General features: G+C 38.1%; 2 protein-coding genes across 2 annotated transcripts; both read right to left on the reverse strand.

Moving 5' to 3' along the window:
* Nucleotides 1-13,724: 13,724 nt before the first annotated feature.
* LOC113489739 lies at nucleotides 13,725-14,911 on the reverse strand. The gene is given in 4 exon segments (XM_026865752.1): nucleotides 13,725-13,932; nucleotides 13,967-14,669; nucleotides 14,672-14,747; nucleotides 14,750-14,911. Coding segments are annotated over 4 exon segments (1,149 nt in total).
* Nucleotides 14,912-68,999: 54,088 nt separating this feature from the next.
* On the reverse strand, nucleotides 69,000-121,172 carry EFNA5 (ephrin A5). The gene is made up of 5 exons (XM_026865753.1): nucleotides 120,987-121,172; nucleotides 110,407-110,731; nucleotides 78,593-78,658; nucleotides 78,137-78,217; nucleotides 69,000-73,180 (listed from the first exon to the last, which is right to left on the reverse strand). Exons 1-5 carry the CDS (start codon nucleotides 121,170-121,172, stop codon nucleotides 73,059-73,061), a joined length of 780 nt encoding a protein of 259 aa, XP_026721554.1. The 3' UTR covers nucleotides 69,000-73,058.
* Nucleotides 121,173-123,129: the final 1,957 nt, after the last annotated feature.

Below are 123,129 nucleotides of genomic sequence, written 5' to 3' on the forward strand. Positions count from 1 at the left end.
TTTCAACTTCTGTTTTAAAAAGAAAAACTTTCAGGAAGGGAAAATTAGGTAAAAAGAAGGAAAAGGAGAAAGGGAGAAGGAGAGAAACAGCTCCGTAACATACATTACTTAGTAATTGTATGTAGGAAATATACACAATATATCTCTTAAGCACAGAAATGGACCTGTACACTTCAGTCACGATATACACTGCTGCTTATTTTGACAACTGACTCAAACTCAACTGCCACAGTGATGTTAAACTTTATTCTGAATGTATCTAATACGAACAACAAAGGCATAGCCAAAGGCATTATGATTTTAGTTGTAAGCAGAGAGATTGAATTTTTAATTTCCTTTTGCATTTGGAGGATTCAAATCACATTTTAAAAAATTAATAACAATAAAAAGCTGTTCGCTGTTGCACAGCAAATACCATAAAGCCTAATCTTTTCGTGGTTTTTGTTCATGTTCATGTTCTATGGTTGTTAGAAGGGCAGAAAAGCTGGCACATCTGTGACTGGGAGATATACCTCAAAAAGCACAGGGTAAGACAGAGATCTTTCTAGCTTTGTAAGACTATTGCTGTTCTTTACTTGATAGCTACCTTATGAAAACATTGATCATTCAAAAAGAAACAAGACTGAAAGGCTTTAGACACTAGGTTAAAAATACCAGGCTCCAGAGTATCATCTTACTCTTGAAAAAATGTGCTACATTGCCAGTATCATGAAGTCATGACTTTCTGGCCTGGATATCTACCACTTAAAGCATGATTGTTCTTATTCCCAGGAAACCAAAAATTAATAAGCCAAGAGGCATTTTGTAACACAGTTAAAATAATGAATTCAATAATAAGCCTGTGAGGTAGTTAAATATGTGTGATCTCCCGAGTGTCAAAAAGCTATGTGCAAAAATAGGTCAGTTTCCAAGACAGCATAAAAGCAGAAGTTAGTAAATGTCAAGTGGGGAAAAAGATACAGAAACTGATACTAGCCTGCAAACTACAGACAATGTGCAATTATGCAATATCAAGCATAAAGGGTGTCAAAGGATATGTGTTTATAAGAAGATTACTTTAGAGAAGAAAATAATGATTTTATATATCATTCTTGCATTACCTGACTGTCTAATACTTCTTACAGAGACTCCTCCTAACACTTTTTATTGCTAGAATGTTACCAGAGGTAAATTTAGAAACAATCCTAGAGTAAAAAGGCTGTATAAAGCTTATGATAATTGTGACAAGCATTGATAAAATGAATTTTTACACAGAAGTGAACATTCTGCTACTACTCATAACATAAACCACAGATGTTTAGCTGATGTCAAGCCAGAAGCATAGAACTGTTTTATATTTTCTTACTGACTGTGGTAAGTTACAGAAGCGTTTGTTCATATAGAATGATAGGAACATTTATTATTTACTTATAGTAATTGCAAGACATATAGAGCCCTGAAATAGCAAAGCTCAAAGACACAGAAGTCTACACTGATCAGTCATCTAGAATGATTTATAGCAAGGTAGGTAGAAATTTAAATGGAGAAAAACAAGTAAATTAACCTACAATTTTTAATCAAATAATTCTGTGAATTTGAAGAAAGCAGCGAGAACTCAGAGGACTTGAGGACTGCATCAATTATATGAATCTATCAGAGGACTTTATCCTTTTAAAAATAACATACATGCATAATTTCATAGAGGTGAATTTTTCTAGCCAAATGGAGTACAAATTTAAGTCAGAAGAGTTGAACACGTAATCCAGCATGTTCAGAGCAAGTTTCTATGGATTCTGAACATAATAAAGAAAAAAAAAAAAGGTTGAAGAAGATATTTTTTCAACACAGTCGTAAAGTTACACATTTTTTAGCATTCTTTAGATGCATGTATGCATGATATCTGTCTGCCAACCACTAACTTCAGAGTGGAAACTCTAAACTCATCTTAACAGTAAAAAGTGGAAAGGTAATGAAGGTTCTGAAGTCATACGGAATTGAGATCCTTACTAAAGATTGCGGGACTCGTATTCCACCATCCCCAGGAATAGAGTGGCAGGGGCTGAGCCATTCTCTCTCCCTGAAGCCTGGCTGTCCAGAAAACATCTGCACATGTCATCACATATCCTTGGGAATATCACAGAATGAATCACAGAATCATTTAGGTTGGAAAAGACCCTTGGGATCATCAAGTCCAACCATAAGCCCTAATCTGCAAAGCTCGCCCCTGCACCACATCCCTCAACATCTCATCCAAATGACCCTTAAACACATCCAGGGATGGTGACTCCACACCCTCCCTGGGCAGCCTATTCCACTGTCTGACCACTCTTGCTATGAAAAAATTTTTCCTAATATCCAGTCTAAACCTTCCCTGTTGCAGTTTAAAGCCATTCCCTCTTGTTCTATTGCTAATTATCTGTGAGAAGAGACCAGCACCAACCTCTCTACAATGTGCTGTCAGGTAGCTGTAGAGAGTGATGAGGTCTCCCCTCAGCCTTCTCCTCCTCAAACTTCAATCGCTCCTCATAGGATTTATTCTCCAGGCCCTTCACCAGCTCCGTTGCCCTCCTCTGCACTTGCTTCGGCACCTCGATATCTCTCTCGTATTGAGGTGCCCAAAACTGGACACAATACTCCAGGTGTGGCCTCACCAGTGCAGAGTACAGGGGGACTATCACCTCCCTACTTCTGCAGGTCACACTATTTCTGATACAAGCCAGGATGCCGTTGGCTTTCTTGGCCACCTGGGCAATCTGCCGGCTCATGTTCAGCTGCTTGTCAATTAGAACCCCCAGATCCTTCTCTCCCAGACAGCTCTCCAGCCACACCTGCCCAAGCCTGTAGCCATGCAGGGGGTTGTTGTGGCCCAAGTGCACTACCAGTCACTTGGCCTTGTTGAAGCTCATCCCATTAACGTTGGCCCATGGATCCAATCTATCCAAGTCTCTCTGTAGAGCCTCCCTATCCTCATGCAGATCGACACTCCTGCTTAACTTGGTGTCATCTGTGAATTTACTGATGATGCACTCTATGTCCTTATCAAGATCATCAATAAAGATGTTAAAGAGAAATGACCCCAACACCAAGCCCTGAGGAATACCACTTGCAACTGGCCACCAGCTGGATTTAGCTCCACGAACCACCACTCTCTGGGACTGTTCAGCCAGTCAGTGCTTGAACCAGCCATGAACCAGACTGTTCATTCATCCAGGCCATGAGCAGAGAGTTTTTCTGAGAATTCTACAGGGAACTCTGTCAAATGATTTTTGAAAATCCAGGTAGACTGTACCCACAGCTTTTCCCTTGCCTAATAGTTGGGTCATCTTGTCATAGAAGATCAGGTTTATCAGGCAGGACCTGCCTTTCACAAACCCATGCTGGGCCTGATCCCCTGGTTGTCCATTATATGACTTGTAATGGCACTGAGGTGACCTGCTCCATGACCTTCCCTGGTACCCAGGTCAGACTGACAGGTCTATAGTTTCCTGGACTGTTCTTTCTGCCTCTCTTGTAAATGGGTGTCACATTTGCCACCCTCCAGTCCAGTGGGACCTCCCCAGTTAGCCATGACTTCAGGTAAATCATGGACAGTGGCTTGGCGAGCACATCTGCCAACTCCCTCAGCACCCTTGGGTGTAACCCATCCGGTCCCACAGACTTGTGTGCATCCAGGTGGTGTAGCAGGTCTCTGACCTCTTCCTCCTTAATTGTGCTGACCTCAGTCTGCATGCCCTCCCCATCTCCCAGCTCATGAGGCTGGGTGTGCAGGGAACAGCCAGTTCCACTGCTAAAGACTGAGGCAAAGTAGGCACTGAGCACCTCAGCATTTTCCTCATCCTTAGTTACCATGTTTCCCTCTGCATCCAGTAAATGAGGGAGATTTTCCCTAATCTTACTTTTGTTCTTAATGAATTTATAGAAATATAGAAATATGGGAGAGAGGTAAGCAGCAATAACACTCAGAAACTGATTAAACCATACCCATACAAAACCATATACCACTAGACCAAATATACATGGAAGAACTGTTAAAAAAAATCTGTATATATTTATTATTATGTTCAAATTATATCATTTGGACATCTTAGAAAACTTAGGTCTTTACCATTAATACCTGGGACAAATTCTAAATATCAGTGACAAGGTCAGGACTAGATCAAGAATGAATCATGACCAAGAATATGCAGAGAATCACCACCTTCAGTATTTGGTCCTTTTCTTTCTTTTAAATAAGCAGCAGGATTATGTGACAAAGTCATCATTGACTGAAGGTTTAAAAATATGTCTTAACAAAGCAAAAACAATTTATTATGCTTCTGACATTATTTCATATGGGAGAAATGATAATTAGCTGTACCAAATTATCACCTGTCTCAGGATACCAATTTCAGCTGTTGTCAAGTGCTCATCTCAGTTGGTCTTCCTTTCCCACACTCTGTGAGTGACAGTTTTTAAATTAATAGCAACTTTGTATCATACATAAAAGACAACTGAAAAAATAAAAACATGTTGCTGGCTGAAGAGTTTGACCACACTGCCATTCAAAAAAAGAGCAGTATATAGCTTGCACATCCTCAGGAAATATGAGATTTTTCACTCCAGAAGACTGAGCAGCTATAACTCAGAGCTTAAAGCAAGACACTCGCAGGCTTTCACATATGGTCTTTGGCACAACATCCTAAAATATTGGCTTTGTCTATTTTTACTGTCAACTTGCTGAAGAATGAAATTCTTTTTATGACATAAAATTTAAGAGTTGACAATATATTTTTTTTCTCTAGTTTGATGTCTTCAGCCTCTAACAGTGGCTTTAATTTATTATAATGATTTCAAGGAGCTACATTTTAGCACTGACTGCCATAAGTTAACACCAGACACAGAAGCCTGCCAACTCTAATTCATTTTGAATGAGTTGAGAGGTTTTTTCTTTATATTTTTCTCACGTGAAGATGCATGTGCCCTTTAAAACAAAATAACTTGAGATTTTGTGACTCTTAAGCAAGATTTTAATCAGCAGACATTTTTTGTCCAATGTGCACCTGCCAGGGTTGGGCTGGAATAAGACAATTTTGGGTTTCGTCCACAGTTTCTGAAGGACTTTGCAAGAAACTTGCAGCCAGTGTGACAAAAGCCATTTAAGGCAGATAAAGAATGAAAATAAAAGAAATTAGAAGATAATCAAACAGAATGAAAGTAGATGGGAACCTTTCTAAGGTAATCTGAGTCTCTATGCAAAATAGTCATGGAATGCTCTGGTTCTTTACAGAGCTAATAATTTTTTTTCTATTTTTCAGGACAGCAATGTGGGATGAAGTACTGAAGTAAAAGCCCTAATGTGACTGAACTGCCTTCTGGAAAGAGACACTTCACCTACTAAATTGTTAAGAATATTATTCCTATTTCATCTCATTCCCAGTGTGGGCAGCCACTGTCTGCACAAAACAATGAAAGAGTACATTGGCCAGTAGTGATTAAGAAAAGGTGTTGGCAAGAGATATATTTATCTTGCTGTGACAAGAAAATGAAACTTGGGTATCTAGACAGAAAGACATTTTAGAGTAACACCATGGCAGTAGTTCTTCTGGTAGAGAGCATATGGATGGCAAAATACATTTGGTGGATGGATTTTGACTGTACCCCTTGTGTCTATAGAACAACGTCTGAGCTGAAAGTTGCTTCAGACACTTTCTCCGCTACACAGTATGAATTTTCATATACACATCAATCTGCATTTTTGGTTTTGCTCCTTTGTGACACAAAGAGAAAGAAGCCACAGCCAAGGAGAATAAACTAATATTGGTTGTGCAAATCATTCTATAGACAAAATCAATATGAGCCATGTACTGTGTTGTGTTAGCAAGACTGTAACCAGTGAGTGGAAGGACATGATCTTTCCCCTCTATCTAGCATGGATGAAGCCCCATTTGGAGTGCTCTGCACATTTTTACATTCCCCAGAACAAGAAGTATATTGACTTACTAGAGCTAGTCTGGTGGAAGGCGACAAAGATGTTTATGGAGCTAAGTGCCTGCTGTAGGAATAAAAGTTGAGAGAACTGGGTTTTTAGCAGGCAGAGGAGAAGTGTAAAGGGGACCTTACTGGTCTCTGACTATACAATGGGACAAGATAGAGAAGAAAAGTCATCTCTTGGATATATACTTTGGAAGAATGGGAGGCACAGTCACAAGTTGAAAAAAAAATTCTGATTAGATATTAGAGGTGAGGTTAATTAACACTAATCATAATGGAGCTAATCAAACACCAAAACAGGGGCCCAAAGAGGCTGTCAAATCTCAGTCATAGGAGATATTCAAACTCAGCAAAGCCAAGGCAGCTGGATATAGTGGGCCCTGACTTAAGTGGGAGTTTGAACTGGATGATTTTTTGACATCCCTTCCAACCAAGTATATTCTAATATTTTATTCTGTGTAAAATACAAGTTGAATAGGGGCAATTTACAAACAAAACAGGCTTTGTCAACCAGTTTAATCATACATAATTATTTGGCCAGCTGTGTGACAATGTCCCAGTTTTATCTCACCTTGCGTTTCAGGATGTGAATTCTAAATCAAATCAAGACTCTAAATCTTCTCAGACTTGCCTCATATTAAGTATATAGTGCTATGTTATTCATCAGGCTGCCAAAGCCTATAAATCCTGACAAGTCCACACATGAATTAAACATGCAGGGAGTTATGATCTTATCAAACATCACATGTAGGACGTAATAATAAAGATATATTAATCAATTTAGAACTCAAGATCTGTTTCACTTGTCTTGTGTTTTCTAGACACTATGAGTTCCCACTGTGAATAGTGTGAACCTAAACTAAACAAAGCTGTCTTCTTAACACACAGAAATAATGACATGTCTGTTCAAGTTTCATGAAAGCAGATCCTTTGGGATCAAGGCTGAAATATTTAATGAACAATAAATGTGCTACCAGTGTAGGCCTTTGAAAGAGAATCTTGGGTTTTGTTTCATTCCCAAGTTACATGGGAAGGGTTCTTTTTATTTCAGTTTGTCAGGCAGTTAAACAAACCATCTTCCTCCTAAACTTGTTCTTCACATTTTATATGTACTACTCTCCATCCATTCCTATTATAATTATTGCCCAGGCTTTTATGAATGACTCATACAGAAGGAACATCAAGCATATACATTCATTTGTGCTGTTCTATGAAAAACCACTTTGTTGGCTGTTGATAAAAAACATTTGTGACAACCTGTTAGAAAATGAAATTTGGCCAACAAATTTCACAGAGAAGAGTCTACCAAAACAGACATCAACAAGGATTGGGAAACAAGCAAACAAACAAACAAACAAACAAACAAACAAACAAACACCTTATGGTATTCTTTCATATATATTTCAAGGGATAGGAAACTATTTCAAGTTTGTAGGTCAAAAGCTACAAATAGGGAGCAGAGTGTCAATCAAGCAGAGGAAATGGTGCAGAGATCCAGAGGAAGTTTCATGTTTCCCCTCACCTCACTGCTGATTCTTGGTTGCCTTTTTTGACAAAGGATGTAATGGGAGACAGATTTAACTGAAATATAGTGGGAAGGCACAGCAACAAAGAAAGGATGTGAAATAGGACTGTCCCTGATGGAACAAAACAAAAGAAATATTTCCCTACCCCTCAGTAACCCAGCTGTAACCATGACAGAATACTGCTTCAGCTACTACAGGTGGTTTTATGGTTTCAGAAAACTTTTTGCTCTTCCCCATAAAATCAGAGGCCAAACCATTATAGATGTGAACAGTTTCTGAACAATCCTAAGGGTGGTTTGACTAGTGCAAGCACAGAGCACCTTGGACTGCATTGCAATACCTAAGATACACAAGGAATAGAAAGTTATGGGCCCCCTCAAACCACATTCATTCTTGGAAAAAAAAAAAAAAAAAAAGAGTTTAAAATATTTTTGTATGCAATACAGTCTTTTTACACTTTTCCTCTTCTTCTATTCTTTATGAGTTCTTTCAGTCTTTGTCTCACCCTTTTCCTTATATTATTCAGAATAATATACAGACTTAAAGGATTGAAGAGCACTCAGACCAGCAGAAACTAAACTGTACATGCTTACCAACTGCCAGATTTCTTTCCTAATCTTTCTTCTGTTTTAATTCATGGTAAATGTGAGTTTTCATGGTCACTTACATTCACTTTCGTATCCACTTAAAACAAAGCTTTTAAAAAAGTCTTATACTCCAAAGACATTTTCCAACTACCAGATTCCCACTAGGCTCAATTAAAATTAGATTCCATGTACACAGTCATAATCCTTTCAACATCAGCCCAGAAAAAGAGTTGCATGCTATTTTAAGGATATTTTAGGATATTTTGCTAGAATGTTTAATTAAAGCCAACATTCATTAGGAGGGGAAAGAATGAGATTTATCCTTTGTATAGCTACAGAGAATGTGCTGGCATATAACGACTTGGTAAACCACCCTTGTTTTGTTTCAATATTTACCTTGACAGCTATATAAAGAGAATAGAATACACTTACTTACTCTCACACATTAGTTCAGACAGATATGTAATTATCATTCTATATAGTACCGATCTGTATCTACCAAGCTTCAGACAATACCCAAATCTAATCAGGCTGCATGTCAGTAGTTGGAAAATGCTACAGACCATTGCTACAATGTTACATCAGTACCGATGTAATAAAGTTATAAAGTCATATCAATACAAATATAGATTTTTTTTTTTTTCTGAAACTACACAGATTACACAGTACACTCAAGAACTCCGATAAATTGTGTGAATGGATTTCAGTGTCACAATCCTACCAGTCATGTATGCTGTTCTACAAAAGAAAGCAAAAAATAAAGTTGTCATTCACTTTTGTCTATCAGTCTTTTTTTCAAGAAAAGACCACACAACAAATAAGCAAGAAATTTCATAGTTCTCAGTGTGCCTTACAGTCTTTCTTGTATAAAGTTTTTGAGCTAGACAGTTATTTTAATAAAGTTGCACTAGTGTGACCAATACAAAAGATAACACAACTGACTGGGAGCTATCCTTCAACTAATTTAATGTCTCTTTTTACTTAATTGAATATTGACAAGCTTTTTCTTCCCCTACTCTTATAAACACAATCAATTACTTGAATAAGCTATATTTAATTACAATACCTCACAAAAAGCTATACTAAAATATCTGGGTCTGTTTGATTTAGATACTTAGTCAAGCTTTTTTGTCTTTTTTTATATAAATGTTACCACAATTTCAAATGTTCTGAATAAATGTTACTGCTGTCAGTGAAACACCAGGATTTTTGAGGACTATACTTACTTGTAGAACTTAATACTTTGCCCTGCACATTACAAGTTTGTTAAGTTAGAATATCAGTGTCATTAATGTTCAATCTAGAAAGTAGTCAAAAATGCAAAACTAAAATTGATGTCATTGAGATGGTGGAGAAAAACAAAATTCAGATGTGCTAGCAACTGAACCTGCACTCTGCAGCTGCCTCTTCTGTGCCAGCCAATGACAGAACACCATCCTCCAGATATGTCTGCTCTTGCCTCCTGTTAGTTATGACACTCTTATTCCCTGGCTACCAAGGACATCCATCAGGAAAGGGTACCCTACATACAGCACATTTCAGGCAGTGATAGACTTTACTAGCGGGAGGAAAGAAGACCCTTGATCCTTGCTTGTGCTGTATTTTAACTCACAATGAGTGAGAATACATTTTCATTTGCCATATCATACCAGAAACTGTAAAGATGCTAACAGATAGGGCAAGACTTCATTTTCTTCCCTCTAGAAACCATATTGCTGCCTGAATACAGTCTTTGGAATGCTCAGAGCCAAAGAGCATACTTACAAATGTTTCTACAGTCACAAAACACAGACACATAACTCATACTAAAAACACTAGCAGGTATGACAAGTTGATTTGATCTTTTGGAAAGGTTTAGCATTTAAAATTTTGTATGCCATATATGAAGAAAGAGTACCAGCAGGATATTGAAAACCACAGAGTTTTCTGTAGGAAGTATTAAGAAAGAACAGGGCAACTAAATGAATACCCAGGAAAAATAGATATTATAAAATTGGATCCCTGCTGTATCAAGCTTTGTGGATGATATTGCCAATTTGGAAAACAGTAGATTTCAGAGGTTTTAGTATACCAGAAGTTATATGGAATATTGCTTAAGTCTCTATTTTTGCATTGGAAACTACACCACTTTCAAGTATAACAGAAATAACTCTATCTTCCTAGTATTGAACAAAATTGTTGTCTCAAACTACATTATCTATTTGGATTCACAGTAAAATCGTTGAAAGGTGAAACAGTACAGAAATCATCCTTTAGCTGAAACTGAGGATTAATTAACACAATTTTCTTAATGTATTTTACACTTAAATCTCATGTGATAAAGCCATGCGTGTTACACTTATTTCCTTACAGAATAAAAGAAGGGATAAAAAACACAAAAATGTAAAGTAGAAGTGCATTGTAATGGGCAAAAATAACTTGAATTTTGGTTATTCAGTTTCTTTTTATTCAGCTTAAGATACTAAATAATATTGCATGGTTTTTGAAAACTTGTCAAGATTTTCAGGACTTTTAATCTGAAGCTTTTAAATTTAAATTTCTGGAATTATAAGCAAACCTTCAGAACTTTATCTTGTTAATTCTTCTGAAGAAAGTCTCTTTGTTAAAGAATTTTTGAAAATGATAGCTGGAGAGAGCTTGCAGTTGGAAACGTCCCCTTCTATCTGTTAGTTTCAAGTTCCTGTAACAAGTAAAAATGGGAAATCTAAACAACAATGTGAGAAGTTCACAGTCTCCTCTCAAATGATGACTTCAAATAACATGATAATTATCTAGAAGGATTCTTTTCCCCCCTTTTTTTTTATCGTAATATTTTGTAAACCTGTTGAGTAAATAATGTCATATCACACACACCCTTCCATCTCCTAGGGACCTGTGATTCTCGGATAATCACAGAATGGTTTGTGTTTGAAGAGACCTTAAAAATCATCTAGTTCCAACCCCCCCTGCCACGGGCAGGGACACCTTCCACTAGATCAGGTTGCTCAAAGCCCCACCCAACCTAGCCTTGAACACTGCCAGGAGTGAGGCATCTACAAACTCTCTCAGCCACCTGTTTCAATGCCTCTCCACCCTCACAGTACAGAAATAAGCAGACACTTCATTTTGCAGAAAAATTTCTTCATGTTTCAGGAATCAGCCACAGCACACTGATTTGCACTCAAATGTAATTGTTCTGAAAAGCTATGAAACTTTTCCTCCCATAAGATACAGACAAAAGCGGTTTCCAAAACATGAATTCTTGACATAAGACAGTCCTGAACTTCAATATGCATAGTAAAAGAAATATCATTTGCCCAAAATATAAACAGCTGTGATACATTTATCAGGGTCAGAAAACATGGGTGCTAATCAATTTGGATTAAAGAGTTGTGTTTCAAACAGCTATGTTGTCAAAACATTGATCTTCTAATACCTGGTAAATTATAAGCTAATAAAAGCAGATTTTTGAAGATAATTGAAGATTATTTAAACATATGTGGAAAACTGATAAAATGTGAATCCAGCGCTGCTAGACTCATATCTGTCATGAGTCTTTATACTTCACCATTTCGTAAGTCACAGCTAGATGTATAAATATATTGTTAGATACTATAATCCAACACTATTTTATGTCAAGACTTTTCACATTAAAAAATGTGGTACATGAACTCAGTTTTAAGGTCCTTTCAGTGCATCGGATCAGAATACATTAGGTTTTAAAATGAAACAAATAACTTCCAGACTGTATGACCTGTTTTCACCCCTCTCCATTTGTATTTAATGAGAAATACAGGATGAGCTTTCCTTTAGGGTATTTACATAGGTCCTTTGTTAGCATGGTTGTGCCTTATTCGAAGCTGCATGGCACATAAAAAAAAAAAAAAAAAAAAAAAAAAAAAAGTATAAACATCCTATTGCTTCACTGCAAAGTTCATTTCCAAGTTAGAAAGAAACACACAAATTTCTGATAATTGATTAAAAAATCCATATGTTATTTCCTTTATTTTTTTATGATGGGTGACTCTCTTCTTGTAGTTTTGACGAGGCCAACAATAATGAGCTCCATCTTTAGGCATCTTTTAAAGTACAAGTACACTAAATTTAATATTTTTAAGCATTTATGATGACAAATAAAATAAAATTAATAATAAAACTGTAATTTAATATTAAGTGTTCTTTGGCTGGCTCTCCTCCTTCTGCCTTCCATTCCACAAGCATACGCAGTTCTTTTTCTCAGAAAGAACATAGATCATATTGTGACACTGTATTTTGTACCTAGAGAAACAGCAACAGACTACTATGCACTGACATACCTGAAAAGTTGCTTGCTGAGCACACTCAGCAGAATGACTAAATTCTGACTCAATCAGTGTGAGCCAGAGCCATGGGTAGAAGAGAATGAGCAGTCTGTAATTAGTGATGCCCGCAAAAATGTCAGTAAGAATCCTGCCATGGCAAAACCAATAAAGTGACAAAGGATAAAGGATTATCTACAGGAATAGCTACAGGATGACTTGCAGCAGCCATTTTAAATGCAAGTGTACTAATTGCCTATAACATTTGAGATTTTTGTAAACCAACACCCACAGGGCAAACTCTGTTGCCTGTGTTTCCTTAACACTTCCCAGCTCCGCCTTTCCTAAAAGTTGTATTAATCATTTGTTACTGTTTGCTGCCAATAGTTTCCTGATAATGTCAACAAAACAGACATGGACAAATCAACTTCCTAAATCTAATAATTATTATTCCTGCAGCTCTGAAATGAAGAGGTTGACCTTAAACAGTAAAATATTCTATTCCTGGCATCTCTCCCTGTCAACTTTGTAGACTGCCAGCGGCAGTGCTCAGAGTTTATTGCCTTCATTGCCATATCAACATTGTATGAATCTACTATATACCAACCAATACAAGCAGAATGTGAAGAATAACAGCCCTTTGTCTGCCTCTGAACAGTAATGACAAATATGTGGGTAACATAAAAGTGGCAACTGGCAGACTCAATCATTTTATAATCCAGCATACAAGAAAATGAAGATGTGGTATTACTGATGTATCTTTGAAGGAACAGAATGCAGGTATTATTAGGCAAATTGGCAAAAAAGTCTTCTCATTGGAGGTCTCAAATTAGACACACCACTCCTTGCTCCCGCATCTCCTGCATGACTGGTTTGATACCTTCCTTCGCCCCCAGGGGGAGGGGATATTGTTTAACAACAGTTACTTTGCTAAATGGCAGAGGGGATGCATTTCGAAGTAGCCTGATATTCAGCTGCGGTGTCCTGAAAGTCCACAGAAATCCTTCTGAATCCTCCCACCCCTTTCCTTTTAAGAGCATCTATTCCTAACAAGTTAGTCGGAATGTTGCCAACCACTATGTTAACAGTGACCGCATTTTCCTCTCATGGTAATGTCAGCTTTACCAGAGCAATGTTCATAACCTCTGTTGACTCTAAAGCATTCAGGACACAAACGTTTCACTTAGAGGGAATCACCCCACACCTCTGTGCATCTTCCTCAGTCAGGGCAGAGATCTGTGCACCGGTGTCACTTTAAAAGGTTGCAGGTGCATGCTTAGAACCTACAATAGCTGTAATGATTAAATCTCCTCTACTAGTTTTAGTGAGCTGTCAGATATAAATCCATCCCCTGCTCCCCCACCCACTGCTAAGGAATGGAGGTTCTAGTTTCCCTGCTGACTTTTCCCGTTGCCCGTGCTCTCCGCAGGGGTGGTCGTGGGTATGACAGGAGAGATTTCTCTGTTTGAATCTGAGTGTGGTGGGTATTGTTTTGGACCATACCACTTTGATATCAGCTTACTCAGCTTATTAAGGGGTAAACCATCCATTACATCCCTGGGAACTCCCTTTTTAATTCCAAAAGCCCATCACTGTTGTCAAGTCAGGGGCTGTCCTCCTCCGCCCCCCTGTTTTAGAGTGGGAGTAGTCAGCAACAGTGGTGTGGTCAGTGGGAGCAGTCACAGTTTTACTAACAGAAAGAGGTATATCTTTAGCTCCTACTTGATGGATTCCTTTAGATTTCTCCTCTGGAGTTCTCACAGGACCATATTTTCTGCTATAGTCTATCAATTCCTGTGCTACATCTCTCCATGTCCACATCCTTTTATGTTTTGGGTGGGAAGGAGTCAAGATGTGATTGAAAGGTGAATCTGTGCTAGCACTAGTGTAATCTCTTCTGCCTTTTATAAAGCTCTCCAGGTTTTCTGCAGGGTCTAAAGATGCTATGGTCCTTTGGAGTTCAATCCCGGTAGATTTGAGTGACTCTGGGAATCCTCTTATCAGAGTCATGATTTCAGGATTCACCAAGAGCATCATTGGGGATGCACATCCGGGAACTAACTTTCTTTCATGTACCATTTGCAGGCAGGCTGCTTTGTGTCCACTTTCTAGCAATTGATCAACTGTGCCTGTGATTGCTAGAGGATCCCCTCTGTCCAAAGGGTTCAACTCTCTGGCCCAATAGGCAGCCCACTGGGTTAGGGACCATGGGGTGTGTCTATTCCCTGTTGTTAAAAAGACGTCGTGGCCCCAATAACCACTAACTTCCTTTTCATTTATCTGAATTTGGTCCCCTCTGGTTAAAGATACACACCACACATACTCTGTTCGGATTCTTTGGGAAGGCGCCCATATTCTCTTTTTATTTTGGCCAATTCAGTGGGAGTATATGGTATCTCTTTAATCTCTTTGTAATATGTGCATCATTATCCTTATCATTTATATAAGCATATTCTGCCTTAATCAAAGGTCTCACCCTGGGATTCTCCTTGAAGTGTTTCCTCGTTTCCTTTAGTTCCTTTTGGGGGTATATTTGATTTATTTGCTGAATACCTATCTCTTCCATATTCATTTATATCTCACTTGATGATTCAACAGACTTTGAAAATTCTTCTCTTAAGGCACCTTTTAGACAGCGATTTTCTTCCTCCTTTTCCTCTGTCTGCTGTTTTAATAGCAAATTACTCTCTCTCTGCTAACTGCTCTTCCAGGTTGGAGGTTGTTATTTGCAAAAGTTGCACCAAATTTCCAAGAGATTCTGTGATTTGTTTTTCATGACTGCTTAGAGCAGTCTTCAATTGCTGCAACCAGGCTGGCTCCAAGAACTGCACAGATTATCGCTTTGCTTTTACCTGACCATAATCTAGCCTCATTATGTATAGAAATCACTCGGTGCATTACATTCTGCAAATTAGCCCAATTGTCTCAAGCCTTGTCCTCCCTGCATGGGGAGGGTTGAGCTCCAAACTTTGCTAAGAGTGCATAGAACAAGTCAAGATTTTTTACTAATAGGGAGTTTTGATAACCATCCTTTTCACTCATTCTTATTGTGAAAGGGCCTGACTCACTTTGGGGAGGTTAAACTCAGTTACATGCAACAACTGCTACATTGCCCTTCTTTCTCCGAGTGGCTGAAGGGACCAAAATCTACCATGGGGAGTCAAAACTTAGTTACACACAAGTGTAGACTTTCTCAGCTTCAACTTCCCCGGGTAGTTGACCTCATCTATTGAGGACAGTTCCCCCTTTTGCACTAAGAGACAGATCCTTGCACTTGATCCTGCTAGAGAGAGACCTCAAATTGAGTTTGGGGTGCAATACACTAAGGCTTGTGTTTGTGCTGGAATCTTTAATTGTCCCCCTTTCTTTCTGGACACCTCTCACCCTTTCAGGTGTAGGGTCAGGTGCGGCTGGAACAAAACATTTTCCCCCTGTTACAGACCACACACAACCTGCACCCCCCTGTCTCTCAGTATCCTGTCCATGATGCTAGTTTAATGTCACGATCCACACTGGACTCGTGATGGTTCATTTGCTACGATCTCAAAAGTGCAAAATTAAGGTGACCTACACCAAAGGGTATAGCAGTAATTAAACAGTAAAACTTTATTGTGTTGTCTGTGAAGCGGCATGCAATAGATAGAGATGGGTGAAAGAAAGAAGGAAATCAAGTTAAGTTCAGCGAGAAGATGGAGAGAGGTTAAAGCTACCACTGCTGTTCTCACGATGTCCTAACAGTCCTGGGTCCAGCTGATGCTGCGTCGTCGATTGTCATGGTCCTTGGTGGGGAAGCTTCAAATTTTCATTGTTCAAAAGTCATCTTTTATGCTTAGTAACACACCTTGCTCCACCTCTGTCTCAGGAATCTCCACCCTTCTCAGAATTCAATTATCATATCTCCGCCTTTCTTGAGTGAGGACATCACGCATGCACAGGAGGGAGTGTCCAAGGCGTGGTCAGTCTTGGAGGCAGGCAGCCTTCCACCAGGAGGGGTGTTTTGGTATTACAATGAAGCAGAGTTCATCTAAGGTTCAGGATTTCTTCATCGATGTTATGGCAACAGTTGTGATCCATCTTTTTTAACCGTAGCTATGCAGTTATCTCTAACGGCTCTAGGCAGGTCCAGGTACCAAAGGACAGCACAGTACTCTCTGTACCACACAGTTCTGTATTCAGGAGCCTTTGCACTGCATTCCACTCTTGGGATTGGCAACTGCTCTTCAAGCAGGCCATTGTCGTGTACCGTACTGTCCATGTCCCTGATGACAATGTTAAGACAGTGCTGATTTTCTGACCGACTCTTACAACATTAGAAAAAAATTTTCCACAGCAAGAGTGGTCAGACAGTGGAATAGGCTGCCCAGGGAGGGGGTGGAGTCACCATCCCTGGGTGTGTTTAAGGGTCGTTTAGATGAGATGTTGGAGGATATGGTGTAGGGAAGAACTTTGTAGAGTAGGGCTGATGGTTGAACTCAATGATCCCAAGGGTCTTTTCCAACTTGAATGATTCTGTGATCATCCTGCCAGTCTCTGCTCTTAATATATCTTCTAGTCACTTCAAAAACAATTACATTGTTCCTGACTCATGCATGATCCAATATAACAGGTAGGGGAAGCATAAAGCACCTGGGAGAACAAGTAAATATGAGTAAGTTTTTGCTTTCAGTTACAAGTACCCATGTTCTCCCCTTCCTTGCCTTGGGTGTCTCTTGCTCTGGTTGCTCTGGTTGCTGCTCAGCCATGCACAGCTCTTCATCTTCCATGCCCCATTCTCCTATAAGCCCTTCACCTGCATACAGTTAACACTTTTTTTTCAGATTTCAGTGTTATATTTAAACATTCACTCAATCAGCAAGTAGAAACAACAGCTCCATGTGTCTACAGCAATTTCTTTTGTCTTTTGCTGGGGTGGCCACAAATCATTTTTCTTTGATTGACACCTCTCTCACTTCTTAAATTTTGAATCTCCTCCTGCCACCGAAAGAAATGGACAGGGTAAAGCTGTTCTTTCTCTCCAGGGGCCAAGTATATCTCAGGTCTTTTCCTGACACAATCAGTATCAGTTGGTCTGCTAGACATTTTTTTCTGTGTCCTTAACCATCACACAAGCTCTGTGTGTATAATAAGTGGGGACTCTCTAAAAAACTGTGATCCTATAGATATTAGACTCAAATATCTTTCCCATCCCTTGTTTTTCCCTTTCCTCATACCCTTGCCTCACCTTCCACACTCTTTCACAGTCCGAGTAAGGAAGGACAGCTTTTGAGGGGACATGTTAGCACAGCATTCTTCTGGCAAAGTCGGCAGCTGTGTCTCCACTTAATTATTAAAAAAAAAAAAAAAAAAAAAAAAAAAAAAAAAAGAGAGAGAGAAGCCATATTTCATGGCATCAACATAAGCAGAAGGTCAAATCCTTTGATTTTAAAAAGCTCGGTCATATTCTGTGTCATAAAACTTAAATACTCACATGTGTAGTACACGGAGGAGTTGGTTCTCCACAGTGTTTTTTCTCCATTTCACTTGGGCTTATAATTTACATCAGGGTGGAAAGTCTTGGCTAACTGGGACTCCTGAGATTTTCTGAAAATAAACACATGAAAAAAACAAGCAATCACAGATATAATTGTGTCTCAAACAGTTCCAAAAATGGTACTACACAGAACAAGAGATTTCACTTCCTAATAGAGAGCTAGGTCATGAGTGTATTATGGTTTCTTAGTTGGGATATGTCTGTATAACAAATTGCAGTACCACATTGCACTCATGTGAGCTCTAAGGATGCCAGCTGGAAGCTGGCAGGAGGCCAGTTACATTAGCAGGGGTTTGAGGGGGCAAAGGAACTACTTTGGTGCAGGGTCTACATGCCAGGGCAGGGCACTGCCCTAATGGAAGACTGCCACTTCCAGACACCCAATGAGTTAATTTGTGATATTGTGGGGCACTGCACTACATTGCATTGACATATCAAAGTGGTTCTGCTCTTTGGTCTCCTCATGCTTTGGAGGGGAAAAAAAACATGAAAGCAGACATCTAGCGTACAGTGAACCATAATGTACTGGATGCTTGGTTGACCAACCCAGTCCCACCTGCACTGTGTGACAGAGGCACAGTCAAAACAGAAGTGCACCAGTTATCATAGACCTATCAGCATTTTACACTTAAAGCACATTGTAAAGTTTTGGTTGTATACATTTGTACAAATAGAGTAATCTAGTGAATAAAAAAAATCTTGCTTGAACCTTTACTGTCTTTTTTTCACAGAGAAGTTATTTGATTACAAACATTAAGAATACACACCTTTTCAAATATACTGAAAACATTACAATCCTCTGTTATGATATAAAGAAAAAAAGAGGTAATACAGGCCCAGACTTCCCTGCACTTACATGAGTAGTGCTGACTCAATAATACTTTCATTAAGAGCTGAAAAAATAAGGGAGACTGCAAAATTTTTAGAGCGCTATTCACACAATATATATATTAAAAAAAAAAAAAAAAAAAAAAAAAAAAAAAAAAAAAAAAAGGACAGGCTAAAATGTAAAACATACTTTACAGACAGGAAGCATTCATCAGTGTGTGAGCTATGCAACACCTATTCTGTTAAATGAGATTGTATTTTAAAGATTTAAAACAGTCATCAGAATTTCTAATACCTTTATTTGAAATCAAAATTGGCATGTTTATTTCATTTTTGTTCTTTGTTAAATCAGTGTTTTTTTCTTATAGGAGATACCAACTTTAATGCATAATTTACAGCTGAAATACACATAAAAAGAAATTCAAATACACCTTTATAAGTCACCAGCAGTATACTGTGTGGACTTGAGAAGCACTTTTATTCATCTTTACTCATATCAGTAAGTATTTTCTCTCTGTGCCAAATTAAAGTTTAAAATCTCACATTTGCAGCTAATCCCTAACTGTATGATGGGGGAAAAAATGAAGCATGGATTAAGAACACAGAAAAATCATTATTCAGATGCACTTGCACCTCTAGACTATCTCTAGTTTCAATGCAGAACTCCAAACCATGAAAGTTTCACTGGAACAAGTCATGAACTTATGTGAACCTTGGTTACAATCTGGCCTGAATTTGTAATAAAATAATAATGAGACAAGTGAGTTTGGTTTTCCTACTTTTATGAGCATTTCAGAGATCTGTAGTTCTTATCTAACTTTTCTGCTGGTGTGAAGCTGTGTCATGCATAAGCCACTAGGACTATAATACAGTCCAGATAAATGTTTTACTGAGGTACACTTCTGTTAATAAATATTAAGTGTTTTATAATACAAATAAACTTGCTCAGGCAAAAGTGGTTGGGGACTCTTATCCAGCATCTTTTGACAGTGCTCAGAAAGCAGCAAGCATGTCTTCCCATAACATTATCTTTACCATTTTATTTGCATTACAGTCATGTCTGTAAGTGCTTCCTGGAAGCTGCTGCAGTCTAAATAAAGATCTAGGGCTGCACCTCCGTTATTTTTTTCTGTTAGTGCACCAAATTAAAAACAACAACAAATATACTGAAAGAAATTACGTGATGCAACAGACAATGCCAGAATCAAGTTACTTTTCCCAAACATGTTTCATTTTTTAAACAGAGGAAGATAAAACACTGAGAACAATTCAGTACCAACTGGGGAGAAGGGTGCTGTAAATCACAGCTGGGTGCTCTCTTGCGTGCATTTGTCTGTAGTCTTGATCCATCAGTGTGGAAAGAACTTCACTGGTGTTGAGGCACTTTGCCACCTCACTCTACTTGAGGATTGCTGGGAAGATGCCCAATGATGAAGTCCATGATAGCAGGAAATTCTACACAAGAAGTTGAGAAATACAGCCCTATATGTTGTTTCGCTGCTATCTTACATCATTATTTTTAAACATGCATATACATATATATTATATATATTACTTTTATTCCTCAGCTTAAGCTATAAAACCTATGAGTTACATAAAGTTTTGTGAATATAGTTAATTTACTGATGTGTTTGATCCCTTTTAATTGTGAGTAGAGAAGAAGCATCAAAGATATCATTATTCTTTTTGTGATAATCATGAAATCTTCAACCATAGAAAAATTTCACATCTTTAATTTACCCTGTGGAAGAGGTTCCATTAGAAAAAACAACCTAATAGAATCTGATTCACATCTAAATAAGTCAGTCAGTTATGCTGCAAGCATCAAAGAAACAGAATGGGCTAGGTCTTGGTGGGCTAGGTCTTGGTCTTGGACAACTGGCCCAAGCCAGATTTGACCTATAGATGAATCCTGTATATTTTATAACTGAAAACCATCATGCTAGTAGGTATTGTACTAAGTTATAACAACCCACTTATGCTGATGTTAGAAGTGCTAAAGCATTGAAATACTGAAGCCTGAACAACAGGCCCCAAGCCAAAGCTGCTAACTTAGTCTGTTATCATTAACAAAGTATGTAAGCTCACTAGTGAAAGAAGCAGCCTAGAATATAATCGGTAGTGAGGATGCAATGCTGAGAGAATGAATCCACCTTCCCTTGTTTAGCCTTGTTCAAAGCTGAGAACCCAAGTACCTGGCCTTGTTAGAAACTCCCTTGGTTTCCCCACCATGAGCCCTGGCCAGGCTTTGGGTGGAATCCAGGAGAATTAAACCAGAAATTTTCCACCCAAAACAGAAGTGCCAGCTATTCTGGCCTGTCGATCTCTGGTATATAAGGCTGGGCCCGTTTGCAGCGACTTTGGAAGCCTCACTTATGGGTGGACGCACCACATAGGATTTCCCACTGGCCGGGACAGGCTCTGCAAACCCTCGCTGTAACCGGGGCTGCCCAGCGACTGCAGATCTGGGTGATGGTAACATATACAAGTGGTGATGGATCTTTCTTAATCACTATTCTCTCTCTTTTGGAGTAATGATTTGATGCATTACCCTGTATTTTCCTGTTTGTTGCTTTAGGTGCACTATTCTGCCTTTTCTTACTGAATGTTGTCTGTATCACACTGTTACACTGGTTATCACCAGTAAAATACACCTTTTCACTCTGGTGTCCAAGGTTAATTGATATCCTTAATCAGCAAAACTTTTGGTCATTGGATATGCTTTAAAACATCTAAAGTCAGTGACTTAAAAACTATAATCAGAGAGTAAAGATTTATTACAGTGTCAGAAAAGCATGGCACCACTGCCTTTATATGCAGCAATGAAGAGTCAGTCCATGCTCCAATTTCTGAATTGGAAATGGCAGCATTCCTTCCAAATAGGAGGTGAAGAGGAGGAAGGGGAATAAACTCATTCTTTATATCCTGCATCACACAATATACTTTTTAGCAGTGGAGGGTTTTTTTGTATTTTCACAGTAAACACACACACAAATAAAAAATAAAATAAAATAAATAAAAAAAAAAAAAGACTGAAAATCAATACAATTGAATGAAATCTGAGAAAGCACTAATCTTTCACAACTAAAGGCCCAGATCTGTAGTCCACATAGAAGCACAGCTCATATTAAAGCAAACAAGTGCACTGCCACTGTGAGAACCAAAGTTCTGTAATGCAAAAAGGAAAAATAACCCCACACTTTCATGCCATTTTGAGTGCACAGAGGAAAATCATACCTACCTGTTCTGATTTCAGCTGGGATAGAGCTCATTCCTTTTTTCTTCTTAGTAGCTACAATAATGCTGTTCTTTGGATGCAGTATGGAATTTGCTGTGAGAAGAATGTTGATAATACACTGATGTTTTTAGCTGTTGCTAAGAAATCAAGGACTTTTCACCTTCCCATGTCCTGCTACTGCACAGGTACACAAGAAACTGGGAGGGAGCACAGCCAGAGCAACAGACCCAAATTGGCCAATGGAATATTCTATATCATACAGTATTATTCTCAGTATTTAGATGAACAGCCTTGGCATCGGTCTGCAAATAATGAGCAATCATGTTGTGCATTACGCATTTGTATTTTCTATTATTCCTATTATTATTGTTGTTGTTATTTTATTTCAATTGTTGTTGTTATTAATATTATTTTATTTCAATTATTAAACTGTTTTTACCTCAACCTATGAGTCTCCTTACCTCTGCCCCTTCATTTCCCCAGGGTGGGGGAGGATGAGTGAGTGACTGTGGTGTTTAGCTGCTCGCCAGGTTTAAACTATGACACTACTACTATTTAAAGCTTACAAAAAGAGATGTACAAATGCATGATCTAGCAGCTGAGCCCAAAGAGACCAAAAGCTTTGCTCCAATTTTGCATCAAACACCCATTCAGTTTAGAAGATTTCCATGTCTCCAGTTATTCAGAGCATTGGAGAGGCCAGTGGGGTGTGGTTGTATGGGGGAGTGGCTCCTGGATAATCCCTGAGCTCCTCACCTGGCAACAAAGGAAGGGCAAACTCCCCTTGACTGACTGACACTTAGCTGTGTGAGGGAGACTAATTTGATCACCATCCATATGTTCTCCATAAGGAACAGGAACAAAAGCAAAAAACTGATTCCAGCTGCAAATGACACATAATTCTTGCATTTAGCACTTCAGTTTAGCAATCTTTACATCTACAAATGTATTAAGAAAGAGCAACTGTATTAATTATGGTAATCTCATTCTACCATTTTAAGTGACGTTATTTGTGTAGTTGCTTGTAGCTCTGCACACTTGTATGCAAACACATGGAAGAAAAGCCTGAATGCCTGCCAAACCGAAAAGGAAATAAACAGCAGGGATTTTTTTTTTTTTTTTTCCCCAAACTTCTAACAATTACAAGGAGGATACAATAAAACGCAAAAACACAAGAAAGCATTTAGCAGTAACTGAAGTTCCTTTGGACCTGGATCATGTTAAAGGATCTGTTCAGGTGTATCCAGCCTTTAGTGTATTATTATAAATTCATAGATTTTTAAGGCCAGGAGGGATCATTACTTATGATCATTCATTTATACCTACCACAGGCTATAAAGAATTTATTCCAATGAGTCTTGAATAAAACCTGACATATAATGAAGCAGGAGAACATCTTTTAGGACACACAATTTTCACATAAAAGCTTTGGTCCAGCTTATTCTTGGGAAAACTGTGTCAGCTGTGTATCCTCCTATGCACATTTAAAGTATATTCATCACAGCACTAGCAGGAGTAATTCTGTCCCTTGCAGAGTACCTGAATAAGAAGAGGAACCTTAGATTGGATTTCAGCAGTAGTTAGGATCTCTTCACTGGCATAAATTTTATACTGTGTCAGTGCATATTCACATTAAAACCAGAAATGTACAGGGAAGTCAACAAAGCCTTTCATTTTCCATTGCAGGGATTTATTCACATCCAAAGACAACAAAACAAAACAAAAAAATGTTCAGCAGAAACAATTAATGCTGAACTTAATAGAAAGGAAGAACCAGCAAATGGACAGTGTCCAGCTCAGACTGTAGCACAATCTCGTGCTTCTTCTGCTGGGTCTGATATTCTCCCACCCACAGGCTTTTTACTCTGCATGTCTTTTCTAGGCTCCCTAGTCTAGGTTCTCAATAAAATTGAAACCATCTATCTTGTTCACCAGCCTCCTCTTTTATTAGCAGGAGAACAGGGAGGGGATTATCACACTACCTGCTGGCCCTGCTTGTATGTTGCATGTATGTGCAATAAATGACTTTACTGTAATAGCACAAATCATCAGTGAACTAACATCCAGAGATGTGGGGAAATATATTTCGCTTGGATAAACAACAAGCCTCAACATTTTGTTTCTTTATTTCAACACTGAAACCCACTTTTCTTGGCAACAAAAGTTTCATTAATCTCCTTCAATGCAGAGAATAGCCATCATGGATTAATCAAACCTATGATTCAGCTAGAGAAATTAAAAAGCCCAGTTGTATAACAGCTATGAGATAGCTCAGGGTAGACTGATGAAGTAGACAATAGACAAGAGCTGATGTTTACTCGTAAGCAGGGATACAACAACAACAAAAAATATCTGCTGAGTCCTGCTTTCTTCCTGACCGTGCAGAGAAGCAGTAACCAGTGTCACTCAGGCAATAGGGTACAATAATCCCTCTGAGGTGCTGCATAGCAATTGTTTTAGGAATTTGCATTTTACCTCAAACCCCACACAGGGGTCTACCTCACATTGACAGTAAGCACTCTGACTTTCTGTTCAAGGAAAGTATTTCACCTGGGAATATCAACCCCTACGTGAATAGATTTTGTATACATACATTATAGGCCAAATTTCTGTCTGCTATCTGAGAACAGATGCTATCCTGCTGTGACTAGAGGCAAAAAAATGAGAGAAAAAAGAAGGAAAAAGTGACAAGAAGCCACAATAATTTTTCCTTAAATCATGAAGGTTATTCTTTCACCCTTGCAAATAGGCTGCATTTTTGTTAGCCTACTGTTACTGCTCTGTGTTCTGCATGTATCACACCAGGATTTTAAATAGCCAGTATTGTATTTTTGAAATGTTTTGAATTACATGAATATTTTCACTGAAAAACAGGTTTAAAAACTGAGCTACCACTAAGATAACCTTCTGAGGCTCAGCATGGAAAGACTTCAAAAAAGCATTTATTCTGAAAGTTAAAAAAAAAAAAAAAATCAGAATCTAAGCCCCAAATGATCCTATTCTATTTTATCATGTATTGCATTATTGGTTTTTCCTTTCTGTCATGCTGCCTGGAAGTTTTTCTCTGGTTATTCTAGAAAAGACCTATCTTAACTTCCAGACACAAAAGTACATCAGAACTATACACAGTTCAGAGTTAGTGAAACTTAGAATATAAAAATACAAACTCTCACAATCTCTTAATGCTCTTAATATTAGACTAAATGTAAAGAGAAATTGCAAGCAGGTAAAATACTGCTTCTCCTTCTCATTAGGGTGCAGTGAAATCTAATTCCTATGCAGAAAGTGCTTTGAGATCTTTACATGAAAGGTATTACTCTGCTTAAGAGCAAACTAGTATTATTAAATGTTATTACAATAAATTGGAGGCAGAGAACAACATAAACATTTCCCTGTAGGTTAAATCTAAGAACTTGTCTCTGTTGCATTGTAGCTCAAGTTTAACCTTTAAAGTACTGACATCATATGCATCTCATTTTCACTGCAGAGATAAGGTTCCCCTGGGCCTTCCGTCCTCCCAGCCATGACCTAAACAGCTAGTTGACAGTCAAAATGATTGTAACTGCCAAGGAACTTCGCAAGGTAATTTGGCTTACAAAAGGAAGCAACTAATAATTTCATGTTTAAATGTTTAGTTTTAAGGATACACAATTGTAATTACAAAACATTGTGAAGCAAGTACAAAGCTCTTAGTTTTGAATCCCATAATTTTATATTATGGCCCTCAAATTAGCATCTACCCGTAAAGAAATTAAAAGACTTGGAAGGTTTTGCTGGAAAGCAATAAATAGAAGAAGCAGAACTATCAGTTTTCTCTCTGATTTTTGCTGTTGGTTTTCATGCTTTAAGATCCTAACTAAAACTATTAAAATGCCTGCCCTGGAGACCAAGTTCCTCTGTGTAACCACAAAACAAGCATATCACTAAGCAGCCTCAACACATACTTGCTAAATTGTCAGTAGTGCTTATGTGCAGAGGCCTGACAGGATTGTTCGTTCATGAAATTGTTGTTTCAAAATTCAGGCTGAATCTGGACATAGGTAAACATATCAATTGAAGTCACATTCAGTACCCTAATGACCAACTGGATTGTGAGCTTTTACAATTTATGCTTATAAGCACTACGCAATAGTCATAAAGCCTGCTTAGAAAGGCATTAACTAAGAATGGAAGTAGAAAAGAGAATGTGCCTGAGAAAAAACAAGACAAGAATGATAGACACTTCAGTTATTATTTGTGACCTTTTTTGGTTTTGATTAAGATATCAGAAAAAGAGAGGGAGATGTTTAATTTATAAAATTGTTACCATTGACATGTAAAAAATTTAAAGCTTTAAATATATGTAAAGTGGACAATAAAATAAGTCATTTTGTATTCTTCTAATAAGGGTTATTTAGAAAGGTACCTTGGTGTAGGCAAAACTGTGTATCCTCTTGTGAACACCTGTGAACTGTTGAGTTTAATTGGGCAACAGCTGGTGCTGATTGTGGGTTTTTTTGCTAGATCTCATTACTGCTTTCCCCATTGCTCTTTCCTGATTCAATATTGCTGGTGGGTGCTGCTTAAAGGACCCTAGCAGAAATAGTTACAGATAGTCAAATAAAATTATTGGAATGATTTGTGAACATCTGTGTATTGTTGAGCTTACTCGGACTACAGCAGTTATCTGACGTATGTGGGTAGTAGTCTGGGGATATCACACATTGGCTGACAGTCCTCACAAAATCTTCATTCTTCATCTAGGCATCAAGTATTTCTGCAGAGCTTAGGAGAAGCTGTGTTTTAAAGCTATTTATAAGCTGAAAAGCTCAAAAAAAAGCACCCATAAAAAACCTTGTCATTTTGCCATGGATATCTTCCTTGTTCTTCACTTCAATAAAATTATAAAGAAGTAACCATGTATGTCCTACTGCATTATCTTGCTAAGCATTCTCAGGACAAAGCTGCTGATCCTAAGAGCCCAACTACCATCTTTTGCAATATTTAGGAGAATTAGAAGTTCAGAAAGAAGTCATTTTGAGTGCTGACCTTGCCAAAAGCACAGAAACTCAGAGTGCACAAAGTAGGAGAGTAAACAAGAGATGAAAAATTAGGTTTTCCTGGAGAAGTGTAATGAAAGAAAGCAAAAGAAAAAGCCCTCTGCTGTGAAATCATCAGCCATATGCCTACTTCAAAATAAGAACATAATTCTGAGAAAGTCTGAAATAGATACAGAACAAAAATACTAAAAATACATTTGGAAGAGAAGTTATAATACTTACTAGTGAGTTGAGTGAAATCTCAACGAGAGACTACACTCTTGAAACTGAGACTACACTCTTGAAAATGGAAATTCCTATCTATTTTTGTGTACATAAGTTCTTCTGCAAAGAGAAAATAAGATTAAAATTAGCCCTTCAGCTAGTGCTGGGTTGGGTTTTTTAAAAAAAAACAAAAAAACAAACAAACAAAAACAAAAAACACAAGTCTTTCAATACCGTGCTCTGAAATAGATGTTAATTGAGCAGATAGTAAGTTTAAATATAGGTTAATGAAGCTGATTTTAATATGCAGCTATTTAATTCATATTTATATACTAGTTAACTTTCAATTTATATAACACTACAACATATCAGGAACATAATACATTGATATTATCACCATACTTTTTACGTTATCATAACTACATGAAACCAATATTTTGCTTTCTAATACTGCTTTGATTTCCAGTGCCTTTAACATTAAAGTCCTTCCTCATTTTCATCTCTTTAAGAACAGGAAAAAGGAAAGCAGGCAACAGAGAAGATAGTAGTGCTGTGTGTAGAAAGTATAAAAAGGTTTTAATAATATAAATACCACTTCGGGGTATAACTATACTTAGACTGTAGTAGACTGAAGTCTACTTTATCAATCACTGAAGTGACATGACTTAGTCTTTGCACACTGAGCTGATGTAATATGTCCTTAAGTGGTATAGGACAGACGTATATTTGAACCTATTTTATCTTTGCATAAAGATAGAAGTATTGATTACATAAATATGTTCAGAAATACCTATGAGAGTGGAGGACAATTACGAATACTTATTTTCCTGAATTGTGAAGAGTTGGAGTTGTATTAATTTGCATTACGCTTGATAGCTTTAGATTTACATATTAGTGTTCTTATAAATCTCATTAATAGAAGTCCCCTTAGCAATGTACTTTCACTAATTCTGCACCTGTAGCATTAAGGTGCTTTGAAACAATTTTCAGCTAGTGTCCCTGCATCTAGCAAGACATATTTAGGGAATCATTGTGGTTTTTATATTTATCTTTATTGATGTAGTATTATCATTGTTATTACCCTCAGAATACCTAATAATTAAAAAATAATTTATTTACTCATCCTTGTCACGGTAAGAAACATATTTGTCATGACCTGACAGAAGAAACATATGTTTACTTAGAGATCACAGTCTGTGTTGAATCAGATAAACATTAATATCAAGTTTATTGTCAGTATCATGTTTCTGGTAACTCCAAAATTTTTAGCTAATTTAGAATATAATATTTAGTTACTAAAATTTAGTTTGGCTCCTGGAGCTTCTACCTCAGCCCAAGGTGGCAGCTAGGTTCTGTATTTGGAAAAAAGAGTTCACTGATCACCTCCCTGATTGTTATATAGCTCTTCCCAAAAGAATCTGTGCAGGTATCTATCCCATCTCTGTCAGACCCATGCATTTTCCTGAGTCAGTTGCAAGGATAGACCCACAACAACATCTCTCTGACAAATGGCTTCCTCACAAGAGGAAATATAACAAGTCAGTTCACAAGGATAAAGAGGGTTAAGATGAAGACAGATGCAACATTCACCAAGACTATGAAATTATCTCTTTTGAAACACTAGGTAAAAAAAATATGGGACCCCAGCATTTAAATAATCTAGATAAACTTCCTGAAATTCGCCACAGTAAAATTAGTATAACTTTCCTAAGTTTTGTTGCAAATAAAAGATATTCCCCTAGGCAGCTTATAATATCAAATAAAATCAGGTTCTGGCAAGATACCTCAGTTTCATCATACATTTACCTTTTACAGTTGCAATTTATATGAGAACCAAAGCCATATTACCAAAGTTTATAGACTTTATATAAAAGGCCTCATTCTTGGCAGAAACAACTAGCCATCTAGAAGATCAGTGTCACAAATGAAGAAATACTAGTAAGTTATGTTCAGAGAAAGAAAGCAGGTTAATGACAGTATACGCTGTCAAAAGCTTAACAAATGACTTGCTCTTCCAAGACCGATCACACCATTTTTAGTTACTCAAGTAGTCCTTAAAAGGTTTTCTTTAGGCCCTTTTGAGCTATTAGAAAATTCATTGACTGATTTTAATGTGAGATTCATATAACACACGTACACACACAGAATCATACAACCACAGAATCACAGAGCGGTCAAGGCTGGAAGGGACCTCTGGAGGTCATCTGATCCAAACCCCCTGCTCTAGCAGGGCCAACTAGAGCTGGTTGCCCAGGTCCATGTCCAGACAGCTATTGAATATCTCCAAGGAGGTAAACTTCATAACCTCTTTGGGCAACCTCTGACAGTGCTCAGTCACCCTAACAGTGAAAAAGTGTTTCCTGATATTCAGAGGGAACCTCCTTCATTTCAGTTTGTGCCCGTTGCCTCTGGTCCTGTCACGGGGCACCACTGAAAAGAGTCTAGTTCTGCCTTCTCTGCACCCTGTCTTCAGGTGTTTATATATATTTATGACATCCCCCCTGGGCCTTCTGTTCTCCAGGATGAACAGCCCCAGCTCTCCCAGCCTTTCTTTCTAGGAGAGGTCCTCTAGTCCTTTCATCACCTTCATAGTCCTTCATGGAACTCTCTTCAGTATGTTCATGTCTCTCTTGAACTGGAGAGATCAGAACTGGACACAGTTCAGTCCAGATGAAGCCTCACCAGGGCTGAGCAGAGAGGAAGGATCACCTTCCTAGACTTGCTGGCAACATTCCTAATACAGCCCAGGATACCATGAGTCTTCTTTGCTGTAAGGGAATATTCCTGGCTCATCTTCAACCAGAACCCCCAAGCCTTTTACTACAAAACTGCTTTCCAGCTGGGGCAACTCACTATACTTATGCTAATAAAAAGACAAAAAAGGAAATTAATATAGAAAAGAAGCTAATAACCATTATCTATATCCATTATTCCATATTCAGATATAGCCAACAAAGTCTAAGAGCCATGTTGTAATCTCTGAAATCAAGGGATTTCATACTAAATTTTAATCTGAAATGAATTATGATTCAACAAGTTTTAGGTACATATTTGTTCCAGAAAACAGTTATGTCCAGAAAGAATCAATTTAAAAATTGTGACATCATTTTGTAGCTTTCTTCATGCCTTGGGAATCTCCACCTCTGGGATAAATAGAGGGTCTTTGAGTCTAATCCAGGAGAAAGGGTTTCACAAATGTCTGTAAACTGAATCATTTATTCCTGACAGGAGGAAATGACATGAGGAGAGCTGATCACTGAGCAAGGAAAGATAAGTATCTGAAACATGAATGTTTCTCATGCTCACACACCAGCAAGTAGAAAGTTACATGTAAAGGCGTTGAGGAACCTGTTGGGTTGGATGGGAGGACATCCATATTTTTGAATATGTCAGCAGACATCCGCAGAGGCAGGGCACAGGGCTTACCAGAGACACCTGCTGAGGGCATGATTCTGTACAAACTATATGGTATCATGTCCAAATCCATCAGTACTGCTGCTCAGAAGGTTTAATTACCATTAGTGCAATGCTTCACTGATGGGGGTTTACACTGTTTCCAGATGCAGTCCTAGTTTAATTGTGCTATCTCAGGAGTGGCTGGACAAGGCTCCACAGGGAAATGCAGGCATGTCCCAATCCTTTTCAGATGCTTTGTGACTAAGTCCTGTGGATACTGAGTCAGGTATGATTATTAGCTCAAAAAACTTCTCAGTCTGAGAGAGAAAGCTGAAAGATTTCTCTAAATCTGCAACCAAAGCCAATGTTTTGGAACAATTAAAAATTAATTACAATGAGACAGGATAAGGCTAACAGTGCTCAGGAATTAATCTCAAAGTTTACCGTGCCTATGTCACTGTTACAGTGGCAGTAATGCAGAAATGTGTTGGTAAACTGAAAAATTACGAAGTATCCAACAACAAAAGATGCCCTCAGTCTCCATTGCTAAAACTATAAAATATAACTTCTCAAGTAGCTAATCTGTTATGACTAATCACTCTTTTGATTACCTGGGTGATTAAAGTGTTTTAACATTGGAACTGAGAGTGAGAGAAAAATCACTATGGATCTATACACAATTTCCAGTTTAGATTCTTATAAAATTATGCATGCCAACCGTTAAAACAGCTCACAACAAATTATCACTAAATTCACAGTAAACCACTATATATACTTAATTACCTTCCCCTGCATCCCACAGGCAGTTGGGGATATAATCATGTTGTCTTCTCTTCTCTCCCTTGCTGTTCTTTCTATTTTCATTCTCCTTTTGCCTTTGTCTCTTCTTCCTGGGTATTTTTAGCAGCAGTTTCAGAAAGGTGAAGTTGAAAAACTGAGCCTTATACTGTTCTGAGGGCAGTGAGATTTCTGGTCTCTTATGTCCTCCAATAATAAGATCCAGATCACTTGCATTGGTGCCAAGTAAGCTCCCACGAGCTTCACCCTTGAGGCTGAAAAGCTCATAGTTCCTGAAGGAACAAGGTTCTCAAAGGACGTCATCAATATAGAGAGGTTCTGTCAGGGAAATTGAGTCATGTTCATCAGTGGTCTTGAAGATTATTAATAGAACATTGAGTTTGATCCAACATATATATGATTTCATAATAAATTAAATATATTAGTTCATAAGTTTTGTAGTTTCTTTCAGCTAAAATATGAAAATGGTGTTATAGAACTGAGGGAAAAGAAAGCTAGTGACTGCCACTGAGTATGCTTAACTCATTGGAGCATTATTATATAGTTTCTACCTTCTCTTCAGTCCAGGCACCCCTTGAGCACCAGCTTTTAGTTAATTCATGACTTCTCCATGGACAAACAGGAAAAAGCTAGTTATGAATCTTTTTTTTCCATTTCACATCTGAGGAAACTGATAGGCAAGTCTTGCCACGGGAACTGAATTTATGTATTATCTTTGTCCAGCTGTTTGTCATGCTCTTCTGATGGAGTTATGTAAAGACTGTCAGCAGCTGTGGCTTACAACTCAGCATATCAACTTAAACTAAAGTTGAAGGTGATTTAGACTAACACACCAGACTCCAAGAAGTGCCAGCTGAGGAGTATGGCACAGATTCAACCCCTCTGCCTCTCCCACAGGAATAGTAATAGCAGCAGTGGGAAGCAGTAGTCATGCACGCACCAGCTACCAGGGTTTATCTGTCACCCCCTGAGTCAGACATGGTGAGGCAAAACAAAGCCACAGTGTATAAAACCAGGACACTTCACTTGCATGTTGAAAGAAGGTTAACTTTTAACTCATAGATGGCTCATCATTTCTACACAGATTGTATTCTTTCTCTTAAAGATAGGACTTATTGTTGCCAACTGCTTACAGCTCTCTAGCCTCCAACAGCTGTAACAGTTTATGTAAAATTCATTACATAAAATGTTGCCAACATCCATCTTAAATACTGATATTTTGACTGTTACAGGCATTTTTATCTCACTTGATCATATAAAGCACAGATTCTTAGCTCTCATCCGCTTCTACCAAGCAGGCCCTTGGTCTAACACTTATCCTTGTGCACTTTGGTGGACATATTTAATTTTAACCTTCTGTTTCATTTTATCTGCTCTAATAAACATGCATGATGTATAGACTGCATCTTATAATACTGATTGATAGTTTTAGCTCTATCTGTGGTAAATCTCACAAGACTGGCCACTAAAGCCAGTAACTGTTCAAACTTTACTACAATTTTTCATCATCCTTCTCACAGACATGAAAATTTAAAATTGTTTTTCTATCGCTTCCGTGGAAATAAAAGAAGCAATTCCACTCTGGGAAATGTATTTCCAATTTATGCCTTCCTTATTTATTTTATCACTTTACTACAAGTGTTTATTTCTTCCTGCTTTTGGGGCCCACAAGAGAACTGCTCAACTAAGTTTCCACATGCTCTTCTTATACTTGAGCTCCTAACACATAATTTCAAAATAATGGATCAACTTATTTAAAAATTCCTTTCATGCTTTCAAATGAAAACATGTCCTTTCTAACCCATAGTGGAAAGCCTCCTTTGCTCACCAACAGTGAGGCGAATGTTTATAATTCCCTGGATGGGAGGGACAATAATGTGGACAATCATTGAATTGCCTTACTACCAGCCTGGCAAGAAGCAGAAAGCTCTCCAGGACAACGCTGAAGCAAGAAACCTGTCAGATACCATTGGTTTTGCTGATTAGCTTACTGGTACCAGTTCCTTCATGATTTCTTTAATTTAGCCTGTTCCTGTTACTTTCTGTGGTGCTGTTGGCATTGATGTTTCTTGTCCATTTGTCAGCTTTGATGTTTTTAAGGCATGCAAAGCCAATAGGTCAGCCATCCAAAAAAAAATAGTAATAATAAATTTCATCTGATTATAATTCAACCAGACCTTGTAACAGCTTGATTGTCCTTTACCTTACGGCTACCTGACAATGCCATAAGGCCAGAACTAGTACATAAAGCCGGTTTAGTTCAAAGGCTTTGAGGCTGGGCTGATTAACCTCCCTAGAATATAAGGGCAGTCTCCTGCCCCACTGCCTAAGCAGGTGGAACATATTCCCACTTCACTCCTTCAATACACCTCCATGGATGTAAGAGAGGGAAGCAGAGAAGACAGATAAGAAGAGAGGGTGTGGTGCTAGGCTGGAAGACCAGCAGACCTCGTGAGAATACATTGTATCAGCTTTACCAGTCTGATGGTATCTTACAAAGTGAACACTCTTAGTGCCATACTAATTCTTTTTTTAAGGCTTGTCTGCAGTGAAAGACCTCTATTTAAGGTTGGCAGACTTTAGTAAGAGTTAAAACCAAAGAAAATCCCAGGAAAGCTGCTTTGCTGAAGACTCCAAAAGCAGGAATCCAGAATTCTAGGACTGAACTGTGGATTATTTTCCCTTCCCATTAAAGCTCTGCAGATGTTTATTTATATGGATCATTTCTGAGTTTGCTCACTCCCTTTTTTTGTTTGGTTGTTGTTGCTGTTGTTGTTTTACAAAATAGATTGTTTTCTTATAACCTCTCCTACTTCCTAAAGTCAGTCATAATAAACTACTTACATATAACCCCTGAACATGAATTTATAGTATCTGTCCTCCAATTACCCTGCCATGGATGGATGGCCATGTTGCTTCTGTCCAATACACCCCACAGAAACTAATGGGCTTGGCAGATTGTTTAATGACAAGGGAGGACTGACTGCCAGTTTCATATAAATCAATATAACAATGTAATTAATGGAAGATAGATAAATATTTTAAAAGATTGAAGAAAAAAAAAAAAAAGAAAAAATCATATTGATATATTTTAGACTTCCACATTAACGGAGATAAATATTGACAGTAGTGGAAACCTCTCAGAGCAGCTACATCCAAAATGAGATAAAAATTAAAGAATGCTTTGGAAAATAGGTACTTGCAGAACATCTTCGGAAGGATAAGAACTTTCCCCAATAAACACTTATATAACTATTTTGAAGAAACACTCAGTATCATTGAGGGTAATGTAGCATTCCTTTCTCAGAAAATTGTTTTCTGTTTTGTAAAGAAGATGCAATTTTTGATGCAAAGCAGCCAGTGAAACAATAAAAGATACTAAAAGATATGGAAGCTTTCTCTTATTCAAAAGTCATTACAGGATAGTTAAAAGCAGATTATATGGGGTATGTTTCCTGTTTCTCTCCTCTGAAATATCCTATTGTTTACCTCCAGAAGAAAGTATACTGTAATTGGGAAGGTTTCTCAACAGAAGATGTGATAATTGTAAAAAATAATTCCTGGCACAGGACTTTGTTTCTGAAAGAAACACAAATAAAACAATAGTGTCTTATCTTCAAAACAACCAGAATTCATGTCTAGAATACTGTCTTCCTCCTTATTTAGCCAGCATCAGAACAAACAAGACTTTCTTGTGAAACCGAAACTTGGTGACTTCAGAATGGCTCCCTACTGTCTGAATCCAGAGGTGGTCAAGCAGGTGCAAGAGAATGGCTTTATGTGTAGCTAACACACTTTATGTTAGTTAAATCTAGATGACGTCTAACTGACCCCACTATAACAACTACCAGTGAGGCTTCTCTCTCTGGCTGCCTTTGCCCATGTGGTATGTGCACCCCATAGCCATGAAGCTTAAATGCCAAGAGCCCTGCTTCAGTCATCTGGGGAGGGCTCTTCTGTAGGAGTTGAATGAAAAGAAACTCTGATAAGTTATTTTATCTGGACAACCATTACAAAGTGTTCAAGCTCCAGAGCTATATAAGAGTCGAGCTATGACTGTCTCCAGCCCTGGGCCAGGGTAGTCTCTGAGAAGCTGCTAGGAGACACTATATAGAACAAGGTACAATAGGAGAGAAAAAGTAATCTGAAAATAAATAAATAAACAAACAAACAAACAAATAAATAAATAAATAAATAAATGTCTTGTAACAGAATTTCACTTTCCAAAAATAGCAAATCATGACAGAAATAGGATTTTGTTCCAATAATTATTTAAGATAAGTATTTGCTAATAGGCCTTTTGGATCATCTTACCAGGCATAAACATGGGGGAAAAGACTGTCATATTGAGATTTTCTCAAAAGATCTACTACATAGAAAAGAAAATAATGTAGCTCCCTTTAAAATAGAGAATGAAGTCCAGTCTCAATCATGAGGGAGAGGCTACAGGTTGTATCTCCTGGCAAAAGGAAGATTAACACCACAGTCCTCAGGCAAATCCCTCATGCAATACACCTGGCTTCACACCAGAAGTAATAAGTTTGTTCAGGCATGGTACATTAGTAAGAGAAACAAGAAGCATGTCAGAATGGAAGTGTCTTAAAAAAACTTATTGTGGAAATATCAACCAGAGGTTGAGGAAAAGCCTGGGAAGGGTGATAGAGTGCGACTGAAAGGGCATCCACTAAACAGGATGCACAATTAGCCACAGAGAGAAGAGGCTCTCAGGACCTGTGGTGAGGACAGCCTGGGCATAGGCCAGCTACCTTGTGAACTGAGGAGCTCAGATAGAGAGGCTTTCCACAGTAAATCCTGTCTATTAAAAAAAAAAAAAAAAAAAAAAAAAAAAAAAACAAAAAAAAACAACAGAAAGGTAAGATCTGTGGCTGTAGAAGACTGATGGCACTGAACTGCAGCAAATTCTGTCACTTCCAAGCAAAGCAAGGAGGATAAAGTGGATATTGGTCTACCCACTCTCTTAGCATCACTTCATGTGGCAACCCTCCTCTATCATCCATGCAGGATAAGTGATTCTGCTTTTTCTTGCTCTTCTGCCTAAATTGCATGCAGAATACACCCCTCACAGATTATATAAATTTTAATTCTGTACCTTTAAAAAGGCTGTAACTGCAAAATACTGAAACTGTAACAGATGTATTTGGTTTAGAGAAGAGGTAAGCTGAAATGGTTACATGATTCAACCAAGCTTACACAGAAAAGATTAAGAAGGCAGAAAAAAAGGATAAATTGTATATTGTTTTTACTAGTGGCACAACTGTGGAGCTCACAATGACCAGTCAGTTCCCTCCTCCCTCTGTCAGAGAACCACAGAGGAATGGTCCTTTTCTAGCAGAGACACCCTAAGAAGTAGCATGAGGTGGGAGGAGAACAAAATAGAATGAAATTCACAATTCACAATTAAGTACATGAAGCAAAAATGACAGCATAGTTGCTAACTTCTGCTGCCCTCCTCAAAATTTTCCAAATACTGCTGCTCTTGAAAAGTAATCACTGGTGCACCCTGCATATCCAAACTCACAAAGAGAAAGTGTCAGCAACATCCCTCCCGACTCTTCAAACCGTATGATGTTGCGAGCATAAGACTGGTTGAAGTGACTGAGCCTCTATGGCATTAAAAAGATTACCACACCTCCCCTACCAGTACCAAAAGGGGGGCTATGGGGGAGGTAGCTATTAAAATGAACTTTGCAATCAAAATACAAAGAACTGTTTAGGAGGAAATCTAATTTTGTAAATTGGTGTCTTGTAGCAATAATTAAAATTGCGGCACTGCTGAGAGTTACTCTTTTTTGTAGACTCCCTAATTTGTGATTCTGGCAGCAATACGTTTCTAGAACTGCAGGTGAAGCAGCAGCTAGGGATTTTTTTTTTCTCCTTAATTTTGCAAAGCAGAGAAGTAGGGATTTCAAGCCCCCTCTTTTCTATTTCAAAACATGTACCTTCACTCAGCAACCAAAAATGGACACCTATGCAATTACATTTCCATTAATAAAGTTGGGGGTTTGTGTTTCATCCTGTTGATTAATAGCATTCACATTTAAATGGTCACAAACAGCCTCTGAAGTCATTAACACCCTGTAAGATGAATGGGGTAACTTCACATATTTTTTTCAGTCTCCTAACTGTGGAACCAACAAAACCCCAGCATACTGATATACAGAGTAAAGATTACCTCCACAGCCATTGAGGAAAAAATATTGGATGTTTAAATACAAGACAATGCCTCAATACTTGCTGAATAACTGGATAATCCACTATTCAGAAATCTCAACACCTGGAGAGTCATTGCCGCCCTAGTAATAGTGTAATGACGTTTAAACCACTAACGAGACTAGCACAATTTGCAGCATGATGTAAATTGTCAGCATGAAGTTTCCATTTGCAGCATGTATCTTCTCTATAGAGGAAATATCTCCCAGGTTTAAATATTTGCTGACTTCAGTATTTATTCTTATACATAAAACAATAATGTAATCCATGTTGTATCTCTCTATTCAGAATGAAGCCCTGATACGGGAAACTCTAGTTAGAATTAAGTGTGGGAGGGGTGTTCTTAACAGTGAGTAATTGTAAATAAAGCAGTGTTGTGTCTACAGTAATGTGCTTTGTCCTAGCTCAGCTACATTAGTCTTGCTCAGCAGAAATGTAATTTACATGAACTTTTAGAACAACCTTTCTACACTAGGCTAATTCTGAGTTTTCTGCAGTAACAAAGAAGCTAAACAACATACTAGACAAAAAGTCAATACTCCTTGACCTTTTAAGATGTGGAACTCTCCCATGGTCACATGTAAACCAGAGTCCACTAAAAAAAAAGCAAATAAGGAACAAAACATGAAGAACACCATTCAAATTCTAGCTTTGAGCTGGTTTTGGCTCATGAATTTCCTCATAGAAAAAGGTTCTCCATCATTGTTCTACAAGCAGAAAAATAATTTTCATTAATTTCTACAATACTCTTTCCTTTACTCTAGAAAGTAGGAGGCAGGTATCTTCCATTCCTGTGAGAAGCTACCATATGGTTTATAAGAGATGATAGAGATCAATATTTTTTCAGTGCCCTACTCGAGGTTTCATTCAGGTAATGAATTGGGACTGTTGATGTACAGAAGAACTGTTCAGATTGAGTCATGGCAGCAGATTCAAACAGAATTTAATTGATCTGCTTAATATTACTGAGGGACAGTAAGGCATTGTTACTGCTGTTCAAGATACCCACAAGGAGAAGCAGAGAAGCAATGATTTGGTCTGAGCACCCAGCGAGCCAGTGGCTAAACTGTAACCAGGACTTGGAAACTCCTGTCTCCCTGATGACAAGACCAAACAGCCTAATGAACAGCAGTCTGCACAGGTTTTATAAGGTTGGTCCTTGTTCCAGAACCCTTCTGTTGGGGTTTTCTCTCTGCCACAGTAGAGGAAAAATCAAATTAGCTTTATAATTGAATATTTTAAATGAAGTGAACAATCTGGTTGCAAGGAATCTTAATTTTACTTTCAATAAGAAGAACTTGACAGGTTATACAGTGACAAAAGCAAAAAGGCAGCTCTGATTTCCTCAGCAGTGATCAAAAAACCTTGCTTAGGGGAAATATCTGTCATTCAGACTGGTAGTTAATACATTTAGGAATTGGAAATTGGATTATTCCCTAGTAAAGCAGGAGATTCCTCTTGCTGTCCTTTAAATACCTCCACAGTATTTTGTTCCAAATCACTAGATTCGCTGTTGTTACTGACTGCTGCTTTAAAATGATCATAATAAAAACCATTCTGGTAATTTTCTGAAAATGTTACTCAGAGAAACTTAGAGCAAGCACTCTGGTTAAATTTAGTTGTAAGTTTGCTGCTCTAGGGTTCAGTGTATTCTGGATGGATTTAATTTTGTGTCAGTCAGTTTGTATAATTTGGGTTTGGGGTGGGTTGTTTGTTTTTTTGGGTTTGTGGTTTGTTTTGTTTTTTTTTTTTTTATTGCTATCAGTCACACAACCATCCCACCAGAAGTGTATTTCAGGAGAGCAATGATTTAAACATCATTACTTACCCTTCACATTAGGCTTAAATAGGGGCAATATGGATCGAAATTTCCCATTTCCTGTCTGGTTTTAAACATTTTTTTCCTCCATGAAACGTGAAGAGAATCAATATTTCACAGCAAGTCTGTATAAAACATAAAAAGGCTACAAGCTATGTCAAGTATGGCTACATTTGGGCTAGAGTTTTGCATTATTTGGATAGAGAAATCTGGATCATTTTTTTCTTGATTATAAAACCCTGAGGAATGCCCTGGGTGTTTCACCACATGCTAGGAGAGATGATAGGAGAAAACTGGCAGAAGTTAGCTCTTCCCACCCAGTTTAACTGATTCAGACAGGGCAATTTTGTTGGAAGAGTCTGTTGGCAGTCAATATGTCTCAGCTTGCTCCTTATATGCCTTGCTGAGAGAAAGCAAGCTGTTGGAAGAGAATCAAGACATGAAACTTTTTCTACTGTAGTTTAAAGCTTATGAAAGCAAATGATCTCCAGGGCACTAATCCTTGGTAAACATGCAACGAATCTAAATGAAAGAAAAACAGAAGGACTCCTCCCTCCCCCTTGCCCTCCTCCTCCCCCTCCTCCTTCCCCTCCTCCTCCTCCTCCTCCTGCAACAGCATTGAGTCTTACAGGCTGCACAGTGTTATATGCCTTGTCAGTCCACTGCAGCCATCCTGTAAAGCTCAAATTTGTAAAAAAATAAATTGAAAACAAAGAAAAAAGAAAAATATATTCCCAGCCCATTTCTCAACATATGTTTTCAAACAAAAAGCTAGTATCTTGCCCTACATGAACAAGTACAGATTTGACAAAGGTGAATCAGTTCTGTCAGCCTCTTTGTTATTGCTAATGACAGACACCCATTCTCCTACCTGCTTGTCTGTCTTAGCACCAGTTCCAGAAGTAAGAAAAACAGCCTGGTTTTGAAAAGTGAACAATTAGAGATGTTACTTGTTCCTAAAGAGTTATTTAGCAGGGTATATTTTTTGACCAAATATTTTTGTTCATGGAGGCATTGGCTTATTTAATTAATAATATTATAATGTACTGCCAGTAGTTTAATCTGGCAACTCAGATAAAAGTATACCCCTCTGGAAATAGAGAATCAGGTCAAAGAAGAAGAATTTCTCTTTGTACCCTTAAGGTAAAAGCAGTGTCCCTAAAAATAGTATTCCGTGTTATCCTCCTAAGGTTAAAGTGAAGCAAAAGAGCAGTGAAATTCAAAAAGGCTCCAGTCAAGAATATTGTACTTGGACTTTAATCAATAACACTGTGCCTTTCTTAACTGGAGGTGTATCAGTTAGCAAACCATCCTTGCCTGTTTAGGAGATACTTTTTTAAGAGCCACCAGTCTACTCTGCCCAGTTTTTTTTCTAAATCCATTGACTTCTTAGGGAAGATGAGTCAGTATCAGTTGTTTGCTCACTAAATTATATAGACCAAGAAAACCACATGCTCTGGTTTAAGTCACCATGGGCTGACTGTGATCAGAGAAAATTAAAGATCAGGCCCGAAAGTTCAGCAGCACATGGATAGGAGATGAATTGGAGAGAGTCAGGTTGGCTTGAAAGAAAAGTCATTGTACAATATTTTACATGATAGCCGATCTATCACATTTTTCTTCTTGGTATTGGTTAGAGATGGACCATTGGCTGTCATGGTTTAAGATAAATGTCTCCATGCTCTAGCATTTTTCTTAAAATATACATATCTCTGGGGATCAGAGAAATGTTGCAGACCTGCTATATTTATCTGGTGCATATTAAACCAGTTAGGTGATTCCATTGATGTAACTAGACAAATTCAACAAAATCTACCTAATGTGCAGTAAGAGGCACTGCTGTGCAGCAGACCTATCCTGGTGAAAATCTCTCCTAATCTTCTGCTGACAGGGAGCCTGTGAAGGAGCAGTAGGAGGTTTTGTTTTTCTGTCATGAGGGTCTGGTTAAGAGCATTTTCAAATGTTCTCTCATTCTTCCCTTGCACCAGTCAATCTAATAAAAGGATTTAATTCTCTCACTGCCATAGGAATATGGCATGTAATACAGATAATGAAGAACAAACAAATGGAGGCATGGATAACCCACACATAAGGTTAATGGACAGGGGACTTCCTCAGAACCTACATATTTCACCACTCACCTAGGTTGCAATTAGATTTGCCTACCTCATATTCATCCCTTAGTGCCATTTCCATGACTGGAAGTTTAATCTAGAATTTCAGTCAAAAAGCATAGCCTGCTTTTTGAGAAATGCACCTGCATTTTCCCCTTTAGATATTGAAAGGGTTGAAATTAGCTGGAGCATAAAGTCAGTAGGAAGTTTTTTGTCTCATCTGAACTCCATAACATGGTGAAAAGTTTAGGAGCAGGAATGACATTCTTCATCATTTGCACTGCATATTTGGGTAGCTGGCACAGGTCAATATTCAGTAGGGAAAACATACATAAGGAGGAGATCAGCCATACAGTTGCAGAACACAGTGACTAGGACTTCCCCCACAAGGGGGACTAGGACTCCCCCACAATTTTTCAGGAGTCCAAGCAAACAAGGTCCATAGCACAATCCCAGCCTCCATACCCTGTTTATTAATTTCTTCTTCTGTGACCCTTAATGCAGCACAGCCATGCAAACCCCGTTGTTCCTTCACCTACATTAAAACCAAATCAGTTAGAGTTAAGAAAGAATACTTTGTGGGCAAAATGAGAAAGCCTCTGGCAGCTTTTACAACTAGTCGCTCTATTTCAGTGTGATATTTGTATTTTCCTTGCTATACAGGGGCAGGGAACCACATCAAAGCTGCTCAGTATTTACTTGTAAAGCATATGTACACACAAAGATCCTGAGACTCCCTCCATGTAATCTTGAAATTTGGAACCATGCTTAATGCAGTCTGCATACTGTAATAACAAAGCATGAAAGCATGCTTGGACTAGCTGAAAGAGGCAATTAGGAGTTTCCTCACTTTGTTGCTTCATGAAGCACTTACAGGAATTTACCTTTTTTTTTTTTTTCTTTTTCTACAGCATGAAAGTGTGTAATGCTCTTACTTCAAAAATGCTAATTCCAGAAGCCATTCACAAGAATTATCCAGTTACCTGGTTTTGAGAAAAAAGACAAAGAATCAATACTGGAAGACATAGAAATTTGTCTACAACTGATTGATAGGAGAATATTCCATGACATTACTATTATGATAATACTAATATTGCAGTAGACAGAAAGGATTCCACCCATGATCTTGCTTCAGGGCATGGCACTAACACATAATTCTTTCAGCGTAACAGTGGCTAGATGTAATGGTTAACTGAATGGTTTTATTTATCTCATTGGATTAGGGGGAAGAAAAAGGAAAAAAAATGTTCAAAGAACTGCATGAAAGTGCATGTTTCTTCTATGCTGAAGACAACTATTTAAATACAGCTGGTTTTAGACAATCAAATTTTTATCTATCATAACAGAATAATTCAGGAACTCTCACACAAAAAATAGAAATGTGCTCCATCTATCCTGGTATTCTGTCTCTAGCAGTGATCAACATCAGAAGCTTCAGGGGTAGGCAGCTGTCAGATTATTCCTCCTGTGACAGACTATCTTGTTCACCTCCTCCTGACAATCAAGACGGTATTTTAATTTTGATACCCAGAGATAAAGTCCGAAGTATAAGATTTTCTGTTACTATTAAAGTCCCTGGCTTTTAAATTGTAGTATATATCCATATCAAATTACCTGTCTGACCCCAAATTGTCTCTGAATTCTGCGTCTCAATGATATCCTGTGATAATAAGAGTTAACTCTGCAAGACAGAAAAAAGTGGGGAGTTTTCTGTGTTGAATTTGCCACCTTTGGGAGATATTAAGGGGTTCCTCAGTCTTGTACTTTTATCAGGTTCAGACTTGGCAATTTCTGATCTCATTTTACTTAAAGATTGCAGTGTCTGAATCAAATTACACTTAGTAGTATGGTTAATGCTCAGGAGCCTAGAACTGTAAGAAGGAAAAAGAAAAATAGGAGTAACATTGCTACTTACTGCATCACAAACAGGAGTTGAAACACAACACCAAGATGACACTAAATAGAGAAGAATGAAAAAAAGCAAAAGTGCCAGTCATCCTGGACTGCCACAACTCTACCTGTGTCAGTGTGCAAGGCACCATCTATACCTGGAAGGAAAAAAACAGAAGAGTCAAAGCCCACTGGCTCTCCACCAGTGGATTCCAGGACCATGTGTCTGACCATGTGTTTTTCTAGCAGAGACTGACCCTTACACATTGTACCTTTCCAGCATTCGGTTTTGCCTGCATCCCAGCAAACCTAGAATAAGTTCTGCTTGTCAGCATTCTCATTTCAAGACTCCACAGCAGAGTTGTAGTGATGGATTACTTAGCCTGCTCTAAATATATTGTTATGATTTCATTTTTGCACAGAAATATAAAACCCCTTTTAAGTATTAGAAACATTATTTATATAAAAAGAAAGGTAATAGCTAGCCTAGTAGACATTATTTTTCTAATTTGCATTGAAAGCAACAGTCAGGCTTTCAATATATTACTTTTCCTCCAGTACTTGTTCCAGTTTGAGTGAGTGTTCATCAAAGCTTCTAAATTACTGGGAAGACTGTAGCTAATCATCCATTTCCTTATGTTTTCCAGCATTCATGCCAAGTTGAAGTAAGTCCCTTGAAACTACAAAACGTGCTGCAACTAGTGGAAATTTTTCAGAATTGCGAGTTTAATTATCAGCTAAGAGATCACAGTATGGAGCACGTGCCAAAAGGAATCTTACATTTGAGTGTAGCTGATGATGTGATGAATGATAGCTGACAAATCACCTCTGAGGAACAATTTCTCTTCTACTGAAGTCAATTAGAGTACAGGAAGGCATTTGGAGAATCCATTTCTTACTCAATCCAGTTTTCTCTGTGCAGTCACAAAACTGAAGTTCACACTGTAGTCTTGAAACCCAAAAACGGCAGACCAGGCTCTAAGGGTGGGATACACTGGTCTTTTCCACACTCCCTTATGCAACTTTTGGGAGTGCCAGGGATGGTATTGGGCATAACCACCCCACACAGATAGGTGCCATCTGAAGGGAAGAGACAACACAGCAATCAGGAAGAGAGACTGTTAAACAGTTTGCCAATAAAATCCCAGTAAACAATGCAACGTGCCCAAACCCACCTTAAACAGAAAGACCAAATCACAGAAAAAATGTCTCAAACTGTGTTCTAATCATGATTCAGAAGGCATTTCCCACCTGTTTTAATTTTTAAAAATCTCAAATTCTCAATACAGTATGAGAGCAAAGGCACAGCTCCCAGCACACCTGCTTGGTGCCCATGCCTGCTGGAGGCTCCAACTGCTGACACAAAGCACTTTCCAACCTGCTGCAATTCCAAAACTCTGGGTCCAACAGCAGGTCAGCATATATGCACCAGAGTGCTCTGCTTCACCAGCCTGCACAAATCTTTTCTCAGTGTGAAAGGTTGCTTACAGATGATAGTTCACCCAGAGCCAGTGTCACTTGCAGGCAATGTTTTACACTGTGTGGGAGGGCTTATGCCTCTCTCCTGAGCATACATTTCTCCTCTAGCAGCATCCCTTCTGTCTAGCATGGAGAAGACATCTCACAGGCTTTTCTCTCAGTGAGGCTATCCTGCCTCTGTTTGTCTTCTCACCACAAATGGCACATGGGGAATAGGATAAGTCCTTCTTATAATGGCATGTGGTGAAAAGCTACACAACCAACATTAAAAAAAAAAAAAAAAAAAAAAAAAATTCACAAAATTGTGTTTTGAATGAGATCTGTAGCTGGGTAAAAATATTCACAATATTTAGATTTTTGACAGTGTAGGTAGAGGTGGGGTGAGATTTTCAAATGCTTATGGGTATTTAGTTCCTCTTGAGACCACATGGATATAAGCAGCAGGGTACTGTAAATCCTACTACCTGTCTGTCTGCATGTTTAGCTGCTATGTACCTTTAAATTCTGTATTTTAAGAACCAAGACTAAAAATCCTACCTCTGTTGGAATGTGCAACAAATTCCTATTGACTTTCACAGTCTCAGAATTTCATCTTATATTCAGATTCAAGCATCTAAATAAGTAGTCTGTCTTTTTCAGTATTTAAATCCATAACAGCTCTCATGTTTAGGTAAATATGGGTCCTGGAGCCAAAGTGTAAATTTTAAAGTTTAACATTGGACATATATTTTTAGAAGTCTTGCCTCTAATCATACATGTGATCCTTTTTATTGTATTAGTGATTATAAGGTATATTGAACACCCAAATGTAGACTACCACCTTTAGAAATTAAAGTAGGCTCAAAATGACATGTATTGTACTCCTGGATATGTTATTCTTTTGCAGGATAAAGTATGATAGAGATTAATATATGCTGCAGCAAAGCTGCATCTGCAGAATCTTTTAAAGGTGCAGTTTAGAGTGTTGCAGATTTGATCTGACATTGGAGTAGGATGTAGAGGAAAGAAAAATAGAATGTCTAAGTATGCAAGTATAAGAAACATCACCAGAATGGCCTGAGTGTTACAGGCCAGATTTGGGGGAAGGAAGGGAAGGGAAGGGAAGGGAAGGGAAGGGAAGGGAAGGGAAGGGAAGGGGTAAGATCACATCCCTGTCCTGGCTGGCCACACTATTGCTGATACAAGCCAGGATGCCATTGGCCTTCTTGGCCACCTGGGCACACTGCTGGCTCCTGTTCAGCCGGCTGTCAATCAACACCCCCAGGTCCCTCTCTGACTGGCAGCTCTCCAGCCACTCCTCCCCAAGCCTGTAGCGCTGCTGGGGGTTGTTGGGGCCCAAGGGCAGCCCCTGACATTTGGCCTTATGGAAACTCCTACAGTTGGCCTCAGCCCATGGCTCCAGCCTGTCCAGGTCTCTCTGCAGAGCCTCCCTACCCTCGAGCAGATCAACACTCCCACCCAACTGGGTGTCATCTGCAAACTGACTAAGGGTGCACTCGATCCCCTCGTCTAGAACATCAGTAAAGATGTTAAACAGGAGTGGCCCCAAAACCGAGCCCTGGGGGACACCACTCGTGACTGGCCACCAACTGGATTTAACTCCGTTCACCACAACTCTTTGGGCCTGGACATCCAGACAGTTTTTTACCCAGCAAAGCTTGTGCCCATCCAAGCCTCGAGCAGCCAGTGTTGCCAGGAGAATATTGTGAGAAATGGTGTCAAACACCTTCCTAAAGTCAAGGTAGAAAATATCCACAGCCTTTCCCTCATCCAATTAGCAGGTCGCCCTATCAAGCAGGACCTGCCTTTCATAAACCCATGCTGACTGGGCCTGATCCCCTGGATCTACTCTGCATTGGTGAGGCCACACCTGGAGTATTGTGTCCAGTTTTGGGCACCTCAGTAGAAGAGAGATATTGAGGTGCTGGAGCGAGTGCAGAGGAGAGGAACGGAGCTCGTGAAGGGCCTGGAGAATAAATCCTATGAGGAGCGATTGAAGGAGCTGGGACTGTTTAGTTTGAGGAGGAGAAGGCTGAGGGGAGACCTCATCACTCTCTACAGCTACCTGACAGGACATTGTAGAGAGGTTGGTGCTGGTCTCTTCTCACAGGTAATTAGTGACAGAACAATTGGGAATGGCTTTAAACTGCAACAGGGGAGGTTCAGACTGGAAAAGAGTTTAAGGGTCATTTAGATGAGATGTTGGGGGATATGGTGCAGGGGGGAACTTTGTAGAGTAGGGCTGATGGTTGGACTTGATGATCCCAGGGGTCTTTTCCAACCTGAATGATTCTATGATCCTATGAAAACAAAATAAAAAAAACTCCCACTGAAGATAAATTCTTTGTTGTTGTTTTCCTCCTGTAGAGCATTAATAGGTTTAAATTAAATTCCTTTATTAATTTAAGTCAAAGAAAAAATCAAGGTTTCCATTAATAATTCAGATTAACATCATATCTTCAAAAGTCATATGTAAAGCATTTGTTATACCTCAAAAGTCCTTCACAGGCTAATATACATTTAATTTTCAATAATCTTGATTTATAGTTTTATAAAGCAAAATAATAAATATAGAAATTGCTCCTATATTTTCTGATCTCAGTCACTATAAAATAACTGCTGTAGTTTTATATTTTCACTGTGAAATATTAAATACATAAATCAAAACAAGATTAGTTTTCATCTGGAGCTGGAAACTGGTTTTTGGAACTGACAAATTCATTTTAGCTAAAATGAATGTTTTAGGAAAGACATCTTTACTGAGTCCATAATGCTTTAAAGGAAACAAGAACTTTGCATTCTAGTATCCTGCTTTTGTTGGCTTTCCTGTGACAGGTGTTGAATCTTGCAAATGCAATAGCTAGAAGTAGCTCCAAGTTTCTCAAAAACATTATCCTGTTCTTCTTGCCAGTATTCTCCTCAGTTTCTCATTCTGTTCATGGCAAACAGCCACAATGTCAGCTGCTAAGCTGACATTCTTCTTAGCTGAAATCTTTGATAAGAGGTGTTCACATATGCAAATACATATATGTATATATGTAGGTATTTAATCATCCCTAAAAATAATTGTTCACCAGAAGTATATTAGGGAATAGTAAGAACTACTCAAGTGAGACACAGAGTTTCTAACATGTAAAAGCAAATTCAGACCTTTTCACACATTTGTTGTCTCAACCAGCAGCTTCATTGAGAGCTAGAAATACCTTTTTGCATACTGGATTAAAAAGATAAATCTAATTAGAAGGAATCATTATAACTTTTCAGCTCATAGAACACTTAAATATTCAACAAAGAATTGTTTTCACAAGGTGTGATGATGCTTGAATAGCTAAGAATTTCATGATCCATGAGTGAATAGGCAGGGAACAAAAATAGTCTACTTGAGGCTGGACATTAGACAATTCCCACTATCAGCTAAATGCTCTTCCCAGGGCCTTGCTTGAAACCTGGGATGGACCAAATTTTGGCAGCTTTTTTTTAGTGTGGAATTCTGTTTGTGGTCTACATACATTATTTTTTTTCTTATTTGCATTTTAAGACAGTTTTAATTTTTAATAATAATACACTCAAAATACACCTCAGTAACATTGTATAGAAGCAGCCAATCAGACAGCACCTTTTCAAGATATGTGCTTGCCTTTCCCTCCAAAGAGAATACTGAATTTTCCTCGTCCAATATATTCAAGAAATATTTGAATGAACATGAAGAATAAAAGTTCATTAAAAAGTCTCTGGCATGGGGCAGCTAGATGTTTTAACATGAACTGTTTGTTTGCTGGGTTTTTTTGTTTGTTTGTTTGTTTTAATTTCAGCTTTATTTCTTTAATTTTAAGAACCAAGGAGAAAAAAATCTGAAGCTCATCTAAGTTGTTGTCAAGTCCGACCACATCCATGTAATAAGTTTGTGAGGGGCTGTCCCACAGTTGACCATTACCATGGCCTAGCTGCCTGAATAGGCTGGTTAATAGCTTAGTGCAGGATGGTAGTACATACAGAGAAGCCTTTTTAGCTCGTTTTTGAATTTTCATTTACCACAGCTAAATGGATACTGATAGAAAAAAAATTATGAAAAGAGAAGAAAATAAAATTTTGCTATTGAGTTTGCTAAGCACTACTATTGGCATTAGAATAAATATTTCTTCATAATAATGTTACTTTTTTTATTGCAGTTTAGTTCCTCAGCCTTTATTTTGTAGGTATGTTTTAACAGTTCTTTTGTTAGTTGCTTTCAAATTCTCAGGTTAGTATTTCTCCTCAAAATTACAAATAGATTTTACAGGAAATTCACTTAGATTTGCAGCATTTTAGTATTGAGAGAGCAAGTTATTGTCTTCCAGTTTGACTCATTGGGAAACAGAGGCAACTGGATGTCACAAATTAATTACACTCAGACAGACACTTTATTAGTGGGACCTGTAATTCTCTGTGTTGATTCAGAGCCAAATCTTGAGATCTTTATATGGCTCTCAGTGAGAAAAATCCACTCAGGTAACTATGAATTTTAATTGCTGAAGACCTAGTGAAGGGTTTCAATTTGACATGTTGTGGTTTCAGTCCTTCAGCCCAAACTTTATAGTCTGAAAATGCAATGAATCTTGATACCATCCAGTAATTTTCAGACTATCTTGTTTTGACAGGAGAGGTGGTATGCAATCTGGAGTAAAACATGGGTTTCTCTATATGCCATAAACTGTATCCCTTATCCACCATTTCCCAGTGACCCAGCCCTAGAGAAAACATGACTTTTTCTTTCCATTTTCTTTTACAGAAAGTATACCCTTACTAATCATCAGTTACCTCACAGATTCAGAAAAAAGACAACAATTTAGAGGATCAAGTAAATGCATTAACAAAGAATCATATAGATTTCTAACACTTCTAGCATCCTAAAATAAGTTGCCTAGTTGTTTGTTTCTAAATTCCCTTGGGAATTCTAGTTCAACTCAACCTTTATAAAATTCATCAGATCACCAACTGTACGACTTTTAAAAGCATATTGAACACAGTAATTTATACATATAGTTAAGCAACAGTCCTTGTTTCATTCACCGCTAATCATTTGCAATTTAATATTGTATGACTGCAGTGCACTGTGTGATTAGAGAATTTTATATATAGTATGCATATACAGATTCCTCATAAGCAACCACATGAAAAAAATATTGCAACATACTGTCTCATCCAAATTTTTCAGAAATTCAACGAGGTTCTCAAAATCTTTTTTTCTTTTCCTGCTTTGCTTTCAACTGCTATCCTTTGATGATTTTAAAAAAAAAAAAAAAAGAAAAAAAAGAAAAAAAAACCACAACTGAACAGCAATTCGCTTCTGCATATATAAACAGTTGTTTATATATCAGGTCATCTCCAAGATGTAATTAACTTTATCAGGTTTAAGTTCAACCATATGTGTTGCTTTTAAAAATCACTGGACTCCTATAACTGTCACTCAAAATGTTGTGCTGCATATTTGCAAGGTTTTATTTTCCAGCTTAATGGCTATGTCTTCATATATTTAAAAGACTAAGTTCTTACCAGTCCTCATGATTGTTTTCAAAATTGCTTTCAAATTAGAATGAAGCTGTCAAAAGAAAGACAACACTAAGTACACATTGCAACAATTAATATCTGTCAAGTTTACAAAACTGAGTCAAATTTAGTTTCTATCAAGCCCAAAAGATGCTGCTTTACAATGAGGTGGAGATCAGATGTAAAGAACTTAGAGAAAACAGAAAGATTAACATGGTGAAGCTTTGGAACATGCAAAACTGCTGTAGGATTTTTTCTGCTGCAAAATGCCTATGTTGAAGTACTTACAGTGAGAAAAAGACTGATGGATTATATAGGAAAGAAAAGTTATGATAAACTGAAAGTGTGGAAGTGAACAAAGAACAGGAGCTTAAGAGTAGCATATGAGGAACTGTAAATTAGGAGCTCATCACTTATCTAGAGGAAGAGAAAAGAAAACTGAAGCTGACTGGAGGACAATTTCCCAAGAGGAGAAATCCTAAGGGAGCAGCTCCAGAAGTTGCACCCTCTCCCAGGGCAGGCTGCCAACCTCAAACTTTCTGAAACCCTTGACCCACCATGCAGAGGGTATTTTGTGTCTCTCACAATGGCTGTATCTTGTTAGGCATGTTGGTCATAAAGCTAACTACTTTGTTCAAACTGGCAGGGATAAAGCTGGTGTGGTATGCAGAAAGACAGGTGTCACTCAGATGTAAGGAAGGAGTCATTGCATCATGTGGAATGTGTCACATGCCTTGAGAAGTGGCTTTGCTGGTGACCAAAACCTATGTACTTTCATGCATGTATACTTTATATATGTGACTGATAGAGAGGGAAAGATAACAGCAAGAAATCCATTGCTAATATAAAAAACCCTCAAAGAATAAAATCTTACCTGAACTGGTCAGTTCATATGTTCCTGTGATTCCACTTTACCTGATAATAAATCTTTTCTAGAGTTTGTGACTGTAAGTAAGGCTCAAGGCTGGTTTCCCATTAGCTATCTGTTTACAAGTTTTTTTGCTATAAAATGTTTACAACCTCCATTGGGTGATTCAGCCTTGAGTTATACTCTGTACAGGAATTGCCCTCATCCCAGTATACTGCTTTCACTTCAGTAAGTACGGTCTATCCTCAGCAAAGTGCTTTGCCATACTGACCACCTTTAGTCCTAGAATAAAGTTTTTTAAATAATAATGTCCTTATTTCAACCACTGGAAGAGTTAAAAATAACAAGCCTAAATGTGCTCCAGAAACAGTGCCAACTGAGTAAGTCTATTTGAATGGGCTCCAAATCCGTGATTCAGTTACCATCACTTAGATGTCTGGTGCCACATCAGATGTGATGCTGTATCCTGCTTGACCACTACTTGCCTTTCCAGAAGGCTGCAGGCCTCTTCATGCAATGTATCTACCACTTCAGGCAGATGTCTTAGATACTTTAGGGTGTCTAAATACCTACACTTACACAACACAATCAATGCTCGAATTTTCAACTTCATTCACCTAAGAGTGCAATTTGGCTTCAACACACAAAGTACACACAGCTAAAGATGAGCCACAGATGTGCAGAAGCCTCACTGTCCGAAATCCCATTATAGTTATTGGGAATCTAGTCATCAGCATCCAGAAAATCACACACACACTTTAAAGTAGGCATCTACATTAGGTCTACTGTAGAAGAGCAATTGCAGAATCCTAAATACTGATATTTTAATCTGTATATTAATCCCATGCTACATATCCAAAGAAAAAGATTCAGAGATAGTAGTAGCTGATGTGCAGGAATCTAGTCAGAAACATGAAATTAACTCTTAAGAATTCAGAGCACAGAAGTAGTGTGCCCAAGACCAAACAAGTAATTTTCAACCCCAAAATCTTAAGTGTTCAAAATTACAGAAGTGAACTGAACAAACTGTATGTCACTAGAGAATGAGAGAACACAAGAACAAAAAGCATAATCTGATATAAATCAAGCTCTCACCATGTTTCTCAACCTTTTCCAGTTTGTGAACTTCAATGGTTTTGCATTTGTAAGCCTATCAACTGCTTTGGTCTGCCTATAGATTGATTCACACATTAACTATATAGGATATGTAACAATATCATTTCTTAATCATGGCACAACATGAAACATTTTGTTAACTAGGAGTAATCTGACTACCAAATAATGCTCACATCTATTTAGACAGAAATCTAAAACCTTAATAAGGTGCAATACTTTAAGCATTAAAATGCAGATCTAAAGGGCTGTGAAGATTTTAAATTAGCAAGTGAGCATATCACTGGTTTAGGCAACACAATAAATCATTATGATTCACCTGGCAGAAACTGCAACTCAACTTCAAAGCAAAAATTAGTGGTTTGGACCTCTGGGTGGAGGGAGCCATAAAACACTAACATCAGCTTTTGTATGTAGCAAACTCATTATAGAAAGCTAACCCTGCCCAGTATCTTGTATTACTAATCTAGGGACTCTGCTTGCAGCTCACCTTGTTTTCCTACACTCTCTTTCAATGTAAATGCAAATGCAACAGCTAATACCACTATAATATATGAACACAGTATCTCTCTCTGCAGCAGTCTTTCCACTTTTATTTGCTTTGCTCTCTGCAGCAGTTTTCTGAAAACTCCTGTTTTCAGGCACAGCATTCCCAGAGGTTTCTTCCAAAAGAATTCTCAAATCATTTGACCAAACTTATTTAGGATATTCTTCCTCTCCCTGCTCTGATCAGTCCTGTCACAATTTTAACCTGTGAGCAACTAAACTCAGTTCAATAGATTCTCTGAGTTTGAGTTTGTGAGAAGTGGGCATTTGGTGGAAAGCTGCAGATCTATCCACTTCTTCTGCATGTTGCTCTTCTACTTGTTCTGCAAATCAGAGGCAGAACAAGCTTTTCTTCCCCTAGCTGTCTTTTTGGAGACCCTGTACTGAAACCAGGCTGGGAACACCCCAGGCCACCCAGAAACAACACAACATTTAAAAATTATTCTCCAAGTATCAGAGAACCAAACTTTTGTCTACAGCTAGGCCTCTTCCACAACTCTGGCATGTGCAGGACGAATGCTAGAGATGGTCTTAACCAAATTACACCATCGAAACAGTGTATTCGAGCCTTCAGTAAAGACAAGAATCAGTCCCAGGATCTCTCAGTCTTGTATAACTCAACTGTGGATGTGTCTGCATGCACTAAGACTTAACTAAGAGTGAAACTGGACTAAGAGGATACCTCTCTACTTAAAGAGAGCTCATTTAAAAATGGAATGAAAAATAAATCATCTTAAAAGGCAGAGAAGCACAACCCACGCAGGAGAAGCAGCCAAACTACTGCCATCCTCCTTCCAGAGGATAAAAGAAGACAGCTGTGAAAAGTCCTCCCTTCAGTTTCTCCAGAGTAGCAAGCATGGGAGTCAAGGAGACATTAATCACATTACACCCTTTGTATCTGAGGCAAAAAGACTCTGTTGGGGGAATAATATGACTGAAAAAAAAACCCCTACCTTTTGGCTCAGATTTTGTGATGAAATATAACCACATCTTTGCTGGAGAAGTTTTGAAATCCCTGTGTCTATGTAAGTGGGAAGTTAGCTGTGTTTCTCTATTATACAGTGGGAAAGATTCCAGTCAAAACCCTCAGTATGAGGAGAATCTGTACACCAGTGGAGGGGAAACTACATACAGACTTTTTTTCAGCCTGAGTATACTCTAAAGCTGTCCTTTCAGATAGTATGCAAATTCAGAGCTTTGATGGTCAGTGCTGGTGCCACCACCCAAATAGTGCCTGTGTTATTAGGGCTCTCAGATGTGTGGGTGCTCTAATTTCATTTTAATGATTAATGTTTCTTACTCTATAGCTCAGGCTCTTTACTTGTGTTGCTTCACACAGTCAAGCAGTTGACACTCCAGTGGTGGCTAAACTTCACATGGTAGGTGAAGTGATTCATGCATATATGTCTCTAAAAACACTTTGGGATCCTACAGGATAAAACAGACATTTAGAAAAGCAAGTCATCATTATCATCAATAAATTGGATGTTGGAGACACAAAAGCCAAATTCAGAGACATGAACATTTTTTTAGTTTCATTATATCTAAAAATATTGGAGATATACACCACAGTGCTCATGAAATTATTCAAGCTGATTTTAATAACAGTCATTATGTTAAAACTTCTCCTTATGTCAGAGATGAACTGAGAAGAAACAAAGGAAGAGAACTCCTGCAGCACCTTTGTGCCCTTCAAGAATTGCTGTTCATCATTCTTTCTTTCAGGAGTTTCCTTGCTCCTTCTGTGCAAAAAACACCACCATCTAATGAAACAATTAAGGCCTGACAGTTTAAATATGCTACTCTGTTCTTTTCAAGCATAAGTGCCAGCCATCAAGACAAACTATACCCACTGCTTCACTATCAGCAGAGTCATTATTATCCCAGATGGAGTGCCCTAAAAATAAAAGCCATTCTGTATGTGCAGCTTCATCAAGTCAGGTCATGTCAGCCCCTCAGGGTAGATAGACATCACTGTATTAAATTTATTATTCTATTTTTAAACATGGCCTCCTTAGATCTTTTAGTGTATCTCACATAACAATGCGGAACTGACACATTGTATTCAAGTTTCTACTCCCAACAGTCCCCAGCTTCTGAATATCCCACCCAGCCAGTATGTTTGCTGTCCAAAAGCACAATTAAGTGGTCACATTTTGCTTAATGTCACCCGTTAGGCATTGTTTGACTGTTCAGGGGTCATGTGATCAAATCAAAATTAGTATCTGCAAGACTGATCAGTATTAACAATTTGGTGCCCTGGACACTGTGTTTCACCCCCAAAAACTGAACTTAATTTTACAAGCCCATGAACACAGTTGCTGTGGGAGGGTTTCACAGAATCACAGAATCATCTAGGGTGGAAAAGACCTTGAAGATCTTCTAGTCCAACCATTAACCTAACAACGACAGTTCCCAACTACAACCATATCCATCAGCTCTATTTCAACCCAACTCTTAAACACCTCCAGGGATGGGGACTCCACCACCTCCCTGGGCAGCCCATTCCAACACCCAGCAACCCCTTCTGGAAAGAAATGCTTCCTAATATCTAGTCTAAAACTTCCCTGGTGCAACTTGAGGCCATTCCCTCTTGTCCTATTACTTGGATAGGAGACTCATCCCCAGGTCTATGCAACCTCCTTTCAGGCAGCTGTAGAGGGCGATGAGGTCTCCCCTCAGCCTCCTCTTCTCCAGACTAAACATCCCCAGTTCCCTCAGCCGCTCCCCTTACGACCTGTGCTCCAGAACCTGCACCAGCTCTGTTGCCCTTCTCTGGACACGCTCGAGTCATTCAATGTCCTTTTTGTAGTGAGGGGCCCAAAACTGAACACAGGAATCGAGGTGCGGCCTCAGCAGTGCCAAGTACAGGGTTCAGATCCCTTCCCTGTCCCTGCTGGCCACGCTATTGCTGACACAAGCCAGGATGCCATTGGCCTTCTTGGCCACCTGGGCACACTGCTGGCTCCTGTTCAGTCGGCTGTCAATCAACCCCCCAGGTCCCTCTCTGACTGGCAAATTCATCTTGAATTACCTCAGATACACTGAAGACTAGAAGTCACCCTGAATATGGTCATATCTCAGAAATAGATCAAAAATTCTCGAGTCTTTTTTTTGGTACATTTGAGGAATTTGGTCCCTGACTGCTATCTTCCCGCAACAGCAAGGTAACTCAAGCTATGTAAGAGTTATAATGCTAGCACAAGACATAGAAATAGAAGAACTGCTTATATTTTTCAAGGTAAATTGAGGCAACTTCATTGGCACATGGATTTACACCAGGCTGTAGCTCTCAGATTACCTTTCATATCTGATTTTTTTTACACCTGTTGACACTGAGTAGGTACACACATTGTGTAAAAGGGCAACCTTTTACACAAAGCTCTGAACAAGAGAGTACTTTTCCTTCCCTTACACCTACTCCTTACAACAATAAAAATAAAAATCTTATTTCACCCAAAACCCAAACTTTTAAAAAATCCTACCCTACATCTGCAATTTGGGAATTAGCACTTAGCCCAGTGTTGACTAGAAACCTGAAGCAGTTTCAAGGCAAATAAAAAATATTGCAGTTGGTGCTATCGTGGTGGTTTTAGAACATAACAAGAATCCAATCAAGTGTTCATCATGTGTACAATAAAAAGTTACATTATCATATCTGAGAAGAAGGTAAGAAATAGGCTGTATTCAGCAGTTTGGCTTAGCAAGTTCCTTACATATTCAAATTGTCATTTTTATCATAAGACATATCATATTCCCAAGGGTTAGACAGACACATTTTTTAGGAGCTTTAGGTTGAACTGTGGAGAGCAAACAACTCTCAATATCCTGTCACAGTATGCTCTGAAACAGCCACAGTCTTCCCTTGCAGTGTTGGCTTGTGTATTGGGTTTGCATGGCAAGGTTTTGGTAGCGGGTGGGTTGGGGGTGGGATAAAGGGGTGGCTTCTGTGTGAGGCTGCTAGAACCTTCCCCCATGTCCAGAACAGCCAGTGCCAGACAGCTCTGAGAGGGACCCGCTGCTGGCCAAAGCTGAACCCATCAGTGATGGTGGTCTCATATCTGAGATAACGTATTTAAGAAGCTGAAATAATTGCTGTGCAACAGAAGCCAGGAGTGAGAATATGTGAGAAAAATTACTCCACAGACACAAAGTTCAGTGAAGAAGGAAGGGGAGGAAATGCTTCAGCTACCAGAGCAGAGATTCTTGTGCATCTCAAGGTGAAGACCATGGTGAGGAAGGCTGACCCTCTGCAGCCCATGGAGCTTAACAGTGAAGCGGATATCCACCTGCAGACCATGAAGGACCCGACAATGAAGCAGGTGGATGCCCAAAAAGGAGGCTGTGACCCTATAGAGAGAAAAGCCCATGCTGGAGCAGATTTGATGGCAGGACTTGTAACCCCGTGGGGGACCCATGCTAGACCGGTCTGTTCCTGAAGGACTGCACCCCATAAAAAGGACCCACACTGAAGAAATCAGTGAACTGTAGCCCATGGGAAGGACCCATGTTGGAGAAGTTGGTGGAGGACTGTCTCCTATGGGAGGGACCCCACAGTGGAGCAGGAGAAGACTGTGAGGAGGAAGGAGTGGCAGAGACAACGTGTGTTGGACTGCAGCTCCCATTCCCCAACACCCTGTGTGGCTCAGGGGAGGAGCTAGAGAAAATCAGGAGTGAAGTTGAGCCCAGGAAGAAAGGAGGGGTGGGGGAAAAGTATATTAAGATTTGGGTCTATTTCTTATTGCCCTACTCTGATTTGATTGTCAATAAATTAAATTAATTTTCCTGAGTCATCTGTTTTCCTGTGATGGCATTTGGTGAGTGATGTCCCCCTACTTGTCTTGACCCACAAGCCTTTGGTCATATTTTTCTCCTCCTGTACATTTGAGGTGGGGGAGTGATAGAGTTGCTTGATGGGCACCTGGCATCCAGCCAGGGTCAACCTACCACAGATGGTTTATCCCAAGAACGTTTTGTGCAAGATAATGAGATCATAGGAGGCACCAGATTCTTAGAAAGGTCTGGTGCCTGCTGCACTGTATTCTGTTGGCTAATCCTCAGCCGGGCTTCTTCAAACTTGGCAGAGTGCTGCATAGTTGGGTTTATTTTTTTCATTTTGACCAATTGTCTTTTGGCATGTAAAGTTCTGGAGCTTGGGGTGGGTGGGTTTTTTTTTGTGTTTTTGTTTTTTCTTTGTTTGTTTGTTTGTTTTGGGTTTTTTTTGTTGTTGTTTTTGTTTTTTGTTTTGGTTTTGGGTTTTGTTTGTTTGTTTGTTTCTTTTACTTATTTGGGTTTCAATCAGGAAGGAAGGAAGGACATTGGCCCAACATTTGAATTGCACATTAGAAATTACTTAATGTCTCACCCCACATACCTCATTAGATAAGAAAATAGTACTGAAAAAGGGACTTAGAGATGGCTATTATCTTCTTCTCTGCTTGACTACTTCCACAAAAATATCTATACCTTAGTACATGTAAATGAGCATCAAACACAGTAGGATGATGACCTGCAAGCAACAATGTTCATCTGGTATCTAAAAGCTTTACTGCCAGAACAAAACTGACTTATTCCATGAACAGCAGACTGTAGAGTACAAAGGACATGTCTTCACAGAAATACAATGTTGTGAAAAAATATTGATGCTAACTGTGAACAGGACAATTTTAGACACTAGTGTGTCTGCATTAACATAGCAGCTTGTCTAACACACTTGGTTCCCAAGATGTCAAGAAGATTTGCTTAGGCAATTTTTTTTGCTAGCCTATAGCAGAGCTATGCTGTTGCCATTATCTCAGTCAGCAACATGGCACAGAGGGAAGTATCTTACCTCATTAATATATCCAAGGGGTCAGTAATAATTGGTCAGATATTGAAATTCAAACTTGACAAAATAGGTACCTCCTACCTATTTATCTCAGTTTTTTTTTCTGTCTGCTTTTATTTCATATTTTCTATCTGTCCCTTGAATGATCAAGGTGACGTGATGAAGCCTCCTGAATGTTTCTTTTCATAGGAAGCAACCCTGATGTACTCTTGCTGTTGGGCAGATCAACCTTTCAGCTTCACACTTGTGTCACTAAAATTTTATCAACATCTCAGAAAAATGGAGAAGACACATACCAAAAACTTCTCAGAAACACTGTCAAGGCTTCTCTTTTAACACATTTTGTAGACAAGAAAAATGCTGAAGAACAGCAAGCTATAGAGGTGCCAATAAACATATTTGTTTGAAGCATAGATTAGAAACTGAACTCATGCTTGAACACGAGTGAAAGTTTCACACAAATCAAACCAATCAAAAATTGGTTTGATCTGTCTCACTAACATATGCTTATGATTCATATCCTGATAGGCTGACATGTCTACCCAATAGAGCTTTTGGAGTTTGAAGCCACCACATATAGCCTCTGAGAATTTTATTCTGTCAAATCCTATCCAGCCATCTTCATTGATGTAAACTTCAAAACTGTTGCTCAGGGGCCATTCTAATGGAAGCAAAGACCTGTCCATGCTGTGAGAGTTTAAACCCCCCCAAAATACAAAATGCAGTGAAATGACATTTTCTTCTCTTTGTTCTATTGCAGCAGTGTGTTAATGCAGTGATTTTCAGGCCTTGTAGCTGACTTATTTCTGCAGAACGTCGGCATTCAGTGACTTCTTTGTTTCTGGATGAATATGTAAAAATGAAAGTGTCATGTTGTTTGAACAAATTTCTGGTCAGCCTTAATTTAGAACTGGAGTGTGTGTGCATAGTTGGCTATTTCAAACTATCAGTCACTCCAAAAGGTTTGCTTTGTTTAGTTAAGAGGTGAAAAACAAGAGTTGGTAAGGCTAATTCTTGGAAGCTGGAATTATCATCTCAAACAGTGCTCTAAACTTGTCACAACCCAATGTCTCTTCATCTGTCTTGCGCTTTTGGAACAAACAGTGCATGACTTAGTCTCAGTTTTCACACACATCATAAACTCCAGCCAAAGGGAAAAAAAAAAAAAACAAAAACAAAAACAAAAAAACAACACAAAACAAACACAAAAACTAGATTGTTATGACATGGCTATAAATACAGACAGTGAATTATAACAGTAAAATGTTATGCAAATTACAGCTCATTTTAAAATAGCCCAATCTGACTGCCTACAGAGTGAGTGAAGAATTACATAGTGTTGTTCAAACTCTGCATTTTTTACCCCTTTGAACCATTCCTGTTACTCCAAGTTTTCAGTTTTAATAGCCATTGAAAAAGGATTTATATTGCCATATAAAAATGAAAGTGGGCACACCTGTAAAACACTGAGTTAACATAATTTTTCTAATTAACATTTCTTATTTACTTCAGGTGAGCAGCTAGTGATTGCTTCTTCTTGTGCACACAGAGTTTCTGGTGTCTGCTCCTTTCTGCTGATATTAGACAGAGACATTTACAAAGATGCCATTTGGAAGAATATTTTAGAGGTATTTGTTGATGAGTGTTTCTTGAGTGTGAGGCATCACAAGTGGTTTTAGTCTCCCAGCTGTGTTTCTCAGCAGATGGGGCTGGCAAAAGCTGCGTGTGATGTGACAGCACAGAATTAAGTTTGAAACACTTAAAACACTTAACAAACAGGTTTGAAGAAGAAAAAAAGGCCACTATCCATCTGATGGAAATCACACTGGGTAAACAAATTTAGTGAGAGGTCAGCGAATTCTGGTTAAGAAGAAAAACCCAGATCTGTGGACTACCAAGAGACAGTGCCTAGGAACCATACTACTTGCCACTGTCCTTTTCTAGGTGTGTCTGTCCTCTACTACATGTAACATGTATCTTACAAGGAGAGCTTCATGGTTCGGGGAATATCTACCTGCCAGACAAAATGTTCCATCTTTCCCTTCACTCTCACAAAAGTCCGGCCAAGGCAGAGTTAATTGCTATAGATAAAGAGTTTCAGAGAAACAAGGCTGGGTGGGGGGAGGGGAAAGAGAACAGAAAAATTGTATATTAAGAAACTGTTTGTGAACCGGGCAGGGAGCAATGCCAACTGCTGATCTTCAAGCTGAAGTATGTTTGTCTTAGGGGACTTTCCTGTCTCCCTGTTCCTGTATGGAGGACCAGACAGGGTTCACAGGGGAAAATCTCAGATTGGGATGAACTCAGCACTCCCCACAGTGCCTCTTGCCTCTGTCCTCACCCTGCCAGCATGTCCCAATGGACTCACACTCTTCTGCACTTAACACTTTTAGACAAAATGGAGCTCTGTTTCCTATGCTCAATAGCCAGGCTCAGCACAGACTGACAATTGCTTTACAATGTTCCTTAGGGCCTAGAGTACTATTACCTATGAATATGTAGTTTCTCAGAGTCATGGTCACACTCCTCTATTAAAAATAGTTTATCATACAAGTTTTTGCCTGTGCAAAAGCTTTTCAGCCACATATAAGTATCCACACCTAGCACTCTGCCCAAACAAGTTTGTGACAACATCTCTCCTGGCCACCCATCCTACAGTACTAGGTATTGAAGGGAATGCTTTTAAGTTTAATTACTAAGAAATAGTTGGGGTTGGGCAAAAGGGAGAGAATACACTGGCTCACAGGAAGACCCAATGTATTTCATTAATTGTACTGTAGTTTCTTACCCATTCTTGCTCCCAGTCCATTCGATAACTGTGTTTTGAAAGATTCAACTTCTGCCCCTAGGTTTTCATTTTAATTCCTAACGGTGAAGTTAACATTTCTGTGAAAATAAATAGACTGTCAAATCACACAGCTGAATACATACAGCACAGTAGTGTGTATTTGCTAATACTGTCTACAAGACACACTTTGTGTGATAATACAAGGTTTAAATTCTGTTCCTTCCAGCATGCCCTGCAGACAGAATTGCTATTAGATATGCTACCTTTTTTTCTAATTAAGTTGGAGACAGACCAGAAATTAAAAGTGAGTACAGCACCAGGTGCCCAATTCATAAAGTTTCTTTCTCTTTATTGCTAGATTTCAAACTCTTGCATAGTTTCTCGCCCTTTTCAACTAACATTGGATACTCTGAGGCTTGATGAGACATGATGGATTCCAGGCTTGGTATCACTCACTCCATATATGCAATAAGCAGTGTATTGTGTTGATGTAAACAGCTCCCAGATCTGGTGTGTTGAATATTTCTTGCCTAATTTTTCCAAATGGAAACTGCTTGCCGAGTGAGTCACAGTGTGTTTTCTCCCTCCTTCAGAAGATTCTTCTCAGGTGTCTCAACGGCCTGCTGCTCTGTCGCAAGAATGGCTTTCTTTTTTCATTTCTCCACAAGACACACAATTAGGACATGCGCGCTTTTTTTTTGCTTTTTTTTTTTTTTTTTTTTTTTTTTTCAAAAAAAAACCCTGCATAGCAAGACTGCATGTATTTTCTTTTTCTCTTTGACATTTTCCACTTCCTCAATCCCAAATTTAGTGCCTGGAATATGTATTCTGAGCACTTGTCCTGCATTCCTCCTGCAGATACAACAGGTGCTTAACACAGCAGAAGTGTGTGTTTTCATTCTGGTCTCTTCCACAGCAACTTCTTCAGACTTCACAATTTATTAAGGAGAGGAAGAGAGAAATGCACATTTCTTGTAATAGCCTCCTGAAGCACAAGCAGCTAACAAGCTGCATTATATTTAAAAATAGAAGAGTTTTATTATTATTCAGTATATTAAACCACACATTTAAGACAGTTATCTGTTGCCTCAGAGAGCTGCAATCTTTAATTGACTACTTTGTGACTTTCTTGTTTTAATTATGGCTGAAACAAAGAAAATAGCTTTTGTGGTGATTTTGGGACAATTTTTCACTGAAAGGATGCAAAAAGAGCAAACAGATGAAAAGAACAGTGACATCCAAATAATACTGTCAGGGATAACATGCTCCATGAGGGTGGTTGTGTATCACATATAAACACACAAAGAAAAGGACCTATCCATTTCATAGTGAGTTTATTGTCTCCTGGTGAAAGTTTTAAGAAAAGTTTAGATGTTTAAAATCTGAAAGAATTTTTCTTCTGTTCTCTTTGACAGTGTTAGATATAACTCCAAATAAAACTGCATATGGAGAAGATGGCAAGAAAGTAACATATGATCTATGCTGATTTATTTTAGTCCACACTGAAGACCAAAAGTCTTATTTTCCTGTCCATCCATGAAAAATAATGTTTTTAAAAGCACTCAGCTGTGACTTCTTTCAAGTCACTGTTTTGTTTTATTTTTTTCCTTTTGTTTAAAGAAAAGCAGATTTACTACAATAAATTCCTTTATTTTGCATCAAATGCAGATAGTATCATCTGTCTCTCTGATTCATAGACCCCTAGGCAGCTTTTCCAGTCCAGCTCTTACCTGAAACATCTTTGAGATCAAGGCTGCTGTCAGTGGCCCAGTTTGAGGCCTGATCTTCATCAGATGTGTAGTGAACTATGGAAGGCAACATCACAATGAGCAGCAGGGCACAGAACTGAACATCAGCCTTGAAAGACAGGTTTTGGACAAGAGTCAAAATTAATGCAAATAGTTTTTGGTATCTCCAAGTAGAAAAAATACAGAATGGATAGTAGTTACCCAGGATCCAAATCAACCCCCAAATTGAGCTTTTTTACCAGCAGAGAGGCAGCAGGGATGCCAGAAAAGCAGTCTGACAACAGGACAGCGCAGGGAAACACTGGCCAAGTGAGAAAGGGTGAGCACCAGTCTTTTAAGTGGGTGTTTGTTTGTGTCACATTACTTATCTACCCAGATGTTGTCTGACACCTGTTCCCACAGGTCCAGCACACCTAGGTATAGTAAACATGTAATAAACCCTTGCTCTAAACTTCATCACAGTGTAAATTGCTCAGTGTTCCCTCCAAGAGTGCCATTATCATGAACTGACACCACCTTGCTTTGACACTAAAGAGATCAGACTTTTAGTAGTTGTGGTTAATAGACAAATACAAAGAGGGCTGTGGTCTTCAGGACCTTGCAGCTTCCCTGTACCTCACCAAAGATGAGACATTAAAGCAATGATCCTTCAGCACTGTTCAGCTGTAGCAGAAAAGAGTGGAGATTGCCCTTTCCTGCCTCAGCTCATGAAAAGTGTACTGCTTTGACTTACATCCCCCAAATCTCCATATCTTGTAAACACTTGCCAGTCAGTTGCTCACGAACAGGCGAAGTGAAGTGGCAGCTTCAGATTCAAATGCAAACACTGCTGGAGAGTATCTGAAATAAATACAGTGTTCAAAAGTTGAAGGTCCTTTTTTAGTCAAAAACCATGAGCTTCCTCATATGAAGCATGTTAAGAAGTGGCTGTAATGCAAAGCACAGATAAAACACCTGCTTTCTGCAAAGCTATCAGGAAGATCTGCATGTCCCATCAGACTAATTTTGGTGCTAGAGAAGAGTAAGGGGAGGGAGATATGCACTGCCTGCTGCTTTCAATGGAGTCCCTGAGCAGAGAGGTTGCTATATTAACCACCTCACTGTTTTGTGCCAATCTCAGTAACTGTTCTTGTTAAAACCTTTATTATCCATGGATGCAAATATCTCATCATTAAAACAGCATAAATATTCATACTGTGTGCATTTCATTTAGCCACATGGAAAAACTGGAGTACAAGAGTTCTGAGGAAATCTGGCTGATGAGAGCAGAGCACAGGAAGTGTGCATGGGTTTTCCTTTCTTTTTACCTGCAGATAAATGCAAATTAGCTAATTAAATAAACAACCACAAAAGGGGTACAGATTCACTAGCAAGGATGATATGCACACTTGTTTTGACTTCTGTGTCAAATGGAACACAAGATCTTTATAATGTAAGTATGTACAAGAACCAGGATAAAGTAAATCTAATGAACAAAGCCTGATAGGCATTGCTGCATAGGTTCATCTGGCTTTGTCTCATGTTTAATGTCTAATCATTAACACTGTGCATGATCCATGCTGTTGTTCAGTCCTTTTTAAGCCAGAGCAGTCATCCTTCTCTTTCCAGTTGTTGTAAATCAAAATGTAGCTGTATCCTGCCCCCTGAAAGTCAGTTTATCTGCACTCTACACTCCTGATTCAGCTTCAGGACCTTTTTGATGGCAAAGCTAAAACAACAACAAAAAAAGTTATTCTCAAAACCAAGTTTTAAAATGACCATTCAAGTATGTGTTGCACAGCGTGCTCAGCAATGCGGGGAGATCTCTCACAAGTTTTTGATTCTTCAGAATCACAGAATCACAGAATCATCTAGGTTGGAAAAGACCTTGAAGATCATCTAGTCCAACCATTAACCTCACACTGACAGTTCCCAACTACACCATATCCCTCAGTGCTATGTCAACCCAACTCTTAAACACCTCCAGGGATGGGGACTCCACCACCTCCCTGGGCAGCCCATTCCAATGCCTAACAACCCCTTCTGGAAAGAAATACTTCCTAATATCCAGTCTAAACCTTCCCTGGTGCAACTTGAGGCCATTACCTCTTGTCCTATCGCTTGTTCCTTGGTTAAAGAGACTCATCCCCAGGTCTCTGCAACCTCCTTTCAGGGAGCTGTAGAGGGCGATGAGGTCTCCCCTCAGCCTCCTCTTCTCCAGACTAAACACCTCCAGTTCCCTCAGCTGCTCCCCATACGACCTGTGCTCCAGACCCTGCACCAGCTTCGTTGCCCTTCTCTGGACACGCTCGAGTCAATGTCCGTTTTGTAGTGAGAGGCCCAAAACTGAATACAGGAATCAAGGTGCAGGGGTACGATCACTTCCCTGTCCCTGCTGGCCTGAGCTGCCAGCATCTCCACAGGCAACAGCTGCAGGCACCGCCTTGAAAAGCATTGCAGAGTGCAAGATTTCAAGTTTTTCCTGCTTTAGAATTGCAAGGTGAGGTATATGGTTTTAAATGCTAGTAGGTTTTCAGAACTGCTCAACGTTGGCCTAATTGAATGATAAATATTTCCCTGACTTCCACAAGCATAGTGCTTGACCAGAGAACCACTTCTAGACAACACAGTCTGACACATTTCAGGTTTTCTATTTAATGTTTTTATGAATTTCAAAAAATAAGCAAGACTTTTACTAATTTACATGAGTAGTCATTTCCTCAACTCAAAGTTTGCTGTATACTTCCCACTGCTGCTTAGCCATTTGTAACTGAATGAGTTCTCTATTTGTTTCCCACCACTTCTCAATTCCCCTTCTAGCTAGCAGAAGCATTGGGATACACACAGTGCAATGTAAGCATGCCAAGTTTCCACTGAAGCATTCACACCCATCCAAGGGCCTGATTCTCCTGACCCTCCTCAGGCAAAGATGGTTGCTTCAGGACCACAGCTTGCCATTTGCAAAATGTAGCATTCCATTTATTCCCAATACCCAAGTATAAAATGATCAGAACTCCAGTATCATATCACATTGGTTGCAACTTTAGGCCTAAAGACGCTTTGTTTTTGTTGCATGCAGATTCTAGACTGTTTTGCAATAGATAAAGTGACAGTGAGAGGAGGAAAGAAAAAACCTCCTAAACTTCTTGGACTAGGTAGTCAGAGATTAGCTGAACCTTTATTTAAGATAGTGCAAGTTACAGTACATGAGAACAAATGACACAGTGGGTTCTCAGCAATAGAAGGAACAGATGGATGTTTGTATCTACAGTATCCTATTGATGACCCTTACTTTTACAAATATCATCCACACAGAAACTTCATTTTTTCCAACAACAGTTCTGTCTGTGGATGAAGAAATGTGTTTAAATGTTAAAATTAGTATGGAGAAATATATATTTCTATGTGGGCCAGTATGTACCACAAAATAGCACTTAGAGCATGCTTTGAACATAAGAACTTAAAGATAGCTGTGTGTAAGAATGCACTTAAGATTGTGTATAGAGGTACCTTCCTTCCTTTACTTCAGAGACATTACAAGCAAGATAAGCATCTAGAAATCACTCTGTACTCTTGATCTTGAATGCAGTGTATGCTTTCATGAAGTTCTAGGCAAAACAGACAACTCCTCTTTCCCTCAAAGTATGCATCTAACTTCCACCCTGCAATTTCTTGTATTTATATTCCTCCTTATGTAACCAAATGACATGAGAAATTGCTTGAAAAACCATCATAGGAAAAATGAGTGTTTCAAGATGCTGGTGGCTGCAGAAGATAACTTGTAGTTTGAATTCTTCCAAATTATGACTGACAGTATCAGTCAGGTAACAGATTTATCTGGGAGGAGGGAACCAACAAAAAACCTGCTTGGCTCTTCAACATTTTTTGCAATATCACTTCCATTTTGAATTTTCTTTGAAGGATATTTTTGCATGTAACAAATACTTTGTTTTAAAAGCTTCTATGTGGTCTAGGAGAAAACTTCAGCAAAAAATTTTAATTGGTGATATTTCAGCTTGCTTTGATTCAAAGCAAAGAATCAAAATGGTGCTGAAAGCAAACAAACATTAAGCAGTTGTCTCGTACAAGTTCTCTCTGTACTGCAGTCTTTACAGTGAAGACTTGAGTCTTGATCTGGGCCCTTAGGATATGCCTCTAATACAAAGATCAATAATGCTTTAAACTAAACTTCTTAGTAAGGGCAAATGGTAACAAAAATAAGAGTCATAAGGAAGGAAGCACTTTTCAATTTTGCATTGTTAAAACTTGTAAAAAGTTTAACCAACTCAGTTGGTTACCACATCTCTAATTTATATAAGTAAACGCTTTGTTTTGAATGAATAAAGCACTTTTTGGCACACAACCATATTACAGTGGTATGATGCATGCCTGAATATTGCTTTGAAAGCCCTCGGAGGTACTTTCTGAGCAGAATTATTCTGCAGAAGGAAAGATGAGGGAGCACAAAGGCTCATTGTGCACACTAATGCAGAAAAATGAAATCAAATACCATTCTCAGCAAAAGCAGAATGTCTTCTGAGCAAAGACTATTAAGTGTGTCAGACTGGAGGATATTTTCTGGACATGGCTATTATGTTAAGACATACTGAACATGTGTCACTTATAACCCTGCCCTGGCTGTAACATCACAGCTCTGGAGGAAAAAAGTCTGGTGTATCAATTCTTTGTATCAAATACTCACACACAATTCTCTCACCAAGCTGTCACTTCTCATTTGTAAAGATGGTTAGAGTAAGTTGTAATTAGTACTTGCTGCCCTGTCAACTAATTAGATGTAATAAAAAGCTCTCAGTGAGTTTAATGCTAATATGGTGTAATTACAGCTGAGTTTTGAATTCATGATGCATGTATTAAAATTTTTGGTATGTGCCCCCCACCTTCTATGACCTAAACTTTCAGGTTAAACTTATCATATGAATAGTAATCAGGCACTGCCAAAGAAAACCATTTCAGACCTAAATACAAGTCAATCTCAATCCAGTCCTGTGCATTTTTAGAGGCACTACATCAGTCTCTAGTCAGGGGTTGAAGGAAGGGGGAGGAGAAACAATCATCCAGTTGTTTGCTTCCCCATTCTTCTCTTCCCTTCAGGAGTCACCCTTGCTCACATTCTCCCATCCATGAGACTCCCAGTGCTCTCAGATATTTTCCTCCCTTTTGTAAAGAAAACCATGTCTGAGATTTCAAGGCCACTTTCAACCCCATCTCTTTGTCAGTCTGAAGGGCATCCTGGGTAGAGGGGCACCATGTGCAACTGCCCTGTTTGCATCACCTCTGGGTTTTACTCTATTTCTCAGTGTTACACCATATAACTACTTGTTACCCAGGGGAGTAAGGAAAACTGACTGGGAGGCCCAGAACAGGGCAAAAGTGATGATGAAAACCATGTAATTCACCAGCACTTGGTTGACATAGTTCCTTACTCTCCTATGTATTTGGAAGAGCTATGAATACATAAAAAAAAAAAAAAAAAAAAAAAGAGCAGAGCAGCCAGACTTTAGATTAGCCAGGATGTTGGTAGTTACAGCTCTAGATAGTTGTGCCCACTGCATTCTTCACACCTTCCCACTCATATTCCTCATTGCTTTCCATTGCCCAAAAATAGGTAAGGTAGGTACAAACAGCTCCCAGAATAAAGATGTAATTCATTGAACAGAAATGTAGCCTAAGAGAACCGATTAAAATGATGAAAATCTTCAATTTTATTTAAGTATAATTGTACGGACACGTGTATATACAAATACAGATCTTATGGGGCAGTTTGGGTTTGTTCTAACATTTTCTTTTAAGTTCATATAATGTAAGCATTTCAAAAACAGCACTCGATGAGTAAGTGCAAAGAAACTGCAAAGCAGGGCAGTACAAGCACAGGACCACACTGAGCTGGACTTTCATACCCAGATGCATACACAATGAGTGTCTTCAATGGGGTGTCAAGCATGGAAAGCGGATTTTGCAGACTCATGGGTAACCTCCAACATGCCAGCATCTATTAAACTGTACAGACAATGGCAGCAAGCCTATTGTAGGGAGATTTGTCTCACATCCGAGAAGCTTGAGGGCGAATGCATGGGAAAAACTCAGTGATGCCAGATCAGAAACAGATCCGCCCATTCACAGCTCCAAAAAAGGAGGGTGGGAGAGGAGGAAGGACAGGAAGAGGGAAGTGTGGAGGGTTGTACATTAAAACTGGTGATTACAAAATCCAAGTGTAATGAAAGGAGAAGAATTAACACTCTAAGCCTCTGAAATTTACTGAATCATTGCTCTCACAAGGCAATGGATTAAGTTCAGTTTTGAGGGTTAGGGGTGGGAATCAACAGGTATAAATACAACCATTTTCCTTCCACAGTTATATAGGAAAGGAAACAATCTACTCATCTACTCTCAGTGCCTCCCAAATGTGTTTCTAGTACTTTTGGAACCAAGAACATACACACATCGCACATGACACTGGCAAGATCCCTTTCTGGAAAAAAAAATATTCATGGAAACAAAACCAGAAGGAAAACAGGAGGAAAACTAATAAAAAATAAACAAACAAACAAACTAACAGAAGAGTTGTTATATCCCCGAAGCCTTTTTAGAAACAAACATGATACAAGAGAACAGAAACTAACACAGAAACCACAGGGTTCCAACATCAGACCTTTAAACACTGAGGACAAAACACTGATTATCAAAAGTCATGTTGTTTCAGGTCTTGACATTGTGAAGTCTTGCAATAGATGAACGGTTTTCAAAGATGAATCCTGTATGCTGCAGTGTCATGGCCACTTGTCTCTCAGTTCTCAGCCATGATCACACTTCATGCTTCAAAGCTCTGTCTTGTAATCAACGTGTGATTTTAATATCCTGAAAGTCTATTGTTCTCACTTACAAAAGACATAAGAATCAAATTAATACTTTATTATCAAACACTATATACAACAGAGTTTGCTAATAATACAGAATTTAAAGAACATAGCTTTAAGTTTCACTTGTCTTTCCTTCACCATCCAAGTAAGTACAGTACAAAACAATATTCTAAACTAACACGAAATGTTACCTTGTCTATTAAAGGATACACAGTATCCACTAAACTGACTGATCCCTATTTTCCCTGCTTCACATTGCAATGCCCTTGGCAGGCAGGAGTGCAGGTCATGGGGGTAAGTAAACCACCTAGGCTGAGGGAGAATCACTCCCTCAGAATTCAACTGGGACAGATAAAGGGAAAGGGAACAGAAATCTTAATTTGCACCAACATCTGCATTTAAAACATCTAGAGATTTGCAACACAACACAAGCCCATCAGCATTTATGTACTTTGTATGACTTGGATTGCCTGATGCCATCAAGTATCAAACTGACAGCGTCTGGTACGTTACCAGCCACAGCATGCCAGGCAGCACAGGAACCTGCCTTGCAGGTACATCACTCATGCTGTTCCTCATCTACACAGCAGGGCTCTGTGATAAAACAAAAGGGTGAATTTCACCAGGAGTAACTAATGAAAATCCTTTGCTCTAGATAAATGTATGTCTTCAACTATGATATCATTCAGAAACAAAGGATGAAAAATGAAGTCACCATTTCTACTTTAAATTAGCACCACTGTTATGACTGCCTTCAATTGCAATGAATCATTTTAATATGGTTACCTATCATGCAATATTATCTGTAATCTGGTTAATAATCCATTTGATAAGGTGCATTTTGATTAAGATCACCTCATCCAAAGCTTTTTAGTTCCTACAGTAAGTATTAAGTGTGTGCACCAAGCAGATCCATATTAAATAAAGTACCAGATAGCTGGTAGTGAGATGATGACTTCCCTCACTGTTTAGACTGTGTATCTTCATTGTGTGCACTTCACACTAGAGGAAATTTCCTATGTTCCTCCTGTAAGCATGAGCCCTGTATTAATGACTGTGTTGTATGATATCAGGCAAGCCCAGATCATAGTTTAGCATGCATAAACCTTCCTTTACTATTAAATTTTGTTTTCCCCTTTCCTCCTTTTCTGAATATTGGGCTGCTTCAACTTCTGGAAAGCTTTTCTTCATTAAAAAAAGTCCACAAAGTGCTGTCTATTAATGGTATCACTCAATTTTGTTATGGCAGACTTTTTCTTCAGAATTAATATAGAAAACCCTTGTTTTGCTTGAATGTGCTCCATGTTTTCTTTCACATTTGACATAATTATTACAGGTTTTTTTATAAAACCTCTGTTTCAGTCCCAGTCTGATATTTCCCTGATTATGCTTAGAAGTCCAAATTTCATGGCAGACTAGCCAAAAATACCCCAAGGCTTGCACTTCCTGGAAAATGACTTTTTGAAGTTCTACATTAGCCAAGGCTCAGATTCCTTAAACAGGGTCACTCCTAATTCCACCAAACAAGACAGTCCCATTTCCTAATTGCATCAAGGGTTACCACTTCTCTCACATGTTTAAATAGGACAAGCATATATACTCACTCTCAGCATAAAGTATATCTAAATAATGTATTTTCTATTCTAGTGGATTTTTAAAAAAATATTTTGTTAAGTCTTTGGGAGCCCATCTAGTTTATCTCCAGCTGATGAACATGTTTTCTCTACACTTCAAACTGTGCTGGAAGGGGAAAAGATAAAAAATCAACACTTGAATTTGTACTCCACACTTCTTTCCCACCACCAAAGAATGCTACTAGACTGTCCTGGCTTCTTCTACATGTGATTTATTCCCATGGTTGAGGAACTTGCAGGAGAGACAAATCAAGAGCACACTGCAGATCCTGTATCCCAAACATGTTTCCTCTGGCCACTGATGTCCTCTCTTAGCATGTATTAACACCCAGAGCAGCATCCAAGGCTATCAGAGACTAAGTCAGCGCTGGGGAAGGTCACTTTATTCTCAAAAGTGCCTCTGCATTTCAAGAAAAAATTGTAGCACCACGGTGATTTGTTTTAAAATAAAATAATCCGGTGTGCATTATCCCCTTAAAACGAAATAACAGAGGCACTCACACCCCCAGTGGAGTTTCCTAAATCTGACCTTGCTTGCTGTGTGCTAACATTCCTAAATACTAACTTATTCCTCTCACCAAAGACAGCATTTCGACTCATGAGCACAATTTTACTGTCAAACATGTTTCATGACAGTCCTATAAGAAACATAATTTTTCCCTTTCAGAAGCCTGTTCATTTAGAAATTCCTGGAGGAAATGGTGTTATATTATATCTAGTCTTAATATTTCCCCTCCGGTCCTGACATGGTGACATGATGCCTTGCATGATCATCTTACAGTGCTGAATGAGAAGGCATAAATATTGTATCAGAGAGAAAAACTCTCCCAGGCTTTCACTCACTTTCCTTATCCTTCACTGACTGCATCAGCCACTACTCTTCCTTGTCCACATATGGATGACACAGTGAGCTAGCAGAGGCGACTTCTTAAAAGAGAATGCAGAGGAAAATAAGAATCACTAGTGTCACTATTATAGTTTGGCATTTTCATCTGGAGTCCTTTTATTTATATGGAGGGGGTTAAGAAAGTCACAGGGTAGGTAGGGATGGGTGCTGAAGCTAGTTATCCCCTTCAGATTTTTGCTGAGTTCAGGCTAAAAGGGAGAAGAAAAGGGAAAAGGAAAAAATAACAATTTGACATCTGCAAAAACAATAAAGTCCCTTTCCTGGGATGAGCAGTTAGGTGGATCTCTGATGTTCCAAGACCCTGATATTTTCTGCGACAGGTTGCCGGAGCATACTGTGCTATAATATCAAAAGCATTGCCAGGAGGAACAATAGAGTTGCCAAAAGCCGGCTGGGTATCCTTGGTGTCTGTGCAGCATTCTCACCACGGGATGGCTCGGCTGACTCATGTACGGTATCATCTGTTCAAACAGAAAGCATACATTCCAATGAGATTTTCCATCCTTAATAAACTCTCACTGAGCCGACAACAGTAAGTAGATTTCAGTGCCTTTATGAAATAGGGCAATGAACCTTGTGCTGTCATTGACTTTCACAAGCGCGCAATACTTCATTATGTAATCAACTTGGGGCCAAGTCCTGCATTTCTTACTGGCAAAACTCCCACTGAACACCAGAGGAGCAGAAAGTAAGTCAGATTTCAGCAGACTGAGGAATGAAAGATTTCTCTTCTAATAAAACACTATAGCTCTGGCTTTGGATGGCTCATTAGATAGCAATGCCAATAGGGAGGCAGCTAAATAAAAACACCTGATTTTCAAATGGCTTGAAGAAGAGTTGTACATGCTCAGAATTAATTTCACAGTTAATTCATTTACTGAGTTACAGATTTTGGTTCCTAAATTTGAAACTACTGCCTGTAAATCCAAGCATATATTCTACTTCCATGCATACAATTTCCACAGAAGCATACCACATCTGAAGATGCACAGGGGATATAAGACCAGTCTCCCCTTCTTGAAACAGAATTTTAAAGGCTAACACAGGACAATCTCCCATTTTATAGAATACATACTCACTTTGGGAAACTTCATAGGTAACAGATTACCTTTTACGGTACACAAAATACAGATTTATATATATGCTGCTAAAACTAATGAAAAAAAAAGAACCAGCTGAGTTGGGAAAACATGCTTAGATATTAGTGGCAGAAGAAAACACAGTAGCAAATACTAAATTTGTGATACCTTATAAAACTGTTTAGTTTTTGTAAACTAAAGATCAGAATTAAAGCCACAGATTGCAACATTAAAAAAAAAAAAAAAAAAAAAAGGGGGTAATCTGGCTGCTTTAAAAGTAATCTCTCTGAGACTTGACACAAAAAGTCAGCTCTAGGTTTGAATTTTCTTAGTACTAAATAAATCAAATAAGCTATACCTTTTTAGGAAGTGTGAAGTGGCCTCAAAATGTATTTGTAAGTTATTTTAGAATGCCTAAGTTTCCAGGAAAATTAATAGTATCTCACTACTTAGTGAAAAAAGCTCCCCCATTTTATGAGAGATGTTGACATATCTATGATGTATCAGTCCCTTAGCTCCTATCTCAACAAACTGCACTGACAGGATGACACTGTATGAGAGATGTGCAATTCCAATTACAGGCACTAAGGGAAGTAAGATTCAGGACACTGGGATCACCATACTGCTTTGGCATGGAGCCTTTCATCTTTCTTAGCTTTAGCTAGAAACAAGCTCCCTCCCCTTCATATCCTTGACACCTAGCACAAAAGCATATAGAGCACTTAGCATAATTTAGGTTAACAGGCTCTTCAGCCTCAGTTTGGTTGCACAGCAAGATGCACAGTAAACCGGATTAGCAATTTTTCACTTCTTTTTTCCAGCACTAATGGACACTACAATCACGTCATGCTTATCAACAGGTCTTCAGTGCTGCTCAAGTCAACAGTATGAAAAGCAAGCACTGAACAGCTATAAATAGTTTCACATTTGTGAGAAAGGGCCATCATCAGATGGAAGTCCCACTGATGTCGGTGGCAAACCCTGGCTGGAATGACTTTGGTTACATCTCCCCAACAGGTACAGCAGGGAAACCCTCCCAAGCACTTCAGCCCTGAAGGGGGCCCTAATATTCTTTCTCCAGAATTGTTCCAAAGGAATCTAAAAATTTCAGTGAATGCTGGCTACTGAAAAGTAACAGTTTCAGTGGCTGTTAATAATGAAAGCTGTTTCACATTTCATTTTCAAGTTACACTCTTGCACATTGGTGACAGTACAATGACAATATAGTAATTCGCAAGAGGAGCTTCCCAATAAAATCATACTCTTAAGATGTTAACAGGGAAAAATATCCCTGTTGTAACTGTCAGCTCTACTTCCTTTCATATATTTAGAGTCAGCTCTTCCCAATTTGGAAACATTCACTCACTGCTGATGAACTAAAACTACAGAGGAGAATGATGTACATTACCTTCTACCTCTTTCATCATCAATAGAAGTGCAAATAAGTCTGAATTTGCAACATTGAATGCCAACAGTTTTGTCCTAATTACATCCATGAGTCAGCACTAAAACACAACAGGGCAGAATTAGTGTAGAGCAGTAATAAATCCTCATTCTCTTTGACTACCAGATACTGCCATGACTGGAACACTGGCTTCTGGTAAAAAAACCTAAAAGCCCTAAACTAAAAACGATTAATTAAATAAAAAATATGGAGATGTTCTATGATGGCATTTTTATAAACCCATTCCTCACAGAAGAATTAAATTTCATGTAACATTAAAGAGTTCCTTTCAGGAAATCATCTGTGTTTTCTGTCAGTGCAGTCCCAAAGTTTCTATACTCATGTATTAGAGCACATGATACAACTGTGGTTCTCAAAGTCACTCTACAAATATGATTTTACTTGGGAGCTGCAGAGTTTCAATACTGCACAATCTTTAATGCTTGGGGAAATGATTTTGATTTTTTTAAACACTGAAGGCAAGTGATGAAGAGGACAAAATTCCTGAGTAAAATCTGGATGATCACTGCTGGAGACTGGGAATGCCAGCAGTAACTAGAAAAAAATATTTTGACAGCCATGAATTTTCCAGATTACACAGCTTTACATCATATGCTTCAGATATAATTTTTTCCAGATATGTACAGCTGCAATTTTTGTTTAGGGACTTTTTATTTTCATTATGAAGGAGGAAGGGAAGGGGAGGACAGGAACAGGGCCAATTAATTTCATCACTTCTGTGTGAAAGTGTGATCTCTATAGATCACTTTCCTACAAATTTCTGAACAAAAACAGTGAAGTTACAACGGTTCAAAAACCACACAAATGGTGATTTTAAAAGAAAGATGATAGTAAGTAAGATGCTGAACATGACCCTCCCAGTTCTTCTGTGTACTGTGAAAGAATTCAGTGGCAGGCTAGGGAAGAGCACAGAAGCAAAAGATGCATGTCAGAGGCAGGTAAATTAGTACACAATACAGATCACATACACCAAGATCCACTAAGGCAGCAGCAAGTCTAACAGCCTAATAACATAACAGTGTGAGCTGGTAGATCTGGGAATGACTGATTATCTAATGGTGACTGGTCCAAATAATAATGCAAATATACACTGATGTCCGGAGTGGGAACTTTCTGGTACAAAGCCTTCTCATTAAAACTATTACTTCCTCCTGGTAACACTAACTGTATTTCATCTCATACTGCAGGATGCTCTTTTTATGATTTTGGTTCCTCAGTTTAGTTGGTGCTTTCTAACTGTGCTTTTGTGATGGTGTTAGTTAAGTATAACCATTTAATAGGAAGTACTGCTGAAAAAAAAAAAAAAAAAAAAAAAAAAAAAAAAAGCTCAGTAAGTTGCTAAAATCAGGCATTTATTGCTCGGATGATCTCTTTCACAAACCAGAAACAGGAGAAATAATTCATTAATTAGCCCACATTCACCAAATCACAAAATGTAAAAAAGTGCATTGAGTTTCCAATTCACAGGTTACCTAAAGATAGGGAATCATCCTAATGCCTTCTGTAGAAGAATGCTGTTAATAAATGTGCAAATGCACCTAATGTAAATGCACGCTCCTTACATTTAGATTTGCTTAGAGAATATCTTTAACTCTCAAAATCAAAGTTTTTAGGAGGGTTCCAAAAATCCTCTTAAAGAAAAATAATAAATTCCCTTGTGTATCCATAGGTAAATCATTCAAACTGGGTAACTTGTGAAAGCCTTATTATACTTCTGTATAAAGAGTAACTTTTAGTTAAAGGAACTGCAAACAACAAAGAACAAAGAACAAAAAAATAATATGTTGCTTCATACTGAAGGGGAAGTCTCTTTCAAATAAAGTAAAAGAAGAAAAAAGATCTTGGTAATTTGTTATTCAGAGTATATATATATATGGTATGTGTGTAATATTTTTCTGGTTTTGTTTATTTAACTGTCTATTTTAATTATTGAAGCTAGAATACAACGATGTGTGAGTGGTGTGTAGGTACATATAAACCAAACAGGTAATACTACCATTGTAAATACTTTTCCTACTTATTTGCTAATTTTAATGTCATGAGCCATCCCACTGAAGTTTACTCACACACCTAGAATTAAACATGCTTCTATCTGCCATAAACCTGAGACATACAAACAACGCACATGCACTTTCCACACAGAGACTTATTAGCTTAATTGATGGTGGAGGTTAATATAACTTTGTCCTGGGCAGATGAGGGGCTTTATCACAGCAAGCGTTATTCTTGAGGCAGTGTTTTGCAAAAGAAGACAGGAAAGTCTCCCAGAACTTAAGTTTCTTCAGTAAAAACAGGACAGGAATTTATATATATCAGAGAGTGTGTGCATGCACATATGCAAAAATGATACTCTGCCTAACCAAATATACATGCAAATATATATAATTTTAAGGGAATAATTTCTTACATAAATGCTAACTCTGTCAGTTGCATTCCTATCTCATGAACCAGCATTAAACAATCAGTGGTTCTGTTTTTCTGAAAGTCTTCTGAAACCACATAATAAATGAAGTATGCCCACTGACTTTATTTCTAAAACTCTGGGCTCAGTTAGTAAATAGTGTTTTGCCAACATGCTGGGTGTGTGGCTTGGATGGGCCCGTGACTTCAGGATACTGGTGAAAATTTTACACTGACACACATCATATTTTATTAAACCACATCACCCAAAACCCAAATAAAGCAACATTTCTCTTCCTCTGCATTAAACAAGGATACAGGAAATATACCATAAACAACGTTAGCGCTGCTAGAAATGTGAAAAACCAGATCAGTTGTACCATGCAAAGCATACAGAGGGAAGAGGGAAAAAAGTACTGAAGCACCAGAGGAATACACGCATTTGTTAAAAGAGATTCTCTAAGCATACTAACCTGCTGGTTCTAATGAATTTTCTACTTTGTCGTTAACATCGAAAACACGATCGTGAACACCTATAGTTTTCATACAGCTGTCTATAACAAAAAAAAGAGATAACAGCCAAATATGTTAGTGAGATACCCTTAAACTCCCCACTTTCTTTCTTTTTTCTTTCTATTCACTAGATATAATTAAGCATATTTATAAAGTGGCACTTGTCCAAATGCCAGTATAGTTTTCCATTTGTACAACAGTTTAAGAAGCAACAAGTTAGCAACTGCCATGGAATTAAAACAAAGCTTTATGAAAAATGATAAAGAAATACAATGGAAATCATAACAGAAATGTTGCTGTACAGACCAGATACACAAGATTTAACAGTATAAAAAATATTTACTGCTGTTTACTAGACCATGCTGTAAAGCATGTGCTACAAAGCCACCCCTGAAAGCTTAATCTGAAGAACTTACTTGCTGGTCGCACAAAGACCTTAAGCTTTAGACAGGATCTCCTTCCATTATCTGGGATTGCAGAAGCTGTAAATGGGGAAGGAAAGACAAGTGGAAGAGTAAGAGAGTGAAAATGCAAATCATCTCTTGTGCTAGAATAATATATCCTTTATCTTCCCTTCATCTGAAGGGCTGGACAGATTTCAGCCTCTTCATGTAATGATTTCAAGTGCACACAGTAGATTGATTATGCAAAAGCAGGGAACAAACTTCAGATTTCATTCTAATCCCTTTTTTTATTATTTTACATGAAAAAAGTGAAGCATGTGGTATTTTCAGTGTTTCATTATCTCCTTTTACCTTCCCACACCTTTTTATCAAGAGGTTGCTTAATATGGTTTCTGATGTAATGCAGGTGTCTACTCTGTACAACTCAATAATTAAGATCTAGAGAAAACCTAGTCTTGAAAATCTAGGCCATAGGCTTCAGCAGCCTAAAAAGGGATGAAAAAACAAAATTACACTGAAGGTGACAATGCCAAAAATAGAACTATGTATATACTCCCACAAAAGTAGAAAAACATGCTATTAAATTCCACAGCAAAGTCAACCTCCATATGCTCCAATACATCTGCCTGTGTTGAGAAAATACTTAACTTGCTTCAGTCAAAATGTGATTCCCCATGTTATATACGTAACAAACTAAAATCATCTTATTCCTTCTTTCTGCCCTCCTTCATCATTTCCCATTTAAAGTATTTTATTTAAGAGTATTTACTGTATTTGGAGAAAAAGAATAACTGGAAACAACATGTCTAGTACTAATGCAAAAGTTCATACACATAAGACTAGTGTCAGCACCTACTTATTTCACAGGAACAAGTGCTGCTGTGAAAACTTCCTTCTAGAACTGTGCTTGCCTCAAAATGCATGATCATATGGAAGTATATGCCTGCCTTTCACCATAGACTGGATTCCCTAGTGTATTGTATGCCAATCTGAATACATTGGTAACTTTCATCAATGTCTGCAATTTTGAAATTGTACATTGGCCTGCAGTTCAACATGTACATTGGCAAGCAAGCAACTGGACTTGGGCATGCAGATTTTCACTTGTGAAAGATCATTTGCATACATTTTTTTTTTTTCCCTTGCAAAAACCCTCAAAAGCTATAGCTAAAAAACGTTGCCTGAAGCACTGCAAAGTAATTTTTATTTCATTGCATAGTCTCCCCCACAATTCAAAAAAGCTATGTATTAGGGCAGAACATTGCCTTTTGCAACGAAGGGCAACTATTGGAAGCTGTCTTGATTTACAAAAGATGACTAGGCTGGCAAGATGTTATTTTTTTTATGTTTATCACTGTTTCATCCATTTTTATTAATTCTGCCCTTGTTTGTGACAAATAACTAAAACGATTTGTACACAAGCATACAAATGCACACCATGTCTTCACGCTAAGCTCACACTTGAAGGGCTCCTCAATTAACTTGAAATAAATTCCCTTAGCCTTTGATGATGTATTTCCAAGGCAGGTATCTTTTTTTTTTTTTTTTTTTTGGTAGAAGAACTTACCAAGAAGAACTAGGAAATTCAGTACAAATACAAAAAAAGGAGCTAAGTAAAGAGTCCAATACAGCTAACACTGTAGTTCTGTGCTTGTTGAGAAAGATTGAAAGATTGTTTCCCTCTTTTAATCGAAAGTCAAAAGTGTGGTAGAAATGATGCTCTCCCCTTTCACAAAGAGAAGCAGTTAAGAAGTGTTAACAGATGGTTTTGCTATAGGGTCTTACTAAATCAAAGTAAAAAAAAAACCTCCCTCTACTGACATTTACAGTAACTGGTGTGTTATTTAGGGCACAATATTTGCACCCTGGGAATATTCAGGAAATTATGTCCTTTCTGTGGTCCTCTTTGAATATACACAATCAGCTAAATGCTTTGCTCAGACTAAACAGGCAGTTGTAGATTTATCAAAAGATAAGAATCCTATAGACATTACTACAGTACTAGCATAAAGGTGAAAATAACATTTCCAACATTAGCCAAAACAGAGTCCCTACAGTAATTTTATCACTAATGGATTTTTCCTGCTCAGAAATTATTTCAGAAGTGTAACATGACACACATTTATTTAAAGGCAGGTTTTAGCTTGGATGATTACATGCTGTTGTTTATGTCTATAAAACAAGTATGTTTTGCTCACTGATGTTTATGAGAATACTCTGCTAGTCAGTGACTAACTAGGATACCACTGACTAGCTAGGATAAATAGAAGCTAATAATATTCTATCTGGAAAAACAGAAAATTAATGCTTTGTAGATACAAAGTTTATGTGTACATAATATTTGCACACACCCAAGAGCAAACAACACCTAGTGATTGGTCAAGTTTTTGGAAGAAAAATATTTAAAATCCTTTCCCTGCTTAAATGTTCTCCACCAGTCTTCACACAGGTTTGCAACTATAGACTATATCATGATTTGCAGCCCTACTGCAACAATAGCACTTGCATTTAAATCATCATTCCAGATACTGATGCAGTTTTAGTGATAAGTATGAAAAAGTGGGTTTTTTTGCTTTCCAGGGAAATTATATACTGTTGATGTTTGCAGTAAACCCAGAATGATTCCTCTTTAATCAGTGTTTTACTCCTTCAGATGGAATAATAATGACTAAAAAATAAATAAATCAAGTGACATATTGTTCTGCTCTCACATCTGCCTCAACAACCAAGACTAAGGTGATGAAGGGATACATTGCAACCTCTTTGTCCTTCCTGAGAAATTAAGAACTGTTTGCCAAGCTGCATAACTGCGATAATTTTTCCTTCTTCCTTTCTTCTTCTGCCTCCCTCTCTCTTCTCCTTTTCCTCTTAAAAGAAAAAACACAGACCCGTTGCAGTTTTTGCCATATGACCAGCTGTATCACCCACAGCAAAGAGTCAGGCTGGTACATATCACCTGTTCTTCTCTCACACACATTAAAATAAGATTGTCAGTATTGTTCTCTTCTCTGTCTTCCTTTTTCTGCAATATTTTCACAAGTATCCTATGAAAACCCTGCCTGTTGAATTAAGTTCTCCAGGATATGATGGCAACAGCTGTTGTAGTTTTTCTCCCCCACTTTCAGCAACAAGTTCAAGATATTTTTTCTCTGAATGTTAGGCCCATGGTATTTGCTCCTTACTACAGAAAACCAAGGGTCCTCATTAAATCTGGGTTTTTTTTGTAACAATGCCTTGAAACTTGAACTCAAGTTAAGTTTAAAGTCCTGTTCTTCTACATGAAAGTAGGTTTAATGGCAAACTCTTGCTGAAGAGGACAGAACTCCAAATCAGGGTGACATGGCACTTGACTAACAGCTATAAAGAAACACCAAACAACTAAAGCATCACAGTAGAAAGGATAAACAGCACATACTAACATTTACTAAGAATAAATGCTAAATATGTTTTTTCTGGAGCAGAAGTAATGCTGCAGCTAGGACCTAACAAACGCTGATGCTTACACAAAAAATTCTGGGATAAGTTAGAACCATAATTTCGTATCAAACTGACTGCAATTGGAAAAATTGAAGTCTTCACTTCAGGACCTCAGGGTAGGAAAGAGAAAAGCATTAACAGAAGAAATATCAGTGGTTTTAAGGTGTTTTACTTTAGAGGAAAGGTGAGTTTATGATGGACCAGTGTCTGGCAAATTCCCCGACTCTCTTGCACATTTGCAAGAGAGCATCATTGCTGAACTCTGGAAAGGAGAAGGAGAACTGTTCTTTGTCACCTGGGATATGTTAAAGTTGCTCCCCAGGTGAACTATTGTGGTTGTTGCTACATTCCACTGAACTTAGCTATAGTATAAGAATGTCCTTTCTAGGTGGTACAAAATGAAATTTCATACTCCTCTCTGCACAAAACCAGGCTAGCCCCTAAGGCTTTGGTATAAGGCTTTTGGTATAAGACTTGCATTTTAAAGGTGATATTACCTATACAACAGAGGCCAGTTCTGAGAGCAGGAAGTCTCTGATGCTAATGGAGCTTGTCCTAAGCAACACTTTCCCTTTCAAAAGCCAAAATTCCCAAGAAAAAGAAAATACAATTGAAACCTTGATGTACAATCTTTGAAAAAAAGATCCCCTATAAGGAGCAAATGAGGTTATATCCTCTTTTTTCCATGAATAGTATTAGAATAGAAAAGGTCTAACTGGTTTAGGTTGTGTCAGGAAGAATCACAATGAAAAACAGATGAGGAGCTCTGCAGTGTTGGTAGTTTCTGTATGTCCTTACAAGTCCTATGATACTTTACTCCTCCCCTGCCCCCTGCCTTACCTCTCTTTTACCAGCAACTTCATGACAATCTCCTGGGTCTCTGTTTTAGAGAACATGTTTTAGATTTCATGACTACACAAAGACATGGAGTTAGAAGGAATCACACACTAAAATCCCTCTGAAATCACAAGATATATGAGAACATCTAAATCATTATAAAAATAACTGGTCTGGTCCCTTTTTTTTTTTTTTTTTAACAGGAGAATTCCATGATCCAGAAGAAATTCATGTCATGATCTCTGTATTCTTGAGATTAAAACTCCATCTCCATAGGTTGAACTAGAAAAAAACCACATGCAATGAACATAGGACTAGTTCCAAGCTGGATCAAAAAATGGCCTATACAAATTAGATGAGAAAATTCCTCTTATCTGAATCACTTCTGGTTACCACTTTTATACCCTGTAAGGAAAGGAATGAGAGTGAAGAAAATTATTCTCTCCTTATCTAAAGCCAAACCATAAATATTTCAGGTTTTGCTATCTATATTTAAATATTGAAAAAAAATTCAGCTCCCTTCATCCCCCTTCTAAGCAGTTCTCAGCTAGGAAACACATGGCACATTATTAAAATATTAGATATAAATAACAGGTTAGGTCCTTCCTCAGCCTGATAAGGCTTAGCAGAGTTGTTTATTGACTGCAGGAGGTCACACATAGAAAGCAAAAACTAACATACACAGAAAACAGAGCAGGTTTTTCCCCATGTGCTGGGTTTGTGTGGCAGGGCTTTTGGTAGCAGGGGAGAGAGTTACAGTGATGACCCCCTGTGAGAAGTTTCTTGAAAGCTCCCCCCACCCTGGCTCCAAGTCGGACCTGCCTTTGGCCAAGGCTGAGCCAATCAGTGATGGTGGCTGCACCTCTGCAATAATGTATTTAAGAAGGGGAAACTGAGAGGGGTTGAGGGGATTTTGAGGATGTGGAACATCTGTGTGAATGCTGCAGTCAATGGCAGGAAGAAGGAGGTAGGTGGGGAGGTGTGCCAGAGCAGAAAGACCCCCTGTATCGCATGGAGAGACAGCAGGGTCCCAGTCCCTACCAACCATGGAGGTCACTGGAGGAGCAGAGGTCCACCTGCAGCCTATGGAGGACCCTTGGGACTCTGTGGGAAGAAGAAGCTCCCACTGTTATAGTTTGGGGCTAGGAGGATGCAACATGTGGAGGTAACTGAGGCCAGCACATCTCGAGTAGAATGCAACCTGTGGAGGGATGACTCATGGCAGAGAGAGGTTGTGGAGGACTGTCTCCCATGAGAGGGACTCCATGTGGAGCAGTGGGAAAAATGCAGAAGAATGCTTCCCCCCTACCTTGGAGGAAGAAGCAGCAGGACTGACTGCACACCCCATCCCCTACCCCTGTGCTGCTGGAGGAAGAAGTAGAGATATCAGGAATGAAACTGGTCCCAGGAAGAAGAGAGAGTTGAGGGGAGGTGTTTTTAAGAGATGGTAATGTTTATCACTGTCCCATTCTGTCTATTAAGTGTTGTTGCCTCCCGTGTTGTCCTGTTTCTTACTCTAAGAACTCTGGGGTTTTGTCTGTGACCATTAATGGGTGAGCAACCCCTCCCTGTCCTTATCTTGATTCCTGAACTTTTTGATTCATTTTTCTCTGTCCCAGAGCTGGGGGGTAATGGATGAGTGAATGGCTGTGCAGTTCTCGGTTGTCCTCTGGGGTCAAATCACAACACCCCAACAATTTTGCAGCTGAATTCACTATGTTAAATCCCCAAAACTCCTTAAAGGAGTCATCAAGATAAGCCAAATCAATCGACAAAGTTAATTAAAAAGTAAAAGTACAAAAAGGAAAAGGTATTAAAATTTTAAAAGTAACTTGGTTATCAGGATCTTGCTAGTCATGTGACAAAAGCAGTAATTATTTCCTTTCCTGTGACACCTAGCAGTTTGGCTGTCAACTATCTGAAGCTCAGTTTCTAATCTAAAAGCAAGTTATTAGGATGCCACATAAAAAGTATCTCGACCATCCTCTTTACTGATACCCATATGTAATCAGTGGTTTCCTCTGCTTGCCTCCTTACTTAGTTACTTACTTAGCTTTCTAATTACAGTACTGCATCTCTTCCTAAAACACAAGCCCTGATGTAGAAAAAAAAGAAGAAATCATAAATGCAATTCAAATCCTCATTTAGCACTAGAAATATATTTAATATTCAAGGCACAATCCACTATGGGCCCTATTAGACAGCAAAACTGGAACTGTTCAGTGTACAAATAGCGTTCCTTTTATCTAAGTCACTCAGACAGCCCCTTTGTTTTAGAATGGAGGGACACTGGTAAAAGAGCAACCTTTTCTTATGCACAAACCCAATACCCACACCCCTGCCCCATCTCCTCACTGCCCCGATATGGCAGATACTCTGCAGCTGATAATTATCTTACTAATATTTTGTATCTCAAGTTTCTATTACAAGTTCTCTTAAGGATTATAAAGCAGTGTTCAGGAAACACTGTGGAGATGTCTGTTCTCACTATTCTTTGAAAACTGATTAATGTTTTCTTCTGCCTTTTGCTAAGATGTCCAGTGAGCAGGGTCTCCTTGTAGAGAAGATCTGAGAAATCACACCAAGATCTCACATCAGGTCATTGCAGACGTACTGCTACCAGCACCCTCTATGAGTTAACAAGTTCTGGCACTGATAAGCGCTTCCCAACCACAAGCACTAACAAAAGTATTGATTCAGACTAAGAAGCTAATAGAGAATAATTTTTCAACTTCTCCCCAGCACACTAGATTGAGATGCCACATATAGCTGGAGCAAACACCTAATACTTACTGCCCAGTAAAAAGGGTTGCATGTGTAACTTCTGTAATGACCTGGTGAAACACAACAGAGAACCTGCAGCAACTTCATACACAGGACACTGTGTGTTGTAAACCAGAAACTCATGTTTACGCAGTCTTTCCACTCTCTTAATCCTGTAAATTACAGACAATCTCTTCAGGAGAAAATAATTATAGCTGTGATTTGCCTCTAGCCCTTTCAGACACAATGCCACCTCCATTAGTCAAATCCAATATCCAGGTAACCTTATACAAGCTGCAAATCATAATTCCACCAACCTGAAGTGTTTTAGCATCCAATATCCTGTGTCAGCTACAGAGCTTTAGAAAGTCTTCTTTTTAAAGAACAGTCATCTGCATCTTTCTTTGTAAAGAAATGTGTATGTATGAGAACATTAAAAATGAGTTTTCCATTATGTTTGCCACAGGCAGTATTTCTCAATTTGTGCAAATCAAAAGAAAAAATAGCCTATTAGTTGTTAGAAGAGCTGAGCCTTTCCCCTGTAGGTTCTCATGTGATTTACCATATAACACAAATGTATGCAAATTAGCCAGGTAAATGCAGAATTAGTTATTAATATTCTTCTCACAGTTTCGATTGAAAAAAGTTACAAATATGCATAAACAGTACAACTGAAAAAGTCAGCTAGAATTTAATGGATCAATAAAACACTCCTTTGTGTGCACATATGAACACCCATATCTAAGGAGAACAAAGTGGTCTTCATAACAATTGATCAAAAAAGAAGCTATCTAAAAGGATTTACTGATCATTTTTTCCTTGCAAGTGTTAAGAAATAAAAACAGATAAATGCTGGTCCTATGGAAATCTCAGCTTTCACCAATACTTGATTTTAATTTTAAAAATAGTCTTTGCATGTCTGCTCTTTCATTTCAACATATTAGCAAAGTTTTGTTTTGGGACCATAAACACAACTCTATTCTAAGGAAATTAAAATACTAAATATCGATGACTTCCTCGTTCCTCAGACCTAATAATTAAGTACACATCCTCAGTAAATCATGACTAAACTTATTTGTACCTTTGCTATTTGCAAGTCTATCATCTCTCTGTATTTAGTCATCACCAAAAAAAAAAATTTACTAAGAAAGTTTAAAACTTAAAGAAGTCTCAAGCCAACAAAGAGAATCTTGTCTGGGAAACCACCTGATCTACAACTGCCAACAACACCTGAAAACTAAGAAAAAATACCTAACGAGGAAAATAAGTAAATGAACCAACAACCAGATGCAAGCTCACAGCTAATACTGCCTACGGCTTAACAGAGGCAAAAGAACTATGGATACTAGTATTTCCAAAGGAAGTTTTAAAATCCACAGTATTAAAAGGGCACCTAATACAAATACATATTTTGCTTTACTCCTGCATGCTCAACTACATCTGTATGAAGTCAAGGTAAAAACAATCATACTGTATTTCTGTACTCATCTCTATGTATGTACATACACGCCTACACACATACAAAGACATTCTGCACGTCATGCAAAATATAAATTGCAAAGTGCACAGCAATAGAGAAAAAGACTTAAAAGATGTGTGCAGAACAACAAACAGATTGAAAAATACTAGTTTTATTTCCTAATGTCTTATACCTAATTTGCACTGACTTTGCACTGTGTAAAAACACTGGATTATTATGACCTATCTCACCAGTGACTATATTTCACAGACACCCTAAAAATAGCCTAGTAAATGGAAATGACTTGCCAGACAAATCCTATTTTAGTGAGAGTTCTTGGAAGAAAGTAATATATAGTTACTGTTTCTGCATTAGCACTTAATGCTGAATTAACTGTCCCATTGCAACTGCTTGGCCAGGAAGAACATTTTTTTTCTTGCAGTTTCTAATTCATTGCAGCAAATATATCTGACTGAAGGCTGCATGGATTGAAAGTAGGTTTCATATCAAAGTCTTACCAAACAAAATCATATTGTATATGGTAAGAGATGTAAACCATAGACTTCTAGTTTAACTAAGCCATTTGTCCAGTATTTCCTCTTAGCATGGTGTAGCCCTGTATATCTCTCGGGAAAGTCCCTTACTTGCTCTAGAGGGCCACTTAATGACAAGACTCCTTTGTTGTTGGCCTGGTGGTAATTGGAGTCAGACATTTCTAGTGCAGAATGTCAAAGCATCCCAAAGATGCTCACCTCCCAGAGGTTAGCAGCAGCTGCATGCTCATGTAAGTCAGACAGCATCACTTTGGATCCAGTCTAAAGCTTTATTATAGTCATACTGTTATCATCTGTCCTCCCAAGTTGCTTAGTCCACTTGAGTTCAGGAAGACACAAAATCACCTCAGTGCAGGACAGCTTGTACCCTTCACACCTTCAGGAAGACAACAAAGCAGACATTTCAGCTGCATAAAAACCTAACCCTGACTGAACTGTTCCTCTGAACCATGCCCAGAACCAACATGAGAACCAAACTCAGTTGTTCTTTGCAAAGACATTTATGAACCAGGGCCAGCCCAATGTAACTGCAGCCTGAGCTTCCCATAAAATCAGTCTTGCCTCTGTGGTGTTTCTTCTCATTAAAAAACAAAGCTCAGCTGGAAATAATTTAAAGGCATATCCTAATTTGAATGGACTTTCAGTTGTGTCTAAGCTCCTGTGAAATATAAGGAGATATAGATGAAGAATAGATCACATAGTTGCTCACACGTGAAATATTTGCAGGCCCTTCTTTCATACAAGGTTTCTCCCTCATAAATGCAAACTGTATTTTATGTCATAAAATGAGGGCTAACATTTCTGCACTAGCACGATACAAATGACTGATGTCATACTTTTCTATTGCAACAAACCAACACATTAACTAGAATGAAATAAAAACCTCAGTTCTCATTATTGTTTTCAGTGGCATTAACAAAACCAAATACAGTAATTGTACAACATTAAGACTGTATTAGAGTAGATTGCTAACAAAACAAGTTAATACTGTCAACCAGAGCACCTAGGGAAAAGCATATCCTCCTTATACCTTTCATAAGCATTTTTGTACTTCGATTTTCCCTTGATATCACTAGAAATAAAATGTTTTTCTTCAAGCAGGCTATCCATTTTGCTGATTTCTGCCTCCAACAACTAGATATAGGTAAATCCTTTGAAGAGACATTATAGTCTTGTGAGTAATGACCTTCTCTTTTCGATCTTTAAAACAACATGTTCACCCCACATTAAATTTTTTGGTATTGTATCATGTTCCTAAACCTCATATATTTTCATGGATTTTATATTATTTGTGCCTAGCTTCACCACTGCTGACACTATAATTAAAGCAGAGAGAAGCATTCCATTCTATTCCATCTTCATGGTCTTACCACTACCTTAAAAATATTTAGAGACATTTCTAGCTTCCTATGCTATCCTTGTAAATTCTGTCAGTTTATAAAAATACAGAAGTAATTATAAATGTTGTATTGTGTTAGAAATGTGACACATACATGGACATGAAAAGTTACTTCTACTGACTCACCTAAACAAAGCAACAAAATGTCTTGTTTATGTCCATCTTACCTCTGTGCCTGGTAAGATCATGGAGCAGATCCTCCTGAAGGCTTTGTGGGGGCACATGGAAAATGTGGAGGTGATTGGTGTCAACCAACATGGCTTCACCAAGGGAAAATCCTGCCTGACAGATTTGGTGGCTTTTTATGATGGAGCGACAGCATCAACAGATAAGGGAAGAGCAACTGATGTCTTTTACCTGGATTTGTACAAGGCCTTTGACACTGTTCTGCATGACACTCTGGTCTCCAAGTTGGAAAGACATGGATCTGATGGATGGACCACTTGGTGGATAAGGAATTGGTTGGAAGGCTGCACTCAAAGGCTTGAGATCAATGGTTCAATGTCCAAGTGGAGGCCAGTGACAAGTGGTGTCCCTCAAGGATCAGTACTGGGAATGGTACTGTTTAATATCTTCGGTGGTGATATGGACAGTGGGATTGAGTGCACCCTCAGCACGTTTGCTGATGACACCAAGCTGTGTGGTGTGGTCGATATGCTGGAGGAAAGGGATGCCGTCCAGAGGGACCTGGACAGGCTGGAGAGGTGGGCCCAGGCATCATGAAGTTTACCAAGGCCAAGTGGAAGGTCCTGAACCTGGGCCAGGGCAATCCCCAAGCACAGATATGGTCTGGGTAATGAGTGGATTGAGAACAGTCCTGGGGAGAAGGACTTGGGCATGTTGGTGGATAAGATCAACATGAGCCAACACTGTGTGTTTGCAGCCCAAAAAGCCAACCAGATCATCAAAACAAGTGTGGTCAGTAGATCGAGGGATGTGACTCTGCCCCTCTGCCCTCATGAGACCCCACCTGGAATATTGTGTCCAACTCTGGAGCCCCCAATACAAGAAGGATGTAGAACTGTTAGAATGAGTCCAGAGGAGGGCTACCACGATGATCAGGGAGCTGGAATACCTCTCCTATGAGGACAGACTGAGACAGTTGGGCTTGTTTAGCCTGGAGAAGGCTCCAGGGAGACCCCATAGTGGCCTTCTACTACCTGAAGGGCACCTAAAGAAGGCTGAGGAGACTTTTTACAAGGGACTAATGATAGGACAAGGGGTAAGGGGTGGAAGCTGAGGGAGAGCTTTAGATTAAATATAAGGAAGAATTTTTTTACTGTGAGGGTGGTGAGGCACTGGAACAGGTTACCCAAGGAGGTTGTGGATGCTCCATCCCTGGAAGTGTTCAGACCCAGGTTGGATGGAGCCTTGAGCAACCTGATCTAGTGCGAGCTGTCCCTGCTATAGCAAGGGGTTTGGAATTAGACAATCTTTGAAGTCCCTTCCAACCCAAACCAATCTATGATTCTGTGATTCTGTGTCTCATGGAGGAGGGAGAAGAGGTAAAGGCAGGAAGAGATCTTCAAGAAGCTGCCTCAGGATCAAAGGAAATTTAGAAAAAAGCACAGACTGCAGGTTGTGTTTTACCAATATTTAAAATAAATGCAAACAGTGAGAATAATGCAAGTTTTAATGTGTTTTGAGTGCACATGAATGTTCAGAAGTTTGCAAATGCAATGTTTAGAGAGAAAATCATTGCTCAAAAGATTTCTGGAGGGCTTTTTCTCTTGGCAGAGTTCTAATAGCACCTTGGCACAGTCTTTACAAAAAAATGTCTTTATGCACACAGTCAGCTCTTACACAGATAAATTCAGATTTGTGCAGGACAGAAACCAGATATAAAATAAAAAAGCTAATGTTTGTACAACACAGAACAGTCCACTGTATCTCAAGCTCTGATTATGACAAGTAAAGATTCTCAGGGCAAAGACCTTCTGTTTCATTACACCTACTGTGTGGTGGGGTCCCAGGCCATGACTATGTAGAGTACAAACACCAGCACCATATTAATAACTGTACATATTTATCAGGCAAGTACCCAGTTTGCTCAAGTCTGGCAGAGTGACTACTGAAAATTCAATCACTCAACCAAATGAGCCAGAAATTTTTCTGCAGTCCTTAGAAGAATTTCCTTAATGCTTCAATTTATCACCTTTACCATAAAAAGACTCTGAAACACATCAAGCTGAAGATTTCTCTTTAACTAAAAGTTGGCCAATGTATCAGCCGATAGTAGTTTACTTAAACTTCTAGATCCCTGCTTCTTTCTTTAACTTGTCTAGCTTGTGTTCAGTGCCACAGGTTGCACTCACGGTTTAAAATACGTATTTCAAAAAAGCCAGCCTATGTGAGAATATCTGCAGACTCATCAAGGGGAACAGCTGCCTTGGCAGGAACTTGATATGTCACACCTATGCCAGAAAAGGACTGTAGACTGTCATATTTATGACTATGGGAAAGTCTAAAACACCCATGGGATAGCTAGCTTTTCATTTTACTCTGCCACAAATTATTTCCTTCTGTGCAGTTTTGGTGTTTTTTTTTTTTTTTTTTAGATTAATGTATACCACAGGATGTTCAGCCTGTTTCCAGTGATCATTCCCAGATGAACTTAAAATTATGTATATATGTGTATACTTTTCCATAACTGAGACTTGCCCTGTGGTTTAAAAACCATTTCTTAAAAGCAATGAATACTGCATCAGACACAGGTACCTCTCAAGTTTTTCCTCAATGCTGTAACAATTCTTCTCTCAGAACTGAAGCATTTATATAACTCTCTTCCAGAAAAGGCCCTGTTTCACAGTGCACTTCCCCACTGCAAGCTTGCTCCTCTATTCTTTACATATTAACCAGTTAAGGAACTCATGTAACCAAGTTGTGAACAGTTTCTAATGTTGTTTCCCATGTGTATCTATGAACATACATGTGGAAAACAATATATCACAGAACCGCTTACTTAAAGCCTCCTTGCTGATACATATCTCACTTCAAAAGAGATAGATAAAAACTCTGCCAAATTAACCTCTCTCAACCCCACAGTATCCATTACTGCTTGATTTAAGTGCCTCTAACCTAATGTGGTGTCTCCACTCCTCAGCGGGTGGAAACCTCAAGCCTGATCATATTAGAGCAACCCTGCTGATGAAGTGTACCATCTCTATCTCACATTTTGTAACCATGAAGATCTACTTACATCTGTATCTCAGTTCCTGGCTAGTCCATATACAAACATCTGCACTGGATATAGTTCTGGTATCTGTGCAGAGCTGCATGACTGTGTATCAGATGCTTCTTACCACTCACATTTAAAAGAGCATTCAGTGTCCTGAGTTTCTCCATAGAATCCCAGATATACTCTCATTTAACTTAGTTAAGGAAAGAATCACTTGAAATGCATTTATTTTCTCCTTGAGTTACTGCAGAAAAACATCCACCTCTCAAAAAACTCCCAACCAAACAAAAAGCCAAATCCCAGTTTGAGATCTCATTTTGGGATGAGGGAAAGCATCAGGACTACAAATACATGTGTACTGTTTGATGAAGAGTCTTAAAACAACAAGGGTAGTAGATGCTTTCATACACATCTGTGAATTACACTATATGGTATTGTTGGTTGGAAGGCCAAAAAACCCGAGTATGCCTATATGGATGCTGCAGTACCAGGTAAGGCAGGCTATGAATGCCTGCATCTTGCCCATCCCGCTCTCACAGATGCCTCAGGCACCAACTGTCCTGGAGCATAGACACACATGGGGTCCAGCATGCCCCAGCAGGACTTCCAGCCAGGAAAACGGTAAATCTGGGTCTGTCTCGTGGCTTCTTTCAGAGACTGCATAGCCAGAACCAATGACACAGAAGGATTCTTCTTGTTCTGCATTCCTAGTTAATTTCTAAGATCTCTGTAAACTTCCAGTTCACCTTTTAGAAGTCTTTGAATAATTTGTGCTTTAGCCAAGTAAGAGTGCTTGTGGTACACTCCTTCATTTTTCTGTTCTCCCCTTGTGAAATATCCTGCAGAGACAAGATTTTTTTTCTTGGATCGTTTGATTGTTCAGGGTTTTTTTGAAAGCCCACAGGGTGTGTAATCCAAGCTGGCAACAGAGCATCCTAATCACAAAACCCAGCGAGGAATTTCTGCACACATTTTGTGGACTTTGGACTTCTCATTCACAGAATCTTCTTGCTGAGAAAGTAAAGATCATGAGAAAAGTTCAGGAGACAGAACACATCATTTTTCACTTCTGCCTTTAATACCATGATCAAATAAAGAAAAATTGACCCCGAATTTGTAATATGTCATTCCATTTTTGTTTGAGAAAACATCCTTAACTCCTCTGAAGGAGGACTGACATAATGGGGTGGGGAGGCAGGGCAGAAGGGAGGAGATCAAGTTTATGTTTTTATTTTGTTTTATTCAGAAAAAAAATCTCAAAACAGAGCTTCAGAAAAATAGCAGGTCTGAAGCACTATGAGTGCAGATGCTTTCTGCTGAGCTGAAGTGACCATTTTCAGATCCTTTCAATCTGTGGTGAAAAGATCATTACCATGCTACTCCTGGGAAGTCAGTCCTCCTGCAAGTGAGCTCCTTTGTTATGAATATGGAACAGATGGAACCAAATCTATCTGCTCCATAGGAACAAAAACACTTACAACCTAGCTCTCTCTATTAAAGACTCTACTTAGCTCCTTTATAGCACTGACTTTCTATGCACTGCTGTGAGGTTTTGACATTACAGAAAAACGCACTTCATAAAAGCAATAGTTCTTACTCTTAAACTAAAAGTGGTCTAAGAACTGTAGAAGATAAGTGCCAAGTTTAACCTGCATGGCTCCTTGGAGATATGCAAATATTCAATTACTTTTTTTTTTTAAGCTACAGAAAGGTTTTCTTCTGAGGAAAAATAGCCATATGTTGCAAAGACTGTGCATCAATGTGAAGTACATAGATAGTAATATGCTACTCACTCCAATAAAGATTGAATCTATGTTATTGCAAGAAGGAACATGGATTTTATTTGTACATATATAAGTGTGGATCAGTATGACACTTCTGCAAAGAAATCTGTATCAGTCTTTCAAAAATTTAAATTTTTGGTAGGAGACAAAAACCCCACCAGGAATAGAAAAAAAATTTAATCCATAAATTTATCTCTAAATATTGCATCTTGTAGGGACTACTTCCTAAGACTTTAATAGCAACTATATCAATATTACACCAATTAACTTTGCAAATTGAAAAGATGCATAAACTGTAGCTGAAGCCAATAGATTTACTTAACTGACTTTGCTCATTTGCCGCAGAGATAAGTAGGTACATGTAGCGTACCTGTGACTTCTCTTAGTGTCATGTTTATTCCTAGCCACACATGAAGACATACACACAAATATGGTTTACATCAACTTCTCACAAAAGCCCGTACAACAGAAGACAGCGGCCTTCTTTACTGTTTAATATGTTAATACATTTACCGTCTGGCTGCTTTTTCAGAAGTAATTGAAAAAAGGATTTCTGTGGCAGGATGCTTTGATTATGACTAAATCAAGTCTTCAGGCAAATCTCCCCCTGCCAGCAAGGGCACAGCTTGCCTGAAGACATAACCTTTGTTGGTGGAAGGGAAATGGCCTTGAAACAGATCATGAAGCAGATGTTTTATGCCAAATCAGAGTCTAGGGATACACAGGCTGCTGCAAATAAAACTCTTCTCCTGTCTGTTCAATCATTTCAATTCCCTGCAATGTGAAATATGAACTTGCCAAAAAACGGCTGGTACACTATGCAGCACAGCAGGAAGAGCAAGTGCCACAGATGTACCAAGAACTGAAAAACTCCTTCATTAGGTCAGATTTCCAGCCCAAGCCTCAGCAGTCACATGTGGGAGCCATCTCCAATGAAAGGTGATGACATTTGTAAACATAAGTTTCCATCAGTTCCAATTATAGAAATTGTGTGCACTTACTTGGGTGAGAAGGAGGTTCATATATCTGTATCCACAGATCATGGATGGTCATTACTGGGTCATGAGAAAGGTAGGGGGGTAATTATTTTTCTTTTCCACCTGAGAGATGACTGTTGATCAAATACCCACCTACAGGCTCATAAAATATGCTGAAGCTCAAATATCAGGGCTCTGCTACACAACTTGCAACAAAAGCCCTACAGGAAATCCCATTGTTGAATAGTGACACACTTTCATATCATGAGAGGGTTTAAGACCTGCTCCTACCACCCCTGAGGAGCATAGCAGGACTCTGGCGGCACCTGAGCAAAAGGCCAAGACAGTCCAAACCTGAAGCTCCCTGTTACTGGTCTCTCCATCTAGATGTCTCTGTCTGATTAAGTCATTACTTGCCTAGAGACACATCCTCGGTTTTGAGAGATAGCTGTTTAAATGACTAGTTAAATATAAAGAAACCTTGTACTTTCAAGTCAGTTTCCATCCACATCAACACTACAGTGACTCTTTTATCTATTTCTAAGCTAAGAGTTGCACTTAGTGTTAAAAGGAAGGCACAGCTAACAATACTAGACTACCTTAGCCCTTGATTATGGGATAGCAGAAATTGGGTTCAAGTTGATTAGAATATTGTATTTGTATTTTTTAAAAAATAAACAAACAAACAAAAAACCCTGGTAAAACACAATCATACCATTCAAAAGAACCTACTGACAAGCATTCAAGATGTTTACAATCTGCAACAGAGATCCCAGTTTCAGAAGAACTCAGTGCTTCATCTGCAAAGCATTTTAGAAATCTGGCCAACTATTTGCATACCTAAGTGACAGCTAAATAGTTCTAAAATTATGACTAATTGGGAATACTAAGCACTTCTGACATATGGTCTGTAATATACAATCTTTTGCTTTACATACTTTTGGACTGGGATCAAAGAAAAACAGGACTGAAGGTGCATATATACAATTTACATGGAATAATTACAGATATTTTATCTACCCTGTGTTTAGGTGGGTTGATGGGTTTTTTGTGTGTTTTTGTTTTTTGTTTTTTGTTTGCTTTTTTTAAATCTGTGTTTTCAGTTATATTTCAGATCAGTCCCCCAGAGCCTAAAGATTTCACTTAAATGCAGATACACAAAATTCAATTTCATTTACACTGATGGTCAAGTCAAAAAAGATCATGATGATCAAGAAGTATATGTGCACAGTTTTAAAAATTTTTTTCATAAGTCCAGTTAAAGTGAATCAAACAAAATATTTTTAGTATTCAGTGAACATACACAATCTCTATTTTGAAGTCTGAAGCAAATCCATCTATGGAAAATTTATGTCTATAAATAAATTAAAAAAAAAAAAAAAGAGCTGTTTCTTCATGAAATGTCACACAAACACACTTACCGCTACTTTCAGTCTTCTTCTTCCCTCACCTCACAGAAAACTATTATTTCAGGGTCTTCTTTCTTCAGCCTAAAGGGACTTTCTGTTGCTGTTTTACTTCTGTTGCTTTCACTGCTGACTTTGTAGAATATAGATGTGCTTATAATGTCACCTCATAAGGGTGCAGTTAGATTTACAAGTACGTATTAGTGAAAAGTATACCATGTACACTCCGTTGAATGACACACATCCTTGTGAAAATCCAGCTGTACTCACACAAGTACCAGAAGTGTAATTTTAATGTGTATTTCTAAAGCATAAAGTCCCTCATCCTCATAGTCGATACAGTTCCAAAACTTCTCTTTTCTTTTTCTGCCTACAACTTAGATGTGATCACCAGGTTCCCCAAGAGATTAAATTTTGGTTTAAGACTATTTTTCACTCAAACTAGTCTCTAGTTCACTAAAATAAAAAGATCATAGGCAGAAATATCTCTTCTCAGTTAGGTTAGGGTATTAAGAAATAATCTCCCTAGATGGTCCTTTAGAAGGGCTTTTCCCAGCTAACTCTCAACGTACATCTTTTAGAGCTATGTAAAATCTAGAACAGATTATTGTCTAGAACAGATTATTGTATTTCCAAATTATCCCATAATTTGGTTAGAAGCAATGTTATTGTTTCTGATGAGAAGCAAGCAGCTGGTGTGGCTGAGCAGAGAGCAGTTCAAGGATTTGAGGACTGCACAGTGCCCTCAAATCACCCCTCTCAGCAAACACTGACCGTTACACAGAATCAGCTGCTGGGTAATTGCAAAGCTACCGAAAAAGGAAGTTTCTCTCTCAATTAAAGGCAGCAATAGCATGACATGACACATAGTCTGGAGAACTCCAGTGAAAATGAGTATTTTATATTTTGCATCCCAAAGACTTTGGTGGCAAACTTTCTGAAAAGTAGACATATTTCTTTATGGAAGCTGGAGCATAATCTGTAGCAAATAGCTCCTTCTGCCATTTTATTCAATAGGAGACATTTCAGTGGGAATGTTTTTCCTGTAATGCACAACCATTACCACATTAGTTACCAGGAAGAAGGGAGGGGGAACTAAGCACATCAGGGAAGTAAAGTTAGACAGCATTCACACCTCTACCCTGAGAAGTATTGCAAGTAGTCCCCTATCTAAATTAAGGCTGAATTTATCCTTAACCTCATTTTCATTTTGGAAAGTGTAAGCGATGTTTATTGACAACAGCATGGTTACGCCACATGGAGGGCAAGAAAGAACAACTGATCAGCTCACCTAGAGAGGAAACAATCTAGTAGAATACAATGTCCAAGAGGCACTCCACTGGCATTTTATATTACAAACATCTTATCTTTCTGTGGAGTTAAAATTATATTTTTAGTTTGACAAAGATAGCATTTTTATAATCACAATAGCTAAAGCCTCTAACATAAAATTATTATCAAAGATTTAACCAATATGTGACTTTTTCATATTTTTATATGTGTGTGCATATACACGTCCATATAAGAGCACACAAACCATACACACATAGCTGCTAAATAAATACACAGTAAATACAGGAAAAAAGGTCAGTCAGTGGAGAAGAAAACATTATTAGAAATATTTTGTCAGTTTTGACAGAGCAGTACCTCTAAGTAAAGACTCGGCCTTATGAAAATAAAAGTAATAGATTCTTCACTAGATTCACTGCAAGTTTCATACATGCTTATATTAAGTAATATATATTATGAAGTTCTCAGACCCCACTGAATTAATCAGCTGCCTCATATAATTTTGGGGAAAAGGGGGCGCATTAATTCCATGTTACAGGAGTTCCAAAACCTCCGTGAAACAGAATCACCCCTGTGGAAATCTCTTTAAGTTTGATGCTGAACAGAAGCCTTCCCCATTACAGTTTATTAGCCATAGTAAGTCTCTTTGGGGAATAACACTACCTCTACTGATTTTATCATGCCCCGTTCTTGTGAAATATTTTACTGAAAATAATTGGAACCTAATGATGCTTCAGATCAGTCTCTACGCAAGAGAAAGAAATAATAGGAATAAGTGTTATATCTGAGAATATACTGTTTTTTCACAGGATCCTTAGACATCCAATGGGAACCGTCAGAGCCACCAATCAATTAATTTTCTAATCTCTCTGTAATGAGGTTCTTTTCTCCTTGAACCCTTGTTTGTCTCCTTTGTAACAAATAGCTGAATTTTCACTCAGGTTTTGATTTCCTTAATTTTATACCATACTAAAATGCAAAAGTGGAAGAAAAAAATAGGGACCTAGCCGTAACAGAACAAAATACAGCATCTCTATTCTTTAATTCCTTGTAACATGATAAGCTCAAAAAGTAGTATGCTAGGAACTTGAATTTGTCTATCCAAAACACATGAAATTGTGACGGTCATGTTGGCAGTCTGCCCTACATTCTTGTTAAACGTTGCAATATTCATTTTGACCTCTTTCTTACCATTCTAGTAATCTCTTCACGCCCTGTACCAAGTTTGTGGACCAGTCCTACAGTATTCCACAGAACTACTTGCAGATGCACAGACCATGAAGTGGTCACCTGAACTACTTTTCCCTGTAGATTTAAATAGGGCACATAAAGTCATCTTGAGGAAAAAAAGACACTGATGCAGGCAAGGAAAGAAGAAAGCATGGAGATAAAATGAACCCAAATGTGCTAAACCAGCAGTCAGATAGCCATCTCACTTCTCCTGCTGGAAATCTGGACTTGCCAAAAAATTAAGAAATGTGGGTCTGTCTTGATTTTTAACCTCATTCTGCTTTGTTGATTAACCTGTTTCTGCTCTTACACGATCTTGTGTCTCCACTGTATAATTTTATCAAGGAGGCGACAAATCATGCTAGCAGTGACAGTCTGTGCTGAAGAGGAATGTATAGTAAAATACAGTTTTCCTCAAATGAATTGCTGAAACCGTTAATCTTTATCTAAATGCCCATAATAACTGTTTTGTTCTCTGTGGCAGCTGGGAGAAAAAAATGTCTTCCAGAAAACATTTTGGCAGCCAATCTGCTTGTTAATAAAACTTGGAGAAACGTTTGTGATTAATATAAATCACTAATTCCACTTTTAACGTCTAAACATGACAGTGACTAATTTACACAGTTTTGCTTGAGTTGCCACTGAGTATACCAAGTGGGACTGTGAACAAAAAATGCTGTTGCACTGGTGTATGTTTCTAGGCAAAGCTACCAGAGGTAAAGCACTACAGATGAGGAACCCTATCTCTGGCAATAGATTCTAACCATACTGGCTGGGTACTTTGCTCAGGCCCCTGGGGTGAAAGAGTCAGCAGTGAAGACTACCTAACACCCTCCTGTTGGAAGAGGCACATTTCATACAGTCATGAGAGCCAGTTATAACAAATTGTGAGGCTGTGAGGTAGCTGCAATTCCTGACCTAGTCGGCAGCATTTTTTAGTGCTGCAACGGGAGACAGCTAAACTCCTCCCAATTTAAGTTTAAACTCAGTAGGGCAGCAAAGTGTGTGGCCTGGAATGTGGGTGCTTTGCAGCACAGTGCCAAACAGCTGCCAAGGAGATGCTTCATTCCTCAAAGGCAGTCTTGTGATTGCACAGATTGCTCCAGTGAGACCAGGTAAGAGATACAACACTATCAATGGTGAAAAATAAGTAATACACGTATTTCAAAGCTTCACACAACTAGTTCAACAACTAGTATCTTTGTCTTGCTATAAATGTAGTTTAAATGTATTCTTACAAATGATTAATTTGAAACTCCAGTAGCATTATAATTTGCCAACTTATATTCAACTGCTAATAAAATAGTCTTGTGAAATACAAGAAAATTTGAGAAAAGTGATTGCTAAATAACAATCTATCCGTATCAATTTCTCATGTCCAAACTACACAACATTGTCATCATCCTCACTGGAACATATCTTTACTTCTAAACAGACATATACTTCGCTTCTGCACCTCTCTGAGAAAGAAACACATTTTCTATCTTGCTAATATGCCTGTGGAGGTTTAACTGTGCCATTTCTCCCTTCTACTTCTTGATGCCATTTACAGAAAGGACCTAAGGAGGTCAGATCCCACCTCCATGAAGCAAGTTCATGACTTTCCTGTGCATCACCAGCCAGAAGCAGAGAGATGTTCATACTAAGCCCTCTTCAAGAGGAGAGGCTGCATTCTTTTATGCTGAAGGTGAGGTGCTGAAGAAAGCCACATCTTTTTCACCTTATGCTATGAGGTGCTGAAGAAAGCCACATCTTTTTCAGACTAAGGCTACTTGATTTCTGCTCAAGATATCTTGTGTACAGACAGCAAGCTCTGCTGCAGCTGCTGCTAGGGATCCCGACATCAGTCCTAATAGAGGCCTCTATGCTGTATCATAGTGCATTCTGCCATGACTCACAGCTGAACATCTGCAAACCCCTAAAATATTAGAGAGAAGTAGTCCACATGCAGTGTTTAATAACACAGGTATCAAAATGACTCAATATTACTAAAAGCAGATGTGTCAGAAATATACATAAGAATAAATCCAAGCTCATATCTTCACCATATCCTCACCAACAACTCTTAACACATAATGTACATTAAGTCATTCTGGTGTATTTTTCCCTGGATACATTTTGAATGCCACTATGACTGAATTGTCAGACCTCTTTAAGATCATTAATATACTACCATTCTGATTATCCTTCAAATAATTAAGATCATTTCACCCCCAGATGAGCAACAGGAACGTTATTCCCTATACCGATCATGAGGAGCCTGGTTACTTTTGTGCATAGAGGTATGGCATGAGTGAGATTATGAAACACCTTCAAGACATTCTTAATTCCCCAAAGTAGTGCTGTAGCTAGCTAGCTGGCTATACTACTTTAAATATTAAATATTCATGATGTAAAAGAGACATCAGGGAGATCTTAGACGCAGTAAGAATCTCATTTGGCCAGTAAAGTAGATCTGAGGATGACCTACTGCTTTCCTGAGGGAAAGCGGAAACATTTGGAAGTCTGAAAAGGTTTTTTTGTAATTTTTTCAGAATAAAGCACTTCTATGTGTTTCTGAATACTATGTGAAAAATCTTATTCATTGTGATTTATGTTGACTTGCCAAGAACCTTGGACATAGAGTATTAACTGCATATGCCATTTTGAGCCTGGAGTCTTGGCCACCTGCTCTGAATATTATGCATTATTGGAGAATGAAAAGTTATCAAGTTCCTCTAGTATCAGAGGCTTAGGCAGCTTATAAACAAATTTACTTATTGTAAATCCAAGCATTTATGAAAATATGGAGTCGAATGTTGAATATTAACTTATGAAACAAGATCACCAGCCAACTGCTCAGCATGTGGAAGCATTTTTTCATTGAGGGAATTTGGTTTCTGTCTACTGGTTGTGGGCATGCATATATTCTCAGTTTGTGTTATGACATACAGTATCAGCACAGAAAGTGCTGCCTCAGTGAGATAGTCTGAGGAACGGGGAGACTAACATGCTGATGACATAGAGGCAATGAAGTACAACACTCTTTTTCCAGATGTCACTGCTATGTTATTTCCATTTCTGTTGGCATCTGCTCCATGTTACAAAACACATACTTCTAATGCAACAGCTCAATAAACAGGTTTCAGTTTGCTCAGAAATCAAATCAAAACACTCTGACAGAGTTATAAGTCCTCAGATAATTATTAATAATACTCTCCACTTCTATGAGTTCTTTCATCCAAGAAGTCTACATGCTTCACTTTATTAATCTCATAACATCTCCGTGAAGTACCACTGCAAAGACCCTTACCCACCACTGAAGTGCAGCCACCCTCTGAGATGTTAAGTTGTAGCTAAACATCAAAACTTATTTAAAGTAAGGAATGATGAATGGTCCGTCAGGATGTAAAGGGCTGTGTGTAAATCATTCAACTGTATTTTCAGCAGAACACTGGAATTTAAATACTTACTTTTAAGAAAGCCGCAATGGGATTTTTACAAGAATCACAAATATTAAAAATTACAGTAATCCATAGCCACCACTATGGAACATTTAGTTACCATTTCCCCTAACATAGGTGTGTCACCTATGGCCTTGTCAAGTTCCTAATGTTCCTTGGAGGTTTTTTATCCAAGGTCAAACCTATCTATCTTTTTAACATCTGCAATTTGATGATCACGTAACAACATTCAATACATGATTTAATTTCCTACAAAATGAACTGGCCTTCACTGAGCATGTAAGATTAGAAAGACAAAAAGACAGAGGAGAGAAAACCCTATACTTTATCCTTTCTCTCTGTGGGCACTCCCTAACTCTTCTGACATCCAAAATCAGTACTTCAGTAGAAAGCAACACAAATCATTGGTGTTCCTTCAAGGATGAAAACCTTATACGGTATGTTCGTGAGACAGCTTTCGAAGTTGCATATATATATATATATAACATATTCTCCTCTCCTTTATATTTCTGCTGCTATTGGGATCTTAATGGCAGTTGAATTTTTTGAAGCATGAATCCAAATCATCTTCTTTCAACTTGTTATGTGAAAGACATTCATTCCCTTTGAAAAAGTCAAACAATAGACACCAGCACTTCCATGGATTCTCTTCATTTTCTTATATGGATTTCTCCCAAGTCTCAAATTATTCAACAGCTTTTAACACTCCCTTTGAGGATTCTAAGAACACTACCAACGTCAAAATCTATTAGACACTGGTGATTGTTTCTGCTTTCTTTTTAGCAGGACAGCACTTAATTCTTCTGACACTTTCTAATAGAAACGAGTCCTCTAATCTACACACTAGGCTAAGCACAAATTCCCTTTCAAAGGTCAACTCCTTGTCTGTCTAATGTTATCACACAAAAATATTTTTTAAAGTGCACATTTATCAAGCCCTTTCAATTGCTTTGATTTAATTCAGAACATCTTGAGTGATTCTGGTAAACCAGCTATCAAAGCAGGATTCATAGTAGAGTGGCATGTCTGAACCCACTACTGTGAAAGTAGTATCAGTGTCTATGCTGATCAGATCTTGACTGAAAAGTTAATGGGAGACCTGGTGTGCTGGTTTAGGCCCTGCCTGGACCGGAGACCACGTTGCTGTTGTCCCTCCCCTAGACAGAGTAGGGCACAAACCCTGGGGTTGAAATAAGGAGAAATTTAACACAACAGTGTGATAAACAATCTGAACAACAACAACAGTAGCAATGATAACAACAATAAACAGTAATAACAGTAAACAAGACAAAAGATATACAGAGAAATACCACAGTGAACACAACCAGCCCACCACGTGTGCTTCCTGAGACAAAAGCCACAAAGGAAAGCTTCCGCGCTGCTGTGCTGGACCTGACATCAGCATGGTATGAATAACCCGGCTGGAGATCCCTTCCCCCTGCTGGGGAAACTTAACCCTATCCTAGCTGAACCAGGACACCTGGCAATAAACAATTCTTCCCCAAAAGTGCAATTAACACACTAAAAATGTTTGTAATTCTCTCAGCATCCTTTAATTCTTTAGATAACCTTCATTTTTTATCCTTTGATGTGAACCAAACCAGGATGTCCAGAGGGTGAATTCCAAACAGGAGCTTCTGACCTGGTGTCTTCAAAAAGCAATGAGAAAATACAAGCACCAGCAGTACCTGCATTAACTAACACCTGTTGAAGACCAACAGCCTTTTTTCACTTGCTGAAAGACAAATCCAGTCTTCACTTTCAAAGCAAAATATCTGCTACCTAATTCAACCATTTCCACAAACAGAAGCAATTTTTAATAAAAGTTTAGCCTACGGAGTAAATACAGTGACTCCACTGCCCCCAATATAAGCCGAGTATGGCATGACAAAGACATACCATCAATCTCTCTACTCATTTCTGTAGAGTACAACTCTCTAAACTTAGTTCAAACTTTGCTCCAAGACAAATATTTGCCTTTGAGTCCCAGTATTGACAGATTCGGGGGGGGGGGAATATAAAAACCAGGCCTTTTACAGCATATAAATTACTGATATGAGGAAAAATACCCACCCAAATAAGGCTTTTGCTGAAAGATCTTCTCATACAGTTGTGGACTGTGCTCAGTGGAAAAAGCAAAATAATCTGTTTTCATGTATGGATGACATTATTTTGTCCTACAGAAAAAGGCACCATGGGTATTGGTCAATAACCCAAACAGAGACTTAGCCAAGGACTTTGTGAGACAAGTAGCATTAGAAGTGTACAAAATGACCAACTGCCTGAACAAGCAGATAGACAAGGTACACAATGAGTGATTGTAAAGATGTCCAGCCTTTAGTAACTACAAACAGAAGAACTCCCAGAAATATGGAGTATTGCCATTAAAATGGAAACCAGTTCCTTCCCTGTAAAGGACAGGACAACTGAAAAGGACAACTGTAATGACTCTCTGAAGATGAATCAGTATTAGGTGCACTAGTGAACATCAAGAAGCTATTCTCCTTTACGTAACAGCAACTTTAAAATCAGGCTGACAGTATCTTCACACTTATATTGGTAAATACATAGATAAAATGTCCACCCTGCTTTCTTTAAATTTCCAAGACGATGTAATTTGCCACATACACCAAGGTCAGTCTTCTGGTTAAGAGATTTGTCTTTACCAGTATGAAAGAGAAATGATATATTCTAAGTGTTGGGTTAATAAAAATACTTAAGTATTACTGTGCTACCCCAGTTGGGATAAAAAAGGATGAGAAAAGACAGAAAAGCATATGGGCAACCTGATGATCATGATTTTAAAATATAGTTACAGTTTGAGACAAAAAGCCAGTAACCCTTCCAAAAATTAATCTGGTCATGTAACATGGAATTTCAAAGGATATAGAAACTGCTAGAGGATTGTAGAACAGACTAAAGAAAATTAATACCATGAACAAACACTCAACACCTAAACACACACTTGTAAAACATGGCAGAAGGGAGAGAGAGGCTAAGTTCAGTTTAACTGTCATCAGAGACTGTTAGTGCTTCAACAAGAGTTCAGCTAGACACCTTATTAATAAGATAAGCTAACTACCTAATTCACAGGCAAAAGTAAGACAAAAAGAAGTGCAGGTATTATAAATACTTTTCCTACTGTTTTTTCCTTAAGATCTTTTGAATCAGAGAAGCTTCCAGAGGTGTGCAGAAAGATGGTCCAACTACCTGGCAGCTGCTAAAAGAAAAATGACAGCAGGATTCAAACAGTTCCACAGTTTTTGGAACATGGTGAGGACAACTTCCAGTCACAGAGGTATAACAAGCTAACAGAAGAGAGATGATTTTATATTCAAAATTACAAAAATTGCAAGTTGCCCTATAAAAGTAGCATCTAAGACCATCAAGGTGGAATGTTGTTTGAATAAAAGCCTTCAGGAGAGAAGAGTTACAAATTTCATTAATAGAAGCAATTAGTGCAGAGAAACAAGGATGATGGGGAATAAAAGTAAACATGAAAATCAAGGGAATAGGTAACATCAGGTTCCGTGGGAATATATTCTACAAGGAAAACGAGTACAGGAAAGCTGAATGTTACTAAGAAGTGTATATACAACTGTAAGTACAACTTTACAGATGCAGTTTCTTAATTTAATGACAAATTTAAGAACAATTAAGAAACATTGTTAATAACCATAAGTACATTCAAATAGTAAAAGCATACTATCCTGGTGCAGTCAGGAGCAATACAATTACACCAAAAACTTCCTGAACCAGCAATCAGAAGCTTCACCCATATAAATGGTGACAACAAAGATACAGTGATAATAACACATCATTGAAGGTGATACAAAGAAACAGCATAAGCATTTTGAAATAAAATCATAAAGTCACATGCATGACATAAAAATAGTAAGAAACAGTAACAAAAAAGGTTACACAAATAAACCACAGGTAAGACAACAGGATTTTTAAAAGATAAAAGGAGCTCTTTCCTCAATAAGAATGGAGGAAGAACAACCTAAATTATGTTTAGATACATTACACATGTAAAGCCTGCCAACTGCTAGCAAAAGTGTTCAAGATCTTGCAGAGAACTGGAGAGCAGCCAGAGGACTGTGAAGAAGAGCAAACCTACCTGGTCTTTCTAGGAAAAGGGTGTAAGTATATATAAATGGCAATATCCACAGTGATTGAATTACTAAATAAACAATACATATAAAATCTCAGAAGATAAAATGATTAAACCAGCATAGATTACTTAAGGCAAGTCATGCCAAATATAAAATACTTTGATGGAATAACTGGACTGATCCCTCAGAGAAAAGCATATGCTACACTTTAATATCAGTACAACTTCTGACGCTAAACCAATGAAACATTGCTTTCAAGAAAAGAGAAATGTGGTCTAGTTTAAATCGACACAGGAGACTGTTTCGGAAACTGTGGTCAGGATTCTGCAGTAATCTGCACCAGTCCAGTTCTGGCTATGTCTCCATTTTTTATTTCAACAGCTCTGATGAATTTTTGCCAAGTTGTTGCTGGTATTTTATTCAATACTTAGCACATTAAAAAACAAAACAAAACACTCATAATTAAGTTAAAGTTATGAAAATGGTACCGTCATTTTGAATTATAGAATATAAAACATTTATTTTAGAATCTTTTCCGGTTCGTTGCTTTTGTGTTTATCTCCCCTTGCACAGTACCCCACCTTAACCTGCATACCCAAATTTATGTTCCCTTCTGAAGAACATTAGAATCACTGTCATACCACTAAGTATTTAGTTTATGGTTTCTCTATGTTTTATTTCCTTCTGTTTCAGTCTTAATACTATTTTGTTTGTTTTCAGGCTAACATACACTAACCTGAGGTGAGCATCTGCGAAGAACTAAGTAAAAATTGAGACTTTAGGTTATGACCTATTATTTACTTTCCTCAGCCCCCCACTGTGTACTCCTTAACTAAATAAAAGTTAATTTCTCTGTAAATATTTAATAATCTTTTCTTCCATCAAAAGTAAATTCAACCAGTACTTGTTGATTGCATGTCTGCAATGTTGAATTCACTTCTTCAGTGTAAATTTGATATGAGAAAGATTGATTTTTTCCTTGCATTTTCCTACATTGAACATGCAAAGAAGGGAGATCCAAGTTATCTGAGCAATATATGAAGGCAATGGCATAACAAAGAAAAGTGAAATTTTCAAAACTAACGGTTCAGAAACGGTTCAGTGATTGTCCTCAAATTATTGCATTTTCTGAAAACAATGGAAGCAAGAGAGGCAAGTCACATCCTTGAAAGGTAAGCTGTAAAGATTTTTTAAAAAGCACCAGACAGTAATCAAGCCAAATACCTATCAACCACTTAATATTTCTGTCTTTCCAGAGGTCTAGACTATCTGACATATTTTCTAACCCTTAAATAGAATATACCAGACTGATGCTACACAGTCAGCTTTTGCCCTTTCCTGCAGAGAGGGCTAAGGTTTCAGATCTGCTGAGGAAAGGAAAGCTTCCCTGGTGAATCAGTAATGTCTTTAACATGGGGATACAGAAAAGTAACAAAGGTGGTCTCCACAGCCTGGACTAGAGCCTGTTTAAAATTTTGATGAGGAAACAGGAACAACATTTCATCATCGGGTTTCTTCAGCACCAACTAAGAGAAAATCATTACAGGACGGACAACTCTCTCCTGAGAAGGTTTGCATATAACTTAGTGTTCAGTGTTTCCCTGCAGCTGCCCCAATGCCAACCTTGTTCCTTTCCTCAGAGCAAAGGACTGAGGCAAAAAATACCTAAACTACAGAAAAAAAGTAAAAATCCTTCTGTGTCTCCGAAACATGACTAAAAATTTATCTCAGTAAATACCAGGCCAACAAGCTACAAGTAAATAAACATCTCTTTGCTGCTATTTTTTTGCTATTTTACCTTTCATTAAAAAAAATAATCCCACCTAAATGCAGTTGAATATCGTAAAGCTCTTCATATTTAAACACTTCAGAACAATTATTTTGAAGGAAGCCCTTGACAGTTAAATGACTCTGTTAAATGAATGTTTTAGAAGATACATAATGATTTTTAGTGAAATACTGAATTTAACCACAAATGAGAAAAAACAGGCATAAGCAACCTGGTTATATTTGAATAATGATGTCTTGCTTGAGAGTTCAATGGATTTTGTATGGTCTAACAGTGAAGCTAACAGACAGACAGACCAAGCTGAGATTTGTCACATTTTTTGCCTTCACTTTGCTGTTTGGTTTTCACCTTTCTTAAGTATTTTTCTTTTTCAAAACAGAAGAACGATGTTTTGTTGTTTGGTTTTGGTTTGTTTTTTTTTTTCCTAATTCTTGCAGCTACTGATGCCACCCCTACTATATTTTATTGCAACCATGTGAGGGTAAATACTGTATTTCTTAGCTTAAGTATTCCTGCTTGTTTTATTGATGGTGCTCAGGAACTGAATTTAAAAAAAAAAAAAAAAATCACACACAAAACCAAAAAACACAAAAAAAATCCAGTGTGTTCCCAGGGAGCCTGACACCAGAGTTTTGAATGACACAAAACTCCTGTTGAAGTTAAAGGGAAGCTTTTGTGAGTGACATGAGTAGGACTGGGCCTACATAATACAGATTTATTTATCCTAGAACATTTTCCACTTAACTCTGATATCTTTAAATGATTTCTTATGACCATATTATAAAAGTTTTAAGTAACATTAGAGTTTGCTTTCTAAAATTATTTTTAGTGTTATTGCTATTGTTATGCTTCAGCCCAAGAACAAGGCACAGTTCTTCTGAAACTGAACCACCACTCATTAGAGGTTTTTATTTGCTGGAAGAAAAATAAATGAATGGAAAGCTATCCACTAGGAATGTATTTCCCTGTAGATTTACAAAGGGAAAAGAAAAATCTCAGTGCTGAAGAAATGAGACTGAGAAACAGGGATCATACATACTCACTTTCTCTAGTGAAATGAGATGGAATGACTGTTTCACAGTGGAAAGGCCAGCTACACATATGAAGGCAGTGTTTATTGGGATTTACAGTCTGTCTAGAGGTTTCAACTCTCTAGCCTAACACTAAAGACAGAAAAAAAAATAATGCTGAAGCAGTCAAAACTTGTTAGGAGTGGAAGATTCAGGTACAAACCAAATTGATGAAATATGATCTTTATTGGAAGATTAAACAAGTGTGACAGCTGAAGCAATATCAACTGCACAGTGGGATCTGGGGATCAGTTTGCTTAAGCCACTGTTTTTTAACCTCCTGATGTTGTTACTTCCTTAGTCCCAGATGTTATCCTGCATCTCCTGTGGGTACCCAGAGCAGCCCCAATGCAGGACTCCATGGATTAGAGCGCAGAAGTCGGGGAGGGTGCTCCCCATTGCTTCAAGGAGCTGGCATGAAGGTGTGTGACCCCATTCACACTCCCCTGCTCACTGCCTGCTCTAATGGCACCCCCACATAGCCCACATTGACAGGAACAGCTTGTCCAAGAAAAAGGGGGGGAAAAAAAGGAAGAAAAAAGGAGCCACTTGGCTTGATGCTTTAAATACTGATGGACTACTGACATCAGCAGTCATACCAAATACAAACTACACAGACCTCACTTTCCTTGGGTAATAATATCAGAGACAAGAGTATTTCTTCTAAGCGCATAAGAAAAACCAGGAATTTCACCGCAAAGGATTAATTATTTTTCCTCATATCTGAGGACTGCTTCCATCCTACCCTTCTTACCCCCTCCTCCTCCTCCTCCCTCTACCTCAGAGTGCTGGAATAAATGTAACAGTGTATTTTGCTTTAAAAATCAGCCATGGTTCAGTGAACAGGCTGACATACTATTTCATATGAGAAATTAAGCTGCAATTTAATGTCATTTTCACTAGTTAGATTCTAACTAATGTATCTGGACATAGTTAGGCCTGCATTCACTGTAAGACATCTGCATTATATACTCTTTGGCCCCCTATATTTCCACAGAGTACAGGTGAAAATTAGCTGAGTTTCTTGCAACAGTGCCAAATCTCTATATACTCACAGATGTAGAAATATTCCCGGCCTGGTCTGAACTCAAATCCTAGTGAGAAGGGTGTGAAGAGCTGGAACTTTTCTGAGAACTTCAACGGCCCATTCGGAGAATGTGGCCGATTACACTCCCACCTCTTGAAGCCTTTGGAGGTGTGATCGCAGGAGCTGTAGCCATCAAAGTTCACCATGTACAGAACATAGCGTTCGGTCTTATCTTCCGGCACTGAGTCTTCGTAGTGAGGGCAGAATACATCCAGATAGTCATTGATGCAGACATCTATATGGTAGTCGCCCCTCTGGAATCTGAAATGATAGGAAGAGTTCAGGTGTAAGCACTGTTAACTCAGGCTGACCTTGTTGCAAGTAACTTTCTCATAAAAGGGGCATCACTAATGGCACTTCATTTCATTTCAGCCATGCACATTCACTCTTTAAAATAACCCTTACAATTCACCAGAGCTATCACAGTTTATGCAGAACTATGATCATATGACCTTCTGAATAAATGTTTTGCTCTCTTAGAAAATGAGTGTGTTGTTAATGCACAGCAAATTATAGGCTGTCTTTCCCTATGGATATTGAATAAACAAAGTGTCTGTTTTATTTGACGGTAGGGTGTCTTTTTTAACTGGAGAAAGAAGCAAGAAGAAGCAAAGAAGCCAAAACTGTATCAGGTTCCCCAAATCAGTGTCTATATAAACATCTGCATAGGCATGGAAATAAATAACCCAGACATATCCCCTTCTCTGAATCAGGCAGTAAACACCACTGTGCTGAAAGCTGATTTGACTGCAAGTACTTACAGTTACTACAAGAGCACAAACAGGTTTACTCTTTCTTCACGATAAGCAGCAGTTTGTCAGGGTGCAAAGAAAAGCCTGTATTGGTTTTTAAAGATATCTGAAAAGCAGTGCATCTCCTTTGCCAAAAGTACACAGTGGAGAAGTTGCTCTGTTCAGATGAAAGGATTCTGGGATATGAATTACCAGCACTCAGCCTAATGTGACAGTTCTGAATGAGTGCCAGCTGAGAAATGCAGTGTAAGGTACCAGCCTAAATATACTTCATTACTACTATTATTATTACTGAGGACTCCTTAGAGATGTGGGATTCTTGTTTTGTTGGGGGTGGGGAGGGTGTCCTTTTTTCTCCCTTCCACATTTCTTTTACACTACTTTTCTAATGCCTACCATAGTATCTGGAAGAAACTATGATAGCATATTCACTGCCTCCATGTGAGCTTATACCATGATGGATTTTATGATTCCATAAACCAGGTCTGTACATCTGTCATACTCCCTGGGGCAGGCAAAGAAACCAACCACTGACCTACTCCACTTCAGGTGACTGGGCTACTTGTAGCTTCTCTCTTTCACGGCTACAATTGTCAAGTGTACCACAAAGCAATAAAAAGGCCATGACAGATTTAACTATAATATCTCTTTCTAGCTGAGGGGGATATTTTAAACACCCAATGGGCTTGAAATCTGCCATCTGGATCCTTCTATCTAATTTCAGAGAGAAAGCAGTGATCTGCTGGCCCTCCAAGGATAAATTCAGAGCAAACTACACTTTTTCATATCTCTATAATAATTTAACTTCAATAAAATAGATTTCTAAAGGGGAAAAAACTGAACATGCATCAAAGCATGATACAGCTGTATAATTTCAGTCAGTGAACAGACTTATGGTTCCAGACTGTAACACACAAAAGCCTCTCTGAACCACAGTTTTTCCAGAAGAATTTACATTTATCTAAATCATTAGTTAAAAATATATTTTTGCACTCCAGTGCTTTCAGAATCTGTCACCTGAACAGATACTGTCTTAACACATTTCCAAAAATATACTGTTTTCAAATTGGTGTCTGTTCTCTGTATCAATTAGCAATATGACTTTTCTTACAGGTAATGAAAAGAGTATCTTCTAAGTTATGAACAGGAAACACATTCTGGCGATTTTTTTTTTAAATTCCAGTTTTAGTAAATAAAAATGAATACATATTTATGTGTGTGTGCGCGCATGTGTGTTTGTGAGTGTGTGCTTTTTTTTAAAACATGCAGGTGACAGACAATGCAGTTTTCTCAAGGGATTCTCAGGGTTACATCTTGTAGCAGAAGTCTATGTCTTCATAATAATGCCCAATTTGTAGAGATGACAGAAATAGCACATCTCCTGTTGACTGCATTTAAGATTTAGTAAGTTTTTTCCTTTTCCAGTCCTGTTCAGAATAGAAAGGTTGCTTTCATAAACTCTCTAGCAATGCTACTGATAAACTTTTCCTTTTCTCAGTTCAGTCTTCATCTTTTTCTGGCAGATCCTTATCTGGACTCCAGTGCCCTTCTGGAATCCCATGATAATCAGGATTTTTATATAAATCCCACTACGAGAAAGAAACCAGTCCTATATAGATTTTCCATAACAGAACACTGTGTTGTAGTAGAAAATAGCTTAAAAGGCTTCCACAAAACTCTGACAGGATCTACATCCTTCTTGAAAATGTCATTTGTCTCTGTGCGCTCTGACTTACACACAGCAAAACACAGCTATTCTTCAAACATAACTAACCTTTTTTTTTGTGTCAGGTGGCATTCAAAAACTGTCTTGTAAACAACGGGTACTATTAGAAAGCAAGCTATTAGGCAGTAGGGCTACAAAAGCCATTTTGAAGATAGAGGCAGATAGTTAAGTAGCTTCTAAACCCAAACATTTCTATATGCAACGAACATCAGCTTGCCACACAAAACTTGCATACTGCTTCCAGCAAAGACAGTCATACGAATGCTTCTGTACTCAGGTGCTTCTGATTAAATGTCCAGGTATTCAGGATGCAGAGAAAAAACTTCTTGGCAATTTTAACCACAGAAACACAAGACTAGCAAGACATTTTCAAAGTAATTAATGCCTTTTGTATTCTATTTATCCACTAACACAAATGAAAGTACATGGTCTGTGTGCATGGTTCTCTCATAATTTGAAGTTCTGAAGCATGTGGCTTGTCTTGAATTTAATAACTTTGCTGGTCACTGAAACAAGTGACAATTTATTTAAACAGATATTTAGAATATAACATCAGTTTGGGGTGGGGTTTTTTTGTTTCTTCCTTTCTTGGAATAAAAACTACAAAAATCCAGTTTAAGTGCAGCACAAATAATGCTAATTGCCCATTAATATTTAGAAAGATACACAATTGCAATAGCTTCTGCTTGTTGCTTCCTATCCAAATCTTAGTCATATTACATCACCTTTCCTGTAAAATCGATATACTAGATACTCTACTTCAAAACAAGTGTAGTGGAAAATTTTCCTTTTACTATGTCAACCTTTCTTTATTTGGAGTCTGTTCTGTCAAATGCATGCAGCAAGGCTTCACTGTGAACCAGAAAAGACTTCAAATAAGTGCTCTAACAATGAATTCTGGTCTTCAGTCTGGCATGAGAAGGGATCGGACGCAAATGGCCCTGATTCTACTGCCTGGAGCCTGCACAGCCTGTAAAACCATTGTGAAGAGGACACTGCCACTGCTGAATGCCTTACACCAGTAGCCTTTTTCTCAAATGATAATATTAAATGCAAAGCAACATCAGCAAAATCCACTGAACTGATTCATTCTTGGGGTAAATACAAAACATAATTCCCACAGTTCCTCAGAAGCAGCACATCAAAAAGTTACTTCTTCTGTTTCCTAAGGAAAAAAGACTTCTGTGAGCAGCCCATGTGCATACTGCTGTAACTGCTGGTCACTCAGCTCCTCCTTTTTACTTTAATGGCCACTAAGCCAGTTCTAACAAAATTTAATTAATATAGAGAGGTCTCAGAGAGAAGTCCATTCCTACAAGTACCATGAAAAAAACAGCCAGGTGAGAAGATCCCATAGGTATCACAACAAAGGCTGAACCATCAACAGATTAAATATTATTAGACAACAGAAACATCTCTCACAAATACTTTACACACAGGAGAAGCATTCACTGGAAAAATACAGAAATCGGTTGAAAAGGAAGTTTATTTCTGTTAGCTAGTTATGAAACTATTAAATTATTGAAAAAGAGAGATAAGTATAAAGTAATAATACACAAAAGCTAAACACTTTCTGGTAAACATTAACATGCTTTAAAAAGACAACATTTTAATTGCTCTTAGGATGTGATGACATTAGTTATTTATCATTTCATACTACTGAGCTTGCTCACAGCTTTTGCCTCTGTTTAGACAGCAAATGTAGTGCATTAGACCATCCCAAATTCTACTCACATGCTGTGACTGGAACACAACAGGGTACCTCGTACGTTCTTATTCTTTTAGACAGCCCAAGCCCCCTCATTTCAACTGACTTAAAGCTGTTATGTGTGATAGGGAATATCTTGTGGTGGTTAATTATCTGAGGAGTTGTGGGATTAAGTGTACCATTTTACTCCAGATAATTTTAAAGATGTTATTTCTGTGCTATGCAAAAATAACCTCTTTAGTGCTTTTCTGCTCTTTTTAAGGGCTTTGTCACAACATTTAATACTCTGTTCCCATAGCTCTGCTAACATCAACAATGATTGTGATGCACAAACAATAAAGTAATCAAAGAGCTATTTTAATTTTAGCTCTATTCAAACCAAAAGAAAACAGAACATTTTCCAGATGCTAAGAGAAGTAGGTTTACTAAGAGTAGCATGCCAGTAACATTTTAGATCTCCAGCAGGACACCGCTACCCTCAGCAAGCAAATAAAAAAAACACCCTGTAATAGAAAGGAGCTGTCTTTGACCTTTCAGTTCTTAGGTTACAGTTTCACAAGTTAAGACAAGTTCAAAACACCATGAGAAAACACTGTGTAGGAAATAAGCTACTGACTGACAAAACAAAAGAGAAACAACTAATCAAGGCTGTTGTTCAGAAAAACAGTATTCAAAAATTATGCCTAGAAAAGACTGCAAGTTAAGTACCCAATGCAGAAAGAAACTTATTCTCTTGTCATTAAGTCCTCTATTCAATTACCATTTATTGGAGTAATTAAACACTGGGAAAGGATGCCAGCCTAATTGTTAGATTATGATAATTACACAGCTTTGCTGTGCTACAGCTGATCAAAATAAGATGTGGTCACACACATTCAGCTAAAGCTTCTTTGCAATCATTGGGTTTCCATGGGAAACATTACTATAATAAGGCCACTTATTACTAGTTCATTATCAATTGGGCAGACAAACTTACTATTTGTAACCTTCATTTTACTCTTCCAGCCGCTGTACTGAAACAAGCCTCCCAAAAGGTTGTGCCCAGATCTCTGACTTCAGCTGGCTCTCTTTCATCACAATTACATAGCTGAGCAGAATCAGGCTCCTGCACTTTAAAGAGTTCATCAGACTCCAAATTACTGTTTCACAACTGGCTGCAAGAGCCTAACACATTTCTTGAAAGAGCTGGGAGATGTCCTTACATTTCACTTCACATACATTTGTCAGAGATGTACCTTCCCCTTTTATGCCTGCTATATCCCTCTTGCCTTGGGAGATTTTTCACACGACTTGGATGGGTCCAAAAACAAAAATCCCAAATCAGAAAGAACAGAGCTGTGTTAAGCTGGACTTCATGAGAAAAATTTATTTTATGTAGCTTGTCTCTCTGAAGAATCTCATGTCTTTACCCCTTCTTATCAGCCAACAATGCAAGAGGGGCATTGTGCTTTCCTATTTGGAAGGCTGGGTTTTTTTCTTGTTAAGCAACAGGATTCTGATCAGTTACCATACCATTGTATCTGATACTTCATACTGCCTATTTAAATGAGACAAACAAGTGATCTACCATAGGGACTAGAACATGGGAGGAAACATGAAACAAATCAGTTTGAGTTAGCACTTAGGTTTTTAAATAAAAGAACTCATTAAGCACTGAGTATCTCCGAAGAGTCAAAGGATGTTTGGCCAGAACAGAATAAATTCACCAAAAAATACCAAATTCATGATAATGATTTTTATTATATGCTGATACAAAACCTAGACCTTTTAATATGTCAGAAGCACCTACCCCTGCACAGGCAATTGATCTGGAAACTGTCCTTAGATAGGACAGGCCAAGGTCTACAACACTGTTAAAGGAACTGCTCAAGCTTCACTTTCTTGACCTTCCTTTTGCTCATTCTATCAAAGTTTACAGCTATCCTGCAGGTGACCATTTAATAACCTTTTAATTCTCTTAGCCTCCAGAACCAAGAAACTTCCTGAAAAACCAGTCTGGTAAAAGTCTAACTTTCTGGGAAAGACAAAAACCAAAAACCAACCACAAAACCCACTCCACTTCTGTTGTTTTGTTGGTTTTTTTTTAAATAAAATCTGATTGTTGAAAACGTCCTAATGTGCCTTGACTGAAATACATCTTTGCAAAACAGTGAGCCTACATCCAGAGGAAGAAGGCTTCTATTAGCAGAATCATGGCAAACAAGACTGCAAAACACAGGAGGAAAGGATTTAGGTTTGAATGGGAAAAGGATACATCCTATTTAAAATGGTAGAGTTCTTTGAATAATATTTGTTAATTCCATTAACCTGAGAGAACAGACATACTTTTTTTCTGGTTCTATTGCTGAACAAAAAATTCAGCTGCATCATAACAGTTAACAGTGACACTGAATTTAAAATATGAACACATCTTCTATTTATTTTTATGCTTTAAAAGACCTTTAAGAAATAAATTCTGAAAAATATGTGTTCACTTACTGTTAATAATTTTCCCCTTACACTCTTAACTGTTTATTTGCACAGCTAGGTCGTGTACTGACTTTTTATAGCTGGCACTGCAGAAAGATATATGTTCAATGATAATGCAAACATTAAAAAAGAGAAACTAATTGCTCTTCCCTGAGTAGATATTAGAGAGGGAGTGAATAAACAAATTAACATTTATCTCCCACCTATAAATCTGAGTACTTCAGAGATTCCCAAGTAGTGCAACACCCTCACCCACTTAACTTCCTATCATTCTGAACCTCCTAATCGATGAGCTGGACATTTTTCACTCTGTTTATTAAAACTATTTCCACTGACTCTGCATTTGTAAAATTTGTTCAGTGTTGGCACACATGATTTTCACCTGATCTCTCAGACTTTCTTTTTTGTTGAAATTTCTGAAGCAATGCACTCATTGCATCTTGGGGACTTCAGTGCCACAGTCATGCTGTGGATGATAAGGGTAATAAAGGGGTACAATTTCACAGCAATGATGTGAAAGGGGTAATAAAGGGGTACATTGTCACAGCAATGCTCCTAAAGAAGTCAGGCTCTCATTCTCAGCTGTCCCAGCTCTGACAGCTTTAAACCCCATGACTACAGACTCTTCCTGGCTATTGATTTTCTATTGCTGTGGGCATTTAACTTGCAGAGATGAATGAAAAGAGGAGGAGGGGAAGCTAAAAGCAGAGTTGAGGCATCAGATGTCAGTGGCATCACTCAGACTTATTCACTGTTGAAGATCCCAGTAACATAATCTGAAAGGTTCCACACCCAACCAGATATTAAAGGTAGCCTGAGATTTGTGTTTGGACCCTCTATCCACACTGTGAATCCAAAATGTCTGGGCTGAAGCCAGGCTCTTTGTTAAGTTGATTTATGGACACAAGCACTTTACTTGTGTTCAATTAGTACTACTCTGAAGTTCACTGGCAACATTTATGCCACTTTCTCTGAGTTGGAATGAGGAGATCTGTTAATTACCATTCACATATTTTTAAATGCAGTCATCAATACCATCCACACATGACTCTATTTATTTCCTTGAGACACTAACACCACACAAGATGTCAGCTTCATCTTTTATTCCATGCATTTGCTTGAAAATACAAAATCTACCTCAGTCAGCTCTAGCTAATACCAGAAAAACTGCAATTTGCTGATTCATCAGCATACCTACCTTTCTTAAAAAAGCAAGAAAGTCTCACCTGATCTTTGCTGTACTAACACACACTTTACTATATGACACATTTGAGAGAGAAAATAAAAATCTATTCAGAGTTTTAATTCTTAAAAAAAAAAAACACAAAAAAAACCAAAAAAACAAACACGCCAAACCCCAAACATAATAAAAACGTTAAAAACCCACAGGTAGGAGTACTGCTGAAGAGTCTGAACTGGAGTCTAACAACATATGTCGACCATGTGCCTAACCCAGAAGACAAAGTCTATCAGCCTTGATGGAATGTGATTCTGTGACTGATACTTGCTAACCCTGCCCGAGGCATGTGCTGACATCTGTTAATGGATATGGAGAACAGTGACCTACCTCCAGAAAGGTTTTGCTTCCAAACCTCTCAAACAAAATGAAAGAACACCTGCCTAACAAGCCTGTTGACCTGCATACTGAATAATAAACTGTGGTCTGTTTTCATGAGGAAAGTGTACGTAATGCAAGGCAGCTTCACAAATTTATCTTCCCACTAATATATTAAAAGCAGAGTGATGGCTGACTTGTATAAACTGAAATCTTCTGCTCCTAGGGAAAAAATGCTGCATCAGTTTGCACCAGTAAATATATGGTAAGTGTTTGAGAAGAAACATACATTTTGATAAAATTGCCTATCTGATGCATATAAACCTACACTTTCTGTTGCATTAGAAATTCTCTCTGACATTAAGCTATGGCTGTTTATTATTAATCTCTCAATCTGTCAAGAAACAGGATATTTTGTGATCAAATTGGAATTTGGACACGCAGACACCCTAATAACTTGTAACTGGTAAAATCTACACCTATATTTCCCAAAATGTAAGTGTATGAAATGAAAGTAATCCTCAAGATGTTTCACAGTATTTTTATGTTTAATAAACTGTGTATGTTTTAATAACCTATGGTCACAATCCACATTCTCCAGCTAAAAGTAAAGACTCCAAATGTAACATAAAATACTCTCAGCAAAATGTACAGGAAAAAACCACAAACACAGACAAACAGATCCAGAAACTTTACAAGAAATTCCAGTATCAAACTACAACTTGCTGTAACATGAATAACCTATATATCCAACTACATTCTCAAAAGCTATTTGAACTTGTTGGTGTAAAAACAAAGTTAGAATAACCAACAAGTGCATAAATATATTTTCAGACAATTTGCTATCAGAAAAGCAGGCTTGAATCAATCAATTAATTTATTTATTTCTACACAATTGCCTTGTGTTTATTTAAGGGACCCACAGGAAAAATATTTCCTTTCCTGACATGGAAACAGCTTTTTAGATAAAGATCTATGGAGAAATCAAACCTTGTTCCTGTTTTCCTTCCATATTAGTCTCTCCCTTATGCCAGGCAAATGAGCAAAGGAAGGACCACCAGTGTTTTAAATTACAAACTATAGCTATTATTAATGTTGGAAATTTTTTTTATAGCACATAGGCTATAAAATTTTCCATCAGGTTTAATATTGATACACATGGTCTCTGAACAATAGGACTTAAATTCTCTTTTTTTCACCTAGAGAAAGTTATCTTAAGATTTGTATATCGTATGAACAAGGTAAGTCTTGATCCAAATCAGTTTCTCTGTTTACAAATATGATCGAGTAGCTCTGCACTATAAACTGCCATTAGTCTGTAAACATTACAAAGATTACAATCTGATGGGCAACAATTATTTTGTTTAACTGAGATTGACAAAACAGTGGAATTATTCAGCTTTTATATTATCCCCTACCCCGCCCCTTTACAAATTATGAGGTTCCTGCAATGTGTTGGGAATGGAGGGTTTTGGAATTCTTATTTCTTCAACAGTGACAGAAACAGTTTTTCAATATGTATAAATAAAGCTTGAATTGATAAAAGGTGCAAAACCTACTCATTTACTTTTATGCATGTGTAAAATATATATATAGGAGAAAAAAATGGAGAAAAAAATGCATTGCTCTCAGGTCAATCAGAAATTTCAGAGAAGTAAATCTGAAGCTATTCTCTTAATTTCCATATTGCATTTTTCCTAAAAGTGTTTCCAAATTAATCTTAAATGAATTCTAATCTTCAACCTGTAGTGAAATTGCTTCATTCACAACTGAATGATGATCTTGTCTGCAAAAAACACAGTAACTATTTTTAAAAGTACAGACACTTAGGTTTAAGATAAAAAGCATAGAATATCACAAACAAACCAAAGGTTTCTGCCCCTGTCCTCCTTTCTTCTTCCTATTTATTATAAAGACACTGGATGGCAGGTGTGAGGAAGAGACTGCACAGATCTGTCAAGAACCATTATTGTCTATTGGGTAGCCTTTGTATCATTCCTTAGATGTTAAAATGAATTATTGAGCATACAAAATATTTATTCCTTTTGTTCTTACTCTTAAGTACTAGGTTAGCAATAAAGAAACAAAACAAACCCTAAAACCCAGGAATGAAGTGTCCATTCTTTAAGTACATAGTCGAGGCATAAACACATAATCCAAGGCTAAAGAGACAGCACACACAATTTAGACCAACTGTGTCTAAAAATCCCAGTTACAGAGCATCAGTGTGAAAAGCAGTGAGAGCAGTCATCCTGGGCCAGAACAATTTCACATCAAGACCAACAAAACACTCCCAACACTGGCCAATGGAGATGTCTAGACTACGCTAAATACCTACATAGTCATACATCTCCAGCATATTCTCACAACGGCCACCAATCTTTTGCATAGCCAGAGGTTCAGGCTCTTTGTGCTTAAGAGAGAATGATGGATTTTTCTTCATCAGTTGGTCTGATAATTTTTTATGCCCTTGGAAACTTTCAGAATTTGCTGCACTACAGTCTGTTGACACTGAGTTGTACATCTTGGTTGCCAAATAGAAAAGTACCTGCCCCTCTGCATTTCTGAGCCTGACACCTGATAATTTCTACCAGATTTATAATTTGTACCATGAATTTCACAGCTAAGGAAGAAATGATACAGCTGATTATAAGTGTCTAACCAAATGCAGTAGTCCTCAAATGTTTACCAGCTGAACATTTTCACCTTTTCTACCTGTAACTGATTATCAGAGGCAAGAGTACACCTTGTCAATCCCTCAGATACAAGTTTCTTTTTTGGAGACAAATATACTTGTTAGAGAAAAACTAATTCTTGATTTCCATTATCCCAGTTATCAAAACAAAAACTTCTGTAAGAGAATCTATTAAAATCTCTGTTTAAATGCATCTCAAGGAGTGAGAATCTCCACATAAAAAAGCCTAGTCAAATGAAGCCTTCCTGGTTTTCTACTATCTGCAATATAAGTTCAGCTAAGGATTAACTGAAACAGAATACAGACCTCGGGATTTTTCCTGTCATTTTGTGTGTTCTGATTCATAACAAAAATAATACAACTGATAAGTCTTTCATTGCACTACAAAGATATCTTAAGAGTTTTATATTGCTCAGCTTGTCCTGTGGTTTTAGGGATGCACACTTCATAATAATTTATTCAGGAACGCTCTTTTACTGCTCAGGCTTTCTCTCTAAGGTTGTTGAGAGATTATCTATGCCCAAAGATGTGTTGCAAGAATTTTTACAGTGAAGTGAACATAATCAAATTTGATTTATACCTGCTTTTCCCTACCACATTGCAAGAAATATCTTCAGAGACCTCCACTTCCTTCCCTGAGATGAATAATCTTCTAAATAATGTCTTCCAAGCTCCCATAAGCAAAAGGCTAAAATTTAAGGCTTTGGTGTTCACCAAACTTGCAGACAACATGCTGAACACCTGGAGGTCATTTGCTTTGTTTCTTTTAACTTTTTCCTTCATCAATGAAGTGGAAAAAAACCCTTAATTATTTTGTACATTACATGTGTCAAATACAAATAATAGTTGTAAATATCGTATCAGTATATTTTGATTTATTAAGAAACTAACTTTAGTAATGTATGTATCTACTTTAGCTTTTACATCAAATAAACAAAGCACCCTGAACCTTCCAAATCCTTTAAAAACGGTTAACAGCTTCCTTGAAAGAAATAAGACAATATAAATTTTCTGCCTTTTGCTAAGCTTTTAGACTGGTTTTGCTGAGTTGTGGAATCAAACTGTTTAGCTGTTTTTTTTCCTTGCATCAGTTATTTTGCCTTTGTTTATGAACCAGTTCTGTTAATGATAAAGCATCTTCAGCTTTTTAGTGCATTTTCCCCCTTATTCACACCTTGGCATGTTTTAACTCAGAGATTTAAATGCACTTAAATATATGTTAAGAGATTTTTTGTTAGATTATAACATGGTCTGAGTAACAGCATATTAATATTTATTCTTTATTATAGTCATAGTAATGACTGATGTAAAAAAATATATCCTGACACAGTAGCTCCAAAATTCCCAAAAGGTTACAGATATGTGACTATTAAGTCCTCTGTTTTAATAAGCATCTCTGTTCAAGACAGCAATTAAGATGATACTTTTGAATTAAGCACACACAAAATTTAAGTATTTAGGTAAATGGTTAAATGCTTTCCTGAATTAAGGCCTAACTCTGCAGAAAGCATCCACCAAAAGTAGTGCATCTGCATGGACTACATAGTGGACTACATTATGCTGATGTCAGAGGAAAACTACCTCAGCCAAAGAAGAATGTGTGAACACAGCATTTTATGGTATGAGACATGATAACTAATAACCTCATACTGAGAATCATTCATTACCAATATTCTTACAGTAATTCCTCTTATGACTTTCATTTAATTGTTCTATCTCCAGGTGTGATGGTTTGACTCTGGCTAAATGCCAGGTATCCACCAAGTCGCTCTATCACCTGTCTCCC

The sequence above is a fragment of the Athene cunicularia genome, assembly GCF_003259725.1.
Source record: "Athene cunicularia isolate RWA chromosome Z unlocalized genomic scaffold, athCun1 chrZ_part1, whole genome shotgun sequence".
Classification (NCBI taxonomy): Eukaryota; Metazoa; Chordata; class Aves; order Strigiformes; family Strigidae; genus Athene; species Athene cunicularia.

Coding starts and splice junctions, on each gene's coding strand:
- EFNA5 (XM_026865753.1), bottom strand. CDS start 121,172: ATGTACAACTCAGTGTCAACAGACTGTAGTGCAGCAAATTCTGAAAGT. Junction 110,732..120,986: donor TGCTGGAGATGTATGACTAT/GTAGGTATTTAG, acceptor CTGAGTTAACAG/TGCTTACACCTGAACTCTTC. Junction 73,181..78,136: donor AAATTCATTAGAACCAGCAG/GTTAGTATGCTT, acceptor CTGTTTGAACAG/ATGATACCGTACATGAGTCA.